This window comes from Neovison vison, chromosome 3 (assembly GCF_020171115.1).
Source record: "Neovison vison isolate M4711 chromosome 3, ASM_NN_V1, whole genome shotgun sequence".
In the NCBI taxonomy this organism is placed as follows: Eukaryota; Metazoa; Chordata; class Mammalia; order Carnivora; family Mustelidae; genus Neogale; species Neogale vison.
Window position 1 is genome coordinate 19,688,079 of NC_058093.1, and position 144,179 is coordinate 19,832,257.

The 144,179-nt window shown below is 37.2% G+C and overlaps 1 protein-coding gene across 1 annotated transcript; it reads left to right on the forward strand.

The window, feature by feature from the left end:
- The first annotated feature begins 3,177 nt into the window (after nt 1-3,177).
- PTH2R (parathyroid hormone 2 receptor) lies at nt 3,178-88,447 on the forward strand. Its single transcript, XM_044240835.1, has 13 exons — nt 3,178-3,252; nt 31,910-32,012; nt 39,235-39,345; nt 39,462-39,583; nt 48,132-48,229; nt 51,435-51,624; nt 52,335-52,488; nt 60,887-60,947; nt 71,974-72,040; nt 77,883-77,977; nt 84,405-84,543; nt 86,548-86,589; nt 88,052-88,447. Exons 1-13 carry the CDS (start codon nt 3,178-3,180, stop codon nt 88,445-88,447), a joined length of 1,653 nt encoding a protein of 550 aa, XP_044096770.1.
- The last annotated feature ends 55,732 nt before the right edge of the window (nt 88,448-144,179 follow it).

The window sequence follows — 144,179 nt, forward strand, 5'->3', positions numbered from 1 at the left end:
CTGTTGACCCATGACCCCTGCCCCTTCACTGCAGTGGACACTGAGTATACTTTTCACAGAAGAGAAGTATTGGGCTTTAAGATCTCACCAGGCCTGTGTAGACTTCACAGCTGCATGTACCAATCAGTCTAGACAGTGATGCTGAAATTTTTAGCCTGTATGAAAATCATCCAGGAGCTTGTAAAAAATGTAGATTTCCAAACCCCAGCCCTGGAGATTGGGGTTCAGCAGGTCTCAGGTAAAGCTCAAGAATGTGCATTTTTAACAAGCATGCCAGCTAATCCTGATAACAGGTCGGTATGTGACATAGTAGAATGACAAAGGACAGCAATGAACAAATAAATAAATGATAGAAAAAAACAAAACAAAATGAAACTGCTAGAAATCACATGATTTCCTTGGGGCTAGGATTTTCCTGGGGTTGAGTCCCTTAATGATCAAGATCCTGTTTTTCATTTGTGAATGGGGATAATCAGAACTGCCATTGACTCTCATTGATTTTAAGGACTGACAAGATGTCATTTGCAAAGAGATTTGTTGGGTAAGTTACTTCATCAACTTTGTATAAATGTTTTACTTTTTTTTTTTTAAGATTTATTTCTTTGAGAGGGTGAGAACAAGCAGGGGGAGGGGCAGAGAGAGAGAGAGAGAGAGAGGGAGAGAATCTCAAGCAGACTCCCTGCTAAGTACATAGGGAGACCTATGCAGGGCTTGATCTCATGACCCTGAGATCATGACCTGAACCAAATTTAAGAGTCAGACTTAACTAACTGAGCCACCCAGGTGACCCTAAAGGTTTTCTTTTCTTTTTTTAAGCTATCAGTTTACAACTAATCTAATTATTCCAAGTTTACCCATAATATCAGCAATTATATATTCTATGGCAAAGCCACAAATATCCTGATAATATCACAGCCGTTTGTGTATTTTTTATTTTACATAACTTTTTCATTTAGCATAATTTAATATCTTCAAAACTTCGAATATTCTAGTCTAGAGCCTGTTGATTTTTACCTTTTTAATGAATGAACCTTTTGAATAGCATACATTTCATGCACATTGCAAGTTCCAATGTACAGGCCTATCTTATTTAACAATTTGGGTACCCTTTTTGCTGTAATGCAGAGTTCCTCAGCCTTGTCAGTACTGACATTTTGGGACAGATATTTCTGTCACGAGAAACTGTTCTGCAAATTGTAGGGTGTTTAGTAGCATCACTGACCTCTATCCCCTACATGCTCGTAATGTGTTCTGTGACGCACCAAAAATATGACACAACCAAAAATGTCTCTAGACATTGCCAGATGTCCCTTGGAGGATAAAACTGTCCCAGGCTTGGAATGACTACAATAATGCACAGTAAATAATTCTCTGGCTAAGGGAGGAAGAACAACAAAAAAATGAAAATAAGAACTGGTTGGAAAAGTGTTTCTGCTTTTGTGAGGCCCAAGGAATATGGAAAAGAATCTGTAATAATATTTTTGTACAACTAGGAGAACACACGATTAGTTACGTCACAATGATAGAATATCTTGACTTTGGGAAAGTATCTGTTGCTATCTGTTAAACTAAACTAAACTAAACAGATAGTACTAAACTACTATCTGTTTTTTTATTTATCAATATGGATAATAATAATGCCTATCTCACAGGGTTAATGGGAAGATTAGTTAATTTTATGTAAAGTACTTAGAAGACTAACTGAACTGTAATAAAGCACTTAATGCTTTATACTGATAGAGAGATATCTACTATATCGGTCTTAAACTATTACCACTATTTTCTTGCTTGAGTAGGATAATGTAACAGGTACTAGTTCTAAATAATTTAATCAAACTGAAGGCTTTAGATAATAATCACCACAGAGAGTGCTAGAAATCTTTGATAGAATAAGTAGAAAGTGAACTTTACTTGGTAATTTTACTGGTATGTACCTGTGCGTATGTTGTATAATTTAGATTTTGCTACTTCCAAAAAACACGAGGTTGTTTACAATACATATACGTACTATATAAGCAATGCTATTAAAATAGAAATAGGAGTGAACATTTCAGACATGTAGAAATAGAAATGATCTCTTTTTAGTAAAGTGTTAGGGTGGCCAGCCATTAATAATTTAGAAGTTTTAAGAGCAAACCCAGTTTTCACTTTGGCACTCATATGAAAGCTGATGGCGACGAATCTCAGATCCTCATTGTCAAGAGGAGAGAGAACTCTTGTGTTTTGTCTATGGGAATCATTCTTTCCCTATTCGATCAGATCCTGGGAGACTATTTCCGGACTCAATGTTTCTGAAGGAAGGTTTCTGGCATCTTGATGATTATGCCTATAAGAAAAATAAAGGAACGGGCTTTGTCCCAAATAAAGATATTTACACACGTGCGCGGGCGCACCCCCCCCCATAAATGAATATTAGGTGTCTTTCTACGAAGTTTGCATCCAGTACTTAGAAAATGATACAAAGAAATTTCAACCCAGAGATTTAGAATCTCTGGGAAGTAGAATCTCCCTCCCTCTTTCCTTCGCTCTCAGTCTCTCTCTCACACACAGGTGCGCACACACTATTCATAGTGGTTAGAAGAAAGGGAAGAGAAATTGAGAGGGTCCTGGAGACCATCGTAGAGACGGCTCCTCGCAGCCGCAGGTGCAGCACCCGCCTGGCCTCCGAAGCCTTCAGCCGCACTAGCCGGTGCCTCCCGTGACGGGTGGTCAGCGCGCACCGGACAGCAGGGAGCTTCAGAGCACTCCCTGAGGACTTAGGCCACCCCTCGAGACAGGGGGTTGGAACCCGGTGCAGAATGCACGGAAGGAGAGACGGCGCGAGCTGGGGGCGGCGGCAGCAGAGCTGGAGATCGGTGCCCTCGGGTCCCCTGGGCTGCGGGACTCAGTGACTCTGAGCGGCAGCGGGAGCTCCTCCCGCCCCTCCTGCAACCGGGGATCGGCAGGGTCCGCCTGCCCCCTCCTCCCACGCGGGCCTTGAGGGGCCGCTCTCCCCCGCCGACCCGATCAAGGCGCGGGCCTCACCGCGCAGGACCGAGATCCGACGCGCGCTCCGAGCCGCCCCAGCTGCGCCGCGCTCCCCGCCACAAGTTTGCCCCGCGCCGGCCAAGTTGAGAGCGGGGAGCCTCTCCGGGCTCCGGGAGAGCGTCTGTGCTTCTCGATCGGGCTGGTCCGGGCATGGCCGGGCCGGGAGCATCGCCCCACGTCTGGGGGTGGCTGATGCTCGGCGGCTGCCTTCTCGCGGGAGCCCAGGTAAGCGCAGGTGCCCCGTGACACCTGCTTCCCGGAGGCTCGCGACCCGGGGCGTTAGGGAGACGGAGACCGAGGCGTGCGGGGGCTCATGCGAACACATGCAGGGGCGCACACACACACACGCACGCGCACACACACACACACACACACACACGCACACACGCATCCCTCAGGGTCTGACAGGCATTTAGTGGAGCCACGAAGATAGATCTTAGGGGAGTGTCCTGGGTGGGCGTTTTGGCATCTGCAAAATAAGGGGGTATTTAATTTACAACCGGTTCTGGATCAGGAGGGCGAGACGGAGGTGCACGAACTTTTCTTGCCCTTAGACTCCTTGGTTCCCGTTTAATTAATCCGAATTATTTTTGTCTGCTGGTAATTTACTGTCACTTTTGAGAACTTAAACTTCTAGGATTGATAGTCACTACTGACTGAAAGGATAGCTGGCTCTCCCTGATAGTCACATACCATTAAAGCGAAGAGACTTGAGGAGCAAAAATACAGGGTTAAGTAAAGCTCAGACTGTTAATGTTGAGTGTTAGTTGTTATTTCATGCGGCTAATACTGTTTAGAGATTTTTCTTTTAGCATAAGTCCTTTCTAATATGCAAGTCACAATTCAACCTAACATTTTCTTGAGTTAAATAAAATGTGGGGTTTACACTCAACTTTTCAGATGAGCTGAATGGAGGGAGATACGTGGAGTGCAAGAACCCTGTGAATATAAACTGTATCAAGATTATTTCTGTCTTCTGTTCAGCAGAGGGCGCACCTTGACCATCAAATGGAGTCCCAAATTTTGTGGGTTTTTTTTTTTTTTAAATTCTTTAACCATGAGAAAAATTAAAGCATTGATTTATGTACTAATACTATCTAAACTTAATACTGTGTTCTTGGCTTTCAGATGATCAGTTTAAATGTCAATTATCCTAAAAGCACAATTTAAAGAAATTTATTATTATTATTATTATTATTATTAACCACATAGCTACATGCGTTAAAGGAAAAAATGCCCTTCCCTGCTACATACTGGGATTTGTCTAGCATGACCAGGGTGTTTAATGTATACTTGCTATGTTAAAAAAATCAAATAATATGTGTGTTATATGTTAACCAATAATATTAACAAGGGGTGCGTGAAAGTAGGGTATGCTCAAACCTGAAAAATTCCACCAAGGTAACAGAAAGAATATGAGCAAATGGAAAAAAAAAAAAAAAACAACCCTAAGGATTTGGTGACAGTTCTGGAACTCTGGTGATCTCTAATGTATGTCCTGCATTTCTGTCTCATTAAGATATTTGAATAATTTGCTTAAAAGCAAATTATTTTGCTTTTATTATATTTGCTTCCTTGTATAAGGGGCAAATGATTGTAATCATTTATTTTATTCAGTGTTTGAGAATACCTTTTTTTAGGAGAATGGGGAGATACTGATTAGCACAACAACAAAATATCACTATGAGATTGTGGGTAGAACATTTCTTTTACTTTTAGCTTTCAGTAAAACACTCAGGACATTGGACACTTTTTCTATAATTTTAAACCAAGGTTTCTCAACCTTGACATTATTGACGTTTTGGGCCATAAAGTTCTTTGTTGTGGGGACTGTAGGATATTTAGCAACATTCCTATCATGTCCACTAGATTCCGATAGCGCCACCTCCCCCCACCCTGCCCCCAACTCCACCCCCCACGTTTTTGCAACCAAAATGTCTCTTGGGAGGCAAAATCAGCCCCAGTTGAGATACATTGCTTTAAATTGACTTCCATTTATGTTTATAAATTAAGAATGTATGAGATGATAGTTTTTGGCCCTTTAAACAAAATCTGAAGTTTAAAGTCATTTACACTGACACGTTCACAACTTCTCTGATCGTCAGTCTGCTCATCTTCATTCCCAGCTAATATGTATATTAAATTTAGAAAATATATTGATAGAACATCAAAGCAGAAAGCTTGTGTAGAACAAATATTTATTATTTAATAACCATTGGATCACATCAAAAAATAGATAATACAGACTCGTACCTATCAATTGTTTTTAAAGATCCTTGTCGTTTTTGGTTGGTGAAGATGCACAGTTCAAAACTCAAGTATTTGTGTATCAAATGTCATTACAGTGCCCAGTAATACATTTCTTGATGTCAGATTATCTTACGGAAATTGGGAACATTGTATAAATACGTGTAGTATTTTGTTTGCTGTGTCAGTGGGTCCTTCTGGACACAGACTCTGAGATGGAATTAGTGGTACAATAGGTTTACTGGGGAAGAATTCCTGTGAAAGAGAAAAGAGTGAGAAAGTAGAATTGGACAGGGAGAGCTTCAGACCAGGATGGAAATGCAGCAAAGCCTTGGCCAACTTTGTGGAGAGCTCAGGAGTAAAGGGTGCCCATCAGAGGAGTCCCATGTGGTGATAAAATTGCCAGGTCCTAGTACTCTGCCTGTGGTTTACTCATTAGCTCAGGATTCTTGATGTCACTGTGCACTTGGCTCCAAAGCTGAGACAGATGTTTGAAAGTAACCACAGCTGGAGGCTGTCAGGCAACCACAATCCTTACAGACAAATAGTTGGTTGTTTCTTAAAGGACTATGTTAGTGGCGCACCTCTGTGATGCCTTCCTTACAAAATTACCAAGGGACAACACGGGTTTTGCTGGGCTCAAGAATGGGCTGACCCCATGTGATTCAGTCACCTTCTGCAGGCTCCAGAGCTGCAGATCAGTGTGGCTCTGACAGTGTATGTGCCCGGAAGTAAGCACAAATGCATTATAATGACTGGAGAAAATTCTCAGAAGAACATGACATATTCAGCGGAAGTGTGTAACTTCCATACAGTACTAGGTATGAGCGGGTACTCATGGGCAGATTTTGTTTTTCAGTAATCATTCATTTTTTGCCTGAGTGGAATATCAGCATAACAATACTGCACATTCTGATGTGGGGAAAGGAGCAGTAGCTTTCAGATGATCAGTTTAAATGTCAATTATCCTAAAAGCACAATTTAAAGAAATTTATTATTATTATTATTATTAACCACATAGCCACATGCGTTAAAGGAAAAAATGCCCTTCCCTGCTACATACTGGGCTTTGTCTAGCATGACCAGGGTGTTTAATGTATACTTGCTATGTTAAAAAAATCAAATGATATGTGTGTTATATGTTAACCAATAATATTAACAAGGGGTGCGTGAAAGTAGGGTATGCTCAAACCTGAAAAATTCCACCAAAGCCACATTCCATTTCTTCCTCCAAAAACATGCAGCCTCCTTGGGCATGAAACTTGATAGCTCTGCTCTTATTTGGTTCAGTGAGAAAGATTAGCTCTACTGACCTTCCAGTATGAAGATTCAGAGTCTATTGGAGAATCAGAAGTCTCATATTTGTGGAGAGGGGTGATAATCAGTGATAATATTTATTTACCTACCAAGTACCAAATACTGTGCTAAGCACTTTATTGTTATCTCATTTAGTTCTCATAGTAACCTTATGAGATAGGCACTGTAATTATTCATTTCCTAAGGAAGAAAATGGAGCTAAGAGATGTTACGTAATTTTCTCAGGTCACACAACTAACAAGTGATCCACACTCTGGCTTCTACCCTGGGACCCACCCCTTGGATTGGTGTCCTTATTGTGGAGATCAGTTAGGCATCGCTTAGCTTAATTATGTCTATTCAGCCTTCTGTCCCAACCATATCCATCTCTGTGGATATATCTCAAGGAATTTCTTAGACAAGTTCATAATGGTTATTGCAATAATTCTGTGTGTTGGGATCAACCCGGGTGCTCATCACGGGGTACACTAGGCAGCAGTAAAAAGCAGTAGATTCAATGTACACAAAATAGCAGGTATAAGATCTTTCGAACAGGATAAGCTATAGCATATAAACAATGAGATATATGACACAATCTCATTTACATACATTTAAATACATACACATAAAGCAGCAATAAATATTGTATGAACATCTAGATTAAGAGGGATATGTATATAAATTTCACATAAGTAGTTGCATATGGAGAGGTAGAGAAGTAGGAGTAGGATATAGAGAGAAAAGGGGAGATAGATGATAGATTGATTTAAAGAAATAAGTAAGTAAGCCTACAGCCGTATCTCAATTTCTGTGTCAGTAGGAGATCATGGTGATAGCAGATGGAACTAGCAACAAGCCATCATCGGTAGATTTAAGAATGAGGACACAATTAAAATATTCATCCCATGAGATAGCCATGGTGTCTTCATCAGCTTCTCCAAGATGGTCAGCCGAAGGACTACTCTTAGCGAAATCAAACTGAAACTTGCTTGCTGATAACGTCTGCACCATGCCTCTTCCCATAAACACTACTGTAGTTAAAGAGGAGTGGTTGGTTTGTTCTCCTTCTTTCCTGTTGACAGCCAGGACGGTTTTCATTGGTCTTCCAGGCATGGGGAAGCCTTGTCTTCTGTGGCTGCGCTAATTGTAGGTAGAACCCTCAGCGTCGGCAGCCCAGAAGCTGCAGGGTAGAAGAGAGCTAAGTGTGGCCTCTTCCTGGCCACGCACAGAGAGGTTTCATTTCCTTGGAACTTCCTCAGTTCTTCGTGAACAAAAATAGAACATTTTCAACTAACAGTCACACATTCCACTTATTTTCCTGTCTTGAGCTTCTGTTGGATTTGTCATCCGCTAGAATCCATGTTCGTTCTTTCCCCTCTGCCTTCTCCCTGAGTTATTCTTTAAATCTTTTAATGGCAATGTGAGTTTAGGCAGCCCAGTGTACCTTCTGAGCCTCCATTTCCTCCAATCTAAAGTGACAGTGATGAAGACACCATGACTATCTCATGGGATGTGGGAATATTGAGTTGAAAAGTATGCAGACTCGCAAAAGCCTTAAGGTGTTGGATAATGAAAATGCCAGCTCTTTTCTTTTCTTTCTTTCTTTCTTTTTTTTTTTTTAAAGATTTTATTTATTTATTTGATAGAGAGAAAGAGGATAGAGGAGAGCGGTTAGTGTGAGAAGCAGACTCCCTGCCAAGCAGTGAGCCAGATGCCGGACTCAGTCCTGGGACTCCAGAATCGTGACCTGAGCCGAAGGCAGTCGCTTAACAAATTGAGCCAAGCAGGCGCCCGCCAGCTCTTTTCTATTAGTAGATTAGTTAAAAGCTTTTTAATGGAATGATTATTGGATGGAGATTACTTCTAACCACAACTGGGAGCCACCTTAAATAGGTGTGTGTGTGTGTGTGTGTATTTTGCGAGGTTATTCTCTCTGCCTCCAACACTGTTCCTTCTATTCCTACAGTTTCTCCTTCAGGACCCAGTTGCATTCAGACAGCAATCGGATATTTTATTCATAGTACTGATAGCTGTTATAATTTCACATTTGTTGATCTGACTACTTGCTAAATATCTGTCTCCCCTTCTGAAAAAGTCATTTTGAAGACAGAGCAACTACTCAGAAGGCAATGGCAGCTGTTCTGACCAGTGTGTCCTTGCAGAATTGGAGATGTAAGAAGGCAGATGGATTCAAGAGACAGAAGGTACATTAAGCTGAAGGAAGACTGCATTGGGGCAGATATGATGAGTGAAATTTTTAGATAAGCTGAGCATGAGATGCCTAAGATATTTAGGAGCTGGTTGGATTTTGGATTATAAAGCTTAAGAAAACTCTGGATTTAGCATCAGCATTTTGTAAGAAGTACCTGGAGCCACATGTGTGAATGATACTTTCTCAATGAAGGTATAATGGAAGTGAAAGGACTGGCTAACTTGCTTAAAAGAGGGTATACAGATAGGTTTTCTTTATGATTACTCCTAAATTATAAATTCACAGGGGAAAAGGGACTAATAAACAGTTTGGAACACCCTGTGACAATCAGCATGGTATCTTTAGGTAGTAGGTTCTGCATAAATGTTTGAATAAGCTCATTTGTATTTTTTTATTTCAAGAAAATCATCCTCTTTGATCACACTTGGAGCTGAAGTCTCTAATCATTTACTCTGGTTTTAATATTAAAAAGGTTATTCTATTGTAAAGGCAGAGATCATGAAACCCACCTCTGGTCATGGAGATGGGAGAAAAGTGCTGTTGGTCTCTAAGAGAGTTTGGTGTTTCCAGAGCTCTCTTGTCCTAATAACTGATAAAGCAGGCTCAGTGTTGAGCTTAATAGTTATTCCATTGGGTGGTGGGGTTTTACAGATCTCAAAGAAAGTAAATCACAGCCTTCTGGAGGGGGAAGGAAGTATACAAAATGGTTAAGCTTATGGACTTTGATATCAGAACTGAATTTGGAATCTACATTTCCTACCCTCTCTTACTAGCATCTCAAAAGCTCAGTTTCTTCATTTGAAAAATGGGGATGACCTAATGCCAAACTCAATAAGTTGGTGTGTGAATTACACAGCATGAAAATCTCAGGAGATACACTGAATGGAGCACCTGTCAGAGAGCTTGCTCACTCTCACTCTTAGCCATCACTGTTGTTGCTATCATTGTGGCCGACATCATCATCATTTCTGTTATATTTTCTAACTAGCTATTGCTGGTATAGAGAGATGATTATTTTTTTAAAAGAATTTATTTATTTATTTGACAGGGAGAGACACAGTGAGAGAGGGAACACAAGCAGGGGGAGTGGGAGAGGGAGAAGAAGGCTTCCTGCTGAGCAGGGAGCCTGATGCAGGGCTCAATCCCAGGACCCAGGGATCATGACCTGAGCCAAAGGCAGATACTTAGTGACTTGAGCCCCCAGGTGCCCTGAGAATTGATTATTTTTATTTACTGAGTCATACCTATGAAGTTTATTCTGAAACAGTAACAATTTTCTCCAATAACAATACTGTTATTTCTTTTTATCTTTTGTCTTATCTTACTGCATTAACTAGAGCTCCCAATATAATGTTGGATGGTAATAATTACTACAGGGATACTATCTTGTTTATTACTTCGATGGCACTGCTTCTAAAGATTTATCATGTATGATATTTGCTCATGTTCATGTTAATTTTATTAAACTGTTAAATGGAAGGGAAGTGTAGAAAGTTCTGAATTATATCATGTATAATTTTTATTTTAAAGTCCTAAATGATATGACATTTCTTTTTAAAAAAGATTTTATTCATTTATTTTAGAGTGAGAGAGACAGCATGAGAGGGAGGGGCAGAGGGAGAGGAGAGATAGAATCTCAAGCAGATTCTACACTGAATGTGGAGCCTGACACGGGGCTCGATCCCAGGACCCTGTGATCACGACCTGAGCTGAAACCAAGAGTTGGACTTAACTGACTACACCATCCAAGTACCCCTGATATGTTCTTTCTTTGAAAATATGTCATATTAATTGTTTTGATGTTCTGCCACAGGTAGTGGACTACTTGAGGGCAAGAACTGATTCTTCATAAATTTTCTACAATACAGGGTACCTAGTAGATGCTCATTAAATATTGGTAAGTGTTTGTATGATCATAGGTAGAAGACCTATTACATATTGCTGCTTGAATTAGCAAATAAGTCAAATACTCTTGTTAATAACAAGATACATATTATTAACATACTTAAAAACCTAGCAAACAAACAAAAGTGTTGCTTCATCCTATTTGGCTAAATATTTATGTGACTAGATTAGAGCAGACTTCTGTGTGTAATTAAGGTAAACTTCTGGAAGAGATTATGCTGAGTGAAATCAGTCAAGCAGAGAGAGTCAATTATCATATGGTTTCACTCATTTGTGGAGCATAACCAATAGCATGGAGGACAAGGGGCATTAGAGAGGAGTAGGGAATTTGGGTAAATTGGAAGGGGAGGTGAACCATGAGAGACTATGGACTCTGAAAAACAGTCTGAGGGGTTTGAAGTGGCGGGGGGGGTGGGAGGTTGGGGTACCAGTGGTGGGTATTATAGAGGGCATGGCTTGCATGGAGCACTGGGTGTGGTGAAAAAATAATGAATACTGTTTTTCTGAAAATAAATAAATTGGGAAAAAAAATCTAAAACTAAAAAAAAAAAGGTAAACTTCTTCCTTTCCTTTATGAAACCATTTACATCAAATTGCAAACTGGCTATAATTTCTTAAATGAGAATAATTTATACTTCTTGTCACTTTCCATACTTACATAATCAGGCTAGTTCTGTTTTCTATGAGAAAAAAATTTTCAGTAATTTTTTTGAATACACTTTATGAGAGCAAAGATTATGTTTAACAATACATTTATACCAATTCTGTGGGCATGAGATATGTCTAAGCTTGCATATTCTTCTGCCTACGCCACGGGAGGCTCTGCCTTCAGAAGGGCATTCATGCATATTGGGAGCACCAAAGTGGAGCTTCTCCTCTCAACGTCTCTTACTTCCTATATGCATAAAGTCTGTAAGACACAACATCCAGAAGCTTTTGGGTTGTTGTGTAAGCAAAACTTAAACACAATTTTCATATTGATTAATTGAACTTAGAGATATCTAAAAAACTAGAAGAAACCATAAGTAGACACGTGGAGGTTTCCTGCTGTCTTAAAAATGCCTCTTAACATCAACCCAAAAGACACAGTATGCTTCTATTTCCCACCAGATTGGTAATATATTAGGAATGACATTTTGTCTGTGAGTTTATCACTTTTTTTTACCACTCGTGCTAATTGTGTAATAAGTGCCCAAGAGCCATACTGTCATTCCTGACCTACCTGAGGAAGATGTTGACTACATCTATTACCTTGATTTTGGTGATGGCATCTTAAGTGTTTGCATGTGTCTGAATCCACCAAACTGTACGCATTAAATATATATAGTTCTTTGTATTTCTTTCCTTCTTTCTTTTTTTTAGATTTTATTTATTTATTTGAGAAAGAGAAAGAGAGCATGTGTGTGCATGCACGCACTTGCCACCTGGGGAGTGGAGCAAAGGGAGAGGGACAAGCAGACTCTAGACTGAGCATGGAGCCTGATGTGGGGCTTGATCTCATGACCCTGAGATCATAACCTGAGCGGAAACAAGAGTTGGACGTTTTAACTGACTGAGCCACCCAGGAGCCACTAGTTCTTTGTATTTTAATAAAGCTGTTAAAAAAAAAGAGAACACCTTATCTAATAAACAAACAAACAAAAAATCTCCAAACAGGGCCAAATGGGCAAGGTGGTCACTGGTACAAACTTCCAGTTTTAAAATAAGTAAGTCGTAAGGGTGTAACGTACAGCATGTTGACCATAGTTATCACGTTGTATTGCGTTATTTGAAAGTTGCTAAGAGAGTAGATTTTAATACTTCTCATCCTGAGAAAAAAATTTTGTAAATGTATGGTAGCAGATGTTAAATGGACTTATTGTGGTTATCATTTCATGACATATACGAATATCAAATCAGTATAGCTGGAAATAATACAACATGTTACACATCAATTATAGTTCAGTTAAAACACAGTAAGTTATGGGTTTCTATTCATTACAATTCAGTTCAGCAAGTTCTTAGAGGGTCTCACATGAGCTGGACACTGTGATAATCACTGGAAATAGAAACATGGTCAACACATGCCCACCTTTTCAAATAGATCATGTTCAGTGTTCTCAGAAAGGTCTTGACATTTGAATTAATGTTCAGTACAACCTTTGAGTGATGATGATTCCTTTGGGAAGGAAGTCAACATGATAAGACACAATATTGTTGGGTGGCTGGCTCTTATGTCTCTCCCCACATCTGTCTAAAAGTTTGTGCCTCAGACTGTACTGATCTCACACAGTCTTGTCAAATATAGCCCTTTACTATTCCCCGCGCCCTTGGCTCTCTGGGTTATTTTATTTTACCTCTGGTAAGACCATGTGGATTCCCACTTCTTACTGATTTAGAACCCTTTATTAATCCCAAATCTATTGACTAAATTCCTTATTACATTTTACCTTTTCCTACTCCCCAGACACCATTATTCATTCAATTATCTAAAAATAGTCACACCTCAACCTCCTCTCTTTCATCCATAAAGCTAGCAGTTGTGTGATAGGCAATCACATCCTTATGTCCGAAATTAGGGAAACCAAAATTTCATTTCAACATTCAACCCTTTTTTGAGAGGTCATAGAAAATGGTTTAATTTACAAGTTCTCATAGTAATTTTCTTTATTCTCTTAATATACATTCATAATTGTTATAGCTAATGAGTGCACAGTGTCTACCATGTGAAACTTACTTTATAGTTTCTTGACCTTATTATTATTGTTTGTAAAAATTATTTTTATTAACGTATAATGTATTATTTACCCCAGGGGTACAGGTTTCTGAATCATAAGCCTTACATTCTTCACAGCACTCACATCACATACCTTCCCCAATGTCCATAACGCAGTCACCCTTTCCATACCCCCCTCCGCCCAGCAACCCTCATTTTGTTTTCTGAGAATAAGACTCTCTTATGGTCTGTCTCCCTCCTGATCCCATCTTGTTTTATTTTTTCCTTCCTAACCCCCTAAACCCCCCACATTGCCTCTCAAATTCCTCATATCAGGGAGATCATATGATAATTGTCTTTCTCTGATTGACCTATTTGGCTAGGCATAATACCCTCTAGTTCCAGTCACGTCGTTGCAAATGACAAGATTTAATTTCTTTTGATGGCTGCATAGTATTCCATTGTGTGTGTGTATATATATATATATATATATATATATATATATACACTACATCTTCATTATCCATTCATCTGTTGATGGATATCTAGGTTCTTTCCATAATTTAATTTCTTTTGATGGCTGCATAGTATTCCATTGTGTGTGTGTATATATATATATATATATATATATATACACACTACATCTTCATTATCCATTCATCTGTTGATGGATATCTAGGTTCTTTCCATAATTTTGGTATTGTGAACATTGCTGCTATAAACATTTGGGTGCAAATGCCTCTTTGGATCACTACATTTGTATCTTTAGGTTAAATATCCAGTAGTGCGATTGCTGGGTTTTAGGATAGTTCTGTTTCCAACTTTCTGAGGAACCTCCATGCTGTTTTCCAGAGTGGCTGCACCAGCTTGCATTCCCACCAACAGCATAGGAGAGTTCTGCTTTCTCCGCATGCTCTCCCACATCTGTCGTTTCCTGACTTGTTAATTTTAGTCATTCTGACTGGTATGAAGTGGTATCTTATTGTGGTTTTGATTTGTATTTCCCTGGTGCCGAGTGACGTGGAACACTTTTTCTTGTGTCTGTTGGCCATATGGATGTCTTCTTTGCAGAAATGTGTGTTCATATTTTCTACCCATTTCTTGATTGTATTTGTTCTTTGGGTGTTAAGTTTGATAAGTTCATTATAGATTTTGGATGGTAGCCCTTTATCTGATAAGTCATTTGTGAATATCTTCTCCCATTCTGTCAGTTGTCTTTTGGTTTTGTTGACTGTTTCCTTTGCTGTGCAAAAGCTTTTGATCTTGGTGAAGTCCCAGTAGTTCATTTTTGCCCTTGGTTCCCTTGCCTTTGGCGATGTGTCTACCAAGAAGTAACTGTGGCTGAGGACAAAGAGGTTGCTGCCTGTGTTCTCCTCAAGGTTTTTGATGGATTCCTGTCTCACATTGAGGTCTTTCATCTACTTTGAGTCTATTTTTGTGTGTGGTGTAAGGAAATGGTCCAGTTTCATTTTTCTGCATGTGGTTGTCCAATTTTCCCAATATCATTTGTTGAAGAGACTTTTTTTCCATTGGATATTCTTTCCTGCTTTCTTGGAGATTAGTTGGCATAGAGTTGAGAGTTTATTTCTGGGCTCTCTATTCTGTTCCATTGATCTATGTGTCTGTTTTTGTGCCAGTACTATACTGTCTTGATGATCACAGCTTTGTAAATGAGCTTGAAGTCTGGAATTGTGATGCCACCAACTTTGGCTTTCTTCTTCAACATTCCTCTGGCTATTCGGGTTTCTTTCTGGTTCCATATAAATTTTAGGATTATTTGTTCCATTCCTTTGAAAAAAATGGATGGTATTTTGATAAGGATTGCATTAAATGTATAGAATGCTTTAGGTAACATGGACATTTTCACAATATTTGTTCTTCCAATCCATGAGCATAGAATGTTTTTCCATTTCTTTGGGTCTTCCTCAATTTTTTACATGAGTACTTTATAGTTTTCTGAGTACAGAATCTTTGCCTCTTTGGTGAGGTTTCTTCCTAGGTATCTTATGGCTTTGGGTGCAATGGTAAATGGGATGGACTCCTTAATTTCTCTTTCTTCTGTCTTATTGGTGTATAGAAATGCAACTGATTTCTGTGCATTGATATTATATCCTGACACTTTACTGAATTCCTCTACAAGTTCTAGTAATTTTGGAGTGGAGTCTTTTGGGTTTTCCACATAAAGTATCATATCATCTGCAAATAGTGAGAGTTTGACTTCTTCTTTGCCAATTCAGATGCCTTTAATTTATTTTTGTTGTCTGACTGCTGAAGCTAGGACTTCTAGCACTATGTTGAATAGCAGTGGTGATAGCAGACATCTCTGCTGTGTTCCTGATCTTAGGGGAAAAGCTCTCAGTTTTTCCCCATTGAAAATGATACTCGCTGTGGGTTTTTCATAGATGGCTTTGATGATCTTGACGTATGTACCCTCTGTCCCTACACTGTGAAGAGTTTTGATCAAGAAAGGGTGCTGTACTTCATCAAATGCTTTTTCAGCATCTATTGAGAGTATCATATGGTTCTTGTTCTTTCTTTTATAAATGTATTGTATTACATTGATTGATTTGTGGATATTGAACCAACCTTGCAGCCCAGGAATAAATCCCACTTGGTCATGGTGAATAATCCTTTTAACATACTGTTGGATCCTATTGGCTAGTATTTTGGTGAGAATTTTCACATCTGTGTTCGTCAAGGATATTGGTCTCTAATTCTCCTTTTTGGTGGGGTCTTTGTCTGGTTTTGGGATCAAGGTAATGCTGGCCTCGTGAAATGAGTTTGGAAGTTTTCCTTCCATTTCTATATTCTGTAACAGTTTCAAGAGAATAGGTATTAATTCTTCTTCAAATGTTTGGTAGAATTCCCCTGGGAAGCTCTCTGGCCCTGGGCTCTTGTTTATTGGGAGATTTTTGATGACTGCTTCAATCTCCTTATTGGTTTTGGGTCTGTTCAGGTTTTCTATTTCTTCCAAACTACCAGTTTTGGTAGTTTATATGTCTCTAGGAATGCATCCATTTCTTCCAGATTGTCAAATTTGCTGGCATATAGTGGTTGATAATATGTTCTTATAATTGTTTGTATTTCTTTAATGTTGGTTGTGATTGCTCCTCTTTCATTCATGATTTTATTTATTTGGGTCCTTTTTCTTTTCTTTTTGATAAGTTTGGCCAGGGGTTTATCAATCTTATTAATTCTTTCAAAGAACCAGCTCCTAGTTTTGTTGATCTGTTCTACTGTTCTTTGTTTTCTATTTCATTGATTTCTGCCCTGATCTTTATTATGTCTCTTCTCCTGCTGGGTTTAGGCTTTCTTTGCTGTTCTTTCTCCAGCTCCTTCCTTTAGTTGTAGGGTTAGATTGTGTGCTTGAGACCTTTCTTGTTTCTTGAGAAAGGCTTATATTGCTATATGCTTTTCTTTCAAGACAGACTTTGCTGTGTTCCAAGGATTTTGAACAGTTGTATTTTCATTTTCATTTGTTTTCCTGAATTTTTTTTCAATTCTTCTTTAATTTCCTGGTTGATCCATTCATTTTTTAGTGGGATGCTTTTTAGCCTCCACGTATTTGAATTTTTTCCAACTTTCCTCTTGTGATTGAGTTCTAGCTTCAGAGCATTGTGGTCTGAAAATATGCAGGGAATGATCCCAATCTTTTGATACCAGTTTTGACCTGATTTGTGACCCAAGATGTGATTTAGTCTGGAGGATGTTCCATGTGCCCTAGAGAAGCATGTGTATTCTGTTGCTTTGGTATGGAATGTTCTGAATATATCTGTGATGTCCATCTAGTCCAGTGTGTCATTTAAGGCCTTTATTTCCTTGTTGATCTTTTGCTTGGATGATCTGTCCATTTCAGTGAGGGGGCTGTTAAAGTCCCCTATTATTATTGTATTATTGTTGATGTTTTTCTGATTTTGTTATTAATTGGTTTATATAGCTGGCTGCTCCCATGTTAGGGGCAGAGATATTTAAAATTGTTAGATCTTCTTGTGGGACAGACCCTTTGAATATGATACAATGTCCTTCCTCATCTCTTAGTATAGTCTTTGGCTTAAAATGTAATTTATCTGATATAAGGATTGCCACCCCAGCTTTCTTTTGATGTCCATTAGTGTGATAAATTGCTTTCTACCCCCTCACTTTAAAACTGGAGGTGTGTTTGGATCTAAAATGAGTTTCTTGTAGACAGCATATTGATGGGTGTTTTTTTTTTTTCATCCATTCTGATACCATGTGTCTTTTTTTTTTTTTCCATGTGTCTTTTGATTGGGGCATTTAGCCCATTTATATTTAGGGTCACTATTGAAAAATATGAATTTAGTGCCATTGTATTGGCTGTAAGGTGACTGTTACTGTATATTGTCTGTGTTCCTTTCTGGTCTACTACTTTTAGGCTCTCTCTTTGCTTAGAGGACCCCTTGCAATATTTCCTAGAGGGCTGGGTTAGTGTTTGCAAATTCTTTTAGTTTTTGTTTGTCCTGGAAGGTTTTTATCTCTCCTTCTATTTTCAATGACAGCCTAGCTGGATATAGTATTCTTAGTTGCATATTTTTCTCATTTAGTGTTCTGAATATATCATGCCAGTTCTTTCTGGCCTGCCATGTCCTTATGGATAAGTCTACTGCTAATCTAATATTTCTACCATTGTATGTTACTGACTTCTTACTTACTTCTTACTGAGTTCAAGCTGCTTTCAGGATTTTCTCTTTGTCACTGAGACTTGTAAGTTTTACTTTTAAATGACTGGGTGTGGACATATTTTTATTGATTTGGGGGGGGGTCTTTGTGTCTCCTGGATTTTGATCCTTGTTGTTTTTGCCATATTAGGGAAATTCTCTACTATAATTCTCTCCAATATACATTCTGCCCCTCCTTCTTCTTCTTCTGGAATCCCCATTATTCTAATATTGTTTCATCTTATAGTATCACTTATCTCTCAAATTCTCCCCTTGTGGTCCAGTAGTTGTTTGTCTCTCTTTTGCTCAGCTTCTTTATTCTCCATCATTTGATCTTCTATATCACTAATTCTCTCTTCTGCCTCATTTATCCTAGCAGTAAAAGTCTCCATTTTTTATTGCACCTCATTAATAGCTTTTTTGATTTCAACTTCTTTGATTTTAGTTCCTTTATTTCTGCAGAATGGGATTTTATTTCTCCAGAAAGGGTTTCTTTAATATTTCTCTCATGTCTTTTATTGGCCTAGCTAGCACCTTGGGAATCATCATTCTGAACTTTAGTTCTGACATATTACCAATGTGTGTACTGATTAGGTCCGTAGCCATTGGTACTTCCTCTTGTTTTTTTGTTTTTGTTTTTGTGAGATTTTCCACCTTGTTATTTTATCCAGATAAGAATATGTGAACAAGAAAATAAGGTCTAGGGACGCCTGGGTGGCGCAGTTGGTTGGACGACTGCCTCCGGCTCAGGGCGTGATCCTGGAGTCCCGGGATCGAGTCCCACATCGGCTCCCAGCTCCATGGGGAGTCTGCTTCGCTCTCTGACCTTCTCCTCGCTCATTCTCTCTCTCACTGTTTCTCTCTCTCAAATAAATAAAATAAAAAATCTTTAAAAAAAAAATCTTTAAAAAAAAAAAAAAAGAAAAAGAAAATAAGGTCTAAAAGGTGGTAAAAACCTCAAAAATGTAGGCCAACCAAATCAGAGGAGACCCAAAACCCAGGGGAGAAGGAATGGGGAAAAAAAATTAAAATAAGTAAATGAATAAATGAATAAATTAATATTAGACTGGTAATTAGAACAGAGTCACCCACTTGATTTTGGGTGTATTTTGGTCTCTTAGAAGAAACTACTTCCCAAAATTTTAAAGAAAGAAAAACATATATATACAAAAATAAAGGTAAAGATAATGAACGGATGGAGTATAACTATAAAGATGAAAATTAAAAAAAATTCTAAAAAAAGGAATTAGTTAATAAGTTGGTTGGAAGAAGGAAAAAAAAAGAGAAGAGAATGTGCTCAGGCTGGAGATTAGAACAAAGCCATATGCTATATTTAGAGTATATTTTGATCTATTAGAAGAAATTGTATCCCAAAATTTTTTAGAAAATAAAACCTATATGTATATAAAAAATAACATTATATACAATGAAGGGATAAAATATGACTATAATGAAGGTTTAAAAAGATTTTTTTAAAGAATGGTATTGTTAAGATAAACTAGTTAAAAAATGTTAAAAGAGGAAAGAGGAAAAGTTAAAAAAAAAGTAGAATAAGAAAAACGTAAAATTAAAAAAATTAAACTTTGCAAAACTTAAGGATCACGGGGAAGAAGCCATGAATTCTATGCGTTGCTGTCCCCTAGCTCTGGAGTCCTGCTATTCTTCATTGGTGAGCTTGGTCTTGGTTGGATGTTCTTGCTGATCTTCTGGGTGAGGGGCATATTGCAGTGAGTCTCAAATGTCTTTGTCCAAGAAGGAATTGCACCAACCTTGCCAGGGGCCAAGCTAAGTAATCTCCTTGGGTTTGCTCTCAGGAGTTTTTGTTCCCTGAATGCTTTCTGTGAGAACTCTGGAGGATGGGAATGAAAATGGCAGCCTCCCAATCTCTGGCCCAGAGGAGCTGAGAGCTTGGGGCCCCACTCCTTAGTGTGCCTTCAGAAAAAAGCAGTCAATCACTCCCATCTCCCTAGTCTCTGGCTGTGCTCTGAGCTCACCATGCCTGTGACCAAGCATTTCTGTCTCTGGTGCACAGCCGTATTTGGAGTCTCCAAACCCAGCTGATTCCTGCTGCGCTGCTACTCCTGGAGGAGGAAGGTGAGTCTCTCCAGATCTGCCACTTGTGGGGTCCCTTCTTGAAGAGCAGTGGTCTGACTGTGTCATGGATCACAGTTGAAGGCAACCTCGTTACTTCAACAAGGAGTGAGAGCTCACTCCTTGGCTCTGACTCTGTAGTCGGCTTTCCCGCTCTGATACCTGGGAGTTTTGCCACACTCAGACACCCCCGATCTTTCTGTGACCCTGTGGGACCTGAGACCACACTGTCCACACAAGGATTCCACCTTTGCTTAGCCTCTGGAGTGATGTCTGTCAGTGAAGCAGACTTCTAAAAGTTCTGATTTTGTGCTCTGCTGCTCCACTGCTTGCTGGGAGCAGGCACCTCCCCCTGTGGTCTATCTTCCTGTCACTTGGGATTCACTTCTCTGCATGTCCTTCCTTTCAGAAACTGGTTGATTTTCTATTCCTAGAATTGCTGCTGTTCTTCTCTTCTATCTCCTGTTGAGTTTGTAGGTGTTCAGAGTAGTTTGATAACTACCCAGCTGAACTCCTGGGACCTAATGTCCTATCAGTCTGCTAGTCCTCCTCCATCTTGCCTCTCTCTGGACCTTATTATTAATAGTAATTTTACCTCATTGCTTTTGCTCAAAATTAGCCTTCTCATTCTCATTGGATATCAACCATGTTATTTTTCCCTGCCACTACTCTTTCTCAGGATCCCACAGCAATGCTGTGTGACAGATGTGTTGCCTGGGGTGGTGACACTATGGATACAAATGGATGAAATGTTTTCACTGCAATTTGGTCAGCAGCCTGATTTTCTGTATTTCAAATTCTGGTTGCCAACTGCCTGAAGGAAATAATAATCTTCTTGATGATTTTTCATATTCCCAAACAGGCCAACACTGTTTGTTATGGTGGAGGTAGATTTTTTATTTTGTATTGCATTTCTTTCTTTCTTTCTTTCTTTTGGTTGTATAATGTGGTTCTTTTAAAGGTGTACAACACAATAATTTATCACATATATATATACATGCTGTGAAATGATTATCATTATCAAGTTAATCAACACATCCATCACTTCACTGTGTGTGTGTGTGTGTGTGTGTGTATGGTGAGAACACTTATGATCCACGGGCTTACCATGGAAATACTACAGGTTTGGTTTAATAATAAATTAATATTGCAAGAAAATGAGTCAAATAAATTACTGGGTTTCCAGTGAATATAAAAATTTTATTTATACTATATTGTATTCTGTTAAGTGTATCATAACATTATGTCTGAAAAAATGTACATATCTTAATTAAAAATACTTTGTTGCTGAACAGATGCTAACCATCACTCAAGATTTCAATATATCATGATCACTGATTACAGATCACCATAAGAAATATGGTGATACATGAAAGAGTTTGAAATATTGCAAGAATTACCAAAATGTGAAACAGAGACATGAAATAAGTAAACGCTGTTGGAAAATGGCATGGATAGCCTCATTCCATGCAGGGTTGCCATAACTTTTCAATTTGAATAAAAAAAAAGACAAAACAAAAAACAGCATCAGTGAAGGGCAATAAAGCCAAAGTGCAATTAAATGAGGTATGCTAGTTTTTTGAAGTCCTGTATTTCCCCATAATTACAGGGACCCCATTCAAAGCAAATTTTCAGCTTTTTTTTCCAATTTATTTATTTTCAGAAAAACAGTATTCATTATTTTTTCACCACACCCAGTGCTCCATGCAAGCTGTGCCCTCTATAATACCCACCACCTGGTACCCCAACCTCCCACCCCCTTTATGTTCATAGAAAATTCCCAAATTCTTAGTGTGGAATGACTTCAAAAGTCATTTTAGATGTACTAGCTAGTTAGGTTTTTAAGTAACTAAAGTTCTTGGGTCAGTTTTGCTGAGATTTGGAAATGGAGCTTTTGACTTGAGAATTGAATGTTGCACACACCTGCTTGATCCTGTAGGCCTAGTTCTTAACTTGGCTAATTCAGAATTTGTGTTTTGATGGCAACTTCCATAAAATAAGTAAATTACTTTTGAGGAAGATATAATTACTTCACTGAATTTCTAAGGGATTTATTTTAAATTAGTTGGTGATTAATAGTTGACACTTAATCTCTTGCTTGGGAGATTTGGTAATGGGTAGGAATTTAAAATTGTCAGTTCTAATTGGTTTTGTTTGAGAAGATAGAGAATTTTCATATTTATAGAAGCCTATAAATTATGGGGGGCTACCTATTGCACAATTTCTTTTGCACTAAAATTCTTTGCCAAATAGTCTTAATATATTTGCACTTAATTTAGCTCAAATTAATAGATTATATTATATTTAATTTAAAGTTTAGTTGGTCTTTCTCTGTCATGGTTATCATCATTAAAGGAAATACAATTCACTAAAATAAATGAATAAATGAATAAAGAAATGAATAAATGAATAAAGAAAGTATTTTAAGAAAATTGTAGGTTCACATGTACTATAAGAAATAATACAGGAATTCTGTGTACCTTTTACCCAAGTGCTCCCTTGGTGTCGTCTTTCATAACTATAAAACAATAGCCCAAGCAGGAAATTCATTTTGATATAATCCACCTACTTAATTCAGCTCTCACTGGTCTTATATGCCTTCATTGATATGTGTGTGCATTCAGTTTTATGCAGTTTTATTACATGCATAAATGCCCTTGACCACCACCATAGTCAAAATGCAGAACAGTTTCTACACAGGAATCCCTCCTGCTACCTTTACATAGCCGCAGCCTCTTCCTTCTACCTTGTCCCTTGCTCTCTCTAGTACCTGGCAACCACTCATCTGTTCTCCATCTCTATAATCATTAGACGACTTGAATAATTAACGATGCTTGGTTTCTAAATAGTAATTGGAGTTCTGCAAATATTTAATAAATTCGTATGGTTAAGATGAAAGAGAAAGTGTGGATGATCGGTGTGAATGATGACTGTTCTTTGTGATCACTCTCCTCATGCTGAAATCCTAACTGATTTTGAATGAGGCCACGGATAGGTCCATTGTATTCTTAAATTCCATTTGCTTTCTGCATGAACAGGGTCATGGAAGTTTCATGGTTTATTGCCTAAGGTGCAAAATGGATTGGTCTTTAGATTTAGTTTTGAGTTAGAGGTCAATTTGTGAAAGGATTAAAAAACTTGAGAAGTATGGACACCTGCGTTTGGGTTGTGTGTGTGTGTGCGCACGTGTGCATTTATGCTGTGCGTTTTATCCATATAACTTGTTTTACTTTGAATTAAAAAAGGACAAATGGGGAAACACTTTCATAGTTGCAGTTTTAATTAAAAGTGGATGGTTCAATATTTTTCCCAAAGCTATCAGTTTATTATAACAGAATCCTTTTCTCTATTCGAACCCAGCAGTATAGACAATAAATTCTGAATGATTAAAAACATATTTCATGGTGCCTGGGTGGCTCAGTGGGTTAAAGCCTCTGCCTTCGGCTTGGGTCATGATCCTGGGGTCCTGGGATCGAGCCCCACATTGGGTTCTCTGCTCAGCAGGGAGCCTGCTTCCCCCTCTCTTTCTCTGCCTGCCTCTCTGCCTACTTGTGATCTCTGTCTGTCAAATAAATAAATAAAATCTTAAAAAAAAAAAAGGGAAGGGCTTTCTGAAAGATTATTTTTAAAAAAAAAAACAACAAAACAGAAACATGTTTCATTCTCCACAATATAAAATCTTTGGCTACTCTCAATGGAATCATATTCTTGGGAATGAAATTAGTATTTAAGTAAAAAAAATATTAATATGTTTGTATGAACTCTTTTGAGGCCTGTGTGAAAACATGAAGTAGAAAGTTAATAAGACTGATTAGCTCATTAATACTAGATTGCATGACCAATCCTGAATTCCAAACAAAATTCCTTATTATAGACCAGCTCACCTTTCTCTTGGACTATGGAAAGTAGAATGTCCAAAGAAATTCATTCTCTTTAAACATAGTCTTTCAATCCTTTCCAAATTAGAATCAAATTTGGTATATGAATATTACAATAACTTCCTAAGAAAGCATTATATGCATTAAAGAAATTTCACTTTATATTATAAAAGAGACATTTTTGCAAAATTGCAAAATAGTCATATTTTAACATTTCTTATTTAAAATTTTTTTTAAAAGATTTTATTTATTTATTTGGTAGATAGAGATCACAAGTGGGCAGAGAGGCAGGCAGAGACAGAGAGGGGGGAAACAGGCTCCCCATCGAGCAGAGAGCCTATTGCGGGACTCGATCCCAGGACCCTGGGATCATGACCTGAGCCGAAGGCATAGGCTTTAACCCATTGAGCCACCCAGGTGCCCTGACATTTCTTATTTAAAACATTTGGTTTTTACAACCACCTTGTGGCAAATTATCACAAAACATTTGTTTTTTTTACAAGCACCTTGTGGCAAATCATCATATACTAAAATGAGGTAATATTTTTATATATATTGTGTTTTTTCAAGTTAGGACAGATTGATTCTTTTGAAAAAACTTAAATAATTGTAGATTCATATGTAATTGTAAGAAATAATACAGAGAGAGCCCCGTATCCTCTACCCAGCTTCTCCCAGTGGTAATATTTTACAAAAAGTATAGTACAATATCATGACCAGTTTATTGACATTGATGTAGTCAAGATACAGAACTTTACTATTTCCAAAATATTCCCCTTCTGTTGCCATTCTATGGATGCACTCACATCTCCTTCACCTCAACCCCAGGGCAACGATTAATCTGTTCTCTATTTCTATAATTTACTGTGTGTTTTCACTCTTTTTTTCCCCCTTTGTTCACTTGCTAGAAATTTTTCAATTTTATTGTCTTTTCAGAGATCTAACTCTTTGTTTCATTGATATTAAAAATATTATGGATTTCCTTTTTTATCTTTATTATGTCCTTCTTTCTATTTGCTTTGGATTTAGTTTTCTCTTCTTTTTCTAGGTTTTTGAGGTGAGACATTATGTTATTGACATGAGACTTTTCTTCTTTTCCAATGTAGGTTTTAGTGCTATAAATTTCTCTTGGCATCGCTTTAGTTGTACCTTACACATTTTGATATTTTGTATTTTCATTTTCATTCAGTTCGGTGTATTGTCTGATTTCCCCTGAGACTTTCTTTTTGCTCCATGGGTTATTTAGAAGTATGTTGATTAGTTTCCAAGTGTGTGAAGATTTTCCGTTGTTTTTCTGTTTTTGATTTCTAGTTTGAGCCCTTTGTATCTGACAACCTAGTCTGTATGATTTCAGTTCTAAACTTGTTGAGATCTGTTTTATGGCCCAGGACATGGTCTGCCTTGATATATAGTCTGTGAGCATTTGGAAAGAATTTGTACTCTGCCTTGTTGAGTGAAGTGTTTTGTAAATGCCCATTAGGTCCTCTTGGTTGATGGCATTGTTGAGTTCTTCTATATCTTTGTTGCTTTTCTGTCTCTTTGTTTTATCAGTTGAGCAAGGAGTACTGAAGGTTCCAGCTTTAATTGTGGACTAGCCTATTTCCTCTTTAAATTCTATCAATGTTTGCTTCACACATTTTTCTGTTTTTTGTTTTTTTTTTAAAAGATTTATTTATTTATTTTAGCGAGAGTGAGAGTGTGGGGCCAGAGGGAGAAGAGAGAGAATCTCAGGCAAACTCCCCACTGAGTGCAGAGGGCTTCCATCTCATGACCCTGAGATCTGACCTGAGCCAATACCAAGAGTCAGTTGCTTCACTGACTGAGCCACCAAGGTGTGGGCACTCCTATTATTTTTTGTTGCATATACTTTTATTTATTTATTTATCAAAAGATTTTATTTATTTATTTGACAGAGAGAGATCACAAGTAGGCAGAGAGGCAGGCAGAGAGAGAGAGAGAGAGGGAAAAGCAGGTTCCCTGCCGAACAGAGAGCCTGATGCGGGGCTTGATCCCAGGACCCTGAGATCATGACCTGAGCCGAAGGCAGAGGCTTAACCCACTGAGCCACCCAGGCGCCTATATACTTTAAAGATAGCTATGTTTTTTTGGTGGAATAACACTTTTATCTTAGATAATGTCCCACTTGGTCTCTGGTAGTTTTGTTCGCTCTGAAGTCTACTTTATCTGATATTAACATAATTGGGGAAGTAAGGGTGTCAGTAGAAGTTTACGTTCCCAAGCAGCTGCTGTTGACATCCAAAGTGGGGAGCTCCTTGTTGCTGATGGGTGGGGATATGAGTTCAACACCCCCTGCCACGTGGTCTCCACTGACACCACAGAGGGGTGGCCTCATTGCTAGGCTGACTCCCTACTTGGTCTTTTCTGACAACATCCCAAGGAGGGCTACCTTTTAACTGCCAGCAGGAGAGGGAAGTCCAGGCTCTCCACATGGTCTTTACTGATACCTGAGGTGTGAAGGGGCATGTTACAGACCAGCGTGGTTTACATCCTGGCTCTCTACTTCATTCTGAAACTGCTCTGGAGAGATTGTAGTGTTACCTCCTTTCAACCTACTAAGGGTGGATCTCCACTTGTCCTTTGCTGGTGTCAATTGGGTTAGAACTGCAGTGTTTTTGTGTGATGTTTGCCTTAGGTCGAGCTGTTATTTTATTTTTAAATTTTATTTATTTATTTATTTAATTTTCAACATAACAGTATTCATTGTTTTTGCACCACACCCAGTGCTCCATGCAGGCCATGCCCTCTCTAATACCTGCCATCTGGTTCCCCTGACCTCCCACCCCCCGCCCCTTCAAACCCCTCAGATTGTTTTTCAGAGTCCATAGTTTCTTGTGGTTCACCTCCCCTTCCAATTTCCCTCAACTCCCTTCTCCTCTCCATCTCCCCTTGTCCTCCATGCTATTTGTTATGCTCCACAAATAAGTGAAACCATATGATAATTGACTCTCTCTGCTTGACTTATTTCACTCAGCATAATCTCTTCCATTCCTGTCCGTGTTGCTTGTAGCAACTTTTGTAAAGTTGGGTATTCATCCTTTCTGATGGAGGCATAATACTCCATAGTGTATTTGGACCACATCTTCCTCATCCATTCGTCCACCGAAGGGCATCTTGGCTCTTTCCACAGTTTGGCGACCGTGGCCATTGCTGCTATAAACCTTGGGGTACAGATGGCCCTTCTTTTCACTACGTCTGTGTCTTTGGGGTAAATACCCAGTAGTGCAATTGCAGGGCTATAGGGAAGCTCTATTTTTAATTTCTTGAGGAATCTCCACACTGTTCTCCAAAGTGGCTGCACCAACTTGCATTCCCACCAACAGTGTAAGAGGGTTCCCCTTTCTCCACATCCCCTCCAACACATGTTGTTTCCTGTGTTGTTAATTTTGGCCATTCTAACTGGTGTAAGGTGATACCTCAATGTGGTTTTAATTTGAATCTCCCTGATGGCTAGTGATGACGAACATTTTTTCATGTGTCTGATAGCCATTTGTATGTCTTCATTGGAGAAGTGTCTGTTCATATCTTCTGCCCATTTTTTAGGTCAAGCTGTTATTACGTAAAAGTTTTCTGTCTAGTCAGGTGGTTCCTCTCCTTCCTTGCTGCGGAGAGTGTGGTTTTCTTGAGGCTTTTTTTTTTTTTTTTTGAGTCAGTGTCTGTTGTTGCCAGCTTCTCAACTCCAAGTCCCAAATACATAAGGCAAAAAGAAAACTGAGAGAATTCACCACTGTGTTGTTTGGGATCTGAGGTCCCAAAGAGCTGGTCTTCTTTCTGCTTTTTGCCTTTCAGAATCATCTCATATTCATTTTATATATAATATCCAGAGTTTTTAGTTGTACTCACTGGGAGAAGTAGCAAAAAATACACTTACTTCATTGTGCAGAAGTGGAAGTTCCAAAATGCTTCTTTTTAAGAACATCTAATTTATGGGTTCATGTTAACTTAAAAATGGAATAAATGTGGGCACCTGGGTGGATCAGTGGGTTAAGCCGCTGCCTTCGGCTCAGGTCATGATCCCAGGGTCCTGGGATCGAGTCCCGCATCGGGCTCTCTGCTCAGCAGGGAACCTGCTTCCCTCTCTCTCTCTGCCTGCCTCTCTGTCTACTTGTGATCTCTCCCTGTCAAATAAATAAATAAAATCTTTAAAAAAAATGGAATAAATGTGAATATTGAAATTATAAGAATTTGCATGTTCTGACTTTAATTAATCAATACCTATAACAACAACTTTAAGTACTTTCAGTAAAATACAATATTTTTATTTCAAATTGTATTGTAAATGATCACTTACCCCGAAAAAAATGTTTTGTTTGTTTTTTTAACTAAATGTGCCATTTAATTTTGGATGCAGTTGTTGCCTTTGGAGTAACAGCCATTGACCATGAAAACTCCTCTTCTGTTTTAAGTACACTATGATTTTACTGCCCCTCTATGGTGAAGAACACTTGTAACTGAGGAGGAAGAGAAAGCAATATAAAAGATGTTAAACGTTTTCCATATTCTCATTTGATGACTGAAGAACAATTTAAAAATCATGGATTAGCACATTCTAATCAAATTTGCTCCGGGTTAAACTGGCCACATTGTATAGAGCAAAATATCTGTAGAAGCTATAGTATATATGATGCTTATGTTCCTGAAAATGTTATCCTGATAGAAAGGCTAAATCTGCACAAAAGAAAACAAAAAATGTATTAATTCAAGTAAAAATGAGCAAGGGATGATTTGCAGTGTTCATGTTTGATAACTGAAGTCACAGTTCTCTGAATCAAATTTAGAGTTCTGAAACTTGGTCACAGCTTACCCAGTGTTTTTCTAGGATTGAAGTAAAATAAAATAGCTATTGAGATGAAAAAAACAAACAAAGAAAAAACCAGCCAGAAAACAGAACAAAATGAATGGTGCTTGGCTGTGTCTGGATAATGAATGAGAAGTCAGTTTCACTACCATGCTAACCCAGATGGTTCATCAGGCCCACACTTCATTCTCCTTTCTGGATAAGTGAGCTTTTTATAGCTCATATTTAGTGTAGTTACTTTTAAGTCAGGATCTGCATTGTGTTTGCCTGATGACTAAATTATGGTGTGTATTCCAATCCAAGAAATTAGTTTTTATTTATTGTCTCCTTCCATAAATATCATTAAATGTGAACATTGAACTATGAATATTATTCAGAAGTCTCTAAAACTATATACCAGACTATTCACTGAACTGCTCTTTATATTATAAATATGTTGGGAAATAAACTCATAATTTTCAGATATTTTTTCCATATTCTCTATTTGAAGTTAACCTGCCAGGTTGTCATTTTAATGTTATTTAAAATCATAATTGTCATAATCTCTGGGTTTTTATGGCTAATAATATAAACATCTTTCTATTTCTATTTTTTAATCCATAATGTCTTACTGCAAAACATAAAAAGGGTTGTTTTCCCATGTTCCTTAATGAATGGTTCTAGAGAATAAGTATTTGCAGCCTGAAATTAAAGATTTAGGGTTTGCAAAGTGTTGTATTGTTGGGACTTGGTTACTGAGGTAAATTGATGAGTTTTATCTTCTCATTTGATTTAAGAATTTCTAAGTTACCTACAGAAAGACAGAAATGCAAAGCTTTAGACTCTATCATCATCATCATTATTAATAATTATTATTTTAAAGATTTTATTTATTTATTTGAGAGAGAGAGACAGTGAGCATGAGCAGGGGAGGGGCAGAGGAAGAGGGAGAAGGAGAAGCAGACTCCCCGTTGAACAGGGAGCCTAACATGGGGCTGGATCTCAGGACCCTGGGATCACGACCTGGGCTGAAGGCAGACATTTAACCAACTGAGCCCCCCACGTTCCCCTGGACCCTATGATTATTAATAAATCTACAAAACCAATAATATTCAGTATTCTCTTTCTATGGACCACTTATAGAAATTTGTGGTTGTTTAAAAATGTATTTATAAATTTTTTGATATCTCTCTTTAAAAGATAGAGATTAATTCCTCTCCTCTTACGTGAGACTTGGTGGCTTGCTTTTAGCTAATGGAATATGATGGGAATGACCATGAGTGACATCTGAGATTAGATCATAAAAGACATAGTGGGTTTCCCTTGCTTTCTTTCTAGAATCACTCATCTGTGGGAAGCCAGTTGTCATGTTGTAAAGACACTCAGGCACCCATATGAATAGAACTGTGTGGTGAGGAACTAACATTTCTTCTAATCAGCCACTGAGAAACTGAAGTCCTTTGCTAATAGCTGTGTGAGGGCACCATCTTGGAAGTGGATTCTCTAGTCCCAGTCAACATCTGTAGTGACAACATCTATAGTTGAAGTCTTAACTGAAATCTCTTAAGAGACTGAGCCCAGAACCACCCAGCTAAGCTTCTCTCAATTGTGAGATAATTAATGTTTGTTGTTTTAAGCCAAAGAGTTTTGGGCTAATTTGTTCCATAGATAGAGATGATGAATACAGACATTTTCTACTTAAAATTCTGTTCTTTTAGAATCACGCTTTGTACCAAGTAGATTGTACCATGATAGATGAGGCATGACTTTGTTATTGAGTTTTCTGGAAGTTCATTGTGGTTTGAAGAGATGTGTGTGGGTGCCGAGTCAGCAGAGGTGGATTTTGATGACTTTGTAATATGTCAGTTTGGTTATGTTAAAATGTATACCCCAGAATTCCCATTCCCTTTATGTTTCTGGTTAGGGTGACACACAAGACATTTTTTCATGAGCACTGGTGGACAGAAGTGAAGCAGCAGCCATTTTGTCTTTTTACACTCAGATAGTCAAGGCAGGTACTTTCATATCTCACACACATTGTTGCTTATATTTGGGCTCATCTCACTGGGGAGGGACAGTAGCCAGGCCTGCAGCTGTTTCATCTTTTCCCGAGTCCTCCTTTAACTCTCTGATTCTTGGGCTAAGTGTGTGTTTAGGTCCATGATAAAAAATGCCAGCTTCTTCGGGACACCAGCAACATGAAGGTTGGAGGGACTAAGAATTCACATGTATTTTAGTGTGTCCTTATGGTTTCTAGCTCATGCTCATGGTTCCAGTTTGTTCTTATTCTCCCTCCCTTTACATTTATCTTCTCTTTTTGATTTCCTGACCTGCAGATTTCTAGCTCCTGCATCAGACCAAAAAAAAAAAAAAATCCTCTGGAGATGTTTAACTAACTTTCACAATACTTTAGTCAAATTGTCAAATCCCTGTAACAAGTACTTTTTCTATCTCTATCTCTACCTGTATTTCTTTGTAGTTTATCTTAATCTCTTAATAGTTCTGCTTCTCTGATTGAAGCTTGACTAATATAATGATATTTACCATTATCTTGTACCTTCACATATGCTGGTTTTTAAACTCATTAATGTTAGTGCCAGAACCATAAAGGGTTCCTGTGAAACATGGGGATTACCAGTTGCTGTCTCCAGAAATAAATTCGGAATCTGCTGCTAGCTTAAGGATCTACACTTTGTATGTGAATCAGATTCAGGCTGTCCAAGCACCATACTTTGAACAAACACTTATGAATATTTTGTCATATTTAAGATAAAATATATTTCATTGAAATGAAAGTTTTTCCAAAGTAGAATTTCCTCTCCATTGCTGGTGGTGTTAAAGCCAAACCTAGGTGAACTCATTCAATTAGAATTCATTATTCACTTGTATGTTAGGTGCATGTTCCAGAGTGGGAGTGAAAGATACCTCGTAGAAAGTTTGACTCAGAAAAAAGACTATTCCAGATAGGAGGATATCAATACTTTAATTTTCAACAGTATTAGAAGGTAGACAATGAAATATTATATCATAGTTTAAAAAAGAGGTAATGGGAATGTTTTTCTGTTTGTATTTTTTTCATTTCCACAGCTGGATTCTGATGGCACTATTACGATAGAGGAGCAGATTGTCCTTGTGCTGAAAGCTAAAGTACAGTGTGAGCTCAACATCACAGCTCAGCTTCAGGAAGGAGGTAAAGGTGCTAAAAATCATGTCTTCTTGTGTCCTGGCCCCAGTCCTCAAAAAGACCCAAATTCCCCTTTTAAGTAGTAGTTGGGTATTCCTCATCACTCAGTCCATGTTTCCATGTGAAGGATCATGTAGCAGAACCATGTTCTTTTCATTTATTTTTTAAAAATTTATTTTATTTTTAAATTTTTAAAAGATTTTATTTATTTATTCGATAGAGATCACAAGTAGGCAGAGAGGCAGGCAGATAGAGAGGAGGAAGCAGGCTCTGCGCTGAGCAGGGGCTTGATCCCAGAACTCTGGGATCATGACCTGAGCCGAAGGCAGAGACTTTAACCCACTGAGCCACCCAGGTGTCCTCTTTTCATTTCTTTAACCACAAGCTCTTCCTTCCCTATGGAAAGAATGACTTGCCTGACTTTAGAGTTTCAGAATAGCAGCTGGGCACATGCACATCAGTCTGTTTCTCAGGCCTCTTTTTGGGATCTCTTTGCTTGCAGACAACATGCATCCTGGTTTGCCCTCAACCAGGTAGTAAGCTTGGAGGGACAGACTCTGTTCTTGTATGTCTTGCTTGCAGTTTGGTAGTATATATAAATATTAGAAGAACAAATAAGCAGACCCCTTTATATGTACCTAGGCCCTGTTCTCAAAATATTTTTTCTTTTTAGTAAAATGGTTATTTAATTTCCATATGCCTGACTCTCTGTGTAATTTCTCAACTAGTTTCACATTCAAGTGGGGAACTAGAAAAGCAAAACGATACTATAGGTGAGCTTGTGGTGGCTTTGGTGCTCTTGGGGTTACTCTGCTGTTATAACTGCATAGGAACCTATGGCTTGTTCTCCTCAGGGCTTGGTGATGACTCATAGTTCTTATTGGGACCATTGAGAAAAACTATTTATTGGAATCTTTGGAGTATTAGGTAAATTATAATGTTTTATATGGGAAAATGCCTTGCCTTGATAGTTGAGTATAATTTAGGAATTTTTTTTTAAAGGGAGGTGCTATTTATGAGCTTCCCTAAATCTCAATAATCTGAATGCAGCAGATGTCTCTAAAGCTATGCTGTACTAAAATTCACAAGTCAGAAAACAACAGATGTTGGTGAGAATGTGGAGAAAGGGGAACCCCCTTCACTGTTGGTGGGAATGCAATCTGATACAACCACTCTGGAAAACAGTATGGAGATGTTAAAAATAGATGTTAAAAATAGAGATACCCTACAACCCAGAAACTGGGCTACTAGGTATTTATCCAAAGGATACAAACATAGTGATCTGAAGGGGCACCTGCAGCCCAGTGTTTCTGGCAACAGTGTCCACAATGGTCAAACTGTGGGAAGAGTCCAAATTTTCATGGACAGATGAATGGATAAAGAAGATGTGTGCATATATTTCTATAATGAAATATTATGCAGCCATCAAAAAGAATGAAATCTTGCTGTTTGCAGTGACATGGAACCAGAAAGTGTTGTACTAAGAAAAATAAGACAGAGAAAGACAGATACCGCATGATTTTGCTTATATGTGGAATTTAAGAAACAAAACAGATGAACACAGGGGAAGGGAAGGAAAAATATAATAAGATGAAATCTGTGGGAGAGGCAAACCATAAGGGACTCTTAACTCTAGGTAATAAACTGAGGGTTGCTCGAGGGGAGCTCATTGTGGGGATGAGGTAATTGGATGATGGACATTAGAGAGGGTACTTGATGTAATAAGCACTGGGTGTTATATGCAACTGATGAATTACTAAATTCTACCCCCGAAACTAATAATACAGTATATGTTAGCTAAATTGAGTTTAAATTAAAAAAATAAATAAATAAAAGCTATTCCCTGGAGATGTTTGGGTAGCTCCATTAGTTAAACTCAGGGTTGTGAGATTGAGCTCTGCACTGGATGTGGAGCCTGCTTAAAATTCTCTCTCTTCCTTACCCTCTGCCCCTCCCCCTACCTCTCCCTCTCTTAAAAAGGAAAAAAAAAAGCTATGCCCTGTAATGAAATATCTGGTTTGATCTCCTTCATTCTAATCTCCAAATACTTAATTTAAGAACATTTAAAATTTATAACTTCTTCCTCTTAAATAATATAAGCAATTTGAAATACTTTAATTACTTCCAAATTATATGCTATTGTCATATAATTTTATATTAATAAAGTCATATAGTTTTATCTTAATTTTACATTACAATTTTTCTTCAAGATGAAATATGTCTTTTTGTGAACTTGCTTATAGTGAATGCTCTCAGTGTTTGTCAGAAAAAATGTTTATTTCAATCTCAATTGTCAAAGTTACTTTTTCTGGATGTGTGATTCTTGGTTGAGAATTATTTATTTTTAGCACCTGAATATTATTTCATTTTTACTCTAGCTTCTGTTGTTATTGGTGACAAATCAGTTTTCAGTCTTTGTTGATGATTAGTTATTTTTCTCTGGCTCCTTTTAAGTGCTTTTCTTTGTATTTGATGTTCTGCAGTTTTATTCTGTATCTAGGTATGGATTCATTTAATTTCTGAAGTCTGAGGATCTATGTCTTTCAGTCATTCATGGGAATGGTTTGCTATTTTGTCTTTGAAACTTTGTTCTCTCCCATTTTCCTAGTCTTTTCATCTGGAACACTAATTAGATAAATATAAGACCTTCTCAGACCCTTTGTGTCTTCATAAAATAAATTAGATGAAATAAATATGGCAAAATATTATCAAGTGTCAATTCCAGGTGCTGTATATATAAAATATTCTTTTATTTATGAAAAAATTGTAGTAAAAAGAAAATACCATTTTTCATCATGTCTATGAAAGTTGAGGAAGTATAAATGCAAATACCTAGCTATCAAATGATTCAAGTAGTTAAAAACAAAACGCAAAATATTGTTGATCCTAGTTTGACTTCACAAATGTATGGCTACACTGTTTTATGGATAATAATAGAACTGAAAAGAGACAAAGTTGGAGTTTCCAAATTTTAGACTGTTCTGTGTAAAGATCATGGTTTGACAAGCATCACTAATAAGTAGTTTGTCCTGGCATACACAAAAGATGACAGGGAATATAATTAATGGTGTTAATTTATAAAGAGAGATTGGTGAGTCACCAGGCAATTAATTAGTTTCTTGGTAACTGGTGAAAGTATTTGCTCACATAGGATGTGAAATGATGATCAAAGAGTAGATGTTAATTAAGATCTCTGTATTAGCTTGTGAGGCCGTGGCTTCCTCAATCCTTTCAACGTTTGTGGGTATATATTTTTTTTAATTTTATTTTTATTTATTTGAAACAGAGAGAGAGAGAGAGAGATCACAAGTATGCAGAGAGGCAGAGGCAGGCCTAGAGGAGAAAACAGGCTCCCCGCTGAGCAGAGAGCCCGATGTGGGCCTCCATCCCAGGACCCTGAGATCATGACCTGAGCCAAAGGCAGAGGCTTAACCCACTGAGCCACCCAGGCGCCCCGTTTGTGGATATTTATTATACTTTTTGTCAAAGAGCCACCAGAGAGATGAACACAATCTACAGAAACATTATTTTTGAGGAATGTTGGTTTTCTGAATTTTGGGAAGTGTATGTGTATGTGTGTGGGGTATCTTGTAGGGAACTAAAAATTGTCCCCATTAGAGCATGAGGAAAATATCAGCAGATTTATCTCCATAGTAGTTTAAAATTACATAGTTATAAAATAAATGGTCATTGGGTTTTAAACTTGTACGAAGACCTTATTCCATCATGTTAACTAACTCTTGTCAGAAAGTATCAGGATATTGCAGCATACATTTTGTTTATCTATGTATCTGTTTTAGAGAGCGGGAGAGAATGCAAGTAGTGGGGAGGGACAGAGGAAGAGGGAGAGAGAGATTCCTAGCCTGGCTCTGTGCTCAGTGCAGAGCCCTACACTGGGCTTGATTTCACAACCCTGAGGTCATGACCTGGGCCAAGATCAAGAGTTGGGTGCCAACTGACTGAGTCATCCAGGCACCCCTGCAGCATACATTTTAGAGGGATAGCTAGTTTTCAGAACTCAAGAATGTGTGTCCAATTTTGGTAGATTGTACAATAGCTCTCTGGTAAAAGATTGGACAGTACAGGTCAATGAGGATGCATGTCTTGTTAAAGACAAAGTGAATGTCTGTGAAGCCATATGGAATGGTAGCAAGATACAGAAGAATGTCTAGGGTAAAGTTGGTGGAAGAGGTTGATTCATTGCACTCTGTTTGAACAAGAAAGAAAAACAAAGCACAGGTAATGGCGGAAAGAAGCTGGTGAAGCCCTGCACCAGAAGCAAGAGCCAGTATAATGGGTTCCTGGGTTGCTTTAATATGTAAACACAGTCTTTTATTGTGTGGGCAAAGTGAGGCTCTTTCCAAGAAAATGCTCTCTTCTATAAGAACAGTGTGGGTAAGGGAAGACATTTCCTTTTTCTTATTGCTTCAGCAATCCCCAAAGCAAATCAGGTTATTTGTTTCCATGTGATATGGAGGACAGTAAGAAATTAATTTCAGGTTTATGCTGAATTCTTTTCTTTACAGATCAGGGTTTGCATGACTATTCAAAATGAACAAACAACTCGACATCATGAACATCAGCTAGAACAAAATTACTCAGCTACCGTAGTGTAATTGGTAACTAAAAAATAAGGGAGCTATAATGGTAACAGAATAAGGGTCCCCAAAGATGTCCATACCCCAATACTTGGTGTTATGCCTGTGTATATGCTATGTTAAATGGTGCAAGGACATTGCAACTGGGATTATAGTTATGGGCCTTAAAGTAGGGAGATTATCCTGGATTATCTGGATGGGTCCAATGTGGTGTTTGTGGTGGATGAATCAGGAGGGAAAAAGGAGAGTGGAAGAGAGACATGATAAGAAGTGTCAGCTTGCCTTGCTGACTTTGAAGATGGAGGAAAGGAGTCATAAACCAAGGAATATAAGTGGTTTCTAGAAGTTGATCACCTTCAAGGAAATGAACTCAGTCCTAGCTGAACTCACTGGATTTATGACTTAAAGAAATAGTGTGATAGTAAGTTTGGGTTATTTGAAGCCATTACATTTGTGGTAGTTTGTTATGGTAGCAATAGAAACATGGATACAACACGCATTAAAAGTAATCTCATTTTTATATGGAGGATATGCTCTCTTCTTGGGAGTTAAATACGCAACTAACAGAGAGCAGTCCTGAAGAACACGCAGTGTTGACTCTGACTGAATATTTGTTAAGCGCCTGCCTAGGGCTGGTACAAAACAGACAAAATTCCCCAGGGTTCCTGTGGTTTAAGAAACCATAGTAAAATAACAGTTCCTATTGGAAGATGATGAGAGCTCAGGTAAAAAGTATAGAAGGAAAGGGGATAAGGCAAGTTTTGAAGGTAACTGTAAATGGGGCAAGTTTACTTAGAAGTGACCTGTGAGTAAAAAAGTCTGTAGGGTGAATGGGAATAAACCTTAAAGCCATCTGGTGAATGGACTGAAGTGAAGGGAGAGCTAGGAGGACCTTAGCAGAACCAGGGTCAGGGAGATAAGTATGGTGGAAAGAGGATGTTGAAGGGCTTTCAGATTTTGTAGACTTGGCTTTTGCTGGGAGTGAGAGGGGAAGCCTTTGGAAGATTTTGGCTTATTGTGTGAATGAATGAAAGGAGAGCAGGAATGGAACCAGGAAGACCAGATTTACCTTTCAATAAGAAATTTCTTCGATTTATGTGTAAAAAACTAGAATAGCATTTTGAATTCATTAGCTAATTTAAGAAATTTCCACTTTGAAATTACCTTAAAGTTGAGAGATAGGTATCAAAATATTTAAGAGTGATCTGTTATGCTATCTGCAATTTACTTTAAAATACCACAGCAAAAATAGTTAAAATAAATATGATAAAAATATAAGCAAGTGTCAATTCTAGGTGAGGTGTGTGTGTGTGTGTGTGTGTATACAGAATATATTGCTTTATTTATGAAAAAATTTTTGACACAGAGACACAGTGATAGCAGGAACACAAGCAGGGGGAGTGGGAGAGGGAGAAGCAGGTTTCCTGCCTATCAGGGAGCCCGATGCAGGGCTCAATCCCAGGACTCTGGGATCAAGACCTGAGCCGAAGGCAGATGCTTAACGACTGAGCCACGCAGGCTCCCCTGAAAAAATTTTTGTAATAAAAATTTTCCTCATGTCTATGAAAGAAAACAGAATGTACATGCAAATACCTAGTTGTAAAATGATTCAAGTAGTTAAAAGCAAAACTCAAAGTATTATTCATCCCGGTTCAACTTCACAAATGTTTGGTTTCTCTGTGTTATGGTTACATTATAATATCAGTTCAGTTATAGAACTGAAAAGAGACAAAGTTGAAGTTTCCAAATTCTACATTTTTCTGTGTGAATATCATGGTTTGATGAGTTTTGACCATGGATGTGGCAATGAAGATTATGAGAACTACTTGGGTTCTGAATGCATTTTGTCTGTTCAGCACCTCCCACTCCAAATCTTTATACTTGATTCTTAAGGAGAGTAGAGCTTGTGAGAATTTTGTTTGAGATGAGGGTTAGACTCAGACAAATTACTAGAGTAACTGGTGAAAAGAAAAAAAAAAGAATTATTGGTAAAAAGGCAAACTCAAATCTTGGAGCTTACTGGGAAGCTCAATCTATTTCACATATCATATTTTTTAATAGCAATTTTTAAAAATCTAGGGTAAAAATGTAGCTAGAACTGTGATAGAATTTTACTATGGTTGTTCACAATGACTGCCAATGTTTCTTATATATATATATTTTTAAAGATTTTTATTTATTTATTTGACAGAGAGAAATCACAAGTAGATGGAGAGACAGGCAGAGAGAGAGAGAGGGAAGCAGGCTCCCTGCTGAGCAGAGAGCCTGGTGCAGGACTCGATCCCAGGACCCTGAAATCATGACCTGAGCCGAAGGCAGCAGCTTAACCCACTGAGCCACCCAGGCGCCCTGTTTCTTATATATTAATTGCTATATTTCACATAGAGTGGAATCACTAAAATATTTTCAATTTCTGCAAACCAAATGTTTCTATTAATGGACCTTTAATGAGGAAAGGTGGATAGAGATTAGGACATTTGTGTCATATCTACCCCATTCTAGTTTCCATAACTACCAATTTGTTTTATATTTTGCTGCAGGTAGAGACCTGAGATTTTGTATTTTGAGTGTACTTACTGTCTGGTTCCAATTGCATTTTTGTTTATTTGTTTTTTAATTTTTTTTATTAGAGGGAAATTGTTTCCCAGAATGGGATGGACTCATTTGCTGGCCCAGAGGAACAGTGGGGAAAATACTGGCTGTCCCATGCCCTCCTTATATTTATGACTTCAATCATAAAGGTATTGAATTTTTCTGAAATGATTAATTTGGAATAGAAAGATCCTTTTTTTTTTTTTTTCCTAGTGAAAGCCAAGAGCATTGAGCAATCTCGATGTTTTCCTTCATGTCTTTACAGGAGTTGCTTTTCGACACTGTAACCCCAATGGAACGTGGGATTTTATGTACAGTTTAAATAAAACATGGGCTAATTATTCAGACTGCCTTCGCTTTATGCAGCCAGATATCAGCATAGGAAAGGTAATGATAATTTTTGTATTTGTGAACCGCACAGGGAAAATGGAATATTTTTATGCATTTCTTGATTGCCAACTATTATATATAAAAGCCCCTTTATTCTAGAACACAAATGTTCTAAAAGATAAAAAGCAAGACTTGAATCTTTTTAGCTCTCTGGTTAAGGAATGGTGTAGGACCCGAAACATCCCAGTATTTTCTTTAGGTTAGAGTTATCTGGCTAAGATACATGCATCTATACTTATAAATATGTGTTTGTGTGTATTATGTTATAGTACATTATAATTATATTATATTACATTATGCTATATTGCATTATATTTTACTTCAAAATCAAAATAGGTAGTCAGCAACATGATTTATGATTTCTTTTTTGTTAACCTATGAATGGCTACATCTCATTTCACTCTGTATTCCTGAAGGAGATTTGTGTTTTAAAGATGTATTTGTCCTTTTGTAAGATTGGCCAGTAGGTGATATTATTAGTATATGAAAGATTAGATTGTAGAATTAAGGAGAAGCAAGTGGCATCCCATAGGTCTTCCAGATGACACCTTAATTTTACACATGAGTAAACTCAGAACCAGAGATTAGGTGTTAGAGTGACTCAGCTCACTGATGACAGGATCTACAGCTGAATCCTGATCTCCAAATACCTGATCAGTGCTATTTGCAATGTAACAATCATATGAAAACGTTGGAAACCCTAGATAGTCGATTTAACTGATACATGGTGCTTTAAGTCATGCTTAAATTCCTATCACTCAGACCTTGTGAGTAAAATGCATGGTGATATATGCATATGATGTTAGGAGTTAATATGATTCTTGGGTGTATAAATGGCTTTTATGGGGATCCTGAGAACAGTCTATCATACATAAACTGTACCAGCATTAGACATTTTTCTTTCTTTTTTTTTTTGCTGGGGGTTGGGAATAGGGAGAATAGTAGGGGAAGCAGTGTGGGCCTCAATCCCAGGACTCCAGGATCATGACCTGAGCCAAAGGAGGATGCTTCAGTGACTGAGCCACTCAGGTGCCCAGTAACGAGAGTTTTATAGAAGGAACAATAAATTAAAAAACAAAAGGGTGTGCATTGAGAATAAACATCTTTATTGGAGGGAAATACGACTAAGATTTTTTAAACATCTATTGTCTTCTTCCTAAAACAATTTCCTTATTGTTGGCTTGACAAAATGAGGCACTTACTTTTATTTATTTATTTATTAGCTTTCATATTTTATTATTTTTCAAAATAACTTAGAATGTATTATTTGAGGGGTTACAGGTCTGTGATTTATCAGTCCTACATAATACGCAGCGCTTGTTATAACACATACCCTTCCCAGTGTTCACCAGCCAGTTATAGCATCCCCCACCCCTCACCCCTCCAACAACCCTCAGTTTGTTTCCTAGGATTAAGAGTCTCTTATGGTTTGTCTCCCTCTCTGGTTTCATCTTGTTTCATTTTTTCCTCTCTTCCTATATGATCCTCTGCCTTGTTTCTTAAATTCCACAAATCAGTGAGATCATATAATTTTCTTTCTCTGACAGACTTATTTTGCTTAGCATAATACCTTCTAATACCATCTATGTCACTGCAAATGTCAAGGTTTCATTCTTTTTGATGGCTGAGTAATAGTCCTGGGTGTGTGTGTGTGTTGTGTGTGTGTATGTGTGTGTGTACCACTTCTCCTTTATCCATTCATCTGTCAGTGGACATCTGGGCTCTTCCATAGTTTGGCTATTGTAGACGTTGTTGCTATAAACACTGGGGTACAGGTGCTTCTTCAGATCACTACATTTGTATCTTTTGGGTAAACACCTAGTAGTGCAACTGCTAGGTCATAGGTTAGCTCTATTTTCAACTTTTTGAGGAGCCTCCGTACTGTTTTCCAGAATGGCTGCACCAGCTTGCATTCCCACCAACAGTGTAGGAGGGCTTACCTTTTCTATACCCTTGTCAACATCTGTCATTTCCTGACTTGTTAATTTTAGTCATTTTGACTGGTGTGGTATCTCATTGTGTTTTTGATTTGTATTTCCCTGATGTCAAGTGATGCTGAGGACCTTTTCATGTGTCTCTTGGCCATTTGGAGGTCTTTGGAGAAATGTCTATTCATGTCTTCTATTTCTTGATTGGATTATTTGTTCTATAGGTGTTGAGTTGGATAAGTTCTTTATAAGAGACAGTTACTTTTAGTAAAAAGATGGGAAAGAACTCTTCTGATAGGCCATAGGTTTATTAAATTCATTAGAGAATTATATTTAAAACAACAGCATACTGCAGAAATTACCATATAATCCATCTCACATTTAAAGGTTAAATGAACTTCTGGAAAACAATTTAACAATGTGTATTAAAATAACTTCAAAGCGGTCATATCTTTTGATCTTATGAAGTTTCTTCTAAGAGTCAAGTATAAGAATTTGGAGTGTGGGGAATTGAGTGGACAGAATGTTCATTGAACTATTAATTTTTGTAGTCAATATTCTAAAGAATTTAAGTTTCCAGTGAAGAACCTTCCAGAGAAGTTTAAATATACTCACATAAATGTTTTTTGTAAAGAGTTTGTGGCCTTAGAAATTTCCTTTGTTATACAGTTAACAGAAAAAAAAATAAGATAATAAAGTTGTATATAAATTGGGAATGTAGATGCTCAAAACAACAGAAAATGCTGCATAGGGATAAAATAAAAAGAAATACATGAAGTGTTTCTTTTTGGCTGGTAGGAATTTGGGAGGTTCCCCCCTCTTTTGTGTTTCACACATTATCCAAATATATTCTTTTTTTCCTTCCTTCCTTCTTTCCTTCCTTCCTAAGTAGTCCTCCACACCCAGCATGGAGCCCAACGTGGGGCTTGAACTCATGACCCTGAGATCAAGACCTGAGCTGAAACCAACAGACTGACATTTAACTGATTGAGCTACCCAGGCATTCCCAAATATTTTCTATAAAATGTTTTGTATTTTATTGACTGATAATAATATGTAGTAAACATTTTTTAAAAAAGGAACAAAAGGCAAAATCTTTTGCTTTCAATTAGGATGCTGGAAGTTGTGACAGTAGGAACAGATTAAGTAAGATGCAAAGTCCGTAATTTGTAATAATTCATCAGTGAGCTGAGGATGCCAAGAAGTCTAAATGATCCCACTTCTAGAAGGCGGCAAGCCCTTCCTATAAGAGAAGCGACCCATGACTGCTATCTATCCCTGGGTCTATAGCAGAAGAGGACAACCAGGTCATAGAAAGAGATGGAAAGAAAAGAGCCAGGCTCTTAAACCAACAGTTTTTTTTTTTTTTTTTAAAGATTTATTTATCTTAGAGGGAGAGAGAGAGAAAACAAGTGAGCTTGGGGCAGGTGCAGAAGGAGAGAAAGAATCCTGAAATAGACTGCTGAGCCAGACTCGCTGAAGGACTTGGACCTGGACATGGGTCTTGACCCCAAGACCTGGGAAAACAACAGTCTGCCACTTAACCAACTGCCACCTAAGTGCCCCTTAAATGAACTTTTAATAGATAAGCGTTGGCATATAGGCTTAGAATCTCAAGAAGTGAGCCCATTCACAGTGCGCTATCACCCACCAGCCAGTTTTTACCCATGGGAGTGGAGGTCATGTGCCAAAGGCTGGGGACAGCCCCGGTAGGGTAAGAGAAATTCTGGGAGAGTTGCGAAGTACTCAGAGTGAAATGGAGCCAGTTAGCCAAAGGCATGGGACAAAAGATACATGGAGATCATTGCTTCAGACTGCATGCCAGGGAAGGTCAGGAGAGCAAAGTAAAATCCCTAGCAACTCAAAAATCTGACGATGGTTCAAAGAGCACCAAAAGTTCTATGGCTTAGAAAAAGTCAGGTGAACTAAAATCCATAAAATGGCCACTAGAGGCTGCTAGCGCTAAGATCTCGAGGTCCGCTGAAGGAGTCTTGATTCTGGGCTCAAAACCTAAATAAACCAGCATAAAAGGATCACAAAAAACATAAAACAAAAACTACAACAAAGCTCAACTTAGTTAACAACAGAGTAATCCAGATTCCCTACCCAAGAAGCCTGATGGAGGAAGAGGTCTGCCTTTTCAGGCAGTTGACATCAAATACTTCAGTCTCTATCATTCTTTTACTTACAGGGCCCAGAGTGTGATACAAAATTACAAGGCAGGGCCCCCAAATCTGGAGTAAAAATAAGAGCAGAAAAAACCAGATGATCCAGATGTTAGAATTTGCAGATAAATACTTAATAATAACTATTTTTAAATATGTTAGATGATTTGGTGAGAAGGTATATAAAATAGATGGGAAAAATCAAAGAAATAGAAACTTCAAAAAAACCCCAAACAAAACAAAACAAAACCAAAATGGAAATTCTAAAAATTGAAATATTCAATCCAAAAATGAAGAATTCATTTGATTTGCTCAACAGCATACTGGATACAGCATGATAAAAGATTAATGCCTTTTAAGAAAAGTCAATAGAAATTTTCCAACGAAGCATCAGGAGAAAAAAATAAATTAAAATTGGAAGCATCTGAAACTTGTGAGACAACATATAATTGTCTAACAATGTGAAATTAGAGGTAACTAGAGAAAATTGGACAAAATAAATATTTGAGGAGACAATGGCCAAGAATTTTCTAAATGGGTGAAATAAATCAACCCATATATTTCAGAAATTTAGCAAATGCAAGGCAGGATAAAATAAAATCATACTTAGATACATCATAGTTAAACTGCTATAAATCACAGTAAAAAGAAAACTTAAAGGCAGAGTATAAGGGCACATAATAAAAAAGATGCCTAAAGGAGGCTGGAATATAATGGGATGACATCCTTAAGGTGATAATATGCAAAAAGATAAAGGTAAAATAATGATACTTTTCAGACAGAAAATATATGAGAGGATTCATCTTCATCATACCTTCAGTATAGGAAATACTCAAGAAAGTTCTCTAAGTCAAAGAGAAATATGCCAGATGAGAACAGAGTTTGGTAGGAAGGAATGAAGAGGACCAGAATGGGTATATGTACATATATATATGGATAAAAATGACAGACTAAAACAGTAAACAAAACTATATTCTTATCCTTATTTATTACTGTACTTATATCTTTCTTCATATCTTTATAATTCATTTAAAAGTCTACTGACTGCTTAAAGCAATCATAATAGTCTCACAAAGGTTTATAAATTACATAGGCAAAATTTATTATATGTGCTGCCAAAGCAAGCACTATGTAGACAAAATCTAAAAGGGCAAAGGCTAGGGAGCAAAACTGAGTATACATTTGTATACCTTTTAAGTCATTTGTGAAATAGTTCAATATTACTTAAATGGAGGTTCAGGGTGCGTAATTGCTAAAAAATAACACAAGCGAAATATTAAGAAATACTTGATTGACACCACCTCCCAAATAGAAGGTAAGGAAGTAGGTACAGAGGAACAAAGATAGGGCATCTAGAATGCCAGTACCAATGTGTTATTTTTAAGCCTGACCATAGCAATGATTGTGCTCAGTGTAAATGAACTTAACAATCACTTAAGATAGAATGGGTAATAAATGTATGACTTAGGTATATAATGTCTGTAAGAAATGTACTCTTTAAAAATACAGATAAATGTGAAGATAACAGATGTTTCGAAATTAAAAGGGTGGATGAGTTAATGCAGTGCATGCCCTCAGCATAAAAAAGGTTGGTATTGCTAAGTGGACTTCAAGGCAGAGTATTACTGAGGTGGAAGGCCATGTCAGAATGGTTAAATAATCCATTTACCAGCAAGAACTAATGATCCTAAATATGCACACTTTTAGGGACTTTATATTGCATAAAGCAAAAATTGTCAAAGCAAAAGGGAGACATGATCAGGTCCCACCATGTTGGAATTTATGAAATTACCATTCTCTCAGTAATTGGTAAAACAATTAGACAAAAACACCCATAGGATATCTTTCAGACAATTTGATGAAAATGCCATTTATAGAATACAATCACCAAACACAACAAAATTCACATTCTTTGAAATTACACATCAAAGTTTCTTCAAGATTGGACATACACTGGACTATAAAGAAGTGTCAATAAATCTCAAGATTGGGGTACCTGGGTGGCTCAGTGGGTTAAACCCTCTGCCTTCGGCTCAGGTCATGATCCCAGGGTCCTGGGATCAAGCCCCGCATCGGGCTCTCAGCTCCGCAGGGAGCCTGCTTCCTCCTCTCTCTCTGCCTACTTGTGATCTCTATATGTCAAATAAATAAATAAAATCTTAAAAAAAATAAAATAAAATACGTGGACAATTTACAAATTGTTGGAAAATATGTGTGTGACCCATGGCAAAAGTTTGAACTGAATACTTATGAAAGCTGAATATATCAAAAAAGTGGGAGAAACTACAAAAGCAGACTTTATGAGATTTATAGCTTATTACTTGTTTAATTATATTATAGCTTAATTATATGCTTAATTATAGCCTAATTAGGAAAGAAGAAAGGTAAGCATTCAGTAATCAAAGTCTCCACATTAAGCTGTACAATGTAATACCTAGAACAACCACCAAAAGTATTTGAAAAGGAACATCAGAATAGAATTCTGCAAAATGTTCAAGTAACCCACAGGGTGGCAGGAAAAAATAAAACAGAGAAATGAAAAATAGAATAACAGAAAATAAAAAAATAAGGTGAGGGACTTAGCCTTAACATAGCAATATTATATTTACAAATGATCTAATTATGCCAGTAAACAGAGATTGAAAGAATCTATTAAAAAATATGACCCAAATGTATGCTGTCTACAAAGTTTGAAATGTTTTATATATACTGATATACCTAGGTTATGTACATACAATGCAATAATATTCAGCATTATAAAGGAACAAACTTGACCTATACAACAGCTTGAATGTATCTTGAGGTCATTATTGTGAGTGAAAAAAGCCAATCTCAAAAGATTACATACTGGAGGATTCCATTTCTTTAACATTTATGAAATGACAAAATTACAGAGGTAGAAAACAGATTAGTGGTTGCTAGGTGTCAGGGAAGCTGGGAAAGAGGGGTCTATGGGTGACTTTAAAGGACAGCACAAGGCAGGTCTTCAAGGCCTTCAAGTGTACAATGGTGAATGGAGAATGTTTTGAGACTTGTGGGTTATATGAAGAAATCTGAACTTTACCCTAAAAGTGATGAGGAGCCATTGAAGGATTTTAAGCAGAAGAGTGACATGAAAGGTCACTGGTGAGGTGGAGTGTGAGTTGGTGGGAAGCATGATAGGAAGCCCATTTGGAAGAGGCTGTTAGAGTAACTCAGGACAGGAAGATGGTGGCCTGGCCAAGGGCAATAGCTTGAGGACTGGATAAAAATGGGACATCTTGAGGTATAGTAATTAAGGCAGTACAATTTTAAGACTTCATCTATTTTTGACATTCACCAATATTGTTGCATGAATCAATGGTCCATTCCTTTGTAATTTTTAAAAAAATTATAAATTCACAAGAACTGGAAAAGACAGTAAAAGAAAGTCCCATTTATCCTTCACCTGGTATTCTCCAATGGTTACATCCTAACATAATTATACTAAAATATCGGAGGGAGAAATCTGACATGGTGCCATTTGTGTGTTATAGTTCTGTCATTTTATCGCATATGTAAACTTTTGTAACTGGCGCTACATTTGAGATACAGAACTATTGCGCAGTATATTGACAGAAAGAGTATATACTAAGTATATGTTATCTAATTCTAAGAAGGCTAAGAATAGTCAAAAAGTACACAGAGTACATGAACGGTTGATACCAATTTGTGTTGACAGAAATTGGAATAGTAGTTACCTGGAAGTGAATGGTGGCTAGTTTTTTGGCTGCAAACGTGGCTTATAAAAGCCCATCAAAGTGCTCACTTAACATCTGTACATTTTATTTCATGTAAATTACAGCTCAGTAAAAAGCTTAAGGAAAACTAGAACTAATATTCCAAAAATGAAAGTTTTTTTTACTAGTTTCCTCTTAGAATAGCCCTACAACACATGTTTTGTTTACTTCAGCTATCACATTAGGTATATAATTCCAAATAACTAAAATGGACAGCACAAAAATTCACTAAGTAAATATTGCAACGTTTGATTTGACCTCACGAAAGCAAGAAATGCCACATATTATTATTATTACATCTTTAACTCTCATTTGAGCGGTGCCTAGTTGGCTCATTTGGTTAAGCCTCTGCTTTCAACTCAAGGTTATGATCTCAGGGTCCTGGGGTGGAGCCCTGTGTTGGGGGCTCCCTGCTCGGTGGGGAGCCTGCTACTTCCCGTGCCCTTCCCCTGCTCATGCCCTCTCTCTCTCATTCTCTCAAATAAATAAATAAAATATTAGAAAAACAAACAAACAAAAAACAAAAAAAACTCTCACTTGAACATAGGAAATGAAAGAAAGGCTAGATTAACAATCTATGTTATATAAATGTGCTAACACACTGCCTGTCTAAACAGGAAGAAGCATGATTTTTAAGTTTATTCACATCTACTTGTTTAAAGTTATTTTTCTAATTAAATATGTTCCCCTTCAGCAAGAATTCTTTGAACGCCTCTATGTCATGTACACAATTGGATATTCTGTTTCCTTCGGTTCCTTGGCTGTGGCTATTGTCATTATTGGCTACTTCAGGTGAGTGATTCCCAATCCCTTTCTCCATGAAGGGACAGGTTCTGTGTCCTATGCATAGAAGACTTGAGGTCTCACAATTTTTGGCCCAGATACTTTTCCCAGCACAAGTTTTTGAATTCAGCCTAGTGTTATAATATTATTTGGCTTTGAAAATTTATTTTTCATGAGGAAATTCAGGGTTTTTATTGTTGTTGTTTAAAAGCTAAAAGAAAAATCTTTAAAAACATCAAAGCACTATGAAACCATTAAGCCTATAGATCTGCACTACAGTGTATTTGTCTGCAAAGTGTTGCTGGGTAGAGCAGAATGAGCTGCAAAAATTTTCATTCATGTTGCAAAGACTTCATTTTTCCCAAATGATTTTGGTGCCATTGGACAGAAATTCATTTTAAATAATCCCCCAAATGATCTGATATTATATCTAAAGAAGTCATATTTATTGCTTCTGTTATGGTTTATTTTTTATCCACTGAAACTTTTGCCCAATTCAATATGGTATAAATCAGTACAAAATTTTGAGCATCAATATGGAGATAAAGCAGTGCACAACATGTATGGGAAATTATACTCATGATGCTTGCACCTGGTTTGTGATACACATAACTAAGAAAACAATTAGTATACAGTGTGAGAAATGGTATGATTCAGGTGGTGTATGGTAATTGGGAAGGCAGAGTAAGGGGATGAAGTGAAATTTCAAAAGATGCATGACTATAAGTAAGATGTATCCCAGGGAGAATACCAGGGGACAGAATTCCAAACCCAAGTTTAGATCAAAGCATGGAATATTTGAGAATTCAGAGTTTTGGTGCAGAAGAGAGATGGGCAGTGAGACTGTGGGTTATATGAAGAAATCTGAACTTTGCCCTAAGAGTGACGAAGAGCCACTGAAGCAGTTTAAGCAGAAGCATGACATGAAAGGTCACTTTTGAGGTGGAGTGTGAGTTGGTGGGAAGCATGATAGAAAGCCCATTTGGAAGAGGCTGTTAGAGTAACTCAGGAAAGGAAGATGGTGGCCTGACCACGGGCAGTGGATTGAGGATTGGATAGAAATGGAAGGTCTTGAGCTATAGTAATTAAGGCAAGAACATTTTAAGACTTCAGGGTTAAAGTATGCATGGGGAAAAAGAATGAGGCTAGATGACCAAAGAGGCTAAAACTGACTAGGTAAGAGAGGGAGACTTCCTAGAACACACTGACATGTGAACTGATATTTCAATAATGAGAAGGAGTTTAGTATATTCCAGATGATGGGAACAGAATGTGCAAAACTCAGAGGCAGAAAGGAGCAGGGTAGACTCTGGGAACATTGAAGAATCCCATGAGAATGCAACACTTGGAGCATAGGGTGGAGTGGCCATATAGGGATTACTAAGAAGAAACTAGATTTTGTGGCACTGTGTTTTGCAGGTCTTTGTCAAAGGCTTTGAATTTTATCTTGTAAGGGTAGAGAACAGGAAGCTAATGAAGTTTTTAAAGTAGAAGGGGAACACAGATTTGTGGAATTATGGTGGGGCTCCTCAAAACAGTTTCATGAAATTGGCTTGGCAGTATTATCCCATTTTACAGATCTAAGAACCTAAAGTTCAGTGTCCAAGGTCACAAGGTCATAGGTAGTACAGCTGGAAACAGAACCTCATCTTCTAATTCCTATCCAGAGCTCATTCCATTATACTAAATGTAGCTCTGGTTGTTCAGAATAATAGATGAATATTTATGAGAAAAAAATTTCTACATAAAATTTCAGGAGGATACAAATCACTAAGTAGTAATTCTTCAATTTACATAGTAATTTATCACTCTATTTAACAAATTCTTTCTATGTAATACTTTTATATAATTACTAAACTATACAGCATAACATTACACAAAAATTTCAGAAACTCTTCTGTTTCACACAACAAAATGCTTTTTTATTAGGATAGTAGATAGTGTTGAGTCTTCTAAAAGTCAATACCCACTTGTATACTGTGATGGCACTATTTGTGGTCAATAATTTCCACAGATACCTGATAACCTATCTGGTCAAATCCGCCTCATTTGTGAACACACACCCCAGAAGGAATTGACCAATGAGGAGGACTGTCTGGGTAGAATGGACAGGCATGCGTGTTCCTAACATACAAACAAGATATTTCCGAAATGTCTAAATTTAGCTCATTCTCAGTTGGCTTATCCCTACTATATTATGAAATGTAAAAATATATTATTGGATTAAAATTTTTTTCTTACTTTCTTATACTTGTGCACTTTGTCCTTTCTGGAAGAGAAGTAGTAATAGGGTGATCTTTGTACAGGAAAGTTGTATTGTCTTGCAGTCAAGCAATGGTAGAGCTGGGCTAGATTCTGCAACCTTTTCTTAGTGTATTTTCCCATTAAACTGAAGAAAAGATCTCTTCTGGAGTTAGCTTTTTGTACAGGAAATTAGTAATGCTGTATCTTCTTCTGTGTATGTTATGACTTAACTTGTGTCTAAGATTCTTTTATAAATGCAAAACTTTTTGTTAAAGCTTTTGTGTTAAAGTAAGCTTGTTTACTCTTTAACATTACTAGGACATAAAGTTGTGTAATGTTATCAAAATATTTTAGTTTTTCTTGTAGCGTATGTGTTGAAAATGTGAAAGCTCCATTTTTAAAAAAAGATTTTATTTATTTATTTGAGAGAGAGTGAGGGAGAGAAAGAGAATGAGAGTGCATAAGCAGGGGGAGAGGGCAGACTCTCCACTGGGCAGGGAGTCCAATGTGGGACTCCATCCTAGGACCCTGGGATCATGACCTGAGCAGTAGGTAGACGCTTAACCGACTGACTTACCCAGGCATCCCTGAAAGCTCCGTTTTTAATAATGTTTATCCCTTTTCAAAATGATTCTCCATTAGTCATTATTACTGTAATATTTATTTTAGTATAATGCTTTAGTATAATATAGCATAATAGTTAACTCTGCAAAATCAAGATAAACATCGTAGTAGATCAGATTAAATTTGAAATTATTTCTCAAAAAGTTACATTTTAGTTCTTGATCCCAGTTGTTTCAACTGGAAGTAGATAGTAATGGGTTTCTGTCTTTGTTCAGGCTTACCATATTTTCTTCTTTTTTAGAGGAGAGTATGGACTTGTTTTGTATTGAGTATGGACTTGTATGTATTTTCTTTCCCTATGTCTAATTTCACCCAAATCTAAGTGCTGAGTATTTTCTTTCCATAGACGATTACATTGCACAAGGAACTATATCCACATGCACTTGTTTGTGTCTTTCATGCTGAGAGCTGTAAGCATCTTTGTCAAGGACAAAGTGGTCCATGCTCACATAGGAGTCAAGGAGCTACAGTCCCTCTTGATGCAGGATGACCTACAAAGTTCCATAGAAATGCCTTCTGTGGACAAGTCACAATATGTAAGTGTTTTCACCACTTTCTCTCATGACTGATTCCTGTAACATTATAGAAAAGTGAAATTTTATAGTCCACTAAATATTAACTTGTTTTGGCTTATGCAATCTCTGAATTAACCAAGATAGATGAACAATTTATATAATGGTATTTCCTACCTCAATTCTGTCCTTAAGCTTTACACTTAATTACTCATCATCCTAGACTATTAAAAGTCTTGAGCTCTTTCTGTAAGAACATTCTGGAATGGAAACTTCAAAAATCACATGACTGGAGTGCATTTGATGTATGGTTCGTACTAGCTGTCATGGCTTTCCATGTTCAGAAATAAAAAGCCCACTTGCAAAACCAGACGTGTGTTGTTTAAAAGCCCATGACATTTACTTCATTGTAGATTCACGCTTGTTCCAATATAAGATTCCGGGGTACTTGATTCTGCTCTGAAATGTCCTGGTGTAACTTAGTAAATAGAATCACTGAATAATTCAGTTAATTAAATCACTGATGCACATATCTGGGAATTAAGTGTAATAGATTATAGGTTTTGATGGTTTGAATTAATGCCCTTTTTGTGGCTTTAGCTTTCGCCCTGTAACTTGGTAGTTACAGGAAACAGATCATAAAAAAGAAATACAGAACTACTTTTTCATGGTCTGATGTTTCATGTAGTATAATTGAGTTCTAATATGATGCAATTCTGGTTTACTTGTAACAGATTGGGTGCAAGATTGCTGTTGTTATGTTCATTTACTTCTTGGCTACAAATTACTATTGGATCTTGGTGGAAGGTCTCTACCTGCATAGTCTAATCTTTGTGGCATTCTTTTCGGACACCAAATACCTGTGGGGCTTCATCTTGATAGGCTGGGGTAAGGTATTTATATCCCTTTTCTCTTTAAACTGTATTATGGATTTATCTTAAACCTACTGATGTGAGAGACAAAAACAAAAGAAAAAATTAAATGTCCTTACTACGTACAGCCCATTGACAAGCACTGGAAAGAAGAGTGACATTCCTCTAGGATCTCAGGTGCCTCAATGTTGACACTTTGCTAAGGGCAAAAGGCAATCTTAGCTTAACATTATGCTGACCTCCAAGATCCAGTAAGTCTTCTTTAACATATAAAAATTCCTTTGGAAACTTCCTTTATCTCTACCCATCAGGTACATGTTAGCAATCATCCTCCTAGCATATGGCCCACTGACACACATCTGAAGTGTCTCAGAACTGAGCTTTTACTATACGGTAAAAAGAGACCTTTTCTTAACAATAGCTAGCTCCCACAGGGTCCTGGAAACCTTGTTTCCAAAATTCCTTAGGGACTTATGATAGCATTAACCTCCTCCCAACTTGAAAGTATACAGTCACATGCCCATCACAACCCAAGTGCCACTCTTTCTGCCCACGGTCCTGTCCCCTTGCTTTAATAAAACAACCTTTTGTACCAAACACAACTCAAGAATTCTTTCTTGACTTTGTTCAGAATACTCAGCATTTTCCTGTATCATGTATTCTTAACATACTTTCAGCCATTTTCCTGAAATCTCTCCATTTTACCTTTATATCTTCTTTCTCTTCCACTGATGATTGGGGAAGATTATTAAGATCAAGTCTCAAATCCTCCCAACAGTAACAAACTCACCATCTTTAACTTATGGTTAGTGTTCTTAGGTCAGATTCTTGAGAGAATTCTTTGGTGGAAATATAAAAGAACACATTGTTCACCATACACATTTAGAACTGCTATGCTCATTTCTTATGTCAATGTCCTGATTTGGCAATAATTTCATCTTAAATATTTTGATATTTAAATTTCTAAGCTATAGTAATGAATGTTGATTTGCATTTTTAGATTATATGATGAGAATTCCATAAAGGAATTTATAAGATCATCTTGACTGCATTTAAAGATACAAATTACCAACTAATTATGCAGACTTATCATGTCTTTTGGAAGGAAACATGCAAATTACTTTCTGCAAAAGTATTTTAAAAAAAAGAGGATATTTATCTCACATTCCAAAAATGCCTTCTCAGCACTACACTGGACTAGGCACTAACTCAACAGGACATGGGGAAAAGGAGGTTGCTTGTTCATATTTAAGAGAAATTGAAACTCATATGTAGTTACAATTAAGAAGCCTCATGATGGACAATTGCAGATCTCTATTGTTATTTTAATACCCACATTATAAGGTGCTTAGCATAGTAAAAAAAATTAACTGAGCAGCTCAAGATTAAATTTGAAGGACTTTTTTTTTTCTACTCCAAAGTAAGATTTCCTTGCTTGTTTGGCTTTAATATTGTTTTTTTAACATTTGAAAATGTGAAGTAGGGAATATTGAATTTCCTGCTAGTTAATGAATAACTAGCAAGTCTATTTTTAAGAAAACAAAGGGTCTATTTCCTATGACATTTCATTTATTATGAAATGATTATTGTGAATAAAACTTAATTTCTGAAAGCAGGTTGTCTTTTTTAAAGCTTTCCCTTTGACTAGCAGTTGCTAAAAAAAATAAAAATGAAAAGGATATTTTACTTTTTAGGTACTTTGGAGATTTCTTCACCACTGGTCATACATAATAAATTCCTTTTTTTCCTCTATGTCCTTACTGGTTTGATAGCCAACTCCCCCAGAACTCTTACTTGGTCTCTATTGATGTGATTTGAAGTGAGGTTCCTGAGTGAATGGTCAAGAAAGAATTCTTGAGACATTATTAGATGCAAATGGATGCTTTTATGAAAACTCCGGAACAGGATCACTGGGCAGAAAGAACTGTTTTTTGATTGTGAAGTGCAATTGATTCTATACTTTGGAGGTGGGGGAAGTAAAGACAAAGGAAGTTTCCAAAAGGATTTTCATATGCTAAATAAGACTTATAGGATGGGGGTGGGGGGTGCCTGGGTGACTTAGTGGGTTAAGCCTCTGCCTCTGGCTCAGGTCATGATCCTAGGGTCCTGGGATCAAGCCCCGCATCGGGACTCTCTGCTCAGTAGGGAGCCTGCTTCTGCCTCTCTGCCTGCCTCTCTGCCTACTTGTGCTCTCCGTGTGTCAAATAAATAAATAAAATCTTAAAAAAAAAAAAAAGACTTATAGGATGGGGGGTGCTAAGCTATTGTCAAGCTAAGGTTGTTCTTTTCCCTCTAGCAAGGCATTAACATTAAAACAGTTGGGAGTTCCTGATGGAATGTCATATTCTGCCTGCCTCAAGTTTTTGTCAATGAGCTCCAGGTTATAAAGAAGTTTAATTTTATCTGCATTTCCTTTTGCCTTTGTTCTTCACATCCTTTATTACCCAGTCTGTTCCTCTTTAAAGTCAGGAGTTTGTCTCACTTAAACTGCGAAGTTATTTTTCAGACCTTTCTATGAAAAAAACAGAATTAAAAAAAAGCCCAGTGGGTTCGATGTGAATATGAATTTCTTCCCTTCCTATACAAATTTATTGATTTGCTCACAAGAACTTTGGCATTGGAATGATGACTACAGTAGATAAGCATCGTTACTTGAAGTGCTTTTTTCATCAAATGGTTTAGGAAGAAACATGAAAGCACGTAGGCCTCCCATAGAAGCTTGCTTTGAAAAACGTTTTACATGTGCTGTATCACACACACAAGCACAAACTAAGACACTAATAACCAATCTTTAGAGAATTATAGTTCCACATTTGATCTACCTTCTGAATCTCTGTTTGCAACTCCATTAAAAAAAATGTTCTAGGCTAGGGTGCATATAACCATAGCAATATTTTTTAAAGAATATCTCCCCACTGCTGGGGTGCTCAGTCTGTTAAGAATCCAATTCTTGGTTTCTGCTTAGGTCATGATCTCAGGGATCTGAGGTTGAGTCCCCGGTGAGTCTTTCCTTGAGCCCCATACAGGCTCCATACTCATTTTGGAGTCTGCTTGAGGTTCTCTGACTCTGCCCCTTCCCATACTCACAAAAGTACATGCACATGTGCTCTCTCTCTCTCAAATAAATAAATAAAATCTTAAAATAAGTCTCCATTACTTAAATGCAGCTACTATTTAATGAATTCAATACCTAAGTCTATTTGATTAATAGACTGTTTTCCCCTTAGCACTGACATTCTGTTTAGAATATCATCTGATTTAGAAATCAAAAGATTTCTGATCATTTTTCTAGATTCCATTAAGAAAAATAATGATCAAAAACATTATAGCTGCTTTGCATGATTCTTTGCTAGAGTAATTTATAGTGAATCCAATTTCACACTTTCTTCCAATGATGTGATTTATTGGCTTCACTAGAGAAGAGACCTTGCTTGGATTCCTTTGTTACTCATTGGACCCAATCATGATAACGTTAAACTCTCTTCAGCTAAATAAATAGAGCTTTATTATTCCCATTATAGTGATGTGAAGCTATAATATTTACATTGATTTTTCTGATTCTTAAGAATAAATTGGATGGAAGGAAATTACAATTTAAAGAGGAGAAGATGGCATATCTGAGCATTAGTAAATTGAAGGCAAATGTTTAAAATAACTGTTTTTACACATCTTCATCACAAAACAAATGTATAGAGGAATAAAGACAAATTCCAATGATGACTCTGTTTTTCTTTCAATCAACCATGTTCTTAATTTTCCCTCTTCTTGCCTCACTTCTCATAAATAAGGCACTTTATTGCTTGGTTCAAAGCGTGCATTATTTTTTCTATATATTTAATTTAATATTTGAAAGGTATCAGTCTTTTTCTTTATCCTTAATGTGGTAATTTGCCTCTATATTAACAACCATTCTTAATTTTCAGCTCTCAGATAAGATGCCAGAATGTATGTATTATCATATAAGATCACCTACCCTGATTATACTGTGTAGTCATGTCTCTGTTGCCAAGTTTTCCTATAGAATATTTTCATATGCTGTAGTCTCTGAAGATAATCAGGAGATGCTACATGTCCAGTTTCATTATCTCTGTATCAGGTGATCTCAATTCAGCAAATATTTTTTGATTATCCAGTTGGCAGTAATATAATTGAAACACAGAGATATGTGTTGAAGTCTCTGCACACAATAAGCATGCAGTCTGACCCAGTAGGTTATTTTGTTTTGTGTTTGCCTATTCTGATCATCCATATTATATTCAAAATATTTGATTTATAAGATCTGTTCTTCAAAAAATTATTTAGGATAGTCAATATAATACCCTTACACAATTAAAAATCTTCCATTGGCTTCAAGCAAAATTTAAAAACCTAGGAAAGCTATTTCTCTCTTCCCTTATGTTTTTTAATGCCATTACTAGTTTTACTGAAGGTAGAGTCAATAAACAATTAGAGTCAATTACAGTCAATAAAATTCGAGTCAATAATAATTAGAGTCAATAAAAGATTGATATTTTAGTCCTACTTTTATGAAAGATAGAGAATTTGAATCTCTCTGCTTATCATTTTTCCCCAAACTTTTTAGATATGTTTTGGGGTTTTATTCCTAACCATTTAAGATTATATAAATTATTACCTCTTTAAAATAAAACAAATTATAGTCACATTTAGATTTATATTTGTAGCAGTTATGTAGATTTATCTCACTGAGTTCACCTGGTTTCAAGATTTCACTTCATCTCCATCAATTTGGTCTTTTACAGTTTTTGCCCACTCGCCATATTTAATTCAGTAAACATTTTCTTTTTTATTGTAGCTCTTCTGTTTTAGACTGGTCCTTTCCCACAATGCCTTACTCTATTCTTCTAGAGCATTTATTTTGGATTATAAATTAGGTACATATTTAAATTTTTCTTTTGTTTCCTGTAGCAATTCCATCTCAGGAGGAGGTAGCTCTTCTAAAGTTTCATAAATAGACCCTCTTCTTTGTAGCAATGAAAGACTTTCAAAGACTTTGCAATTTTCCTGAAAGAGAGCTATACTCCTTCAGTATTAGCTTAGAGAGTTGAGAATAATACTGCCAAAATCATATAGAGTTACTTCTGGGTTCCTTAAAGGATGAAACATAGGTGATGGGTATTGACTCCAACATTCTATGATGAGTAGTGAGGGAACTGGAAGCATAACCTAGAGTTTCGTGTCTGAGCAGTCAATACAGATGGATTCCTAGGGGAATCAAGGTTTCTGGTTGGTAAGATACTGTATGTGTTTAGCAAAGCTAGACATCCTATGTTATGAAGGGTGTCTACTTTTTAGGTCTAACTTTACACTTTATGATCAGTTTGTGATTTTACAATACTATAGTAGGACCACAGGAAGAGGGTAAGGCTAAGGTATGGTTCTATGAAGCTTCTGAAATATCCAAAACAAGATGAAACTACATAAACCAAGGTGAGAAGATCCTATTTATGATTTTTGACTTCAGAGCATTTCTGTTTTATGCAGTTGGCTGCTGCTAAGTTTTTATGTGAAGGAAGGGTTTAATTGCTAACACATTTTAACTACTATTAGTCAGTCCAAAATTTCATTTTAAAGAAGAGTAGTAATGGAACCACACTAGAACCCACATCTGTTTATTTTTAGTCTAAAGATTGCATCCCTCTCAGAGTCACTTATTTATACTGACATTTTATGAAGATAACTGAGTTCTCAAGGTAAATGCATTTATTAACATTCAAATTTATATTAAATTTACTCAAATTAATATTTAGATTTAAAATAACATCTAAACTTCAAAAATTTCCCCTTATATTTATGTGTTCTCAATTATTTAATAATATGATACTAATATTGGTGATCAAAAATCCTTAAGGGATACCTGGGTGGCTCAGTCAATAAGTGTCTGCCTTTGGTTCAGGTCATGATCCCAGGGTCCTGGGATTGAGCCCCACATAGGGCTCCCTGCTCAGTGGGAAGCCTGCTTCTTCCTCTTCCACTCCCCCTGCTTGTATTTCCTCTTTTGCTGTGTCTCTCTGTCAAATGAATAAATAAAATCTTAAAAAAAAAATCTTTAAATCCCAGAGTGATTTCAATTCTTTTTCATCCATGGTTGCCTCTGTGCTAGTTTTGTGAGTGGAAGTCTTCCAAGATGATGAGAAAAGTAATTTCATTAAGACATGGTATCTGATATAAGGTATTTGTTATGATTCTCATCTAAAACAGAATTCCAACTCAAGGACCATTGATCAATGTGTATAGAACACCATGCAGGAAATTGCTTGATTGGGAGATTGTAAAGGAAGCAAAAGATAAAGACCTAAAAATGAGAAAATGTGAAAATTCTGATCAAGACCAAAGATAGTTGAAGCAGCAGAAGAGTAAAGGGAGATGCATCAGGACTTTTTGAACCACTATATTAGAAGGAACTCTACTGCATTATACAACATCATTCTTGCTTTTTCTTCATAATGCTGATTGATAACCAAAGTTATGTTATTAGTTTTGCATCTCCTTCCAGCATATGCTTCAGAAAAATAGGGATATTGCTGGTTTATTGTTTTATCTTCTGAAAGTAGAGCAATCCTTGACACATACATAGGCACTTAATAAATGGTTATGGGATAGATGGATGGATGGACGGATAGGTAGGTGGGTAGATACAGAGATGGATAGAAAGATAGATAAAATATGTGAACTGAACTTAAGGAATAACTAGAATTGGGTATATCTATTTTTAAAAATATTTTATTTATTGACTTGTCATAGAGAGAAAGAGAGAGAGAGAGAATGAGCACAAGCAGGGAGCAGCAGCCAGGGGAGAAACAGGCTCCTCACTGAGCAATGAATCCTGATGTGAGACTCAATTCTAGGACTCTGGGACCATGACCTGAGCTGAAGGCAGACACTTAACCAACTGGACATACCCCGGCATCCCTAGGTAGATCTATTTTGACAAAAACAATTTCCAATTCTCATAGAATTTGAACATTTTTAAAATGGTGTTTGAAATTCAGATGTTCTAGAAAACAAATAAAATTTGAACATGGAATCATAAAATCTAATAGCCACACAGGCAGGCTGAGGTTAAATTCAATTAGATGATCACTGAGGAGGCCAAAAAATTTTCTATTGCAGGGTATCATCTTATTTTCGCTTTTAATAGCATTTTCCTACATCTGAATCTATTCTTTTTTACTTTTTGCTAAAAAAAAAGATTATTTGAAAAATCGAAAGTGTGTTTTTAAAAGGAAAGAATTTAATATTGTGTTTAATAAAAAATGTTCTAAGTTAGACTAAAATTTTTCTCTCTCTTTTAAGGTGCTTCTTAACTTTTGCAATGTTTCCATGATGCTCTCTCTTTCCTTTCTTTTAACCACTTTCATAAATTCCACAGAATGAGAAGTTGTCCATTAAATCCTTTGGTTCTATTTTGTTGTGTTCCACAGAAGCTATGATTTTTTGATTTTTTTGTGTGAGTGCTGTCAGAGTCTTATCAACGATAACATGAACTGAACAGTCAGCCTTTACCATAGGTGGCCTCTTCAGGCTTGTGGAAAGTCAGTGTAATAGATCTGATGTTACAAGCTCACAAGGTGTTTAACATTTATGAGGGATACATATCTCACAGTGAAATCACCAGACTCATATAGCGGGCACCTCTTGGTCTAAATGCATGCAAATGTTTGTCTTCAGCCAATATGAACCCCTCAAAAAGAAGAGGCTAAACTGATCAAAACTTCTCAATGGCTTGCACTTTTAGAATGGCTAAGTTCTAATTTTTTAAAACAACAGCCTCCCTGCTGCTTCTCATGAAGTCTGTCATGTTTCTTCACTCCTCCTTGAAAGCCTGTAGCTGTCAGGGTGGCAAGAGTCAAGTCCAGTGCTCCAACTGCTGCCTGCTTCTGGCCCCAGTAACTTCTGTCCCCTCCCGGTATAGCTTGAGGGATATATCCCTCAAGAGAAAACTGGGTCAACCTTCAATCTTTAGACTTTTAGGAACAAATGACAGCAATGTACCTGCTCATTTTTTTGAATGGGCAAGATGAAAATTAAGTGGAATTTCTTGTTGATATATCAACATTTTTCATATCTGTTTTTCTCTCTCAACTTTCTAAATTTTTAGTTAATTATTTTTAAAGATTTTATTATTTGACAGAGAAAGAGAGAGAGAGAGAGATCACAAGTAGGCAGAGAGAGAGGGGGAAGCAGGCTCCCTGCTGAGCAGAAAGCCTGATGTGGGGCTTGAACCCAGGACCCTGAGTACATGATCTGAGCAGAAGGCAGAGGCTTAACCCATTGAGCCACCCAGGTGCCCCTCTCTTTCAACTTTTAATGGTATATTCTTATGTGTGTAGAGTAGGAGATTAAAAAATTCCCTTAATCTTAAATATGGTCTCTGAATCCTTTTTTGATTGCAGGGTTCCCAGCAGCATTTGCTGTGGCCTGGGCTGTGGCACGAGCAACTCTGGATGATGCAAGGTGAGTGAAAAAGGAGAGGTAAAGAGAGCACCTCCAAATTTCTCAAGACTCCGTTTTCCTGCCTGGAACTGACACTTGCTGCTATTGTTGATCACACGTCCTCCCAGGGATGTCACGTAATACCTTGATGTGATTGTAGCCTTTGGTACATTACCAGTAAGCTATCCAATCCCAGAGGTCATGGGACAGAAGGACTCACAGACCAGCTTAGGATGCTTGGCCTCTTCGGTTTATAATAGCATTTAAAAATATATTGTGAGAAGCAAGGGGAAGGGGATGGTTAAGTTATCACAGGATATGATGTAAGCATGTGGAAGGACCACACCACCTGGGTCCCAGGATGGGCAATTTTCAGATCTGTGCCACATCAGCCTTCCCCACTTCATGGTGTGGGTATGAAGCCCAGAGATGAGATTGTAGCAAGGAGACCCACAGACAGAAGGTGCCTTGGGCCAAGGACACACATTTGCTTTTTCATATTTTGGGAGGCAAGCATGCCTGGTTGTAGCTGTAGCTTGCTAGTTAGCCTACTAAACAGCTTTGGGTTTTATTTGTGTTTCTTGGGCAAAGGGTATGTGGGATGGGTTTCACCAATCAGTGGCTGAATTAAGATGTTAAGAATATTGAGCACTTCCTGTGTATTAGGGGATAGTTCGTGCCTCATATATTTGGTGTATCATGAGTGTTTATTTATTTATTAAGATTTTATTTATTTATTTTAGAAAGATAGAGATGCAGTTGGAGGGAGAGGCAGAGACAGAGGGGGAGAGAATCTCAAGCTGACTCTGCACTTAGCATGGAGCCCAAAGCCAGGCTTGATCTCACTGCCCTGAGGATGTGACATGAGCTGAAACCAAGAATCAGAGGCTTAACTGACTGGGCCACCCAGGTGCCCCAGGTGTATCATGAATATTTAGTGTCTAGTTATACTTACGTTTAACATGCATGGGGTCCACTTATTACCTATTTAGTTGAATTTGATGCACACTATGGGTTTCATCCATCCCTTTTTTTTTTTTTTTTTTTGGTCTTCTATAGCACAATTAAATGTTTTCAAGAAAGAAAACAAATGCACATTAGAACTGGAATCCATCCTCGTGATTCAATAGGATTTTCAAGTAGACTGGGGTTCATTTAAAGAAGCAGTTTATTTTATTTTATTTTTAAAGATTTTATTTATTTATTTATTTGGGAGAAAGAGAAACAGAGACAGTGAGAGAGGGCACAAGCGAGGAGGAAAGGGAGAAGCAGGTTCCCCGCTGAGCAGGGAGCCCAACATGACAATCCCAGGACCCTGGCATCACAATCTGAGCCCAAGGCAGACACTTTTCCAGCTAAGCCACCTGGGAACCCCTAAAGCAGCATTTTAAAGTATAGGGTAGTGATGCTGGATGATAGTTAAAGATGCTTTTTTAGATTAAGGCAGACCTGAGTTCAAATCTTGGTCCAGCTATTAGTTTTGAGACCACGGGAAACACACATGATCTTTTTGTATGCCCATTTGTTAGTTTAATGTATGAATTACATTAATATGGACGAAACACAGCACAGAGCCTGGCAGCTAGTAGGCACTAAATGGGAACATGATGAGAAAGGGTTCAGGTGCAAGTAACTCACTGGCCTGTTATACTTCTTGGTTCTCTGGCAACAGATGCCTTACCTGACCTCTCTGAGCCTTGGTTTTTTCATTGATCAAATACAGATAAAATGAATATTCACTTCACAAGAGTGTTGTAAGATTGAATGAGATATTGTACATAAAACACTATAGGGTTTGGAATAATAAATACTAAATACTTATTAACAAGTATTATTTCTTTATTTCATTAATTTTTACCTATACATAATGTCTGATAAAAAACAATGTTTTTTGTTTATTGTTATTCCATTAGAAAGCAGGACTTATCCTTTCATTAATCTTAACTGATGATATTTATCCTATCAAGTCCATGGAGCCTTGATTCTGCTAAAATTAGAGCTTATAAATGAAGCTGGAGAAGAGATGGGGGCCAGATCTTCCAGACCTTCATAGGTCATACTAGGATTTTTGGCATTTTTTTTTTCAGTGATCATGACAACAAATATGCATTGTATAAAGATCATTGCCAGGATACTGAGGGAAAATTGGAGAAAAGTAATAATAAAGATGAAGCTAACATTTTTGAATGATACCCACATTCCACACACTTTTTAAGGGTTCTGCAAATATTAACTTATTTGCACTTCCTATCAACCCTATGAGACTGAGGCCAGAAAAACTGTACCTCGTATTGCACAGCCACAAATAGTAGAGAAGGAATTTTCTAGACGTTAGGCTCCAGAGGCACTCAATAAATACTATGGGCAGACTAGAGGTTTCTATTAAGATCACTGGTATTTATTTTCTGTGGAGGAGGAGTGTGGAAGAGGGATTCCTTTTACAGTATCACTGACAGCTGTTCACCCTTCAGTTGCTCAAACACCCCTGATAATGAGGAGTGCGTGGTGGACAACGCCCATTGTACACTGGACAGTTTTTACAGTTTTTCTTACCTTCATTTTATCTACTCTTTGTCCTTCTACCACTTGTAGTTCTTCCTACTCTCTTGATAAGAAATAGTCCATCACCTGTCTTGGACTTTTCAGTGGTTCACAGTTTTTACTTAGGTATGAGTTCAAGCTTGTGTATTTGTACTGCATGTAAGTATACAGCATTGTCTACTGGCACATGTTTTTCCTCATTCACATGATAAAATTATATCCACTTTCATGGTGTTCAGAAGAGAAAGCCATAGCTACAAATACTCTACTACTTCAGTGTGTTTCAAAGGTGCTATTTCCCCATGTAAAATCTTCATCAAATTCCTTAGCATTTTGTATGTAGATTCTATAATTAATCTCTTTCTTACATACTATCTTATTTCTCTTGATGTTCATCTATAACTGTCAGATTAAAAAAATTATGAGTTACAAATGGGCTGGAGTGAAATTCTCTGTTTTATAATAGAGAACTATCCAAAGCTTGCCGATTAGTTCTTATGGATCTATTTTGCCACTTTCCTCCATTTGCTAAGTGTCTATTGAGCAAAGATAAAGTTTGACTCATGCAAGTTGTGAGTCAGGAGGAAATGTGTTTTCTCATCCATTCGTTAATTGTGGCAGTTTCTCTCAGTCACAGCCTCCCATTTGTAAAATGGGAATATTCGTGGCTGTAAGTAAGATTGAGTCTGCTGGGGGTAGATTTGAAAATCCAATGAAAGCCCATTTATGAAAAGACTTTTTAAACTCCAGCTTCTATACAAACATTAGGTTAATAGTTGAGGGTTAATATTATCAACAATATCATCATTGCTATATGTGTACAATGATACTGGAAATGTCAAAGAAAACTTAGAGTGTCTGCTATTTGATTTCTTGGGGGGTGGGTTGAGTCAGTAAAGAGGTACTAGATAATGCTAAATACTTTTACCTGAGATGTGGAACCATAAAACTTACATTTGACGTTTTAGAGAAAGTAAATCCTAAGGCATTTTTTGGTTTAATCCCTCATTTGCCAGATGAATAAAATGAGACCCAGGGATATCAGGTTGCATTTTCACAGCCTGTAGCAGTTTTGACTCATTCATCCGTTCAATAGACATTCCAAGCCTTGAGCACAGAATGCAAGCACGTATATTCACAAATGCATTTTATATTGACTTAGATAATTAGTTTTCTTAGTTATGTTGTATTATTTCTTCAAAATTATGAACTAAATCATAAACCATTAATAGTCATGTATTTTCAAGGAAAAATTATTATTTTTCAAGGAAAAAAGTTTATTTTTGAGCTACATAATATTTAAAAAATGCAACTGATATTGAATATTTCTTTAAAACAGTTGAGTTAATGTAAAAATAATTAAAGATGTTAGATCATGTTGACTCCTCTGTGCAAAACATTTATTCATACCAACTCAGAATAAAATCTTGAATTCTATAGTGTCCTCATCTGAGCAGGATAATTGGATTAAAGGGTCATTCTATATTTATTTTGCATATAAAATAAAGCTGTATTATCATATACATAGCATGATTTCAAAATTGCCTAATTTGATCTTTCTTGGAATTCAGCTTCTCTCTAGATAGAGAGTTTTTGAGGGCTTTCTTGCAAGTAATCTGACCTACATATAGTCCTCTGTCACAAAGTTCGAGCTTGGAGCATCTCCAAAGGACAGGTGAGGTCTCTGCTCCTCTCTTACATTTGAGATCCTTCTTTTTCTGATCTGGACCTTCAAAGCTAGAACTCTGATTTTCTCTCTATCCTCGCTATTTAGAGGTAAGCAAATCAGATCCAGTTTTGAAGACATTCTAGGTGATATTGAAATCTAAAGGAATTCTTACAGTTCTGAAATTCTATCAAAAGTTATTTGACTTAGGTAGGGTAAGAAAGTTGACAAGGTTTGATTGGGGGCGCCTGGGTGGCTCAGTGGATTGAGCCGCTGCCTTCGGCTCGGGTCATGATCTCAGTGTCTGAGATCAAGCCCCGCATCGGGCTCTGTGCTCGGCGGGGAGCCTGCTTCCTCCTCTGTCTCTGCCTGCCTCTCTGCCTACTTGTGATCTCTCTCTCTCTGTCAAATAAAATATAAAATATTAAAAAAAAAGAAAAGGTTTGATTGGACAAATGAGCTTATAAAGTGAGTATTTTTGTTTCTCCTTTTACTTGCAAAAGTGAAATACCCTATATGATACCTCATTACCTTTTCCCTGCTCATGCAAAGGAAATGGAATGATGGCAGGAAAGGCGGGTCCTGGAATGCTAAAGACCAAGAAAAGATAACCTCTGTCATTTCTAGGAAATCTGCATGGGTCTCAGAGCTTCTGTACTTCCTCTTCTCAGAATGTGAGTTACGGACACAATGCAATGTTCATTTCACTGGATTCCTCCTGCAGAACATGCATTTCCTATTCCTAATCCTGGCTGTAAAGAGTTTCTACTTTCTAGGCAGAACTGGGTGCCTCATCCTTACCTTTCAGAACTGCATTTTTACTGACATTCATTTCTGCATTTTCTAGAGCGTTAAAATTTCATTTACAAAGTCTGAATAGAGGGTAATTTCTGAGCTGTGTTAAACACAGTGTGAGCTGGGATAGGAAAGAATTAATGAAAAACAAGGATTGATAGTGTTTTCCTTTTAAAAAAATTCTGAAATCTCAGTTGCCTTTCATATCAAAGGGCAAATTTGAAGCTTTGACAATGAAAACTATCAAAGTCAAGTTTTTTCTGTTTTTAGAGGTAGCTAGTTTTGACCTATTTCCAAATATAAGTATTTTGCCAACCTGGAATTGTGCAATTGAGTTGTAATGTTTTAGGAGACACAATGATGAAATGTTACTGAGGGAAAGAGAAGATTGTGAAGATATTGCCAAATGCCAAAGCAAAAAGAAAATTACGGAATCTAGGAGTCTCATAGCTAGTGAATCGGTATTCAATTTATATTAATACAATAATATATGCCACTTTCTATACAGTAGAGAATATTTTTAGGGTAATGTGATAGACGTGCTGCACTACTCAGAAACACTCTTTTATCCTTCTTGTCTGGTTGAATAATGTGAAGCATATATACATGCAAAGAATGCTAGGAAATGTTTAATAACGTGCAAATGAAAAATTTCCCTGTCTTTGATATTTCCATGTTATGCAAACTTCAAGTCCATTGACTTTGCAGATTTCAATGTGGTGGGACCGGAATTACACTTTGGTTTTGAGGTCTAGTTGATTCCACTGGGGGACATCCTTCCAATGGAATGCGGTCCTACTGAGCTGTCTTGGTACTGATATGGAAAGAAATAAAAAATATACTATTAAAAGAGGGACGCCTGGGTGGCTCAGTTGGTTAAGCAGCTGCCTTCGGCTCAGGTCATGATCCCAGCGTCCTGGGATCGAGTCCCGCATCTGGCTCCTTGCTCGGCAGGGAGCCTGCTTCTCCCTCTGCCTCTGCCTGCCTCTCTGTCTGCCTGTGCTCGCTCTCTCTCCCTCTCTCTCTCTGACAAATAAATAAATAAATAAATAAAATCTAAAAAAAAAAAAAAAAAAAAAAAGAAAGAGCCAGTTGCTGAATGGAGTATATATTGCATTTTTTGTAGGGTAGGGGAAAATAAGATGATAATATTTGTATCTGTATATGCATAAGAAAACACTAGAAGCATGTAAAATAAAGTAATAAAAGATGTTAGGTAACATCACCTATACAAGAGACACAGGGGCCGAGGAAGATAGGAACATGGGAAGGACTGAGATGTCTCCATGGCTGTCTTTTTATACAGTTTGATTTTTGAAATGAGAATGTATTGCCTATATGAAAATATTAAAATGTAAATATACGTAGTCATTATCTATGTCCTGAAAGTGTTTTATCTTCAAGGAATAATTGAAATAGCTTTCTGTTATCCAGAATTTATTCATTAATTTAAAAGTAACTTCTTGATAAGTTTATCATCTAGAATTAAAAAAATTACAATTATATCCCTAAAATTTCTTTATAAAATTTCATTTATTATTCCCACAATCAATGCTAGATTTTGTCTAAGGAGAAAGAAATGGAGGATTTTATTTATGTATCTTCAAAGTATTATGTATCTTCAAAGTTTAAAAGTATTATGTATCTTCAAAGTTTCAAAGTATTATGTATCTTCAAAGTTTAAAGCTACATTACAGTTTCAAGTGGAACTAATTTTTCTCAATACTGTTGCATTTATTTCAGTGTAAAAATGACATCATAAACCAGGTTGAGTGAGATTGAGTCAAACTTACCTTGAATTCAGTTCAATCTAACAAATATTTTTGATTATCTATATGCTTTGGTAGGTAAATTACATACTGTTTTTATTAAATAATGCTAAAAATGAACTTTTAAAGTTAAAGATAAAATCATGGATTTTATGCAGATATAAAATGAGCACTTGTCAAAGATTTTTTTTTTTTTACTCACTAATTATTGAGGGAAGCAGTAAGATGTTATAACTTGTTCAGAGAAGAAATAAAGAAATCACATGCCTGTGTAAAGAAATCATTTTAGCAAAATGAACCCTGAAATAAATTTATAAATACTTGCAACAATTCATAAGGCATTTTTGAACTTTGAAGAGTTTTAATCAGGAATGGATGTTGTATTTTGTCAAATGCTTTTTCTGCATCAGCTGAGAGAACCATGTGGTTCTTCTCTCTTCTGTTATTAATATGTTCCATCACATTGATTGATTTGTGAATGATGAAACACCCTTGCATCCCAAGGATAAATCCTACCTGGTTGTGGTGGCTAATCCTTTTAATGTATTATTGGTTCCTATTAGCTAGGATCTTGTTGAGAATTTTGGCATCCATATTCATCAGGGATATTGGTCTGAAATTCTTCTTTTTGAGGGGGTCTTTGCCTGGTTTGGAGATCAAGGTAATGCTGACCTCATGGAATAAATCTGGTAGTTTTTCTCCTGTTTCTATATTTTGAAACAACTTCAGGGTAATAGGAATTATTTCTTCTTTGATTGCTTGGTAGAATTCCCCAGGGACTCCATCAGGTTGTAGAATCTTGTATTTTGGGAGGTTTTGATCATGGCTTCAATCTGATTACTGGTTATTGGTCTATTCAGGTTGTCAATTTCTTCCTATTTCAGTCTTGGTAGTTTATAGCTCTCCAGGAATGCATTCATTTCCTCCAGATTGCTTAATTTATTGCCATGTAGCTATTAGTAATAATTTTTAATGATTGTCTCTATTTCCTTGGTATTAGTCATGATCTCTCCCCTTTCATTCATAATTTTACTAATTTGGGTCCTTTCTCTTTTCTTTTGGATAAGTCTGGCCAGTGGTTTATCAATCTTATTAATTCTTCCAAAGGATCAGCTTCTAGTTTCATTGACCTGTTCTACTGTATTTCTGATTTCTAATTCATTGATCTCTGCTTTAATCTTAATTATTTTCTTTCTTATGCATGCGTTAGGCTTAATTTGTGGTTGATAGTTTGTGTATTCAGGACTTTTCTATTTTTTTCTTTCTTTTTTTTTTTTTTAGGGAGGCTTGGATGACTATGTATTTCCCCTTTAGGACCGCCTTTGCCATATCCTATAGGTCTTGGACTGATGCGTTTTCATTCTCACTGGTTTCCAGGAATTGTTTAAGTTCTTCTTTGACTTCCTGGTTGACCCAAACATTCTTGAGCAGGATGGTCTGTAGCTTCCAAGTATTTGAATTTCTTCCAAACTTTTTCTTGAGATTGATTTCCAGTTTCAAGTTATTATGGACTGAGAATATGCAGGGAATAGTCTCAATCTTTTGGTATCAGTTGAGACCTGATTTGTGATCTAGTATGTGGTCTGTCCTGGAGAAAGTTATATGTACGCTTGAGAGGAATGTGTTTTCTGTTGTTTTAGGGTGGAATGTTCTGAATATATGTCTGAGGTCTATCTGGTCCAGCATGTCCTTCAAAGCTCTCGTTTCTTTGTTGATTTTCTGCTTAGATCATCTGTCTATTGCTGAAATTGGAGTGTTCAGGTCTCCTACTATTAACGTATTATTATCAATATGTCTCTTTATTTTGGTTAACAGTTGGCTTATGTAGTTGGCTGCTCCCATGTTGGGGGCATAGATATTTACAATTGTTAGATCTTCTTGTTGGATAGACCCTTTAATGATATAGTGTCCTTCTGTATCTCTAACTACAGTCTTTGGTTTAAATTCTAATTTGTCTGATATGAGAATTGTTACCCCAGCTTTTTTTCGAGGTCCATTGGCATGAGACATGGCTCTCCATCCCTTCGCTTTCAGTCTGGATATATCTTTAGGTTCAAAATGAGTCTCTTGTGGGCAGCATATGGATGGGTCCTGTCTTTTTATCCAATCTGCAATCCTGTGCCATTTTATGGGAGCACTTAGGCTGTTCACATTGGGAGTGATTATTGACAGATATGATTTTGTCATCATGTTGCCTGTGAAGTCCTTGTATCTATGAATTGTCTCTGTATATTTCAGTTCTATATCATTCTTGGGGTATTTCTCTTTTTATAGACCCCCCCTTAATATTTCTTGCAGGGCCAGCTTAGTGGTCACATATTCGGTCAGTTTCTGTCAGTCCTGGAAGCTCCTTATCTCTCCATCCATTCTTAATGACAGCCTTGCTGGATAAAGAATTCTTGGCTGCATGTCCTTCTCATTTACTACTCTGACTATGTCTTGCCAGCCCTTTTTTAGCTTGCCAGGTCTCTGTGGACAGGTATGACATTATTCTCATGTTCCTCCCTCTGTATGTAATGAATATCTTCCTTCTAACTGCCCTTGAGGTGGTTTCCTTGGTTCTAAGATTTGCACGTTTTACTGTTACATACTGGGGCATTGGTCTATTTTCCTTGATCTGGGAGAAGTCCTCTCTGCCTCTAGGACACAAACTCTTGTTTCATTCCCCAGATTAAGGATGTTCTTGGCTACAATTTGCTCACATATAACTTCTAGTCTTCTCTCGCCAGCCCCTCAGGGATCCCAATAATTCTGACATTGGAATATTTCATGGCATCATTTATTTCTCTAATTCTGTTTCATGGATTTTAAGCTATTTGTTCCAGGCTTAAGCAAGCCTGTTCCTTCTTTTCTCTCAGTTTGTCTTCTAGATCACTAATTCGTTCTTCTGCCTAGCTTGCCCCAGCTGTTAGAGTGTCTAAATTAGATTGGGTCTCATTGATAACATTTTTGAGTCCTGCCAGATCAGCTCTCATTTCTGCCCTTAGAGAATCTATGTTGTCATTAATTGTTTTCTCCATCCTAGCTATATCTGCATAACTGTTACCCTGAAGTCTATTTCTGACATCTTGCTTAAATCCATATCCATTAGTTCTGTGGCAGAGATCACGGTCTCTGAGTTTTTCCTATGTTGGGAATTCCTCCTCTTAGGCATTCTGTTGAGGGGTCATTGAGGGAATGTACAGAGTCCAAATTATTGACCACAACCCAGGCAGGATGCACCTGTTTTATAGGGACCTTAGGGTTGTCAGCCTCTTGTTCTTTGAGCCTGTCTTCTGGGGGCAGGGACTGCCATGCTGTTCCTCAGGCAACCCTATTTGGGTGGAGTTGCCCTAGAATGGGCTCAGTGAAAACTGCTTTTGGGGGGATTTTGTTCTCTGGCAACTTTCTCTGGCGGCTTTCTGCATCCCCGCCAAGAGTCAGAGCAGAAGTGACTGTAACCAAACCACTGTCTCAACAGAGAAATCTGTCTGTTTGGTGAACTCTCCAGACCACACCTTCCCCACTTCTGTCTGTGCTGTCAAAACCCACATCCTGGGTTGTACACCCCACAGCAGCACTCCCAGCCCTTGCTTCCAGGTCCAGGCACATCTGTGCCCTTTGTGCTTCTAAACCCGCCAGTTGCCTCCAGTTCCCATGTGCCCCTCCCCAGCAACCCCCCCCCCCACCGGCATCTCCAGGTTTCAGTCTGGGGGGCTGCCCTAAAGTCCTTTCCCTGCTACTACCAGTCTGCGAGTCTGTGCCTGGTCCCCAGCGAGGGAGGCTTTTGTGTTCCAGAGATACAGGATTCCAGATGCTCCCTCCCCCTTCCATTTATTTTCCAATAGCTGCCCACTGAATCACGGCTCCCTGCTTCATAACCTGAGACCAACTCCCTGAGATATTGTTTGTAGAGATTCAGACATATCTTCTTACATCACAGACTGATTTAGTGGGTGTCCAGAATGGTCTGATAGATATCCAGATCAATTCAGGGACCAGTGCATCATATTTAAAAAACAATAACTTTTTGTGGCTCTGAAAATAATATTTGTAATCTTATATAGCTAATAGTATAGAAACTAGGTCCTATTACACGTTTTTTTTACTGGTTTCAGTAACACATTTAGTACACATTTTTTACTGGTTTGGGTGTTTTATGAGATTTCTTTTTGTCTACTTATTTTTTAATCAAAAGCTCGGGACTGGAATGTTCAGTAAAACTTAAATGCTATTTAATTCTTACTGCCTATTTGCTTTGCCAATTTATTTATGAAAGTTCTTTTTCATGTCTCAGATGCTGGGAACTTAGTGCTGGAAACATCAAGTGGATTTACCAAGCTCCAATCTTAGCAGCTATTGGGGTAAGTGTTAAAACCTTATGTTGTGGAAAGAAAGAAAAAAGGATGCATAATTAACCTGCTAAAACCAAGAGAAAGTGTGCTCTCTCACTTTGTTCTACAAAGGTTTAGGAGACTTGCATTACAGCAATAGCTGTTGGGAGAGTCTGGACTGGGGCTCATACTAATATTCATGGGTGACACTGAGATCCATACATAAAGCACACACCCTCACTTTAATCAGCTAGCACACGGATTCAATTTTGGGGCTTCAAAATATCTGTGAACATTTACATGTTCAAGGAGTTGGAAGGTCTAAAACTTTTCCCCCTTTGCATACATTATATTAGAGCTCCACTTTAACGTTCTGATCACTTGGTAGTAGGTCAGGAGAAGGAGGCAAATAGCCAGAGAATGGAGGAATTACTGAGAGAGAGAAAAATGATAGTATGATTCATTATAAAGCATTGACTAAAGCTCTTCCTTGGCACGCTGTCCCCAAGGAGTTAAGATGATTCTGTATGGAAACATAGCCCACAAAACCCTGTCGGACAGGTCATGGGAAAAAGACTGGAGTAAACAATGCATATTGCATGGACCTTTTCTGTCTGTTGTATTTCACCTACATATTATTACATGTGTGTTGTAAAAGAAAACAAATTTACTCTTCTTTGTGTCTAATACAAGTCCTCAAAATGTTTATTCTTATTTTCCCTTGAAGATTTTATCTCATTAGCTTCTCCATGGTTTGATGAAGAAATTATACTTGTATTAATTCAAGATTATAAACATCTTAAAAAGAGGACTTATGTTCCCATATTAACTGTTAAGTCACTTGAAAGTAATGCAGCAGCCTAATGTTTAACTAAATTTTTTTTTTTTTTTGGTCTTTGATCTCCAATTTCTCACATTTCTCATTTTGTTTTCCGTAACATAATGCATCACCAGGTTTATCATTACATTGCCATGTTTGATGGCAGAGGGACAACTTTTAATGGGACTGAGGTTTTGTAGGATCGATCCAGAATTAGAGAAAGGCTTATTTATCTCATAGGAAAAATGCAGGAACAGAAAGAGAGAAGCTTGAAAAGGACTCATCATTTCAAAAAGCCATTGAGCAAATGTTTATAGGGAGAAAGAAAATATAGAAGACTTTTAGAGAAGCCAGTTTGTATCCTTGCTAAAACAGCCCTTTAGCAAATTAGATCCCATTTCAATATCATAGGAGAAGCTGGGAACAGACTGTGGATAAATGAATGAATGACTTAAATTTATAAACTGTTATCATTGTAATTTTAATGAAGTACTGGTATCTTAGTCTAGTGATGAACTATCCCATCAAATCATCTAGTGATAAACTGTATCCCTAGGGAACATTAGTGAACTTAAAGATACAAATCAACTTTATAAAGTAGTGTCTAGCCTTTACTACTCTTATTTCCTTTCATCCACTGATATTCTGTCCTCATCTGTGCTTGCTAGCCTTTCATCTTCTTTCTTCCTAGTTCCTCCTCCACTGTGTTTGTTCATCCATTGCTTACCATCCTCTTTTTAAGGGGATAACTTAGGTCTTATTACTTTTTTGTGTCCTCAGTGCCTTGTACTGGAATTGTGAAATGAGATAATTAGATATTATATGAAAACGTGGGCAAATTTAGGAACATTAAGTACGAGTTTTCATTTGACAAAAAGAAAAGACGTATTAAAACTCCAAGAAGTCCTTACCAAATTAAGAATTGAAGCAAAGAACAGTGGACAAAAGTACATCACGAGACATCCTCCATTGAAACAGTTGATTTTTAACCAAAGCTTTGTTTCTTGTTTGCAGATCTTAGTTACTTACTCAACTGTCAAGATGCATGAGTTTATTTGCTGAGATTTCCACATTGCAAAGAAAAACAGTAAAATTAGGTGATTATAGAAGTTCTAGAAAATTCCCTATTGGGGAAAGGGAGCTAGAAATGATGGTATGCTCAATGCATCTGCATTTTATTTTTTTATTTTTATTTTTTTTTAAAGATTTTATTTATTTATTTATTTGAGAGAGAGGATGAGAGCGAGAGAGAGCATGAGAAGAGGGCAGGCCAGACGGAGAAGCAGTCTTCCAACCAAGCAGGGAGCCCGATGCAGGACTCCATCCCGGGACTCCAGGATCATGACCTGAGCTGAAGACAGTTGCCCAACCACCCAGGCGCCCTGCATATGCATTTTAAAGAAAACTTAGATGAAATCCATTTTCATCTTCTTGATTAAATGATGACACCTTAAAAGCAAGAATTCTTTAGTATTTTTCCAGTATCACAATATCCATTTAATCTCAAAAATCATAGTCACGATCTCAGGGTTGTGAGATTGAGCCCTGCTTGAGATACTCTCCCTCTCTCTTTCCCTCTCCCCCGATGTATGCTCCCTCTCTTTCTGAAATAAAGAAATAACTAAAATCTTTTAAAAAAATCAAAGATTCAAGAGCACCTTTCTGTTCACTGAATTACCTTTTTGTTTTCGTATTATAATTCAATGATCACCGTTCCCTTTAAGATTCCCTCATTTTATTGTAGAACCAGTCTGTAAGGGAAGAGAAGTGCCCTGAACTCCATCCTAGTGTCTTGAGTGAAGTGTCCCTTCCTTTCAGCTGTTCAGTGTCCTGAAGCTAGAAAGGATGATGCAAATAATAACAACAGACACTGCATAGTGCCATGCAGTGGCCACTGTTCTTAGTGCTTTATTTACATATATTTATCTGACCTTTTAAGTGGAGAATCTTTCCAATCACACAGTTAGTGAATGGTAGAGTGGGATTTTAACTTCAGAGTCAGTGTTCCTATCCAATAAGCTCCCTGCACTTACAGTAAAATCCAACATCCCCAGTAGTCTAGGGAAGACCCAGTCACTTATGTTCGCACCCTTTACGTGTCATGCCTCATCCACATTTTTTTTTTTTCCAGTTCCTTGAACCTGTCCATCTCTGTCTCCTCCATGTTCTGTGCTGCATTCTGAGAAGCCTGGAATGTGCTTCCTTCTATCCTTCCCTTTAAATGCAACTGTTCATTGTGGCCTTCTTGATGCCTCCATTCTAAATTAGGTCACCTGTTATAACACAAAGAGCAAGGTGAGCTTTTCTCTAGATCATCACAATGTATAAAACTTCTGATAGTTGAAAGTCTATCTTGTACACTAAGCTGTAAGGACCATATTTTCCTAAATGTCTGTATTTCTAGTACCTAGCAGGCTTCCTGACCCATAGTGATCACTCAATAAATACTTGTTGGAGAAATAAAGCTGGCATACAAAGTAGATGTCCTGGAGAACTGGTAGGAGGAAAGAGGTTAAATAAGAGCCCAAAGCAAAGTTAGGTATGATTACAGAAATTTTGAGTTCCATTTCATGCAAGCTTTTCATTTCTAGAGAAGGAAACTAAAGCCTACGCAGATAAAGGTCACATAGCTAGTGTGAAAAAATAAGATTATAACTACATTTTTTGACCATGTTCTTTTCACTTGCACTCCAAAACATGTCAAGATTTTTTCTTGAATTTATGGGAAAAAGATTTTTTTTCCATTTTTAAGGTAATGTTTATAATATTTTATATATCAACTCTGGATAAAATATTTGCTTTTCATACTTGCATTATTTGTAGCATGGTTTTATATAAATAAATATGCTCCATATATACTATCAAAAATTATTTGCCAATGCTTTTATTTATTTAATTTTAATTTTTTGAAGATTTATTTATTTGAGAGACAGATCGAGCACATAAACAAGCATGAGTGTAGGAGGGAAGGGCAAAGGGAGAGCAACAGAGAGAATCTCAAGCAGATTCCCTGCTGAGCGTGGAGCCCAATACAGGGCTCTTTCTCATGACCCTGAGATCATGACCTCAACCAAAACCAAGGGCTGGACACTTACCCAACTGAGCTTCCTAGGCATTCCACCAAAACTTTAAAATAGAAGTTGGATCCCTCACTGAATTCTGGCTTTGGATATTAGAATAGCAGTAATTCTATTAATTGGTGTTTGTGTATCTGGGAGTAAAATCTGACTGAAAAAAAAGACACCAATTCTTATGAAGGTTAAGCAGAGTGGTGAGGTGAACATTTAAATATGACAAGTGCTGTGGTAGGGCTGGAACAGCTGAGAAAAGCTGACATTCAACCTGAAACCTAGGAACGAGCTAACCTAGTAAGGAAAGGAGAGCAGAGGGAGTGGAAGAATGATCCAGGCAAAGGGGACTCCAGGAACTAAGTCTCTGAGATAGCCTGAAGGGCCAGAGGTTTCAAAACTTAAATTTTGAGTTCTTTGTTTTGATTCATTTGTGGTTCACTTTGATTGCATCTTTAAATTTTTAATTGAGAAAGAATCTAATGTTTATGTTTGCATTATTTAAAAACCATATTTGCATAAAATTTATTCAATGTGTGACTAGTTTTAATGCTTAGGGAGAGGTCATTTTCTTCACCTTCTCAGTTTCCTATTTCTTTATTTTATCTGTACTTTGCCTGAAGTAGAACTTTAAGCAAAATTTTAGAGAAAGTGCACATGAGAGATACAAGGACTCTCTAAATAATTTTCTCTAGAATTATTTCTACACCTTTTAAAATGAAATTTAACAATCTCACCAGAAGTTTCCACTTGGTCTTGTTTTTTTCATTCCATTTGCCCGGTGTGTAAGGTCACTTATAGACTCAGATCTTCCTTTAGCAAAGAAATTTTCCTCTCATATTTTTATTGATTCCTTCAATTTATCATAATCCTTTCTACAGAGAGAGAAATAAATCTGCACGATGACTCTCAGTTCCATGTCATCCTTGTAAACATCTCTCCCCTTGTCATATGGGTCTTTTTTCTTTATCCCCCAATTTGGGGAGAATCTTCAGTGGTCTTCTACATTGCTCAATGTGTTCTTCTGCTTTGTTGGATCTACCGTTTGCTGTTTCTGATATTGATTTTAAAACTTGATTTATTTTAGATTCTTTACAATCTTTTCTTAATACATCCTGCTCTTTAAGAAATTTCTGTCTTCATCTCAATCTGCTATAACTCAACTCTATTTTATGGGCAGCATGGTGTTATGGTGGAGTCCCCACTCTCCATTATCCAGGTCGCACAGGCTTCAGGGTGCTGCTGCTTGCGACTGTGTGATCAGGGATAATTTGTGGAAGCTGTTACTCAGGTTCTTTGCCCACAAAATGGGGACAATGAAATACCTATCTCATGGAACTGTTTTGACGACTTAAGAGTCAATTCACCTCATATACTTAGAATAGTAAATAAGTAGTTGATAACTTAATTCCTAATTCACCTTTATTCTCTACTTCCCTAAATTATTCAGAGTAATTATTTGGAATTTTACCCAACTGGTGTAGGAGCTATCAGTGTGTGTGTACATGGGTATATTTTATTAACGGATCTTTTAAGACAATACCCTATACTTCTCATGTTACAAGAGGGACACCATCCCCCAAACAACTCTTACTATTCCTCTCCCTAAAATAGACACAGAAGCTGGGAAATTAATTTCAAAAAGGGCAGCTAGTTATATTTACATAATAACTATTATCCTTTATCCTGCCAGTCTGCCACAGGACTTTATCCTAACTTTCATTTGGAAATTCCCCATTCGTTCTGACAGATCGTCCTCTGGTATTTCCATTCAGTGCTATTGAGACTTTTTATCTCTATGTTTTCACGAGGGCAACTCATGAATCACTAACCATCTGATATCTTATCTCAGGGTCCCTCATTCACATTTGTGGAATAGGTAATTTTCAGTTTTTGAATACAAAGAAGTTTAATTTATGTAAATTTTTATAAAAATCTTGAAGACTCCCTTAATAATGCTTTTCAATATTACCTTCTCTTTCAGCTCAATTTTATTTTGTTTCTGAATACTGTTAGAGTTCTGGCTACCAAAATCTGGGAGACCAATGCAGTTGGGCATGACACAAGAAAACAATACAGGTAATTGCGGGACAGGTACGCACCAGAGGAAATATTTGTGCTACTATTTAGAGTAAAGAACAGATATTGATTGATCTGAAATGTCTCTGAGAGATAAATTTATGCATATTAATTTTCATTTGGTTTAATTGTACAATTTGTCAGGAAAGTATATGTATTTTAGGAAAATTTAAATAACCCAAAACCTTCCTAATGTGTTTAAGTTTTAAGTATTAATTAATATAAATTTTTAATCTGTTCTTAGCATATTCGAATTTTCCCATAAACTGTGTAACTTCCTAGAAAATCTCTTGTTGATGATCTTGGCAGACAATTTTATCTGTGTTCTTAAAATAATATATCATAACTGAAAATATCAAGAAATTGGTTTTGCTGTATTGTTTCCAATCGGTCCATCAGAGTGGCCTCTACTGAATGTAAATCTTCAAGAACTTTCAAATGTACTGATTGAGTGAGGTCTGTTTTTCAGTCTTTCAAGAAGAAAGGGGAAAATTGAGTGTTTATAATCATTATTGAACTCTCTTAAGGGTGTGTCAACTTTTTCCAATGATCATTTTGGGAGTTCTGAATAACAACAGCCTCTACCCAACTAGATATACACATCCAGTAGTCTGGTGGACTTGATCTTCTGGTGGAATTGATCTTCATAAATATCTATTTCTTTTTGTCTTGGTTTGTTAGGAAATGCTATCTGAGACACAGAAAGGAAGAAACCATAGTCAGCATTTTGGTACTGTGTCACAAATGTTCTCAAAGCCCTTTGTTGAGTCATTTCCCTCTACTGTTTAGGTAACATTCACTGTCAGGAAGAAAAGATGCTGGGTGTGGATTGGAGTCTGGAATAGGCTGCAGAGTATGAACAAACCAGCAGCTGTAGACTTCAGCCGTTTGTAATGTGCTGTTAGCGGTAGCATTATAAATTGTGCCTGAGAGTTTCCAGTGATGGCCCTTTGCTATACTCCTAGCATGTCTCATGTCACATCCCATTGATGAAGACAAAGGCCAAGGGATGATAGAACAATGGAAAACGTAAATAGCTTTCCATTCTTTTCCGTAAAGTGGAACAGTACAAAGGTTTCTGAAAGTTGTTTATTTTTCTAGCCTTGAATAAAAGCTCCTATTTCTCTAGTTCTGAATGATGTGAACTTGTACTTTCAGTTAAAAGTTTCCCAAGAGATTTGAGAAACTCTGGAGAGAACAAAGGGTGAATTATTGTAAAAAATAGAATAGACAATACTTTGAGTTCATTCATAGGAGATTATTTCTCAAAATAACAGAAGAGAAACATTTATCAAAGATTAAAATAATTTACTATTTAGAATTCAGGATAAATTCAGGATAAATTTTAAATAATTGGGGCCTGGAAATTTTTAAATTTTGGAGCCATTAATTTGAACAGGGTCTAGGCTAAGAGTAGTCAAGGAAAGTATTTACCTGCCAAATACATTTTTTTAAAGTAGCTGAAACATATTTAAATTCTTAATAATGTTCAAAGTTACAGATAAGATGGTGAGGAATGACTTCGTCTTTCTTTTTGGAGAGAAACATGTGGTTACTTACTTGGCAGTAATTTGAGAATTCAGTATTTAGTTTCTGAGTTTTAGATCTCCCACTGTTCCTTCTGTCTCTTGCTCTCTTTCTCTCAAATAAATAAATAAAATCTTAACAAAAATACTGAAATGAAATAATACAGTCAGCTTTTAAGAAACTGTTTCTTTTGAGATAACTGCAGAATTATATGCAGTTATAAAAGTAATACAGAGGTAAAATAAAACATACAAGTAATACAGAGTTGTAAAAATAATATACATATATGTATGTAATATATAACATATATCCTTTACCCATTTTCCCTCAAAAGTGACATTCTACGTATTTGTAGTTCACATTAGTTATTTTAAAACAAATTGCGTAGAAAATTAAATAATCTATCAGATTTAACAATAGGGCTAATGCATTTCGTTCTTTTTTATATTACAACTCAATCCCCTTAAGAGAAGATTGCCAGGACTGGAAGAACATGAGATATGAAAAATGCAAAATTCAGTGGAAAAGAACACTTGAATATTTTGGCAAATTTGACTTTCTATTTAACATTAGACAAAAATCATATTTATTATTTTTGGAATAAATGCAATCAGTGTTTGTTATGCAATATGATAGTAAAGAGGACAGATTTTAAGGTTGAATCCTCTACTCATTATCTAACTTAGGGTGAATACTTTCCTTTTCTGAGCCTCTATCCTTATTTCTAAGGCCTGGGCACTAGTGAGAGATACAAGAGGCAGAGGAGAATGGGATGGGGCAGGTGTGCAACTCCAAATGCCCAATTTAGGCATTTTAGTACGATTCTGTGGGATACCCAGCTCCTGCAGGAGCCAGAAAGATGGTTATAGTAGGAAAATGGATGTGTCTGGAAGATGATCCTTCCTATGAAAGCGTTAGACTGTGGGAGCCCTTCTAAGTGACAGGAGCGTGACAGCCAACGGCTTCATTGACTGAGTACCCTTCTTGTGCCATGCAAGAGATTCAGAGTTAAGAAGACACGGTTTCTGCCTGTGAAAAAAATTTGAGAGAGAGAGAGAGAGAGGGAGAGATATTGATTTAATTAAAATGAGGACAGTGCTAGTAGAAATGCACTTCCAAAATGTTATGTGTATAGAAAAAAAGGAAAGATTAATTCCAGCTCAAGAGGGATTGAAAGAGGCTTAGGGTTAAGTACTGTTTTTTTAAAAAGCTAAGTTGACTCTTAAAAGAATAGTAGAAAATTTCCAGCACTTTTCACCTGGAGAGAGAGAGAGTGCAAGAATTGGGTATCTGTTTTCTAAGTAGGACGCTGAGTCCTACACACCGTTTAATTCCTTTATATTCCTCCCATGGCTTTGCTCTTGGCTGCAGAGCCCCACCCATGTCTCCAGCGAGCCAGAAGGCCACTTCAGCTGGTGCAGCCCTGATCATTTCATTAGACAGCTGTGCCTTTTCAGAGAGCCGGGCTGCAAAGATGTATAATGTGCACGAATGGCCAGATGGACACCAAGCAAATCAGTGCCCAGGATGGCTGCATGATTTGATGTCCATGGAAAAATCCATCTTTATAAGTGAACAGACAGATAGATGACCCATGTATACATTGGCCAGGCACATGCCTCTGCTTCAACTTGTTCACTGTCATTGAAGGATAAATTTTAAAAGAGGATGTAATCATAAATGAAACACCTCGAAAATTTTATTTCATTCATTAATGAGGGAAATGGTAAGGCATTACACATGTTTAACAGAGAATTATGAATGTTAAAATGAATTTACAAATGGATGCAAATAATAAATTATTAACACCCACAGAACTGTAATTAGTGGCATTGCACTGAACACAAATTGCATTTCTATGGACAGAACTTATTTGCACTGTTGTGGAGGGCAGATTTCTAAGATGAACCCACGCCCCCCACAAGATTACTACCTCTGGTGTACATGCCCTATATAATTCTTATCCTTCATACACCTTCTTGAGCAAGACCTATGATGGGATAATCTCTCCCTTGATTAGGTTACATTATATTGGAAAGGCGATGGGGTAGTCACTCACTCCTGTGACTGGCAGCATGGAGAGAGCTTGTCTTGCAGGCTTTGAAGAAGTAATCTGACATGTTGTGAGGTCTGTGGTTAAGATCTGGGGGACCTCTTAGAAACTGAGAGAGACTAAATAGATATTGGTTTAAGCCACTAAATTTGTGGTGATTTGTTTCATAGCAATAGAAAATGAATTCAATTTTGGTTTTCTACAAGTTCACTTTTATCTCTACAGAGTTTTTATAAAAGAGCCTAGTTACAGATAAAGGGAGAGAGAAAACCCAGACGGCTGAGCTAGCAGGATTCCCAATAAATTTTAGTCTGACAGCTTTTTCTTACTCTGCATTGAACCAAACTCTCCGTAAACTTTTCATTTGTGATCTTTTCACAATGTGTTTTACTTCTTTCTCCCTTCCTTCTTCCCTCCCTCTGTCTCCTCCCTTCTTTTCTTTTCTATCTTTTTTTTTTTCTTTTCTTCTTTGCTTTTGTTGTTGTTGTTTTCTTTTTGTTTTAGCCTAGTTTTTGGCTCCTAGGCACACACAATAGTAGCAATTAAAGTTAGCTTGATTTTGAGAATAGTCTCCAGGGGGATTTATCCATTCATCTTAAAGGAAGAAGTGCAGGGTGGTTTTTGTTTGTTTGTTTTTGTTTTTTCAGATTGATGTTAACCAAGACTTCTAAAATTCTGCAAGTATGTTCCCCTTTATCTGATTAGAGTGAATTACAGCATCATAAAGATACTCACAGTGTCTTGCTCATATATGCAGTGATGTGAAGAGGATAGTCACTAGGCGGGTTTAGGAGGAGCCTCCGAAAGTTGAGAGAATGAGTTAGGTCAGAGAAATCCATTGTCTTATCAGGGATGCTGCCTTGAATGAAACAGAGTTTAGGTAGAATTTTCAAATTAAGTATAGACTATTGGTGAGTCAAGGTAGGAAGTGTGGGACTAGAGCCTCATAGGAGAAAGCCCCTAGGCCACCAGGGAAACTGGGTGTGAGGCAGAGCAGATGGCTCTGAGCCAAGAAGAGCAGAAGGCCTGGGCACTAGTGAGAGATACAAGAGGCAGAGGAGAATGGGATGGGGCAGGTGTGCAACTCCAAATGCCCAATTTAGGCATTTTAGTACGATTCTGTGGGATACCCAGCTCCTACAGGAGCCAGAAAGATGGTTATAGTAGGAAAATAGATGTGTCTGGAAGATGATCCTCCCTATGAAAGCGTTAGACTGTGGGAGCTCTTATAAACTTCTGGGCCCTGTTCCCTCATTTTAGAGAAAAGAAATCTGAATTACAGTCACTCAAGAAGTTAATGGCAAGTCTGGAACCTGAATCCAGTTCTGTTTGGCTTCACTCATACAGGTTATTTCCAAGAAGAGAACTAAATAAGTTTGTAAAAGTACATAAGGAAGGAAGGAGGGAAGAGAGGTAGGAAAGAAGGAAGAAAAGTAGCTGGAGGTAAGACTAGTGAGAGAGGGAGAAGGTTGCAGTTGTTTGAGATTACTGAGCTGTAAATGATATGTAAAGAAGGGAATATTTGAGAAATAAAGAATCAACCAGATTTGGCTATTTCTTGGGTAAAAAGTACAACAGAAACACATGATGTGCTTGGGTGTATCAGTTGTGTGCTGTGCAAATGGATTGCTGCAAATATCTGTGGCTTACCAACACACTTGCTATTTGACTGTTTCTTTAGATCAGGAGTCTGGACATGCTTTGGCTGGGTCTCCTGCTTCAGAATCTCTTACAAGACTCAGCTGATATGGCAGTCAGGATGGCTGTCAGGACTGCAGTCTTATCCTAAGACTGGGGAAGAATCCACTTCCAGGAATCCATAGCCAAGTATATTGTTGACAGGATTCAGTTTCTTGCGGGCTGTTGGCCAATGCCACCTCTCCTTGCCATCTCTCCCATTCAGCAGAGTAGCTCACAACATGGTTACTTGTGTCCTTAACCAAGCAAAGGAGAGAGTTTGCTAATAAACTCTCTTTTTTTACTAGCAAAATAAACTTTCATTTTTACTAGCAAAATTAAAGTTATACTCTAATGTAATGTAATCACGGAAGTGACAGCTCATCATTTTGGCTGTAATTGATCAGTTAGAAGCAAGTTCCTGGTCTTTGCCCACACTCAAGGGGAGAGGACTAACAAGAATGTAAATACCAGGTAGGGATCATTGGGGGCCATTTTAGAATCAACCAACATCTTGGAAACCTGGGGTTCCTCCAGTTACGCAAGAAAATGTATATGAAGAGGTAGTTATGGGAAATAAAGTCAAATTGCTTAGTTTGCAAAAAAAAAAAAAAGGACAAAACCTAGAACTGTAGATATTTTGTAGGATATTTGACAGAGGATACTTAGAAAAGTAGGAACTATTGACCACATGCAGCTTATAAGAAAATACAAAATGATTAATGCAGATCCAAATGTAAGAAGAACTTAGGGGGTAGTTAATTTTAAAATGAAGAAATGTACTCTATGAAGGTAAAGACAGTTAACAAGGATGGAGGTAATACTTGTTTTAAGTCCCAAACATAGATGTTAAAATAAATTTAGGGCAGAGAAAAAGGGCTTTTCATGGCTTTATGAAACTAGCATTTTATGCAAGAGGAGTGGAAATGGGATTAGAAAGATTTAAGGGATAATAATCTTGGGAAATGAGAATAAGTGACTTGATTTAGTATAAAAGGGCAGGAAGAGGAGGGAGGGGAATAAAGGCTAGCAAAAGCCTTGGGGTCGAAAGAGATGGAAAAAATGCAGCCCCCCCTTAGCTCTAGTAAGCTTTGCTTTTTTCCCAGCAAGCTGTCTCTACTGACGGGCACTGGAAGTTGATGAATATAAGGGCTTGGTATTCTCTTTCAGGAAACTCGCCAAATCAACCCTGGTCCTTGTGCTGGTCTTTGGAGTGCACTACATCGTGTTCCTGTGCCTGCCCCACTCCTTCACAGGGCTGGGCTGGGAGGTCCGGATGCACTGTGAGCTCTTCTTCAACTCCTTTCAGGTAGAGCGTGCCAGCTAGTAATGTGGTTCTTGCATTTTGCTTTTATTCCCCCCTTGCAACTTTGTTCTCTGCCCCTCTGTTAGGCTTTCAGGGACTTGTCCCCACAGGGCCATGAAAAGGCATTATTCTCTGGAGTCTGTGCTCTTAACCTCTGACCAGAGCAGGAGCTGCTTCTCACAAACACGCCTGGGCAGTGAGACAAGAAAGCATATTGTTATAGAATATGTAATGTGTACAGAGTAGCGTGTGTATATAGAAAATAAATGAAAGCCAAAGAAAAAGCAGACAGGGAAGAGGGCGAGAAAAGGAAAAAGTAGCTTCTTTCCCTTTTATCTCATTTGAAAATATGATTACCATCATCTCTCACATGGCTTTCTGTAGACACCGTTCTTCTCCTCCTGGCTACTCACTTGATGCCTCCCGTGGCTGCCTTTAATCCAGTCTCCATACAAGAGTCTGAAGGATCTTAAAAGTAAATTTGATCATGTCCGTTATCTACCAGAAGTACCCAGAGATTCCCACTGCACTCAGAATAAGATCCAAATGCCATTTGTTGCCATGCACAGCCCTCTGTGACAGGAATCCTGTCCAACTGTGACGTTGCGTGCCGCCATGTTCCCAGTCACCTGCTAAGTTTGAGCCCCACTAGCACTTCCACACTTTCTGTTCCTTGAGCTCATTCCTGTCTCAGGGGCTCAGAGTTACTGTTCGCTCTGTCTGGAAGGTGCTCCCTGCTGATATTCACAAGCCTTCTTCTTGTCACTCAAACCAGCTTAAATGCCATCTCTTCAACTCGGCCTTCATTGAGTTCCCCATTCATTGTATCTTTTCCATTCTCTTTCACGCCACTTGTTTGGCCTGCATAGCTCTTATTATTTTATATTTTTCTAGTGTGGCTAGTCGTTTATATTTTATCCATCATCCATATTTCCTTTTAGAATGTAGCTCTAAGGGAACAGGGACCTTCTCTGTCTTGATTGACTCGTTTATTCCTGGCATGCTGAGCAGTTTGCTCTGTAGAAGCTCAAGAAATATTGTTGAATGAGAAACAAAAATTTTCTTTGTCTTTTTACCATATAATAGCCTAGGTCTGTAGTTTCCAGCATTTGCAGTGTATAAATATCTCTTACCAACCAGGGGATATTCTGTAATCCTTGAGTGACAACATAAATGAAGCTAATATAATAGAAGTTGTCGTGGCCGGCACGACAAATCGACCAGGAACATGAGGGTAAGAGGATGGTGAAAAGAAATTAAGAGACAAAGAGATCGGGGCAGGAGGAGCACTGAGGAGGATGTCCAACAGGGCTGATTTTATTCCACATCTTACAAGCATTTATAAGGCAAACCACAATGGAAGGAGTAATACATCAGTATCAAGTCAGATGACCGCAGGTTTCTAAAACAAGTTTACATTAACTACAAGCAAACCTCGTGATGCCAGGTAGTCACGGCTGATGCCATTAGCTACTATTGATGCAAGACAATCAACCAGGGAGTGGGTTATGGGAAGCACAGGATCAACAAGGACCAACGAAGAATTCATGACCCTGACCACATTGTTCCCTTCCGTAGGGAGAGCGTGTGGGAAGTCACGTAGGCGAGCGCACGACACATAGCACAGACCCTTCCTCAGTGTTACTCAACTTTCCCGTCCTTAACCCCTTGTCAAGGCGTCTGGACTTTAAAAGAGACACAAGTCAGGGCCTGGTTTGGTCCTTGACTGCAACCATGCCGTGGCCTCCAATAAGAAATCAGTTATTTGTATGTCTTAGAGTGTTTTATCCCGTTACTTTGTTTGGTTCAGCTGACACCAAGGAAGGATCTCAGACAAATATAATGTAAACTTAAAGATTTGGAAACACTAGGAGAGAATAGTTAATAAAATTTTCTGAAGGAAGCAAAACACAACCCAGTTTTTCAATGTATGTATTGTGAACAAGGGCCTGAGTGCTGTGAGCTTCATGAGTTGTCAGCATGCTAACCTTCTCTTCTGTTCCCCAGGGATTCTTTGTGTCTATCATCTACTGCTACTGCAATGGAGAGGTAGGTTTGAAGGACCCCCCCACCCCCGTCCCATATCCCACAGCTCTAGCTCCAAGTAAGCTTGTAAATGGCCATCACGGTGTGACCTAATCTCTTTAGGATTCCCAGGAGCTACAGGAAAAAATGAGTAGGGAGAAAGGAGATATTTCAATCATAAATGATTTTGAGGAAAGCAAGAATTAATCTAAATAAGCTAGAGTCTTTCTCTTCTAGCACTTTTCAATGTCAATTCAGTTGGAAACTCTGATAGCAAAATACCAACTTGTAAGAGTGTAAACTGATACTTGGAAGGACAGTGAATTTTGTATTCCAGTCAATACTTAAACTGATATTTAATTTCAAGTTCTATAAGAAACAACAAAAAAAGTTTTCTTGAGACAAGAAAGAATATTTTGATATATTTATAACTATACAATGGTTACGGGATGCTTTCAGTTCATTTAGGGGTTGGCTAGGGACAAGTAGCCCGACTGTTTTTTCAGGTGACACCAGCTAACCCGATTTCTACTGTTTTCTACAGAACTTCCAGATAAGCTCCTTTTTTGGTAAATGGCAATAACAGTAGAATAGAATCCTCAAACCACAGGTTGGAAGCAGGCACCCCACCCCATTAACAATGCATTTGCGTGCTTGCTTTTCATGGTATAAGTTTCTTCCCCATATTTTCCTCCTTCAGGATGCTTATGGAAAAGTGATAGTATTACATTTCAGGTTGAGTAAATTCCATGCCATTCTTCAGCCACAGCTGGCACGATTTCTCTCTCCTTCTCTTCCAACCCATAAGCCTCTTTTCCCTCTCCTACAAGTCAGATGTTTGTCTTTCTCTCCCTTTCTTCTTTCTTTCTTTCTTAATTTCTTCCTTCCTTCCTTTCTTTCTTTCTTTCTCTTTCCTTCCTTCCTTCCTTCTTTCTTTCTCTTTCTTTCTTTCTTTCTTTCTCTCTCTCTTTCCTTCCTTCCTTCCTTCCTTCTTTCTTTCTTTCTTTCTTTCTTTCCTTCTTTCTTTCTTGGTTTATTTGAGAGAGAGACCAGTATCAAGTAGGGCGGGGTGGGGGCAGAGGTAGGAGGAGAGAATCCCTGAACAGACCCCCGGCTGAGCGCCCAGGCCAGGGGGCTCTATCCCAGGACCCTGAGATCATGACCTGAAATGAACTCAAGAGTCTGACGCTTAACTGCCCGAGCCACGCAGGCTCTCCAGGTCAGACGCTTCTATGGGCTGCATTTGAAAGTCTATTAAAATACTGATCTTGGGTAAGCCCCTTCACCTTCCTCAAAGCCTGCGCTGGCTCACCCCAGGGAGTGTCCCTATCTCCGAGGTTTATCAAAGTCGAGAGAGACTATGTACAAGTCGCTGGCACCCAGGGTGGAAACTCAGTGGTAACCGTCACTGACGGGCAAACGTCCAAGTCACAGGGCTCCAGGTCTCCCTGACGGTTTCTGACGCCCCGTGTTTCCTGCGACTTAGGTTCAGTCTGAGGTGAAGAAGTTGTGGAGTCGGTGGAGCCTGTCCATCGACTGGAAAAGGACGCCCCCCTGCGGCGGCCACAGGTACGGCTCGGTGCTCACCACGTTGACGCACAGCAGCAGCAGCCAGTCGCAGGGGGCAGCCAGCGCTCGCCTGGTGCTCATCTCCGGCAAAACGCCCCGCACAGCCGGCCGCCAGCCCGACTGCCACGTGACTTTACCCGGCTGCGTCTGGAGCAGCTCGGAGCAGGACTGCGCGCCGCACCTGATCCGCGAGGAGACCCCGGAGGGGAGCGCGAGGCTGCGAGAGGAGATTCCCATGGCGGCGTCCCCCCGGCCGCTGGAATTGAACCCAGAGCCGGAAGGAAGCAGAGGAGAAACCGAGGACGTTCTCTGAGTTAACACCTGCGACTTCCAAGAGCCGATTCTTCTGGTGGTGTTGGTTTGACTGGCCTTGCTCTGCGTGAGCCGCAGAACTGAAGATCCAGGGTTCAAAGCGTTACTTCCCAGAAGTTTTCAGGTTGCACGGGTTGGATTCTACACACAGTAAAGACCCAGAAGGAGAGGTGTCAGTGGAGTAGTGTATTACCTTATTTTGGCATTAAATTCTCTTCTAAATTGTTGGTGTGGCACGTGCTCTGTGATTGTTCATTTTTTCCTGCTGCGCTTGGGTAGAAAACCATTTCAATTGCGTGGCTCTAGTTTTCTCTCATAAAAATATCAGTCTAAGTATGATGGAGATCATTCCATATGTGTCATTTCCCTTTTAAGAAATCAACATTCTCTTTTCCTCATTTTAAAGTACTTCTACAATTTCATTCCTTTTGCCTGTGCTTAGGAGCAATTAGCATCTGAAAACATATCTTGAACGATGTAAGAGCTAAGCACAAGTACACACTGGAAATAAAAAGGAGGCTGGACTTTGATATGATAATAAATTTGTGAAATATGTTTATTTCTAGAAACAAGGAAAATCATCAAGATAGTATTGCACCTATTCCTTCCTTTGAATGTCTCCTCTATGACCAGCCAAATCTCAGGTCTTCGCTCCTGAAAACCTTGACATGCCACCTGGTTTTCTCTGTCAGTGAGCTTGTGTCTGCAAACCGATTCTGTTTGTAATCAATTTGTAGTGATAGGCACACTGTGCCTTTTCCTCCTTTGTTCTATTATTATATTCCAAATGGCATGTGGAATCTGGCTTTGCTCCATTATGTTAACATTAAAAGTTTGTTCTAAAAATACATTTTGGGTCATTTTAAAAGATTTTCTCTCAGCATCTTTGTTTTTGAGAACCAACCGAATGCTCCTTCTTCAAAACTGCAGGGATCAGCATGTAGCTGTAGCACTTTCCCGAATTTGAACCTTCATTATGTTGTAGCAGTGAAACATTTATTGAGTGCATATCAGACACCCACCATCCTGCTGGTTTCTTACAAACATTAACTTCTTTAATTTTCACTGCAGACTTATGGTTCAGTTTTATCACTGTCACCGTCTTTACAGATGGTGTTGTGACTCCTAGAAGTGGAGTAACTTGCCCAAAGTTGCACAGCTAGACCTTGATGGAACATGGTTTCTGACACAGATCTACTGACTTCAAGTCCTGTGTTCTTAACCACTAGCTTCACTATCACCAATATATATGTTTCTCATTAACCAATGAAAATATTCAATTAGTTTCTTCTCATAGAGAGTGCTTAAGAACTTTTATTATTTCTTAAACTTTGACCTTCATTATGTTTCCACTCTAGTGGGATAGACAGATATATGTATATATATATGAAATGAATATATTACAGAGCAATCTGTTTCCAAGTGAAACAACACAGGTCAAGCTGATCAATCTCATTGTGCTGAATGATTTAACCAACATTCAACTGGTGTCATGATGAATAAGGTACCCTGATGTCTACACACCATCTTGAAAAATATTATACTTTCCTTCTATGCTCATTCTTGCCTTCCTCTTCTGTGCCACACAGAAGTAATTTCCTTCCCATTCTGTTTAGGAAGGTGCCATTGTACAAATTTAATTAATTTGATTCTATGCTTTATTGTCACACTGCAGGCTGTCTCCTTACCAGGAAAGAAAGAGCATGGGTGGAAAGATTAAGTTCAGTTCTATAGCTAATTTTCTGCAAGTCTTTATAAAATCACTTAGCTTCCTTTGTAGTTCAAGTTTTCTATCTTTAAAATGAAGATAATATCTGTCTACTTTAGAGAAATGTTCTGGTGATAAGAGAAGTCACATATGGAAAGCACTTTGTAACATAAAATTTTCATACAAATACTTAGTTTGGGTTTGGGTTGTTGTTACATTACAGTTTCGAGTTAAAACCTGGCTTTTCTCCATTATGTTATAAAAGACCTTACACTACAGACAAAGTGCTGATATCCAAGATCTATAAAGAACTCCCCAAACTCAACACTCAAAAAACAGATAATCATGTCAAAAAAAAAAATGGGCAGAAGACATGAACAGACACTTCTCCAAAAACATATAAATGGATAATAGACACATGAAAAAATGTTCATCATCATTAGCCATCAGGGAAGTTCAAATCAAACCCACATTGAGATACCACCTTACACCAGTTAGAATGGCCAAAATTAACAAGACAGTAAACAACAAGTGTTGGAGAGGATGTGGAGAAAGGGGAGCCCTCTTACACTGTTGGTGGGTATGCAAGTTGGTGAAGCCACTTTGGAAAACATTGTGGAGATTCCTTAAGAAATTAAAAATAGAGCTACCCTATGACCCTGCAATTGCACTTCTGGGGATTTACCCCAAAGATACAGATGTAGTGAAAAGCAGGATCATATGTACCCCAAAGTTCATAGCAGCAATGGCCATAATTGCTAAATGGTGGAGAGAGCCAAGATGTCCTCAACAGACAAATGAATAAAGAAGATATGGTACATATATACAATGGAATATTATGCTTCCATCAGAAAGAATGAATACCCAAATTTGTATCAACATGGACGGGACTGGAAGAGATTATGCTGAGTGAAGTAAGTCAAGTAGAGAGAGTCAATTATCATATGATTTCACTTGTGAAGCATAAGGAATAACATGTAGGGCATTAGGAGAAGGAAAGGAAAAGTGAATTGGGGGGAAATTGGAGGGCGAGACAAACCATGAGAGACTGTGGACTCTGAGAAACAAACTGAGGGTTTTGGAGGGGAGAGGGGTGAGGGGTTAGGTGAGCCTGATGGTGGGGATTAAGGAGGGCACATATTGCATGGAGCACTGGGTGTGGTGCATAAACAATGAATCTTGGAACACTGGAAAAAAAAAATAAGACCTTATTGGTCAGTACAACATAACAACTGTTAGAATATGTATCTTTTGATAATATGGAAAATATTAAGGGTTCTTACTTTTCTTTCTTTTTTTTTGGAGAGATCATGCATGTGTATGTGCACACACGTAAGGTGGGGGAAAGGGCAGAGGGAGAGGGAGAGAGGGAATCCTAAGCAGGCTCCATGCTGATCGTAGAACACAACATGGGGCTTAATCTCATGACCCCAAGATCATAATCTGAGTTGAAATCAAGAGGCCAATGACCAACTGACTGAGACCCAGGCACCCCAAGTGTTCTTACTTTCTAAGCCAACCTCATATTTAAGGTTAGGTTACTAATTCTTCATGTTAACAAGTATGAGTATAATCCTCAGAGTAATCAAAATTTAAAAGTTCAGTTATTCATTTTTTAAAAAATATTTTATTTATTTATTTGACACAGAGAGAGATCATGAGTAGGCAGAGAGACAGGCAGAGAGAGGGGGGAAGTAGGCTCCCTGCTGAGCAAAGAGCCCAATGTGGGGCTCGATCCCAGGACCCTGAGATCATGACCTGAGCTGAAGGCAGAGGCTTAACCCACCGAGCCACTTAGGTGCTCCAAAAGTTCAGTTATTCATTAATTAAACAAATATTTACTTAAAACCTGTCATTTGACAGATACTACACTATGCCCTAGGGCCATAACGAAACATAAGGCATTAATCAATTCCCAGTAAGGAACAAAGAACCCCTTAGGTGCATGCTAAGGCTCTTTACCTCATCTGTGTACGCAATTTTTCTTCCAGGTTTTGATGGTTGCATCCAATTAGATAATTAAGTTATACTAATCTTAATTTTATCAAGTAAAATATTAGGTAGTTATTAAGGATTGGCTGATCTAGATTCAGAAGTGCAAACTACTGGGTGATTAGCTAAATTTGGTCCATAGCTGGGTTTTATTGCTCTATCAAGAGATTGCAGCATATTGTTAAGTTGCCAGCCTTGAAAATATAAATGTTTTCCACATAAAAATTATATTTTTCCCAATTTTAAAAATGTCAGACAATCTTATGGACCAAAAATCAGCTGTTAGAGCTGAATGGTAGCTGACCTTTTCAAATGGGACAACAAAGGTGCGAGTACACCCAGTGCCCATTGGCCTCATCCAATTATTTCTGTTACCTGCTTTGGCTCCAGACCCCTTTAATTTACATCTCTTGATCTAGACAATGCACTTATATAAACTTTAACAATAGTTTTATAAAATGTTCTTGTGGAGTGACATTCTATATAATTTTAATTTTTCTAATAAAGTTAAGCAACCGAGAATTTATTTTTTATTTTTCATTTTTTTTGCAACCAACTATTTTTATGTGTAGTGATATTTAAACTTGAAATCACAAATATTCTGTTCAGATGAGTTTATTAAGAAAAAAATTCATCCCACAGCTTCTGTGCTTTCAGATCTCAACCACACTATGCTTCACTTTCCAAGTCATTACTCTGACTTATTGCTAACACAACAGATATTTTTCTCTTTGGAGATACAGCAAGTTCTAGATGCAAAAAGGACAGAATTGTATGGTAGGTTACGGGGTGTGTGAAGACAGCCATATAGGGCTTGTTGACATGGATATTAATTTTGATACCTTATTTTTCCTATAGCCAAAGAAACCTTGATATCAGAGAAAATAGAATTCCACTGTCTGGTATAAACAGAAATGATCTTGGTCACATAACTCGTATTGTCAGAACATTGTCTCTTTCTGCTCTTGTTAAACCAATTAGAAACACTTTCACTAAAGTTGCTGAAAGAACTTCACTGTTTTTGAATTGTTGGAAGAGAATGAATAAGGTATGTGTGAGTTGCAGCATATTATTTACAGCCAGAGAGTACTAGTATGTGATTCAGGTGATCTTCCTTACAGATTATCATAGGCAGAATAATGCCCACCCTTCCTCCCCCAAAAGATATTTGCCTACTAATTCCCAGAACCTGTGACTATGTGGGGTTACTTGGCAAAGAGGAATTAGGTTGTACATGGAATTAAGTATTGCTAATCAGTTGAATTTAAAATCAGTGGATTATCTGGGTAGGTCCTGCATAGTCCCCAAATCCTTAAAAGTAGAAGAGAGAGGCAGAAGAGGATGTCAGAGTGACATAATGTAAGAAGGAATACCTCTTGTTGCTGACTATGAAGATGGCCAAAGGGTCTATAAGCTGAGGAATGTAGGCAACTGGAGAAGGCAAAGAAAATAATTCTCCCTTAGAACCCGCAGAAAGAGTAACCTTGATTTTAGCCCAGTATACTCCTTATTGGACTTCTAACCTACAGAACTGTAAAATAATCAACTTGTGTGTTTTTTAAAAGAGATGTGTTTATTTATTTCAGCAAGAGAGAGCACGAGTGGGAGGGGCAGGAGGAATCCTTAGCAGACTCTGTGCTGAGCACAGAGTTGGACATGGTGCTTGATCCCAGGACCCTGAGATCATGACCCGAGCTGAAACCAAAAGTAGTATTCTTAAGCAACTGCACCACACTGGCACCCCTCAATTTGTGTTGTTTTAAGCCACTAACTTTGTGGTACTATGTTATGGAACCCAAAGAAACCTATTACAGAGATTTCTATAGATGGTCCATATGGAAAGAATTATAATGGCTCATTAGAATTATGCTGAATAATTGTTATTTACCTGCTTACTTCACGGAAATCAATTATTTCCCTAACGTTTATCGTATTTTATATGATGCATGTATTATAGGGAGGAAAGTTGCCTATTTGCCAAACTCACTTTTTTTTAAACCAGCAGTTGTTTCATTTTAGAAACATAAATATTTATCAGAAAAGGCCATTCTCAACTTTTCTAAAGGGTTACTAAGTTGGATTTATGAGTAGGATTTCAATCTGTGTCTCTTTTTAGTCTGCTCTGCCTATGTCTTTCTACCCTCATCCTCTCTCCATGAGACACGCAGGGACTCAACTCCTCAGTAAAGCTCTTGCCTGCTCAGCCAGGGAAGTTTTAGGCTGAAAGATGGCCTTCCCTGTGAGTAGGAATAGCATAGAAACTGAATTCAGCCTTTTCTGTTTATTTTATCATATAATCTTCATAACACACTGTGGAGTTATCACCATTTCAAAAATGTAGAGATAATCAGAAGGTAGACAACTTGCTCCGATGGAAGGGAATGGATCCGGATTTGAGCCCAGTTCAGTTTGACTCCAAGGCCTTTGATTGTTCTCTCAAGCATATGGACATTTTTACTCTCCTTGTCAGGAAACCAATATTATGCCAAGTCAACCAGGGAATAAATAAGAATTTATTTTAACTACTGTGATGACAAATTACCAACAATTATGAGAATGTGAAAACCAGTAATAACATGATTATAGTTTTGAGTAAAAGCATTTTTATTTCCAGAATTTTATGACTGTTAGAATAAAAAAAATAGCATATTGGGGTACCTGGGTTGCTCAGTCATCGTTAAGTGTCTGCTTTCGGCTCAGGTCATGATTCCAGGGTCCTAGGATCGAGTCCCGCATTGGACTGACTCCCTGTTCAGCTGGAAGCCTGCTTCTGCCTCTCTCACTCCCCCTGCTGTGTTTCCTCTCTTGCTGTGTCTCTCTGTCAAATAAATAAATAAAATCTAAACAAAAGGAAAAAATAACTTTTAAATTATTTTCTTCTCAACTCTTCTTTTAATTCTAGACGGAATCTATAGTTAGAGATATAGAGATCTAAATCCTTCTTAAGCTGCCTCATGAGACCATGGAAAATTTGCCCACGTATTGTTGCAAAGATGACTTTGAACACTTTAGATTACTCATCTTTATGGCATTTAAAGATAGCTTTTATGTGGGTTTTCACTTATTCACTATTATAAAAACCGCTCAGTGGAAGTATCTATAAATGGTGCAGAAGCCAAGAAAAAGGTAAATGTCCTTTTCTCTCACTGACTGTTAGTTTAATGTGTTAGCACTTAAAAAATAAGAGTCAGCTCCTACTTAGATCCCTAGTCTTTTCCAACACCACATTTCATTTTGGAAGCTTATGGGCTCTTTTGATTCAAGATTTAAATGGCTGAATAGGAAAACACATTTAGTATATGAAGCTATGAGTCTGTGTAACTTTTTTCACATCCCTAGGGCATAGACCAGATTCTTGCTGACCAAAGACATTTCCGAAGTCTTCTCACCTTGACCTCCCCAGAGCATGTTAACAGAGATCTCTCTCTCTCTCCCCCAACCCCAACCCCCTGCCCTGGTCTTTTGAATGCTATCTTTATTCTAGTTGAATTTCTGTTACATTGAAGAGAGTTGGAAAGCAGCTCAACTCCTGGAGTTGTATTGTCATCCCAGAGTTGGGTGTGCTGAATTCAAGAGCGCTGTAAGTCAAGGTAGCCTGAGGATGGAAGCAGAAGAGAAGTCAGAGGAAATTCCTCTAATGCGGAGACATTACTCTCTGTCTCCCCCCAGCACCTCCCAACCGCAAAAGTTTACCTCCCTGCCTGCTGAGCAAGCATTTTCCAGAGTTTTGCTGGTTATACCACCAAGACTTCCCTAAGAATTTTTAAATTTTTAAAAAAATTTTAATTTACTTATTTTCCCCCAAGTATTATCTACCAGCTTCCAGCTCAAAGAAAAGAGCCATGGGGCATTCAGGCAGAGTAGCAACCAGCTATAAGAAGCTATAGAAATATTCATGAACAACCAAAGGAATACTGAGTAAGATAGCCTCTGTACTCCTTTCTGTCTTCCTTATTCTGATCAAAAATAGCAGAACTGTGTAAAACTAAATAACATCCAAACAAAAGGGATAAGTTTGAATCAAATTGTGACTGATTCCAGCTAAGGGATTAGAAGAATGATACTGTAGAAGGCATCTTGTGTTTGATGCCCAGCATCCGCTCTCTTTCTTTCTAGTAATGAGATGCCAAGTTTCCGTTGGGGAATCACCCCTCCTTCATTCTCAGTCTTGGGATTTGGGTGGGATTGACCCCACTTATAAGTCCCAGGTGGGACCCGGTAGGCTGCAATCAAGCAATTTTTACTCTCTGGCTAGTTATTGGGTTGGTGATGAGGGTATAACCAGGCAGAAATATGCTGGGGTCCCAGGAAAAAGAAGCTCTCTCCTTTCCTGGACTGATTGTTAAGATGTGTGCCTGAAGCAGAATTTGACAATGAAAAAACAAAGCCAACCCTGAAGAGGCAAACAAAGCTGATGTGTACGTCTGATGACATTGTTTTAGGTAGCAATTCCTCTACCTTGTATGTGATCGCTTAAATGATGAAACCAGTCAATGCCTTATTTTATGTATTTATTTTTTGCCTCAAGTTGAGGTTTTTCTGCCATTTTCAACTCAGAGTTATGTTGATATAAAAAGTCACATTTTATTTAGAAGCTTATTTTATTCATTCAGCAAATACTTATCATGTGCTAGGTTGTGTCCGAAGACCTGGGAGTGAAGCAGTGAACAGATAGACAGGATCTTTATTCTCAAGAAAATTGTATTCTTTGGGAAAAGATAGCACAGTCTGTAAATAAATGAAGTCTTGCACAGATAAGATAATTCCAGATTGAGTTAGTTGTTAAGAAGAACAGTAATAGGGTGATGTGATAGAGAGTAATGTTGGGGGAGATGCTTAAGATACAGTAGGTCATAGAAGGCCTTTATCTGAGGATGTAGCTTCCGAGTTGAGACAAAAAAGCCAGCTATGGAAATATGTTCGAGGGAGATGGCACACAGCAAGGGCAAAATTCTTCAGCAAGGAAGAGCTCTGAGTGTTCTAAAAATAGGATGAAAAAGTATTATTTGAAGATAATGAGCCAGAGAGCTGTGACTGGAGGGCTGAGCCTGGTGTAACTCTCTGTCATGAATAAATAGTACCCCCTATTTTTAACTCAGATGGACTTCCACTTCATTCATAAGTCATGCGTTTGACTAATACTCATGACTTTTATGTACCAAGTTCTGTGGGAGATGCAAAAAATAAAGGGATGAGTAACTCAGAATTCCTGTTTCAGAGGACTTCACAGTATTTGAAAGTTCTTTTCACCCAGAGCCTTAGATTCTCATGCACTTTTCTGTTCTGTAGTAACAGCTCGGTATTTGAAACTTGAGGTTTGTCTCCTCATACCCATCACCGGCTCTACCAAGCACTGTAGAACCTGCTCCACATCCCATTACCTCTTCTGTGTGACCTTCTCAGACCTAAACCTCTTCCCTTGCAGTTGAGATTTCCACTCTCTGGCTCATAAGCAGTTTTCTAATGCAAAGATTTATGTGCTATCAGATAGTACAAAGAGCATCAAATATGGCATATCATTTGTTGCTGGTGGTCTTAGTGATGTGTGCTTATCCATGTAATGTTTTACATGTATATCTTTTTAAAAGGTTGCCTTAAGTTTGTAACAATCAATCCAGGAATTCTGTAAAGAATCTAAAACTATTCTAATGGTATTCATGAAGATTATATGTTTATAAGATAGTCTAGAAATTTTTTTAGGAAACTTAAAGGCATACTGATAGATTATGAAAAATAACTAGAGAAATTTGCATTTACACATAAATCTGACATATTGAAGAGACTCAGAAAAAGTAGGCTTACCTTCACAGAAGTCCACTTTGTACTATCTGATACCTTTTCAGAAGTCCTCTTTGTACTATCTGATAGCACATAAATCTTCGCATTAGAAAACTGCTTATGAGCCAGAGAGTGGAAATCTCAACTGCAAGGGAAGAGGTTTAGGTCTGAGAAGGTCACACAGAAGATGCTTTATATATTAATATCAGAGAGAATATTAGAAAAGCAATGATAAAGGCAAACAGGATTACTTCCACTGGTAAATATTAATCAGTTGTTACTTTACATAAAACACTGAAGCAAGATTAATTGACATGGGCCATTCAATCAGCATAATTTTGTAATTTTGAAAATAACATTTGAAGGCAAACTGATGAAGAATCATGAGGCAGCTCCAAACATTAGAAAGGTCTGAAGTCTCTGACATACTGCATCTCATTTTATGTCATCATTCAGAATGTCTGTCACACCAATCTAGCCATTGCCCAAGTGGAAAAAGGAATAGAAATTTATTTATTTATTCATTTAAAAAAAGATTTTATTTATTTAACAGAGAGAGAAAGAGAAAGAGAGCACAAGCAGGGGGAGCAGGAGGAGAGGGAAAAGGAGAGGGAGATGCAGACTCCCTGCTGAGCAAGGAGCCTGATGTGGGGCCTGGTTTCAGGATCCTGCGATCATGACCTAAGCCAAAGGCAGATGCTTAACTGACAGAACCACTCAGTTAGTTTCATATTCACAAAATGAATGTGAATTTAATTAAGTTTGACTTACTTGCCCTTATTTATTATGTAAATTTCCTTAGGTTTCTTAAAAAAAAGTCATAAGGCAGTAGTATGCATACAGCTATATAACTGGAAATGTTATATTCATGTAAATGATGTATTTAATGAACAGGCCTGTTATCTAAATGCTACCTCCTTTATTCTTGTTTCTAGTAGAAAGCATGAGAAAATGAATGGCACATCATGAACATTATAATGAAAAATTGTCATGTTCAAAAGAAATAATATGTAACTTTCCAAAAGGCAATTGAGCATGAAATAGAGCCTATAAATTCAACTTTGTAAACCGTGAAACACAAGCTAAAGTTTGATAGATGTTGAGTTTGTGTAAGCATCAAAACTGTGTCCTAAGATAGAAAACATGAAGATAAACACAGATATGCCATTTCCTAGGAAGACCTATCAATAGTAACCCAAGTAAGAGGACAGAGCGGCTAGGATCATCTGTTTCTGCTTGTGTCTTGACTTGGTGGTGGGGGAAGCTGGGCTGTCGGGTTAGGGAAGAAGATGGTGATCTTGACCCCTTCCTGCACTACTAGTGAACTGCCACAACCTATTTTTCCTTCTGACCAAATTGTTACTATCACCATATGATAATCTTGTGATGGTAACAACATTTTATTTTTATTTTTGTAAAATATTTTATTTTTAAGTAATCTCTCCATCCAATGTGGGGCTCAAACTCAAAATCCCAAGATCAAGAGTCATACATTTCACCCACTGAGTCAGCCATGTGCCCTGTAACATTTTATGTAAAAGCATTTGTCTGCATCTGACTGTAAACAAAAGCAGACTTTTTCAAAATGTGAATTCACATTTCTCACATTGTTTCTTAGGGACTCTATTTCCTTAAAAAGGACTTTGTTGTGTTAACCTAGAATGAAATGTATGTTTTAGGTATGCTGCAGAATGAGTTTTGACAAAAGCGTATGCCTGTGTACTACCACCACACTCAGGAATGTTTTCATCACCTGGTTTAATTTGTGGCCATTCCCACTCAATACCCTGTCCCTCATGGGACCAGACAACCACTAATCTTTTAGTCACTACAGACTAGATTTGCCTTTCTGGTGTTTTACATACATGTAATCACAAACCATGCTGATTTCTTTCATTCAGCACAATGCTTTGGACATTCATCCATGTTGTGGAAGTAGCTTGCTGAGTACTATTCCATCACAAGGATGTGTAATACATTTTTTTTATTAGTTCATCTGTTGATGGACATGATAGACATCCCAGTTCTTAGCTATTACCAATGAAACTGATATTTACATATGTAAATAAGTCTTTGTGTGATCATGTATTATTTCTCTTAGGTAAGTACCTAGGAACGGAATTCTAGTTGTATGTGAAGTGTATGTTTAAGTTTATAAGAAACTTAAACTGTGTTCCAAATTTTGTTGTATTATTTTATACTCACACTAGGCATATATGAAAGACTTTAACTTGGGCCATTGTAATGGAAACAGAGTACTATCTCACTGGAGTTTTCATTAACAGTTTCATGAAGATGAGTGGTGCTGACCATGTTTTCTCATATTTATTGGCCATTCATACATCTTCTTTTATGAAGTAACTGTTCATATATTATTTCTCATTTTTATTAGGCTATTTGTCTTTGAATTGTCAACTTGTAAGAGTTCTTAATATATTCTGTATACAACTCATTACTAGACAAATTTTGTGAATATTTTCTCTGTCAGTGCTTGCCTTTGCATTTCCTAAATGATATCTTTAGAAGAGTGGAAGTTTTCAATTTTGATGAAATGCAATTTGTCAAATATATATTTTTAATGATTTAATGGGGTTTGTGGCCTTAAGAATTTTTTTGCCTACTCCAAGGTCACAGGGATTTTCTCCCTATTCTTTCTTCTAGATGTGTTAGGGTGTGTGATAATTATGATCCATTCTAAGTGCATATTTGTGTATGAGATGAGGAAACATCCAGGGTTTATTTTCTTCCCCATATAAACATGTAGCTGTTACAGCACCATTTACTGAAAAACAAAATCCTATTCCTGATTGAAGTTGCCTTGTCACAATTGTCTAAAATCAATTGACTAGGGATTAGGCTGGCTCAGTAGGTAGAACACGAGACTCATGATTTCAGGGTCATGAATTTGAACCCCATGTTGGTTATCGAGCTTACTCTTATAAAATAAAATCAATTGATCCATTCATCTGTTGATGGACATCTAGGTTCTTTCCATAGTTTGGCTATTGTGGACATTGCTGCTATAAACATTCGGGTGCACGTGCCCCTTTGGATCACTACGTTTGTATCTTTAGGGTAAATTCCCAGTAGTGCAATTGCTGGGTCACAAACCATAAGTGACTCTTAATCTCAGGAAACAAACTGTGGGTTGCTGGGGGGAGGGGGGTTGGGAGAAGGGGGGTAGGGTTATGGACATTGGGGAGGGTATGTGCTTTTGGGTAAATTGGAAGAAGAGGTGAACCATGAGAGACTATGGACTCTGAAAAACAATCTGAGAGGTTTGAAGTGGCGGGGGGGTGGGAGGTTGGGGTACCAGGTGGTGGGTATTATAGAGGGCACAGCTTGCATGGAGCACTGGGTGTGGTGAAAAAATAATGAACACTGTTTTTCTGAAAATAAATAAATTGGAAAAAAAAATAAAGTGGGCTTTAGGAGGAAAAAAAAATAAAAAAATAAAATCAATTGACCATTTAAGCATGGGTCTATTTCTGTATTCTGTTCAATCAATCTATAATCTGTCTACTCTTTTGACAATAATAAGTTTTACTCTGAGCTTTATAATAAGTCGAAAGCCAGGGAATATTAATCCTCCAGTTTTATTCTTTTCCAAAATTGTTTCAGCTATTTTAATTCCTTTACACTGTTATATAAATTTCAGGATCAGCTTTCAATTAATGTAAAAAAGCCTGCTTAAATTTTGACCGAGATTAAATGTATACATGAATTTGAGTAGCACTGACACCTTAACAGGGTTGTCTTCTGACCCACCAATGTGTTATATGCCTACATTTATTTACATCAACTTTTTTTTTTTTTTAAAGATTTCATTTATTTATTTGACAGACAGAGATCACAAGCAGGCAGATAGGCAGGCAGAGAGAGGGAGAGGAGGAAGCAGGCTACCTGCAGAGCAGAGAGCCCGATGCGGGACTCGATCCCAGGACCCTGAGATCATGACCTGAGCCGAAGGCAGCGGCTTAACCCACTGAGCCACCCAGGCGCCCTACATCAACTTTTAAAAAATTTATATCCCCTTTGATTTTACTCATTAATCTTTTATAGTTTTGTATATATGTTTCTCACCCTTTGATTTTACTCATTAATATTTTATAGTTTTGTATATATGTTTCTCACCCTTTGATTTTACTCATTAATCTTTTATAGTTTTGTATATATGTTTCTCACATATATGTTGTTAAATTAATCCTTAAGCATTCATACTTTTGATGTAATTATAAATGGCTATTAAAAAATTTAAATTTCCAATGGAAATTGGTAGACTTCTTGTAGAAATGGATTTTATTCTCAGTTTTAATATTAACTTAGTATCCTGCAACATTATTATATATGTTTAAGAGTTTAGTTGTTTTATAGACTCTTAAGGATTGTCTCTACACAATCATTTGAGCTGTGAATCCTGATAGTTTTACTTCATTCTTTTTAATATGTTTGCCTTTTATTTCCTTTACTCCCTTAATTGTAGTAGTGAGGACTTCAAGAGCAATGTTGAATAAGTGTGGTGAGAGCTGGCATCCCTGCATTGTTCCTCATCTTAAAAGGAAAGTGATCATTCTTTCATCATTGAGCATGGTGTAAACTATAGGTTTTTCTATTCTGGAGAATGTTCCATGTGCACTAGAGAAGAATGTGTATTCTGTTGCTTTGGGATGAAATTTCTGAATATATCTGTGATGTCCATCTCATCCAGTGTATCATTTAAGGCCTTTATTTCCCTGTTGATCTTTTGCTTAGATGATCTGATTTGGTTAAAGCATATTTTCCTGGGATTGTTGCCACCCTTTTAGTATTTTACTTGCTCCTTCATATACTCTTAGCTGGACAAAATGACAAGGCGGAAAAATTCACAACAAAAAAAAGAACAAGAGGCAGTACCGAAGGCTAGGGACCTAATCAATACAGACATTGGTAATATGTCAGATCTAGAGTTCAAAATGACAATTCTCAAGGTTCTAGCCGGGCTTGAAAAAGGCATGGAAGATACTAGAGAAACCCTCTCCAGAGATATAAAAGCCCTTTCTGGAGAAATAAAAGAACTAAAATCTAACCAAGTTGAAATAAAAAAGCTATTAATGAGGTTCAATAAAAAATGGAGGCTCTCACTGCTAGGATAAATGAGGCCGAAGAAAGAACTATAGGTTTTTCATAGATGTCCTTTGTCAGGATGAGGAAGTTTCCTTCTAGGTTGCTAAGACTTTTTATTATGAAAGAGTATTAAATTTTGTCAAAATTTTTATATTTCAAATGAGATGTATAACATTATTTTTCAATGCGCTCAATTATGTTAATAGATTACCTAATGTTAAACCAATATTTCATTCCTGGGAAAAAGTGTTTTTGGTCATGATATATTATTATTTTTATAGTTTGCTCTTAAGGATATTTGCAACTAGATTAATTTGAGTATATTGTCCTACTTTATTTTATTGTACTATTTTTGCCTAGTTTTGGAATCAGGTCAATTTAGGTTTTGTTAAATTAGTTAAGAAGTCTTTCTTCTTTCTCCAATTTTTGGAAATAATTTGTGTAGGCTTGGCATTATTTTTTCCTTAAATGTCTGGTAGAATTTACTAATAAAGTCTCTGCATGTGGACTTCTCTTTCTGGAAATGTTTTAAATTATGAATTCAATTATTTTAAAGTTTGATATAGGGAAATTTGGCTTTTCTACTTTATTTTTATTTTTTACTTTTTTTAATTAAACATGTAATGTATTATTTGCTTCAGGGGTACAGATCTGTGAATCATCAGTCTTACACAATTCACAGCACTCACCGTTACACATACCCTCCCCAGTGTCCATAACCTAGCCACCCTATCCCTCCCGCTCTACCCCCCAGCAAACTTCAGTTTGTTTCCCCAGATTAAGAGGTTTTTATGGTTTGTCTCACTCCCAACCCCATCTTGTTTCATTTTTTCCCTCCCTGCCCCCCATGACCCCTCAACCTGCCTCTCAAATTCCTCATATCAGAGAGATCATATGATAATTGTCTTTCTCTGATTGACTTATTTCGCCTTAGCATAATACCCTTTAGTTCCATCCATGTCTTTGCAAATGGCAAGATTTCTTTTTTTTGAAGTTTTCATAGTATTTCAATGTATTCATAGTATACATATATATGTATACATATATTCATTGTCTGTAATACACTCATTGTATATATAAATATGTATGTGTATATATACACATACATATGTATATCAAATCTTCTTTATCCACTCATCTGTTGATGGACATCTAGGTTCTTTCCATAGTTTGGCTATTGTGGACATTGCTGTTAAAAACATTTGGGTGCATGTGCCCCTTTGGATCACTACTTTTGTATCTTTAGGGTAAATACCCAGTAGTGTGATTGCTGGGTTGTAGGGTAGCTCTATTTTCAACTTTTTGAGGAAACTCCATGCTGTTTTCCAGAGTGACCCCATCAGCTCGCATTCTCACCAACAGTGTAGGAGGGTTCCCCTTTCTCCTCATCCTCGCCAACATCTGCTGTTTTCTGACTTGTTAATTTTAGTCATTCTGACTGGTGTGAGGTGGTATCTCATTGTGGTTTTGATTTGTATTTCCCTAATGCTGAGTGATGTGGAGTACTTTTTCATGTGTCTCTTGACCATCTGGATGTCTTCTTTGTAGAAATGTCTGTTCATGTCCTCTGCCCATTTCTTGATTGGATTGTTTGTTCTTTGGGTGTTGAGTTTGATAAGTTCTTTATAGATTTTGGATACTAGCCCTTTATCTGATAGGTCATTTGCAAATATCTTCTCCCATTCTGTCAGTTGCCTTTTGGTTTTGTTGACTGTTTCCTTTGCTGTGCAAAAGCTTTTGATCTTGATGAAGTCCCAATAGTTCATTTTTGCCCTTGCTTTCCTTCCCTTTGGGAAGAAGTTTCTGGGACTGAGGTCAAAGAGGTTTCTGCCTGTATTGTCCTCAAGGATTTTGATGGATTCCTGTTTCACATTGAGGTCCTTCATCCATTTTGAGACCATTTTTGTGTGCGGTGTAAGGAAATGGTCCAGTTTCATTCTTCTGCAAGTGGCTGTCCAATTTTCCCAACACCATTTGTTGAAGAGACTGTATTTTTTCCATTGGACATTCTTTCCTGCTTTGTCAAAGGTTAGTTGGCCTTAGAGTTGAGGGCCTATTTCTGGGCTCTCTATTCTGTTCCACTGATCTATGTGTCTGTTTTTTTGCCACTACCATACTGCCTTGATGATGACAGCTTTGTAATAGAGCTTGACATCTGGAATTGTGATGCCACCAACTTTGGCTTCCTTCTTCAAAATTCCTCTGGCTATTTGGGGTATTTTCTTTTCCATATACATTTCAGGATTATTTGTTCTGTTTCTTTGAAAAAAAAATGGACAGTATTTTGATAGGGGTTGCATTAAATGTGTAGATTGCTTTAGGTAACATAGACATTTTCACAATATTTGTTCTTCCAATCCATGGGCATGGAACATTTTTCCATTTCTTTGTGTCTTCCTCAATTTCTTTCATGAGTACTTTATAGTTTTCTGAGTACAGATTCTTAGCCTCTTTGGTTAGGTTTATTCCTAGGTATCTTATGGTTTTGGGTGCAATTGTAAATAGGATTGATTCCTTAATTTCTCTTTCTTCTGTCTTGTTGTTGGTGTATAGAAATGTAACTCATTTCTGAGTATTGATTTTATATCCTGACACTTTACTGAATTCCTGTATGAGCTCTAGTATTTTTAGAGTGGCGTCTTTTGGGTTTTCCACTTTAAAGTATCATATCATCTGCAAAGAGTGAGACCTTGACTTCTTCTTTGCCAATTCAGATGCCATTTATTTCTTTTCATTGTCTGACTGCTGCGGCTAGGACTTCTAGTACTAGGTTGAATAGCAGTGGTGATAGTGGACATCCCTGCTGTGTTCCTGACCTTAGGGGAAAAGCTCTCAGTTTTTCCCCATTGAGAATAATACTTGCTGTGGGTTTTTCACTGATGGCTTTGATGATATTGAGGTACGTATCCTCTGTCCCTACACTGTGAAGAGTTTTGATCAAGACATGATGCTGTACTTTATCAAATGTTTTTTCAGCATCTATTGAGAGTATCATATGGTTCTTGTTCTTTCTTTTATTAATGTATTTTATCACATTGATTGATTTGCAGATGTTGAAACAACCTTCCATTCCAGGAATAAGTCCCACTTGATCATGGTGAAAATCCTTTTAAAGCACTGTTAGATCCTACTGGCTAGTATTTTGGTGAGAATTTTGCATCTGTGTTCATCAAGGATATTGGTCTGTAATTATCTTTTTGGTGGGGTCTTTGGTTTTGGGATTAAGGTAATGTTGGCCTCATTAAATGAGTTTGGAAGTTTTCCTTTATTTTTTGGAACAGTTTCAAGAGAATAGTTATTAATTCTTCTTCAAATGTTTGGTAGAATTCCCCTGGGAAGCTCTCTGGCCCTGGGCTCTTGTTTATTGGGAGATTTTTGATGACTGTTTCAATCTCCTTACTAGTTATGGGTCTGTTCAGGTTTTCTATTTCTTCCTGGTTCAGTTTTGGTAGTTTATACGTCTCTAGGAATGCATCCATTTGTTCCAGATTGTCAAATTTGCTGCATACAGTTGCTCTTAATATATTCTTATAATTGTTTGTATTACTTTGCTGTTGATTGTTATCTCTCCTCTTTTATTCATGATTTTATTAATTTGAGTCCTTTCTCTTTTCTTTTTGATAGTCTGGCCAGGGGTTTTTCAATCTTATTAATTCTTTCAAAGAACCAGCTCCTAGTTTAGTTGTTCTGTTCTACTGTTCTTTCAGTTTCTATTTCATTGATTTCTACTCTGATCCTTATTATGTCTCTTCTACTGCTGGGTTTAGGCTTTCTTTGCTGTTTTTCTCCAGCTCCTTTAGGTGAAGGGTTAGGTTGTATACTTGAGACCTTTCTTGTTTCTTGAGAAAAGCTTGTATTGCTATATACTTTCCTCTCAGGACTGCCTTTGCTGTGTCCCAAAGATTTTGAACAGTTGTGTTTTCACTATCATTTGTTTCCATGAATTTTTTCAATTTATCTTTAATTTCCTGGTTGACCCATTCATTCTTTAGTAGGATGCTCTTTAGCCTTCATGTATTTAAGTTTTTCCAACTTTCCTCTTGTGATTGAGTTCTAGTTTCAGAGCATTGTGGTCTGAAAATATGCAGGGAATGATCTCATTCTACTAGTACTGATTGAGACCTGATTTGTGACTCAGGATGTGATCTGTTCTGGAGAATGTTCCATGTGCCCTAGAGAAGAGTGTGTATTTTGTTGCTTTGGGATGGAATGTTCTCAATATATATGCAATGTCCATCTGGTCCAATGTGTCATTTAAAGCCTTTATTTCCTTGTTGATTTTTTGCTTAGATGATATGCCTATTTCAGGTAATAATACAACTATTATTGTATTATTGTTGATGTGTTTCTTTGATTTTGTTATTAATTGGTTTATATAGTTGGCTGCTCCCATGTTAGGGGCAGAGATATTTAAAATTGTTAGATCTTCTTGTGGTACAGACCCTTTGAGTATGGTATAATGTCCTTCCTCATCTCTTAGTGTAGTCTTTGGCTTAAAATCTAATTGATCTGATGTAAGGATTGCCACCCCAGCTTTCTTTTGATGTCCATTAGCATAGTAAGTTGTTTTCCACTCCCTCACTTTAAATTTGGAGGTGTCTTCGGGTCTAAAATAAGTTTCTCACAGACAGCATATCGATTGGTTTTTTTTTTTTAATCCATTCTGATACTTTGTGTCTTTTGACTGAGGCACTTAGCTCATTTACATTCAGGGTATCTATTGAAAGATATGAATTTAGTGCCATTATATTGCCTGTAGGGTGACTGTTACTGTATATTGTCTCGGTTCCTTTCTGTTCTATTACTTTTAGGTTCTCTTTTCGCTTAGAGGACCCCTTTTCAATATTTCCTGTAGTGCTATTTTCAAATTCTTTTAGCTTTTGTTTGTCCTAGAAGCTTTTTATCTCTCCTTCTACTTTCAATGACAGCCTAGCTGGATATAGTATTTTTGGCTGCATATTTTTCTCGTTTATGAATGTATCATGTCAGTTTTTCTGGACTGCAAGGTCTCTGTGGATAAGTCTGTTGCCAATCTAATATTGTAAGTTACAGACTTCTTGTCCTGAGCTGCTTTTAGGATCTTCTCTTTGTCACTGAGACTTGTAATTTTTACTATTAGATGATGGGGTGTGGACCTATTTTTATTTATTTTGAGGGGATTTCTCTGTGCCTTCTGGATTTTGATGCTTGTTCCCTTTGCCATATTAGGGAAATTCTCTAATATAATTCATTCCAATATAACTTCTGCCCCCCTCTCTCTTTCTTCTCCTGAGTCTCAATTATTCTAATATTGTTTTGTCTTATGGTTTAACTTATCTCTCGAATTCTCCCCTCATGGTCCAGTAGTTGTTTGTCTCTCTTGCTCAGCTTCTTTATTCCCTGTCATTTGGTTTTCTATATCAGTAATTCTCTTCTGCCTCATTTATTCTAGCAGTAAGAACCTCCATTTTTTTAAATTGAGCCTCATTAGTAGCTTTTTAAAATTTCAACTTGGTTAGATATTTGTTCTTTTATTTCTCCAGAAGGGTATTTTATTTCTCCTTTAGTGATTCCCTAATATCTTCAATGCTTTTTTCAAGCCCAGCTAGAACCTTGATTATTGCCATTCTGAGCTCTAGTTCTGACATATTTCTTTTTTTTTTCCAATTTATTTATTTTCAGAAAAATAGTATTCATTATTTTTTCACCACACCCAGTGCTCCATGCAAGCTGTGCCCTCTATAATACCCACCACCTGGTACCCCAATCTCCCACCCCCCACCACTTCAAACCCCTCAGATTGTTTTTCAGAGTCCATAGTCTCTCATGGTTCATCACCCCTTCCAATTTACCCAAAAGCACATACCCTCCCCAATGTCCATAACCCTACCCCCCTTCTCCCAACCCCCCTCCCCCCAGCAACCCACAGTTTGTTTCATGAGATTAAGAGTCACTTATGGTTTGTCTCCCTCCCTATCCCATCTTGTTTCATGGATTCTTCTCCTACCCACTTAAGCCCCCATGTTACATCACCACTCCCTCATATCAGGGAGATCATAGGATAGTTGTCTTTCTCCGCTTGACTTATTTCGCTAAGCATGATACGCTCTAGTTCCATCCATGTTGTCGCAAATGGCAAGATTTCGTTTCTTTTGATGGCTGCATAGTATTCCATTGTGTATATATACCACATCTTCTTGATCCATTCATCTCTTGATGGACATCTAGGTTCTTTCCATAGTTTGGCTATTGTGGACATTGCTGCTATAAACATTCAGGTGCACGTGCCCCTTTGGATCACTACGTTTGTATCTTTAGGGTAAATTCCCAGTAGTGCAATTGCTGGGTCATAGGGCAGTTCTATTTTCAACATTTTGAGGAACCTCCATGCTGTTTTCCAGAGTGGTTGCACCAGCTTGCATTCCCACCAACAGTGTAGGAGGGTTCCCCTTTCTCCGCATCCTCGCCAGCATCTGTCATTTCCTGACTTGTTGATTTTAGCCATTCTGACTGGTGTGAGGTGATATCTCATTGTGGTTTTGATTTGTATTTCCCTGATGCCGAGTGATATGGAGCACTTTTTCATGTGTCTGTTGGCCATCTGGATGTCTTCTTTGCAGAAACGTCTGTTCATGTCCTCTGCCCATTTCTTGATTGGATTATTTGTTCTTTGGGAGTTGAGTTTATTAAGTTCTTTATAGATTTTGGACACTAGTCCTTTATCTGATATGTCGTTTGCAAATATCTTCTCCCATTCTGTCAGTTGTAGTTCTGACATATTTCTAATGTCCATAGTGATTTGGTCCCTAGCTGTCAGTATCACCTCTTGTTCTTCTTCTTCTTCTTTTTTTTTTTTGTGGTGAGTTTTTCTGCCTTGTCATTTTATTCAGATAAGAATAGATGAATAAGAGAACAAAATACTAACAGGTTGTTAAAGACCCCAAAAAATATATACTATCCAAATCAGAAGAGACCCAAAACTGGGGGGAGAATAAAAGGGGAAAAATAAAAAAATAAAAAGTAATAAACTATATTTTTAATTTCTTGAGGAATCTCCACACTGTTCTCCAAAGAGGCTGCACCAACTTGCATTCCCACCAACAGTGGAAGAGGGTTCCCCTTTCTCCACATCCTCTCCAACACATGTTGTTTCCTATCTTGCTAATTTTGGCCATTCTAACTGCTGTAAGGTGATATCTCAATGTAGTTTTAATTTGAATCGCCCTGATGGTTAGTGATGATGAACATTTTTTCATGTGTCTGGTAGCCATTTGTATGTCTTGATTGGAGAAGTGTCTGTCCATATCTTCTGCCCATTTTCTGATATGATTGTCTGTTTTGTGTGTGTTGAGTTTGAGGAGTTCATTATAGATCCTGGATATCAACCTTTTGTCTGTACTGTCATTTGCAAATATCTTCTCCCATTCCGTGGGTTGCCTCTTTGTTTTCTTGACTGTTTCCTTGGCTGTGCAGAAGCTTTTGATTTTGATGAAGTCCCAAAAGTTTATTTTTGCTTTTGTTTCCTTTGCCTTTGGAGACATATCTTGAAAGAAGTTGCTGTGGCTGATATCGAAGAGATTACTGCCTATGTTCTCCTCTAGGATTCTGATGGATTCCTGTCTCACATTGAGGTCTTTTATCCATTTTGAGTTTATCTTTGTGTATAGTGTAAGAGAATGGTCGAGTTTCATTCTTCTACATATAGCTGCCCAGTTTTCCCAGCACCATTTATTGAAGAGACTGTCTTTTGTCCATTTTTTCCTGTTTTGTCGAAGATTATTTGACTATAAAGTTGAGGGTCCATAATCTGGGCTCTCTACTCTGTTCCACTGGTCTATGGGTCTGTTTTTATGCCAGTACCATGCTGTCTTGGTGATCACAGCTTTGTAGTAAAGCTTGAAATCAGGTAACGTGATGCCCCGTTTTATTTTTGTTTTTCAACATTTCCTTAGCGATTCAGGGTCTCTTCTGATTCCATACAAATTTTAGGATTATTTGCTCCAGCTCTTTGAAGAATACCGGTGGAATTTTCATTGGAATGGCATTAAAAGTATAGATTTCTCTAGGCAGTATAGGCATTTTAACAATGTTTATTCTTCCAATCCAAGAGCATGGAATGGTCTTCAATCTTTTTGTGTCTTCTTTGATTTCTTTCATGAGTGTTCTGTAGTTCTTCAAGTACAGATCCTTTACCTCTTTGGTTAGGTTTATTCCCAGGTATCTTATGGTTCTTGGTGCTATAGTAAATGGAATCGATTCTCTAATTTCCCTTTCTGTATTTTCATTATTAGTGTATAAGAAAGTCACTGATTTCTGTACATTGACTTTGTATCCTGCCACGTTGCTGAATTGTTATATGAGTTCTAGTAGTTTGGGGGTGGAGTCTTTTGGGTTTTCCATATAAAGAATCATGTCATCTGCAAAGAGAGAGAGTTTGACTTCTTCATTACCAATTTGGATACCTTTTATTTCTCTTTGTTGTCTGATTGCTGTTGCTAGACTTCTAATACTATGTTGAACAAGAGTGGTGAGAGAGAACTTCCCTATGACCCTGCCATTGCACTCCTGGGTATTTACCCCAAAGATACAGATGTAGTGAAAAGAAGGGCTATCTGTACCCCAATGTTTATAGCAGCAATGGCCATGGTCGCCAAACTGTGGAAAGAACCAAGATGCCCTTTAATGGACGAATGGATAAGGAAGATGTGGTCCATATACACTATGGAGTATTATGCCTCCATCAGAAAGGACAAATACCCAACTTTTGTAGCAACATGGACGGGACTAGAAGAGATTATGCTGAGTGAAATCAGTCAAGCCGAGAGAGTCAATTATCATATGGTTTCACTTATTTGTGGAGCATAACAAATAGCATGGAGGACATGGGGAGATAGAGAGGAGAAGGGAGTTGGGGGGAAATTGGAAGGGGAGGTGAACCATGAGAGACTATGGACTCTGAAAAACAATCTGAGGGTTTTGAAGGGGCGGGGGGTGGGAGGTCGAGGTACCAGGTGGTGGGTATTATAGAGGGCACGGATTGCATGGAGCACTGGGTGTGGTACAAAAATAATGAATACTGTTATGCTGAAAATAAAAAATAAATTAAATAAAAAAAGTAATAAACTATATTAGACTGGTAAATAGAACAGAGCCACCCACTTGATTTTGGCTTTATTCTGGTCTCTTAGAAGATAGTACCTCCCAAAACTTTACAGAAAGAAAAACTTATGTATATATACACAAAATAAGGATAAACACAATGAAGGGATGGAATATGACTGCAAAGATGAAAATTTAAAAAGATTCTAAAAAAAGAATTTATAAGATAAGAAGCTGATTTATAAAAAAAGAAAGAAAAAGAGGAAAGAATGTGATCAGGCTGGAGACTAGAACTAAGCCATGTGCTAGATTGAGGGTATATTTTGATCTATTAGAAGAAACTGTATCCCACAATTTTATTTTTTATTTTATTTTATTTTTTTTAAAGATTTTATTTATTTATTTGACAGACAGAGATCACAAGCAGGCAGACAGGCAGGCAGAGAGAGGGAGAGGAGGAAGCAGGCTCCCTGCAGAGCAGAGAGCCCGATGCGGGACTCGATCCCACGACCCTGAGATCATGACCTGAGCCGAAGGCAGCGGCTTAACCCACTGAGCCACCCAGGGGTCCCACAATTTTAAATAAAGAAAAACCTGTATGTATTAACAACTAAGGTTAAATAGAACAAATGGATAGAATATGACTATAACAGTGAAAAGTAAAAGGTTTTTAAAAAGGTATTGATAAGATAAAATAGTTAAAAATGTTAAGTAGGACGGAGGGAAATTTTAAAAAATAGAATAAAAAAAATTAAAAAAATTTAACTTTGAAAGATTAAAGAATCATGGGAAAAAAGCCATGAATTCTATGTGATGCTTTCCCCTAGCTCTGGGGTTCCACAATTCTCATTGAGTAGTGAACTTGGTCTTGGCTGGATATTCTTGTTGATATTCTGGGGGAGGGGCCTTTTGCACTGAGTCTGAAATGTCTTTTCCTGAGGCAGAATTGCTCTGCCCTTGCCAGAGGACAGGCTAATTAATCTGCTTGGGTTCACTCTCAGTAGTGTTTTTTCCCTGAATGTTTTCCATACAGCTTTGGAGGACAGGAGTGAAAATGGCAGCCTTCTAGTCTCATGCCTTGGGGAAGCCAAGGCCACACCCCTCAGTGTGGCCTCAGAGAAAAGCAGTCAATCCCTCCCGTCTCCCTGGTCTCCTGCTATACTCCGAGCTCACCCAGCCTGTGACTGAGCATTTCTATTTCTGGTGCATGGCCCATTTGGAGTCTTCAAATCCAGCAGATTCCTGAAGTGTGCTCTTGTGCCACTCCTCCCAAAGGAGGAAGGGGGTAGTCTCCCTGGAATTGCCACATGTGGAGTCCCTGCCCCAAAAGCAGTGGTCTGACTGTGCCTTGGATCACAATTTAAGATAACCATGAGATGAGAGCCCATTGCTCAGCTCCGTCTCTGTAGCCGGCTTCCCCACTCTGATACCTGGGAGCTTTGACATAGTCAGGCACCCCTGGTTTTTTTTTTTGTGACTCTGTGGGTCCTGAGACCACACTGCTCCCATGAGTGCTCCACCCACTGCTTGGACTCTGAAGCAATGTCCCTCAGTGGGGTAGACTTCCTAAAGTTCCGATTTTGTACTCTGCTATTTTACCACAGGAGGAGGACCTGGCTCCTCCCCCTGTGGTCTCTCTTCCTGTATATCACTTCAGATTCACTTCTCTGCACATCCTACCTTCCAGAAAGTGGCTGCTTTTCTGTTCCTAGAATTGCTGCTCTTCTTCTTTTTGATCTCCTGTTGAGTTTGTAGGTCTTCAGAATGGTTTAATAACTATCTAGCCAAACTCCTGTAACCTGATGATACCTAGGTCTCCTACTTCTCTGCCATCTTGCTCCTTGATCTGGCTTTTCTACTTTGATTAAATTTGACCATTTGTGTCTATTAAGGTGTTTATTACTTTATCTAAGATGTCAAATTTGTTTGGCACAACTTTATTAATAATATTTCCTTAATTATACTCAACGTCTGTAGGTATGCAGTTTGTCCCCCCTCTATTCATTCCTTTTACTGCTTGTTTGCATTTATCCCTTTATTTCCTAGTTCAGCTAGATGTTTGTAAAAAATTTCAAGCTTTTCAAAGAAACACTTTTTAATTTCCTTGACTTTTCTCTATTTTTCACCATTTTTATTTCATTGAATTCTGCTCCTATTTTCTTCTATTTTGGGATTAATTTGCTCTTAATTTTATAGCTTCATAAAATAGAAACTTGCTCATTTTAGAACTTTCTCCTTTTCTAAATAAGCAATTAAGGTCATAGTTTCTTTTTAGGCACTGCTTAATAGCACCACATATATTTTAATGTGTTTTATTTTTATTCTTTTTTTAAAAAAATTTAACTTTTAGAGTAATTTTATGTTCACAGTAAAATTGAGAGTAAGATACAGAGACATCCTATATCTCCCCTGCCCCTACACATGCATAGCCTCCCTCATTATCAACATCCCCCACCAGAGTGGTACATTTGTTATAACTGATGTATACTGACATAACATTATTACCTAAAATTCATAGTTTACAGTAGGGTTCATTCTTTGTGTGTTATATATTTTATGGCTTTGGGCATGTATAATGACATGTTTCCACCCTCACAGTATGATACAAAGTAATTTCACTACCCTAAATATCCTCTGCTAATGTATACCGCCCTCCACTGCCCAGATTCTGGCAATCACTGATCTTTTCATTGTCTCCATATTTTGCCATTTCCAGAATGTCCTATCATTGGAGTCATATAGTATGTAGCCTTTTCATATTGACTTCTTTTTTCCTATTAATATATATTTAAAGTCTTCCATGTCTTTTCATGGTTTGCTAACTCATTACTTTTTAGCACTGAATAATATTTCATTGTCTGGATACAGTGGTTTATTTATCCATTTACCTACTGAAGGACATTTTGGTTGCTTTCAATATTTGACAATTATGAATAAAGCTGCTATAAACTTCTCTGTGCAGGTTTTGTGTAGATTTAAGTGTTCAACTCATTTGGGCAAATACCAACGAGCCCTATTGTTGCATTCTATGGCAAGAGGATGTTTAGTTTTGTAAGAAATCACCAAATTGTTTTTCAAAGTGGCTGTACTGTTTTGCCTTCCTACTAGGATACTCACCAGCATTTGGTATTGTCCCTGTTCTGGATTTTGGTCATTCTAAAAGATGCATAGTGTTATTTTATTGTTGTTTTATTTTATTTTTTCTCATTGTTTCAATTTTCATGTCTCTGATGACACACGATAAGGAGCATTTTTGATATACTTATATGCTATCTGGATGTCTTCTTTGATGAAGGGTCCTTAAGAGACAAAAACCTTAACAGTTTTTGATTCAGTTTTGATGTTGGATTGCTTTCTTGAGTTTTAAGAATTCATTGTGTATTTTGGATAACATTTCCTTTCTTTTCTTTTTTTAAAAGATTTTATTTATTTATTTGACAGACAGAGATCACAAGTAGGCAGAGAAGCAGGCAGAGAGAGAGAGAGAGAGGAAGGGAAGCAGGCTCTCTGCGAGCAGAGAGACTGAAGCAGGGCTCGATCCCAGGACCCTAAGACCATGACCTGAGCCGAATATGTCTTTTGCAAATATTTACTCCTTGCCTATGGCTTGTCTCCTGGTTCTCTTGACAGTATCTTTTATAGACAGAAATTTTTAATTTTAGTCAAGTCTAGCTTATTAATTATTTCTTTCATGGATTTTGCCTTTGCTGTTGTATCTAAAAACTAATTGTCAAAACCAAAGTCATGTAAATTTTTTCCTTTGTTGTCTTTCAGAAGTTTTATTGTTTTTTTTATTTTTTATTTTTTTCTTTTAAAGATTTTATTTATCCATTTGACAGAGAGAGATCACAAGTAGGCAGAGAGGCAGGCAGAGAGAGAGAGGAGGCAGCAGGCTCCCTGCCGAGCAGAGAGTCCGACGCGGGACTCAATCCCAGAACTCTGGGATCATGACCTGAGCCGAAGGCAGCGGCTTAACCCACTGAGCCACCCAGGCGCCCTCAGAAGTTTTATTGTTTTGCATTTTACATTTAAATCTGTGACTCTTTTTTATATAGGGTATAAGACCTATGTTTAGATTCATTTCTTGCATGTGAATATCAAGTTACTCCAGCACCACTTTTTGAAAAGACTATCTCTGTTCCACAGAGATAGTTTTCTCCTTTGTCAAAGATTAGTTGACTATAGTAAGTGAGTCTATTTGTGGGATCTCTATTCTGTTCCTTTGGTCCATTCATCTATTCTTTCATCAGTATCATACTATCTTATGATTACTGTCACTTTATTGTAAGTCTTCAAGTCAGGTAATAACATCAGTCATCCAACTTTTTTCTTCTCCTTCAATATTGTGTTCGCTATTCTGGGTCTTTTGCTTCTTCATGTAAACTTTAGAATCAATTTGGCAATATCTAAAAATAACTTGCTGGAATTTTGATTCAGATTGTGAAGAATTTGAAGATCAAGTTGGGAAGAACTGACATCTTGACATTATTGAGTCTTTCTATCCATGAACATAGAACATCTCTCCATTTATTTAGTTTGATTTCTTTTATAGTTTCATACTTTTCCTTATATAGACTGCATACATATTTTGTTAGAGTTATGCCAAAAAGTCATTTTTGGGGGTGCTACAGCAAATGACAACGTGTTTTCAATTTCAAATTTCACTTGTTTGTTGCTGGATATGGGAAAGTGACTTTTGTATATAAACTTTATATTCTATAACCTTGCTATAAATGCTTATTAGTTCAAGGAGTGTTATTTTTTTTTTGCTAATTCTTTCAGATTTTTAAATAGATAACCAAGTTATCTGTGAACAAAGGCAGTTTTATATTCTCTGTCCCAATCAGTTGTCCTATAGCATTAACTAGGATCTTCAATATGAGATTCACATGGAGTAATGAGGGTGAACATCCTTGTCTTGTTCCTCATCTTAGTGGGAAAGTTTCTAATTTCTAACCATTAAATATGTTATCTGTGAGTTTTTTTTATTACAGGTGGAGGAAGCTACCTTCTAGTCCTAGTTTAATGAAAGTTTTCTTTTTTTTAATCATAAATGAGTGTTGGATTTTTGTAAATGCTTTATCTGCATTTATTGATATGATCATGATTTTTCTTGTCTTTAGCCCATAGGTGTGACAGATTACATTAATCAATATTCCAGTGTTGAGATAGCTGTGAATATCTGAGATTAATTCTACTTGGTTTTCTTACATAATTCTTTGTATATATTGTTGGATCAATTTGCTGATATTTTTGTTGAAGTTTTTTGCATCTACATTCATGAGAGATTATTGTTTTGCAGTGTTCTTTTCCCACATCTTTGTCTGGTTTGTTATTGAGGAATTGCTGACCTTTTAGAATGAGTTTACTCTTTTAAAAATATTTTCTAAACTGGACAGATACATGCAGAAGAACAGAAGTAAACCATCTTACACCTTACACAAAAATAAGCTCCAAATGAATTAAAGACTTTAATGTGAAACCTGAAACCATAAAAATCTTGAAGAGAGCACAGATAGTAATTTCTCTGATATTGGTTGTAGCAACCTTTTTCTAGATGTGTCTCCTGAGACAAGGGAAACAAGAGCAAAAATAAACTATTGAGACTTCATCAAAATAAAAACTTCTGCACAACAAAGGAAGCAATCAACAAATCTAAAGGCAACCCACAGAGTGGGAGAAGATATTTGCAAATGATGTATCTGATAAAGGGTCAGTATCCAAAATTCTATAAAGAATTTATCAAACTCAACACCCACTAACCCAGTTAGGAAATAACCCAGTTAGGAAAAGGGCAGAAGAGATGAATAGACATTTCTCCAAAGAGAGAAGTCTCCTGCAGATGTCCAACAGACACATGAAAATATACTCAACACTGATCATCAGAAAATGCAAATCAAAACTATGAGGAGCTATCCCCTCACACCTCTCAGAATGGCTAAAATACACACACACACACACACACACACACATGAAACAAGTGTTGGCAAGGATACAAAGAAAGGGGAACCTTCTTCTACTATTGGTAGGAATGCAAACTGGTGCAGCCTTTCTGGAAAGCAGTACAGAGGCTTTCAAAAATCTAAAAATGCAGCTACTCTATGATCCAGAAATAGCACTAGCAGGTATTTACCCAAAGGATACAAAAGTACAGATTCAAGGAGGCACATGCACCTGGATGTTTATAGCAGCATTATCAATCATAGCCAAACTATGTAAGCAGCCCAAATGTCCATTGACAGATGAAAGGATAAAGAAGATAAAGATAAAGAGAGAGAGATATTGAGAGAGAGAGAGAGAGAGAGAGAGAGATCAAGAAAAAGGCTTTTAACTATAGAGAATAAAATGATGGTTACCAGAGGGAAGGTGGGCAGGGGGATGGCTGAAATGGGTGATGGGGATTGAAGAATATAATTCTCATGATGAAAAAAAAGGACAAAAATATTCTCTAATTTCTCTTGTAGTTCCCTTTTTTTGGTAGTTCCTTGTTTGATCAATACCTTACTATTTAATTTCCAAATATTTATAAGACTTTTCAAATATATTTGTTATGTATTTCTAATTTAATTTCATGTGTGGGATTACTTCCATCCTTTTGAATTTATTGATTTATTTTTATGAAACATTATCTAGCTTATTTTTGCTAATATTCTATATGTACTCAAAAACAATGTAAATTCTGCTATGCTAAGAGTTAATTATAATGAATATGGGGTTATATTAACATCTGTATGATTAGGCATAGAATATTGTAATATTAGTCTGTGAGGCATATATTATTAACACCTTTTGATGAGAGTGTTGGAGCTCTCACAGGACATAATTTAACTGTAAATTACAACCATGTATTAATTAATAATCCATGTTATTTTCATCTGGAAATGTTTAAGGAAGCAGGTGTGGTTGAATTTTTGAAGAGCAGTATGGTCTTACTTAATTTGTATCCAAATCCATCATAGCTGCTAAAAATGGTTCAGTCCTTAATTAAATTTTTATTTTGAGTGGAAACAGTTTTTCCTCCAGCCAGGGAAAAGCTAGAGCCATATGCTTGGAAACTGTGAGAGTGGCCTTTATGTCATGCATCAATAAGAGACTCAGGTGGCATATGCATTAAGATAAGCCACATAAAATATGTTGTAAAAATCCAGAACCAAAGCAGGGCTCTGGGGAGGGGAGATTGACAGGAAATAAATATGAAAGAATTTTTCTGGAGACATGGAAATGTTTTAGTTCATGACAAGGTATATATAGGTGTATATATTTGTTAAAATTGTGATGTGGGGCTGAAACCAGGGCAGGAAGCAAGCCTGTGTGGGTTGCCTTGCTTAAGGAGGCAGTGTGCCGATGGGCTGTGCTTAAAGACACCAACATGGCAGACCAACCTAAAATTGTATATATAAGATTTCTTAAAAAACATATTTGACTGCATAAAGCAAAAAACAATACATTATGAGATTTATTTCATATGTAGAATTTTGCCTCATAAAGTATAAAATGATAAAAACATTTTTAAACCTTGCTGTGCACATTTTCTGGATTTATTCAATATTTAGATTTCTATGCTCCACAGCAGAGAGTTTGATTGATAAGGCCTAGCATGAAATCTAGGAATTGGCTTCCTTAGCAATCATTCCAAGTGCTTCTTAAGAAGACTGATCAGTGGTTCACATTTTGAGAGATAATGGACCAAAAAAATTCCAAAGAGGGAGGACACTTTCTGAAAGAAGTAGGACTTAAGGTAGGCATAGTAGCATAGGAATAGTTAGATAAGCAGCAAGCACTTACATGCATTTTGTAGAGAAACATCCATTGCCTGAAAATTACAAGATGTAAGGATCCATGCACTTTGTAACTTCCAATTGCTCTTCGGTTTATAGCAAATGAAGAAAAACAACAACAAGCTGGCTCCTGACCCTTGTGTAACCATGGTAACATTTTTAAAAGCACAATTTTCCCCAAAAAGAAAGTAGCAAAAATAACGATGTAACTAACTAACAAAATATCTCTTTAAAACATCTAAAGGAAAAGTAGTCTGAGAGGATTGGATATAGTGAGGCATGGAATTGCAATTCAAGGAAATATAACATGGTTTGTCTACTAATCTAGAACTCTGACTTCGGGGTAATAGGCAAGATAAGACAGTTTTTTTTTTCTTCTTCAAATATACTGTCACAGTGATTGATTAATACTGAGTTGGAAGGTGTCTTGAGCTATATTAAAGTGAAGAATTGAATTTTGTACTGGTGTATTTAAAATTTGAGGATGGACATTGATAAATATTCATCTCCAGAGGATGTATAATTTGTATTACACTAGGTACCTCGCATACTAAAAGTGAATGGTGATTTCAATATCAGGAACCTGGGTGATTAAGAAGCTTGAGGAAATGTCAGGGAGCATTACTTTATTCTCTAAATCTAGTGTTACTTCATATTCAAAGTCTATGTACTTATTCATTAGCAATATAAAAAGCACACATAATCATTACAGTAATGGAAAAAAGCTATGACTCTAAATAAGGAAGAGCTAAACTCAGATACAAAGGAAATAGGCATACAACAATTTCCCTCTTTCTTATTTTTAATGTGGGTTGTGTGTGTGTGTGTGTGTGTGTGCATGCACACACGTGTGTGTGCACGTGTGTGCATGTGTGTGTGTCTGTATTTGTATGCTTTGGAATGAAGTTCGTAGGAGAGTTATGGGCACAGATAGTGAACTTTTATATTATTTATCCCCTCAGTGTCACTTATTTCTTATTTATTTATTTATCATGTCAAATTTTTATTTAAATTCTAATTAGTTAATGTTTTAATATGGTTTCAGATAGAATTTAGGGATTCATCACCTACATGTAATACCCAGTGCTTATCACAAATGACTTCCCTAATACCCATTCTCCACTTAGTTGTTCTTTCACTCACCTCCCTCCCACCCAAACCCTCAGTTTGTTCCCTATAGTTAGGAGTCCCTTATGGTTTGCTTCCCTCTCTCTTTCTTTTAATTTCCTGTATGTTCATCTGTTTTGTTTCTTAAATTCAACATATGAGTGAAATCATATGCTATTTGTTTTTTTCTGATTGACTTCCTTTGATTAGCATAATACACTCTAGTTCTATCCATGTCATTGCAAATGGCAAGATTCCATTCTCTTTTATGGCTGAGTAATATTCCATTTTATACACACACACACACACACACACACACACACTACACCTTCTTTATCCTTTCACCAGTCAATGAACTGGGCTGCTTACATAGTTTGTCTATGGTTGTTAATGCTGCTGTAAACATCCAGGTACATGTACCTCCTTAAATCTGTATTTTTGTATCCTTTGGGTAAATACCTGCTGGTGCAATTGCTGGGTCATAGGGTAGCTGTATTTTTAATTTTTTGAAAGCCTCCATATTGTTTTCCAGAAAGGCTGCACCAGTTTGTATTCCCACCAATTGTAGAAGAAGTTTCCCCTTTCTCGGTATCCTTGCCAACACTTGTTTCGTGTGTGTGTGTGTGTGTGTGTGTGTGTGTGTGTTTTAGCCATTCTGACAGGTGTGAGGGGATTGCTCCTCATAGTTTTGATTTGCATTTTCTCATGATCAGGGTTGTTGAGCATCTTTTCATGTGTCTGTTGGACATCTGCAGGAGACTTCTCTCTTTGGAGCAATGTCTGTTCATGTCTTCTGCCCATTTCTTTACTGGGTTATTTGTTTTTTGGGTGTTGAGTTTGATAAATTTATAGATTTTTGCATACTGACCCTTTATCAGATATGCAATTGAAAATATCTCCTCCTACTCTGTGGGTTGCCTTTAGATTTGTTGATTTTTTCCTTTGTTATGCAGAAGTTAAAAAAATTTTTTTTGAAGTCTTAATAGTTTATTTTTGCTTTTGTTTCCCTTGCCTCAGGGAGCATGTCTAGTAAGTAGTTTCTTTGGCTGAGGTGAAAGAGGTTGAAGTCTGTGTTCTTCTCTAGGATTTTGATGGTTTCTTGCCCTACATTTGGGTCCTTTCTAAAATTTTGATCTTATTTTTGTGTATAGTGTTAAGAAAGTGGTTCAGCTTCATTCTTCTGCATGTTGCCATCCAGTTCTTCCAACACTATTTGTGAAGAGACTATCTTTTCTTTTTCCACTTCATTGAAGACTAGTTGACCATATAGTTGTGGGACCATTTATGCGTTTTCAGTTCTGTTCCATTGATGTGTATGTCTGTTTTTATGCCAGTACCATACTGTCTTAGTGACTATAGTTTTGTAATAGAGCTTGAAGTCTGGAATTGTGATGCCACCAGTTTTGGTTTTCTTTTTCAATATTCCTTTGGCTATTTGGGGTATTTTCTGGTTCCATAGAAATTTTAGGATTATTTGTTCCAGCTCTGTGGAAAGTGTTGATGGTATTTTGATAGAGACTTCACTGAATGTGTAGATTGCTCTAGGTAGCAGAGACATTTTAACAGTATTTGTTCTTCTGATCTGTAAGCATGGAATGTGTTTCCATTTTTGTCTTCCTCAATTTCTTTCATGAGAGTTATGTGTGTGTCATTCATTTTCTGAGCACAGATCCTTTTACTCTTTGGTTATGTTGATTCCTAAGGATCTTATGGTTTGGGGTGTAATTGTAATAAGAGGGGCTCCATAATTTCTCTTTCCTCTCTCTCATTGTTGGTATGTAGAAATACAACTAATTTCTGTGCATTGATTTTATATCCTGCTACTTTGCTGAATTTCTGTATGAATTCTAGCAATTGTGGGTTGGAGTCTTTTGGATTTTGGAGTTTTCACACAGAGTCATCTGCAAAGAGTCAGAGTTTGACTTCTTCACCAGTTTGGATGCCATTTATTTATTTTTGTTTTCTGATTGCTGAGGTTAGGGCTTCTAGTTCTATGTCAAATAGCAGTGGTGATAGTGGACATCCCTGCCATGTTCCCAACCTTAGGGGAATTGCACTCCGTTTTTCACCATTGAGAATGATATTCACTGTGGGTTTTTCATAGATGGCTTTGATGATTTTGAGGTATGTTTCCTTTATCCTGCTACTGTGAAGAGTTTTAATCAAGAAAGGATGCTCTACTTTGTCAAATGGTTTTTCCGCATCTATTGAGAGGATCATATGCTTATTATCCTTTCTCTTATTAACGTAGTATATCACATTGATTGGCTTTCTGATGTTGAATGCCTTCATAGCCCAGGAAGAAAGCCCACTTGGTTGTGGTGAATAACCCTTTACTGTATTATTAGATCTCATTGGCTAGTATTTTGGTGAGAATTTTAGCATCTATGTTCATCAGGGATATTGGTCTATAATTCTCCTTTTTGGTATATCTTTGTCTGGTTTTGGGATCAAGGTAATGCTGGCCTCAAAAAAGGAGTTTGGCAGTTTTTCTTCCATTTCTATTTTTTTGACACAGCTTCAGAGGACTAGGCATTCATTCCTTAAAGTGTGGTAGAATTCCCCTGGGATTCCCCATCTGGCCCTGGACTCTTGTTTTTTGGGAGTTTTTAAAAATTACTGTTTCAATTTCCTTCCTTGTTTGGGTTTTCTATTTATTCCTGTTTCAGTTTTGGTAGTTTATATGTCTCTAGGAAAGCATCTGTTTCTTCCAGATTGCTTAATTTGTTGGTACATAGTTGCTTATAATATGCTTTTGTAATTGTATTTCTTCGTTGTTAGTTGTGATCTCTCCTCTTTCATTCATGATTTTATTAATTTGTGTCCTCTCTCTTTTCTTTTGATAAGTCTGGTCAGAAGTTTATCAGTCTTATTAATTCTTTCAAACAACAAACTCCTAGTTTTGTTCATCTCTTCTACTATTCTTTTGGTTTCTATTTCATTGATATATGCTTTAATCATTATTCTTTTTCCTCTCTTGCTTGGTTTAGGCTTTATTTCCTAAAGAAAGAACTTTGTTTTTCTTTCTTTATCTCTTTTATGTGTAAGTTTAGGTTGTGTATTTAAGACATTTTTTTCTTGGGGACACTTGGGTAGCTCAGTGGGTTAAGACTCTGCCTTCAGCTCAAGTCATGATCTTGGGGTTTTGGGATTGAGCCCCGCATCAGGCCTTCTGTTCAGTGGGGAGCCTGCTTCCACCTCTCTCTCTCTCTCCCTGCCTCTCTGCCTACTTATGATCTCTACCTATCAAAAAAATAAATAAAATCTTAAGAAAAAAGACTTTATTTCTTGATAAAGGCTTGTATTGCTATATCCTTTTTCTTAGGACCAACTTTGCTGCATCACAAAGGTTTTGAACAGTTGTGTTTTCATTTCATTTGTTTCCATGAATTTTTCAAATTCTTCTTTAATTTCATGGTTGACCCATTCATTCTTTAGTAAGATGCTCTTTAGCCTCCCTGTATTTGAATTCTTTACAAATTTTCTCTTGTGACAGAGTTCCAATTTCAAAGCATCATGGTCTGAAAATATGCATGGAATGATCCCAATCTTTCGGTACTTGTTGAGATCTGACTTGTGACCCAGTATGTGATCTATTCTAGATGTTTCACGTGCATTCAGGAAGAATGCATATTCTGTTGCCTTAGGATGGAATGTTCTGAATATACCTGTGAAGTCCAACTTTTCCTTGCTGATCTTCTGCTTTGATGATCTGCCTATTGCAGTGAATGGGGTGTTAAAATCCCCTACTATTATTCCATTATTATCAATGGATTTCTTTAATTTTGTTATTAGTTGGTTTATATAATTGGCTGCTCCTATGTTAAGGGCATAAATATTTACAATTGTTAGATCATCTAGTTGGATAGAACTTTTAATTATGATACAGTGTCCTTCCTCATATCTTTTTACAGTCTTTGGTTTGAAATCTGATTTTTCTGATATAAGGATTACCATCCCAGATTCTTTTGATGGTCATTAGCATTATAAATTTTTTCCCACCCCTTCATTTTCAAACTGGAGGTGGCTTTGGGTCTAAAATGAGTCTCTTGCAGACTGCATATTGGTGGGTCTTGCCTTTTTAAAAAATCTAATCTGATACCCTGTGTCTTTTGATTGGGGGCAGTTAGCCCATCTACATTCAGAGTAACTATTGAAAGATATAAATTAGTGCTATTGTATTGCCTGCAAAGTGACTGTTTCTGTACATTGTCTGTCTTTGTTCCTTCCTGGTCTATTTTACTTTTGGGGTTTCTCTTTGCTTAAAGGATCCCTTTTAATATTTCTTGTAGGACTGGTTTGATGGTCACAATTTCTTTAAGTTTCTGCTTGTCCTGGAAGCTTTTTATCTCTTCTTCCATTTTGAATGATATCCTAGCTGGATAAAGCATTGTTGGCTGCATATTTTTCTCATTTAGCACCCTGAATATATCATGCCAGTCATTTCTGGCTTGCCAGATCTCTGTGGATAGATCTTCTGCCAATCTAATGTTTCTACCCTTATAGGTTATAGACCTCTTGTCCTGAGTTGCTTTCAGGATTTTCCCTTTGTTTCTGAGATTTACAAGTTTCAATATTATATGTCAAGGTGTTGTCCTATTTTTATTGATTTTGAGGTGGGTTCTCTGTGCCTCCTGGACTTGGATGCCTGTTTTCTCCCAGGTTAGAGAAGTTCTCCACTATAATTTGCTTCAGTATACCTTCTACCCTATTTTCTCTTTCTTCTTCGTCTGGGATCCCAATTATTCTAATATTGTTTTGCTTTATGGTATCACTTTTCACTTGCATTCTCTCTCGTGATCCAGTAGTTGTTTAACTCTTTTTCTCAGCTTCTTTATTCTCCATCATTTTGTCTTCTTTATCACGAATTCTCTCTTCTGCCTCACTTATCCTAGCAGTTAGGGTCTCCATTTTTTATTGCATCTCATTAATAGGATTTTAAAGTTTTGACTTGGATAGATTTTGGTCCCTTTATTTCTCCATAATGGGATTCGCTAGGGTCTTCTATGCTTTTCAAGCTTAGCTGGTATCTTTATGATCTTTATTCTGAACTCTAGTTCCAACATCTTACCTATGTCCATACTGATTAGGTCTCTGGCAATCAGTAATGTTTCTTGTTCTCTTTTTTGAGCTGAATTTTTCCATCTTGTCATTCTATTCCAAGAAGAATAGATGAATGAGAGAACAAAATATTAAAATGGCAAAAATGACCCAAGAAATATACACTAAACAGATCAGAAGAGACCTGATATGGGTGTGGGGAGGAAAGGAAAAAGAAAAAGCAGTTAAAGAAAAGAAATTTCTTTAGAGAAAAAAAGAAATTTCAATTTTAATTTTTAAAATTTTTTTCTCTTTCCTTTTTAACCAGTTTATTTTATCAACTCTTTTAAATCTTTTTTATTTTCATTTTACATTTATATTCTATCTTCTCATTGTATTAAATTTTATTTACATATATGCATTATATACATATGTATACATATATGCATGTATATATACATACATGTGTATATACATACATATGCATCTATATTTGTGTATATGTATACATACATACATATATACATATGCATGTATACATATGTATACATATATACACATACACAAATATAGATGCATATGTATGTATATACACATGCATGTATATATACATGTATATATGTATACATATGTATACATATATACATATACACAGATATATATGCATATCTATGTATACATACATGCATATATGTATACATATGTATACATATATACACATACACAAATATATATGCATATGTATGTATATACACATGAATGTATATATACATGTATATATGTATACATATACATATATACATATACACAGATATATATGCATATCTATGTATACATACATGCATATATGTATACATATACATATACATGTACACATATGTATACATATATACATATACATAGATATATATGCATATGTATGTATATATACATGTATATATGTATATATGTATACATATGTATATATGTATATATGTGCATATATACATATATATGTAAATAAAATTAAATACAATGAGGAGATAGAATATAAATGTAAAATGAAAATAAAAAAGATTTAAAAGAGTTGATAAAATAAACTGGTTGAAAAAGGAAAGAGAAAAAATTTAAAAAATTAAAATTGAAGGACTGAAGAATCACGGGGGGAGTGATTACCTGTGGCTGGAGTTTTGCAGTTCTCATTGATTGGTAAACCTGGTCTTGGCTGAATGTTCTTTCTGATCTTCTGTAGGGAGGAGTGTGTTGCTTTGATTCTCAAGTGTTTTTGCCCTGGGCAGAATTACTCTGTCCTTGCCAGGGGGCAGGCTAAGTAATCTACTCTGGTTTGCTCCATGTGGCTTTTGTTCCCTGAAGACTTTCCACACAGTTTAAGAATAGGTATTTACTTTTCTTTAAATGTTTGGTGGAATTTGCTTAGGAAACCATCTGGCCCTGTACTTTTGTTTTTGGGGGAGATTTTTGATTACTGATTTAATTTCTTTGCTGGTTGTGGATCTGTTCAAATTTTCTATTTCTTCATGTTTCAGTTTTGGTGTTTGTATGTTTCTGGAATTTATCCTTTTCCTCCAGATTGCCCAGTTGTTGGTGTATAATTTTTCATAATATTCCCTTACAATTGTATTTTTGTATTGTTGGTTGTAATCTCTCCTCTTTCATTTGTGATTTTATTTATTTAGGTCCTTTCTGTTTTCTTTTTGAAAAAGTCTGGCTAAGGAGTTAACAGTTTTATTAATTTTCTTTCAAAGAACCAACTCAGTTTTGTTGTTCTGTTCTACTGGGTTTGTTTGTTTGTTTGTATATCATTTATTTCTGTTCTAATCATCATTGTTTCCCTCCTGCTGGCATTAGGCTTTGTTTGCTGTTTATTTCTTAGCTCCTTTAGATGTAAGGTTAGGTTGAATATTTGAGTCTTCTCTTGATTCTTGAGGTAAGCTGGTATTGCAATATACTTCCCTGTTAAGACCACCTTTGCTCCATCCCAATGGTTTTAAAGTTTTTTTTTTTAATATTTTATTTATTTATTTGACAGAGAGATCAGAAGTAGGCAGAGAGGCAGGCAGAGAGAGAGGAAGAGAAGCAGGCCCCCTGCTGAGCAGAGAGTTCCATGTGGGGCTTGATCCCAGGACCCTGCGATCATGACCTGAGCTGAAGGCAGAGGTTTTAACCCACTTAGCCACCCAGGTGCCCTCCAATGGTTTTAGACCATTATGTTTTTATTTTCATTTCTTTCCATGTATTTTTTAATAAATTTTTCCTTAGTTTTCTGGTTATCTCATTCATTTTTATGTAGGATGTTCTTTAACCTCCATGTATTTGTGGTCTTTCCAAGTGGTTTTCCTTGTGATTGACTTCAAGTTTCATAGTGTTATGGTCTGAAAATATGCATGGTATAATCACAATCTTTTGTACTAGCAGAGGGCTAATTTGTGATCCAGTAGGTGATCTATTCTGGAGAATATTCCATGTGCACTCAAAAAGAATGTGTATTCTGCTTCTTTAGGATGAAATGTTCTAGGGTGCCTGGGTGGCTCAGATGGTTGGGCGTCTGCCTTTGGCTCAGATCACGTTCCAGAGATTGAGTCCCACATCAGGCTCCCTGCTCAGTGGGAAGCCTGCTTCTCTCTCTCCCTGTCTCTCATGAATAAATAAATAAAATCTTTAAAAAAATATTCTGAATACATCTGTTAAGTCCAACTGTTCCAGGATGTCATTCAAAACCATTTTTTCCTTGTTGGTTTTCTGCTTAGATGATGTCCATTGCTCTAAGTGGAGTGTTAAAGTCCCCTCCTCTTACTGTATTATTATTAATGAGTTTTTCATGTTTGTTATTAATTGATTTATATTTTTGGGTGGTTCCAAGTTGGGGGCATAGTCACTTACAAGTGTTAAATCTTCTTGATGGATAGGCCCATTAGTTATGATAATGTCTTCTTCATCTCTTGTTACAGTCTTTGGCTTAATGTCTAGTTTGTCTGATATAAGTTTGGCTACTCTGTCTTTCTTTTGATGTCCATTAGCATGATACATGTTTCTCCATTCCCTCACTTGCAATCTGGAGGTGTCTATGGGTCTAAAATGAGTCTCTTGTAGGCAGCATATAGATGGATCTGTTTTTTTTTAAATGCATTCTGATACTCTATGTCTTTCGATTGGAGCATTTAGTCCATTTACATTCAAGGTGCTTATTGATGTAAATTTAGTGCCATTGTGTTAGCAGTAAAGATGGTGTTTCTGGTGATGTTCTCTGTTTCTTTCTAGTTTTTGTTACTTTTGGTCTTTCTTTTTCATTGAAAGAATCCCTTTAATATATTGCAAGGCTGGTTTAGTGGTCATGAACTCCTTTAGTTTTTGTTTCTCTGGGAAACGTTTACCTCTACTTTTATTCTGAATGACAGTCTTTCTGGGTAAAGTATTCTTGGCTGCATATCTTTCCTATTTAGCATGTTGCATATATCATGCCACTTTCTTTTGGCCTGCCAAGTTTCTGTGGACAAATCTACTGTAAAACTGATTTGTCTTCCCTTACAGATTAAGGACTTTTTTTTTTACTTTGCTGCTTTCAAAATTCTTTCCTTGTCTGTGTATTCTTTGAATTTCACTATGCTATGTCTTGGTGTTGCTGCCTTTTGTTGAATTTAATGGAAATTCTTGTGTTTCTTGGATTTTGATATCTGTTTCTTTCCCCAGATTAGGGAAGTTTTCAGGTATCATATTGCTCATTTAAACCTTCTGTCTCCTTTTCTCTCTCCTTCTTCTGGGACTTCTATGGTATAAATGTTATTATGCAATAAGGAGTCATCGAGTTTTCTACATTTACATTTGTGATCTAATACCTTTCTTCCTCCACAATTTTACCTTATGTATCACTGATTCATTTCTCTGCCTCATCCATCCTCAGTGTCATTGCATCGAGTTGGTTTTGCATCTCAGTTATAGCATTTTTTTATTTCAGCCTGAGTAGTTTTTAGTTCTTTTATCTCAGCAGAAAGGGAATTTCTAGTGTCTTCAAAGCTCCTCTCAAACTCAGCTAGGATCTTTATGATTGTTGTTTTAAAGTCTGGTTCAGTCCTCTTATTTATATCTGTTTTGATTAAATCCCTGGCCATGATTTCTCCTGTTCTTTCTTTTGGGGTGAATTCCTCCATCTTATCATTTTGTCTAGGTCATATTGTGTGTGTGTGTGTGTGTGTGTGTTAGGAAAGTCTATTATATTCCTGATCCAGAGAGTAATGGCTATATTAAGAGAGTTCCTATATGTCTTGGACCTGGTGCTTCAAGAAGTGTTTCAGAGTATGCACTCTGCTATTGTATTTTCACAGCTCCTTCCAACTGGTCTGTCCTCTGCAGAGTTTCTTCTTATCTGCAGTGGGAGTGTTTGGACATTGCTCACAATGTGGCAAGTTTTAACTAGATTTGTTTTGGTCTGCTTGTTAAGAAAAGCTAGATCTTCTTTTCCCTAGAACTGAAGCTTTCCAGCCCTCCATGATCATTAGACTTGGTGTGTGTTGGGGGATTTGTGTTGGTTTCCAGAGGACTGGCCTGCTGTGTTGGTTCTCAGGCTGACTTGCCTCAGTAAAGATGCCCCTGCAGGCTGTAGGAGGGCAGGGCTTGTTGTAAGCAGCTGCAGCCTCCACAGTGGGTGCTGAGCTGCTCACCAAGGTTGGTCAGCACTGATGAAGAGGGGAAAAATGGTTTTACGCTGCTGTTTCCTCTGGGAATGGGGAGTTCAGGCCTGCCACTATTCAGGAAGCCCTCTTAGAGGAGCAAACAATTTCTTCTCTTGTTTCCCTGGCTTCTGTCACACCCCTGTCTTCACCCTGCCAGTGCCTGAGTGGTCTGCCTACTACACAGCACAATTCTCTTGTGTTTTAGCTCAGGCTTATGGCTATATTTCAAAACTCTAAATTTTAAGGACCCAGCATAGCATGGACATGAACTAATCATCTGGAGGAGGGTCTTGCTGCACTGTAGCTGGTGCTGGTTTGTCCCAGAAAAGTGCTCCCACAATTACACAGCAGTTTAGAGTTTCTGATAAAGTACAGCAAAAAGCTGGCACCAAGGTTTGTTGCCCTCAGCAGGTGTCTCTGTTCTTATGCTAATGAATATGTTGCTGCCCACCAGGTCTTTTTTCCCTGTAGAGGCCATGCCACCACTCTCAAATGTATTCCAAGGGGAAAACTGTTTCTCTCTATCTGATCCAGAGGATATTCTGACCATACTACCTTCTCCCAGGCCTCTGCCCTCCCTCCTCACAGAAGCACTGCTAAGTCTGCCAGGCATGACCTTGGTGATAGTGCAGACTTCTTCTTCTTCTTTTTTTAATTTTTATTTATTTTTAAAATTTCTTTTTTCTTATTTTTATTTTTTTTATTTTTAAAATTTCTTTTCAGTGTTCCAGAATTCATTGTTTATGTACCACACCCAGTGCTCCATGCAATATGTGCCCTCCATAATACCCACCATTAGATTCACCCAACCTACCACCCCACTCCACTCCAAAACCCTTCATTAGTTCCTCAGAATCCACAGTCTCTCATGGTTTGTCTCCCCCTCCAATTTCCACCCTTTCATTTTTCCCTTCCTTCTCCTAATGTCCTCCATGCTATTCCTTATGTTCCACAAATCAATGAATCCATATGATAGTTGACTTTCTCTGCTTGACTAATTTCACTCAGCAAAATATCTCCTAGTCCCATCCATGTTGATACAAAAGTTGGGTATTCATCCTTTCTGATGGAGGCGTAATACCCAATAGTATATATGGATCACATCTTCTTTATCATATTCATCTGTTGAAGGGCATCTTGGCTCTTTCCACAGTTTGGCGACTGTGACCATTGATGCTATGAACATTGGGGTACATATGGCCCTTCTTTCCACTACATCTGTATCTATGGGGTAAGTCCCCAGTAGTGCAATTGCAGGGTCATACAGTAGCTCTATTTTTAATTTCTTAAGGAATCTCCACACTGTTTTCCAAAGTGGCTGCACCAAATTGCATTCCCACCAACAGTGTAAGAGGATCCCTCTTCTTCCACATTCTCTCCAGCACTCGTTGTTTACTGTCTTGTTAATTTTGACCATTCTATCTGGTGTAAGGTGGTATCTCAATGTGGTTTTGATTTGAATTTCCCCAAAGGCTAGTTACGACATCTAAATCTTCAGAATTTGAACCTTACTGGTTATAAAAACTTGTGGTGGTCAGACCCTCTCCTTTTCCCAGTCAGTGGTTTTGGGAAAGAGTTTTTCTTGTACAAGCCCCTGAATGCAGCTTTCACTCTTTCTCTCCCACTCTTTCTCTTTTTTTCCTCTCTCCATGATCAGGCTCTCCCCCCTCCACAGAATGGACAATTCTTTTCTTCCCCAAATCAACTCTCTATAGCTCCTATCTTTCACAAAGTGGCTGGTTTCTCCCTCTAGTTGTGCAGTTTGTTTTATCAGTCTTCAGATCAATTTCTTGGGGGTTCAGAATGATTTGATATTTATCTGGCTTTTTAAAAAAAGATTTTATTTATTTATTTATTTATTTGACAGACAGATCACAAGTAGGCAGAGAGGCAGGCAGAGAGAGAGAAAGAGGAGGAAATAGGCTCCCCGCTCAGCAGAGAGTCCAATGTGGGGCTCAATCCCAGGACCCTGGGATCATGACCCAAGCTGAAGGCAGAGGCTTTAGCCCACTGAGCCACCTAGGTGCCCCTATCTGGCTGTTGTGGAGGGAAGAGGCAAACAAAGAGTCCCCCACTACTCCTGCAGTGTCATTAGATAAACATACAAAAAATGTAATGATTTTATTAAAATTTAAAAATCAAAAAACAAAGATAACAATTAACACAGAAATACATTTAATTTTTTAAAAGCTGTTACATTTAGTAAAAATATTTTCACAGTAACCATGATTAGTTTTAAAATTTCTTCTTAGATTTAGAAATTTGAAGCAGAAGGAGCATGTTGCAATGACACTATAGTGGAAAATGTGTCCTTATCAGATAATGTGCATAATGCTAATTAATGACTTGTTGAAAGATAATGTTAAAATCTAAAAATATTAAAGCAGAATACTTGAATACTTGTATACATTCTTACACAGTGATATTAAGAATCTATAAAAATTTGGCATCATCATCCCTGAGTAAAAGTAAAGGGAGTTAAATCATTTCAGAATGATGAGAATACAATGAGAACTGGTCTCTTCCTTCTTTTCATGGTGTCCTTTCATCCAAGAAAATGATGAAATCTCATGGGAAATAAAGGCTTGAACATGAATGGGGGAACAAAACATGAAATATATTTAGATACAAGAGGTATGACCAATGAGTGTCAAGTGCAGAAAGTCCCTCAATCAGACAGCTTGTCTACATGGAAAAAATAACAACAACAACAACAACAACAACAATATTTTTATCGTCTTGTTTTAATCACTGGATTGTCCCTGGGTTTAGAGCTCTATACTGGACATAAAAACCCAAGATTTCAAGGAGTTGTTGCAGAGACAGAAAATTCCCCTGTATGTATGTAGAAAATACTGCCTTCTTTTCCATCTCTGTTCATATGACTACAGCTGGATCCCATATATATATGAATAAAATAATTCTTTTGTAAGCAATAAATAACACCACTTCTTGAGAAACAACATTGTGCTAGCTTCTCAGTGTTTTATATGTGTTAATCCTCACTACAACCCTCCTTTACATAATGAAATTGGTGCCCACAGTGTGACTAGGCAAGATTCAAAGTTCATTACCATAGGTTATTAATATATAATGTTCACAATGATAATTGATTTTCTGTAATTGATAATTCTTTATTCAAGAAAATGAGGGAATTAACCTCATTTAAGTGGAAGCTGCACAGGGCTGGGAGCCATTGAACATTTTCAAATTCAGCCCTGTAGTAAGCTAGCCATTTGACCTGCATGATCTTGCAAGGTATTCTATACTACAATATGTAGGTCAGTTTTCAAACTTTCTATGTGAAATCTTCATGTCTGAAAATATTCTATCTCGATAATACCTGATATTCTCATTTAGAAAACAATTTGGTAAAATACCAAACTTAGCACTGTGTTTTTACTTAAGCTTTGTTATGCTCTGTCATGACTTATGGGGGACTATTTCCACTCCTTGCCCTGATTTTCACTACTGGTTACCAGGCCAGTGGACTGCTGGGTGGAATGTGGGTCCTCCAGGAGCTCATAGCAGGAGTCCTCATGCACCACAGTTTGTGTTTTTTAAAGGGCACCTTGACTCTTCCAGGCTGTAATTGATAGCACAATAGCACTGGAAGTTTTAAATATTTGGTTAATTCTCATATATGTAGGCATGTGCCTATTTTTTAGATTACCCCAGTGCTCCATAGATGAGTAATAATTAAACACTTTGTCAGAAATAGTTGGTTTCCTTTAATCAAGAATTAATAAAATATAACTTAAAACATTTCTTAATAGAAGGATTAGTGATAATTTTAAGGTATGAATGTGGTATTATTAGTACATATAGTTGATACATTTTCTATTAAAGCAGTGAATCTATTCTTTTGACACTAATATGCAGAAAACTGATTTCCTTTTGAAAGTTCACTGATAAAACCTTAAATACCACTTCCTGGAATATGGAACCAACAAGATTCTATTTTGAAGCAAAGTGGTCATTTTTTTTTTTTTTAAGATTTTATTTATTTATTTGATAGAGAGAGATCACAAGTAGGCAGAGAGGCAGGCAGAGAGAGAGAGAGGAGGAAGCAGGCTCCCTGCCGAGCAGAGAGCCCGATTCGGGACTCGATCCCAGGACCCTGAGATCATGACCTGAGCCGAAGGCAGCGGCTTAACCCACTGAGCCACCCAGATGCCCGCAAAGTGGTCATTTTTAATATTAGGTTCAAAGGAGTGGAGATAAGCTTTTTTTCCCCTTACCTTTTTGTCAATTTGAATACCACACCAATCAAGACTTGATTTAGTCCTTGGTAAATAAAAGTTTGTAAATGGATTAATAAGACAATTTGTGTGTGTATGTAATTATATGCATTCTCTATTTTAAATAAAGCGAACTGGCATTTTGGTGTTGCTCTCCTTAGTAATAATATTTTATTATAAAAATGAAGGAAGACTAAAAGTATTCTCCATCTTTTAAAAGTCTCACATTTAAAAATGAAGTAGATATTTAAAATATTGTTAAATCAGGGACAAAATGATTTTAAAGTGTAGGGAAAACGGAAAGTCTCATGAAATTAGGACACATGGATATAGGCATTCAATGCTCTTTTTTCTAACTGTCTGGCAATATTTCATTTGTGTTTTCTTACTATGAATCAGCTAAAGAACTCATAGGGATGATGCTGTTCATTATATCACTCTGAGCAGAAACTGCATTATAAAGAGGAAATTGTGGGGGCAGCTGGGTGACTCAGTTGTTTGAATGTCAGACTCTTGGTTTTGGCTTGGGTCATGATCTTATGACCTCATGATCTCATGATTTCAACTCTTGGGCCAGAGTTGTGAGACTGAGCCCCATGTCAAACTCTGTGCTCAGCAGGGAGTCTGCTTGGGATTCTCTTCCTCTCCCTCTGTTCTTCCCCTGCCTTTACTTAAAAAAAAAAAAAAAAGAGGAAATTGTGATATTATGAAGGTTGGAAGTATCTATAATTCTGTATACACCTACTACAATATTTTATCATGCTCCTAAATGCACTTTCCCTAAAATGATAATTGTCCAATAATTCAATTTATAGATTTTATTTTCTGTTTCAGTGGGTTGTTTTGTTTCTGTTTGTTCTGTGTACTTTTCCTCAACGATTTCTATTCATACAGGTGCAACCATACTGTTTTCCATTCCTGTGAAAGTGAATGAAGCTAGAAAGGTGTGTTTTACTCAGGGAATCCACTTCCAGCAAGCATTTTACTAAAAATACAGGAATTATTCAAAAAATATTCCCAACTAACACTACAACTTGGGCAAATATAGGGTTTTCTAATTTCTGTAACACAGTTTGCTCCTCAAGCATAAATTTTAAGTGCTTATTCAGAGCTATAGGTACAGAAAATATTCTCTTATTTTGTGTAACTAGGGTAACTCTTCAATTCAGCTGATCTGCTTTAGTGTGGCTATTCTCCAGGTGTGTTCCCAGGTCCACTGAAGTCTCCCCAAGACCTTTATTCTCTGTTATTCAGGTCCATGAGGTTTTTCTTTTTCTAACTACATATCTCAGTGATGATAGATTTTCTTCATATATGTCACCCAAAAAACAATGCATCACAATAAATTGGATGCCAAAGCAGGAATGAAATCAAATATCTTCATTAAACCAGACATTAGATTTTGAAAAAATGTAAGACCTATCTTTACTATTTGTTGTTTGTTTCTCACTATTTTTCTCCAAAATTTTAATTAAATTCCAGTTAATTAACACACTTTGTAATATTAGTTTCAGGTGTAGAGTTTAGTGATTCATCACTTACCTACAACACCCCATGCTCATCACAACAATGCACTCCTTAATCCCCATAACCTATTTAACCCATTCACCCAATCATCTTCCCTCTGGTAATCAACAGTTTGTTCTCTACAGTTGAGTCTGTTTCTTGCTTTGTCTCTCCCCCCCCCCCGCACCGTGTTCATTTGTTTTGTTTCTTAAATGCAACATATGAGTAAAATCATATGGTATTTGTCTTTCTCTGACTGACTCATTTTGCTTAGCATGATATACTCTAGCTCCATCCATGTTGTTGCAAATAGCAATATTTCATTTTTATGGCTGAGTAATATTCTGTTATATCAATCTATTGATATCTATCAATCATCATCTATTATCTATCATTTACCTATCATTTAGCTATCTATGTATCATCTATCTATTGTCTCTTTATCATCTATCTATTATCTATTGATCTATCTATCTATCTATCTCACATCTTCTTTATCCATTCATTTGTTGATGGATACTTGGGCTGTTCCCATAATTTGGCTGTTGTAAATAATGCTGCTATAAATATCAGGGTGCCCGTATCCCTTTATGTATTTTTGTATCATTTGTGTAAATACCTAGTAGTGCAATTGCTGGGTTATAGAGTAGTTCTATTTTTTTACTTTTTGAGGAACCTTTATACTGTTTTCTGGAGTGTGTGTGCCAGTTTGCATTCCCACCAACAGTGTAGGAGGGTTTCTTTTCTCTGCATCATTGCCAACACCTCCTGTTTCTTGTGTTGTTAATTTTAGCCATTCTGACTGATGTGAGGTGATATTCATTGTGGTTTTTTTTTTTTTAAGATTTTATTTATTTATTTGACAGAGAGAGATTACAAGTAGGCAGAGAGGCAGGCAGAGAGACATAGGAGGAAGCAGGCTCCCTGCTGAGCAGAGAGCCCGATGCGGGACTCGATCCCAGGACCCTGAGATCATGACCTGAGCCGAAGGCAGCGGCTTAACCCACTGAGCCACACAGGCGCCCTTCATTGTGGTTTTGATTTGTATTTCCCTGGTGATGGTGATATTAACCATCTTTTCATGTGTTTGTTAGCCATCCGTAGGGCTTCTTTGGAAAAATATCAACTCATGTCTTCTGCCCTTTTCTCAACTGGATTATTTGGTTTTTTTGAGTGTTGAGTTTGTTAAGTTCTTTATAGGTTTTGAATACTAACCCTTTATCATATATGTGATTTGCAAATATAGTCTTTCATTCCGTAGGTTCCTTTTTAGTTTTGTTGATTTTTTCCTTTGCTATGCAGAAACTTTTTTTTTTTTTTTAAGATTTGTTTATTTTAGAGAGGGAAAGAGAGAGAGAGAAAGAGCACATGAATGGGAGGAGGGGGAGAGGGAGAGAATCCTCAAGCAGACTTCCTGCTGAGCAGAACCTGATTGATGCAGGGCTTGATCTGAGGACCCTGAGATCATGACTTGAGCTGAGATAGAGTCAGATTTTCTTGGTTAAAATCAACCAATGAACATATTTTGAACCCAATGTATATACTTTTTATCTTAGTTGTCTGACTTAAGCTTCTATGTAAGTCAAATTGCAAGGATATTTTCTAGAGAATTCCCTTGGTGTTGTGTGAATTAGTAGTGAAATGTCATACTATTAGAAATTATGTCCTTGAAGGTACTTGGGCATGCTCTTACACACCACCTTCATTCCTCAGTTGCAGATACTGTTATTTCTTTATTGCATTTGGTCATCTAATTTCTTTCCTGAATCAGGTTACCTTCTTTTTATTATTGCAGACTAGTCTGGATTTGTTCCTTACATAGATTGTAAGTATTCTGTAGAAAGAATTGTGCTCAAATTCATTACCTCTAAAATACAAAGTATGATAATGCAATTTGGGTTCAAAATAAATGTTTATTAAATGAACTGGCAGGTATTATAAAACTTGTTTGGTATAATTAGGATTTAATTTAATAATATACTCATTCTTTTCTTTTGGGAAAGTTGCATAAACATTGGTAAGACTTATATGATTAGACCATTTCCTCAGTTTTCTTTTTACAATTGGCTTTCTTTTATTTCCCCAAGTCAAGAGTTACAATTCAAATTATATCTCTGCATATATGTGTGTTTATGTGTATATTTTGGTTACTGTGTTCCTTCTTTCTCAAGATATAATAAAAATATAAAATATACAGTATTCATTATTTTTTCACCACACCCAGTGCTCCATGCAATCCGTGCCCTCTATAATACCCACCACCTGGTACCCCAACCTCCCACCCCCCCGCCACTTCAAACCCCTCAGATTGTTTTTCAGAGTCCATAGTCTCTCATGGTTCACCTCCCCTTCCAGTTTACCCAAAAGCACATACCCTCCCCAATGTCCATAACCCTACCCCCTTCTCCCAACTCCCCTCCCCCCAGCAACCCACAGTTTGTTTCGTGAGATCAAGAGTCACTTATGGTTTGTCTCCCTCCCTATCCCATAAGATAAAGAAAATGTGGTATATATACACAATGGAATACTATGCAGCCATCAAAAGAAACGAAATCTTGCCATTTGCGACAACATGGATGGAACTAGAGCATATCATGCTTAGCGAAATAAGTCAAGCGGAGAAAGACAACTATCATATGATCTCCCTGATATGAGGAAGTGGTGATGCAACATGGGGGCTTAAGTGGGTAGGAGAAGAATCCAATCTATTTCATGAGTTTTGAATAAGGTTGTGATACCAAAGAAATCAGATGGATGACTCAGTAAATCAAGGAGTTAACAAAATCATTCTTTGTTTAAAATATTGGTAAAACTGGCCAAGTCTAGACTTTTATATAATCACCCTTATTTTAAAGTCTTCTCCAAGGGAATAATTAGTCTTAGAAGCTGATTTTTTTTTTCTTTCAGAAGCATCATTCCAAAAATAATTTCATTAAAATTTTTTAACCTAAAAGTCTAAAATTTAAAACAGATTCAATAGTATATATAACCATACAGAATTGGAAATAAAGTGATTAGGAGTAAAACCTCAACCCGCAACCGTTGGGGAGGTTGGTCTTAGTGTGACAAAGAAAGCATCACAACCTTCATAACTCTGTCTGGTTGGAGGCACTTGGAAATTTGAATGTATGTTGGAAGCTGCCACATGTACCATAACTGCGTGGTTCAAAAAGCAAGCTAATAGTTAAAAGGTGGGGGAGATAGACAGAGACAGGGAGGGAGGAAAGGAGGGATGATAAGCTACAGGGATACACAAAGAAAAAAAGCCATTCCTAATTCTTTAAATTTATATAAAACAGAGCTTAAGCATTTTCATAAGCAGAACCTGAGATTTTCCTGTCAATAATAAGTTCTCTGATTAAAAAGTAGGAATGATCTTAGTCTAGATGATCAAGGATTAATGAGAGATTAAAAGGAAGACTAGCAAAATTATCTGATTTAAAAAAAGTATCAGGACAGAGTCTTTAGCCAGGTAGTCCTTAGTGATGCAGGATTTAAAGACAATATCATTTTTAAGTGTTCATACACATTTAACTGATATTGTATACAAATCAATTATATTGTATTTTGTGAATTATCATTCTGTACTAGTGTTTCTCATCCTGTTTTTCATTATTAGCACCATAAGGAGAATAATAAAATTTAACTTTAATTTATCCCTAGTGAGAGAAATTGAATACTAAGGAACAATTTTTTTGGTAAAATTGAGCATTGGAGGGTTTCAAACCATTGTAATATATAAGATAACTTGCCTCCTCCCACCCCTTTACTCCATTGGGGGCAATATTGCTTCACTTGAAAAGACATGTTCTATATGGATTTAGTTATTCTGTTATTTCTGGCATCAATCATTTTAAACTCCCTCCAATTACAGGTAAAAGACAAGAAAATCTGTGGGAAAAATGACTTATCCTCTATAAACCTATATGTCATTCATTACATGGAGTTAAATTGCTTGAACTTGCTTTTGTCTAGATAGGAACTGAGCAAAAATGGCTCTGTCTGGAGGGAAATGCAGGAAAGGAGAAGTAGACCTCTTCCCATGGATGTCCTCTGTAGGGAAGCTAACCAAAGGATTCCAAGGACGGGTACAGTGTTTAAATTGAAAAATAGTAATTAAAAGTTAAGTGGTCACATCTAAATGTTCATCTGAGATGTGGCATGAAGTATAGCAAATCCTTGATTATTTTAGAGACATTGAACTATGTGGGAAATTGGAAGATTTAAATATTTCAATATATCACATATTTTAACACACAAGTATGAATAGCCACTCTTTCAGGTCTTGTAGCTTCTTGAATCTTGAGATAAAGTCATATTTTGATCCCACTCTCTGTTGGAAATCCATGTTAGGACTCTTCTCATTTCCCTCTTTCCTTAAGTTTTTACCTTGAAATCTAATTTAGAGGCTCAGAAGTACTGCTAGTCCACAATAGAATCTGCATTGGAAACCTGTTCTGGAGGATGCAATCCTCAAAATTGTCAAAGGTTATGCTTCTGAAGCACTGCATGTTTCTAAATGTTCTCTGCCATCTGAGATTTGGCTGTTATCTCCTTAGCAACAGAAAAATTTTATTCTTCCCCATAAGGGTAATTTCTTGTCAGACTCATCCACAGCCTGTGTAAAAAAAAAAAAAAAAAAAAAAAAGTAAGAAGTTGAAACAATGCTGTTATCACCAAAAAACAAACTCCTGTCCCTACACTAATTCTAGTACATTTAATCTCTTTGTATAGGAAGCAGAGGGGCATTCTGGTATGTCAACTGAAGTTTTGCTATTCATGGAGAGCACTTTGGACAGTTTACTTCTCCAGAGTAAATGTCTAAATTACATTAATAATTTCTGGATTACTAAAGATCCAATTAAATTCCATAAGAGGTGGTTGTCCAGGAAAAGAACTCGGAAAAAGATGAATTTTGAAGAAAAAGTGGAGTCAACACGAAGATTTCAAGAGGGAAACCAACTCCACCTGCACTTGAAGATAAAACCGAGAAGAACTAGACTCTCTCTCCCTCCCCTCCCTTGTTCCTCTCTCCCCACTCTCCTTGCTCGCCCTTCTCCTCCCTCACTCTCCTTCTCTGGTCCCTCTCTCTGGTCTGGCAGCGCTATTTGGGGATTTGATCCGTATAAATTGTTTCAATTTCTTCAGAAGTCATCTTTTTTTTTTTATTTTAAAGATTTTATATATTTATTGGACAGAGAGATCACAAGTAGGCAGAGAGGCAGTCAGAGAGAGAGGAGGAAGCAGGCTCCCCGCTGAGCAGAGAGCCCGATGCGGGGCTCGATCCCAGTACCCTGGGATCATGACCTGAGCCGAAGGCAGAGGCCTAACCCACTGAGCCACCCAGGTGCCCCCAGAAGTCATCTTCTATAGGTTAAAAAAAATAAATGGTTTCAAAGTGGAATTAAAGAAATGTGGATCATTTCCGAATTTCAAATCCTGCACTGCCATCAAGACTGTCCCAGAAATAGTGCTCTGGGAATCAACAGAGGTAATAGCTAGATGTGGCAGAAGAAGTAGTGAAGTGATTCTCTTACTAGAAGACAAGAGATAACCTAGGATGCAGATACTTTAAGTGGTGTAAGAGATGTCTTCATTCCACCATTTGACATAATTGAGATATGCCAACTTCAGAGAAATGGGAGATCCCATTCTATCTGGTATAGAGGAATAGTTATATCTGACACAATTCCAGAAGGTAATTTTTTTATTCTATTGACAATTAATTTTAAATATTGTCTGATATGCTTTTAAAATGTTATGAAAAAATATAAATTATGTTATAAATCATACATATTATCTTACATAGATATCAGTCTGTTCTTAAAAAGTTTTGTGTGACCCCAATTTCAAGCAGTATGTAACAGTATCTCTGAACTATCTTGCTCCAAGTGACATTTCATCTTTCATGAATAAACATTTCAAACAGTGGGAGCAAGTCTGCCAGGGAACAATTCAATGGTGGCAGCACTACCATATTAGTATAGTAGGGTTTAAACAATCTTTTTGAATATTTTATTTCATTTTTTCCCTAGTGTTTAGTGAAAATGAATGATTGGAAACTGAAAAAATAACTAGAGATACTAATGTTTGGTTGCTGAGACCTCATAACACTTTGAAACAAAAATGAGGTTCATTAAAGTTTTGAAAATCGTGCATCTTTCATCCTATTATTTTTAGGTTGAGGAATTATGTATTTAACTGTGAAATACAGAATCAAAATTTAAAACTATAAATCTGGAAAAATAATAAGAACATAGGATTTCTACCTCATATGAGTTCCAACCTCCTATGTTACATCAGGATAACTTCAAAATTGGTAAAAATATATATTAAAAATAAAAAAAAGTAGTAGGGGAAGTCATGGAAAATTCTTTTATTACTCCAGAGTGAGAAAGGCCTAACAAAAGCCAGAAGGCCTCAAATCAAAGATCAATTATTACAAAAGAATCTGCATTGCAAAATCTATTGGCAAAGTAAAAAATGAATATTTTCAATTCATAACTAAAAAGTAATTTGTCTAATTAGTTTATATATTCCTTAAAATGTGGAAAAAAGCCCAGTTCAACTTATTTACAAGAAAAAGAAGCAACATAAAATGGGCAAAGAATAAGAGCAACCATCTCTTCTACTTCCTAAGAGTGAGGAAATATTTTTTAGAAGTTTCCTGCAGACTTTGTTTCACCTCAGCCTTAACTGAATCATGTACTTAAATCATCAATGGCAAGGAATAAGTTTTACCATTATGGGTTTAGATTGACCATCTAATGGATGTTGGCCAATCAATCATAATGATCACTGTGGTGGTTTATGCTTAAATTTAAAGAAGAAAAAGCAAATGAATAATGATTTATAGTCTGTCTCCTTATTTGTTTACATAAAGAAAATAATCTATTTTGATGGAAAAGAATCTAAGATTACCATGATTAAATGGTTATTCTCAGATTAAATGGCTTGCATTGAGGCAAGGATTCTAAAATCATAAATGAATTTAAAATTTCAGAATCCCAAAATGATAAAGAGCCTCCTTTCTCAGGTGCTGACACGAAAGGTGTGTTGCAAAGCAGATTATTTTATGGTCTAATGAAACTACATCTAAAATGCTGAGAATGCAAAGAGCTATGGCAGAGACTGAAGTTTTCTGATGAGGAATAACAGTCTTCCAAATAAAGATTAAATGTAAGAGGCACATAAGCAATAGAAATCCAACTCAAGGTACTAATCCCTTTATACAGAGTTTTGCCTTAATTTTGTGAAAATTATAGGGTAAATACTTGATAGTGCAATTGCCAGGTTGTAGGGTAGTTCTACTTTAACTTTTTAAGGAACCTCCATACTGTTTCCCAGAGTTGCTGCACCAGTTTTCATTCCCAGCAACAGTGCAAGAGGGTACCCTTTCTCCACATCCTCACCAATACCAGTTGTTTCTTGTGATTTTGATTTTAGCCATCTGACAAGTGTGAGATATCTCACTGTAGTTTTGATTTGCTTTTCCCTGGTGATCAGTGATGTTGAGCATCTTTCTTGCGTCTTTTGGCCATCTATATGTCCTCTTTAGAGAAGTGTTCATTCATATCTTCTGTCCATTTTTAAATTAGATTTTTTTGGGGTGTTGAGTTTCATAACCTCTTTATATATTTAGATATTAGCCCTTTTTTGGATATGTCATCTGCAAAATATCTTCTTCCATTCAGTGGTTTGTCTTTTAGTTTTCTTGGTTGTTTCCTTCATTGTG

Bases quoted from the DNA above. Each gene is read 5' to 3' on its own strand.
- PTH2R (XM_044240835.1), top strand. From the start codon at position 3,178: ATGGCCGGGCCGGGAGCATCGCCCCACGTCTGGGGGTGGCTGATGCTC. The intron at 3,253-31,909 runs GTAAGCGCAGGT...TCATTTCCACAG, and splicing joins GCCTTCTCGCGGGAGCCCAG to CTGGATTCTGATGGCACTAT. The intron at 32,013-39,234 runs GTAAAGGTGCTA...TTTTTTTATTAG, and splicing joins AGCTCAGCTTCAGGAAGGAG to AGGGAAATTGTTTCCCAGAA.